Genomic DNA, 144,179 nt, shown 5'->3' on the forward strand with positions numbered 1-144,179 from the left:
CGTGATTGGTCTATGTATCCGTTTGAGGGGGAGTGCTTCTCGAGTGTGGGATGTCAAATTCGTGCTCCACTCCCAAGTACATGTCATTTAAGCCCAAAATTACCATGATCGATAAATATGTACGGATTGGAAGGCGTTTTGGGCCGGAAATAGCACTCCGCTACTTAACCCTAAAAATTGGTATCGAATTCGTGCTTTAATCCCAAAAACCTTTCATTTGAGCCACATATTGATATGTTCGGGGAATAAGTTCAGTTTAGGAGGTGCTTTGGGGCTTACCCACAAACACTTGATCTCAAAACTGGATTCCTGTTCTACTCTCAAATACCTTTCATTTAAGTCCCATATTTCCATGATGGGTCAAATAACCTATTTGGTTTAACGCCACCTAAATAGACTTAACAAAAATTTTAATGTAATTTTCCTAATCTACTCCCAAATTGCTTCATTTGAGTCCCAGATAGCCCATGATCGACTAATATGCCCATTTGGGTGGTTTTTGAGTGTGGTGGACACCTTCCATTACATGGACTTAATTTTTTGCCATATTCGTAATCTTCTCCCGAATACCTTTTATTTGTGTTCTATATTGACATAAACGTCCAACATGACTGTTTGGGAAAGTTTTGGGGTTGGGGCGGCCCGCTGTGTTGTTGTTTCGATCGGTCCACTTTTGATTTTGGGTGGTGTTTTTTGCGGTAAAGGGGAGGTTCCAACCCACTTCCGATATCGAAAAATTATATATTGGGTTGCCCAAAAAGTCATTGCGGATTTTTTAAAAGAAAGTAAATGCATTTTAGAATGAACTTTGATCAAATATACTTTTTTACACTTTTTTTCTAAAGCAAGCTAAAAGTAACAGCTGATAACTGACAGAAGAAAGAATGCAATTACAGAGTCACAAGCTGTGAAAAAATTTGGCAACGCCGACTATATGAAAAATCCGCAATTACTTTTTGGGCAACCCAATAGCTTATGTTTCCTTCCAGACCTACTTACACAAACCGAGTCCCATATAGTCGTGACCCCCTATACTTTGACCCAATTTTGTATGCCAGATTCGTAATCTACTCCAAAATATCTTTCATTTGAGCGTTCAATTTGTCTACTTGGAGGAGTTTGTGGGGTTAGGACGACTTTCTGGATACTTGGACGCAATTTTTAATACCATATTCGTATTCTGCTCCTCAATACCTTTCATTTGATATCCATATTGTCCTCATCGGTCCACTTTTGATTTTGGGTAATGTTTGTGGGGTAACGGGGAGGGTCCGCCCCATATCGATATCAACTAATTATAAACCTATTGCCACTTCCTGGCCATACTCGTAATCTACTCCGGAACGCCTTTCATTTGACCCTTGTCATGATCGTCCAATAAACCTATATTGATAAGAACGTTCAATTTGTCTACTTGGAGGAGTTGTTGGGGTTAGGACGACTTTCTGGATACTAGGACCCAAATATTAATTCCATATTCGTATTCTGCACCTCAATGCCTTTCATGTGACGACTTTCTGTGATATCTATATCGTCCTCATCGGTCCACTTCTGATTTTGGGTAGTTTTTGTGGAGTAACGGGGGAGGGTCCGACCCATTTCGATATCATCAAATTATAAAGCCTATTACCTCTTCCTGACCACATTCGTAATCTATAAAGCCTATTGCCTCTTCCTGATCATATTCGTAATCTACTCCGGAACGCCTTTCATTTGAGTCCCATATTGTCATAATCGTCCAATAAACTTATTTTGGAGGATCTTGGGGTTGTGGCGTCTCCCAGTTACATGGACCCAATTTGTATACCCACCACCATAGAATGGGGGTATATTAATCTAGTCATTCCGTTTGTAATACCTCGAAATATTGATCTGCGACCCCATAAAGTTTATATATTCTGGATCCTTTCGACTCTAGCCATGTCCGTTCGTCTGTCGATATCACGATAGAGGTCGATCGCGTAAAGCTATTAACGATGCACGTCGTTGGGGATTGCAAATGGGCCAAATCGGTTCAGATTTAGATATAGCTCCCATATAAACCGATCTCCCGATTTGAATTCTTGAGCCCTGGAAGCCGCGATTTTTGTCCTATTTGGGTGAAATTTTGCACGCAGTGTTCCGCTATGACTTCCAACATTTGAACCAAGAACGCTCTAAATCGGTCAAGAACCTGATATAGCTCCCACATAAACCGATCCCCCGATTTGACTTCTTGAGCCACTGGATGCTGCAATTTTTGTCCAATTTGACTGAAATTTTGCATGCGGTGTTCTGTTATGATTTCCACTGATTGTGCGAATTAAGGTCCAAATTGGTCTATATACTGGTATACGTCCCATCTAAACCGATATTCAGAAGTGACTTCTTGAGCCCTTACAAGCCGCTGCTTTGGCTGAAATTTTGCATGTAATGTCGTGACTTTCAACAACTGTACCAAGTACGGTCCAAATAGGCTTTAGTTTTTGTTGGTTTGACAGAAGTTTGGTACGTAGAGTAAAATTTTGCCCTACAACTTAATTAATTTTGTATAAATTTTTTGCAAAAGGTGGTGGGTTCCCAAGTTTCGGCCCGGCCGAACTTAGCACTCTTTTATTTGTTCCACTAGCCGAACGTAGAATAGCGTTCCAAGCGCCTCGATCTTCTGCGCTCATTCTAAAATCTCTGACACCAAGTTTCGAGGTGTCTTTCCATCGGGCTTTTAGTCTTTCCGGTTTGCGTGTACCACCGTGTTTGCCTTCAAACGACCTCTTTGCTGGAGCTTTTTCATCCATTCTGACAACATGACCTAGCCAACGCAGCCGTTGTATTTTGATGCGTAGAACTATGCTATAGTCATCATACAGATCATACAGCTCGTGGTTCATACGTCGCCTATATTCTCCGTTAACGCAAACTGGTCCATATATTTTACGAAGAATCTTTCTCTCAAATACTCCAAGCACTGCCTCATCTGTTTTCACAAGTACCCATGCTTCAGAACCATATAACAGCACGGGTCGTATCAGTGTCTTGTATAGTGTAATCTTCGTCTGTCGAGGGGTGGCCTTGTTTCTAAACTGCTTACTTAGTCCAAAGTAGCATCTGTTTGCCAGTATTATTCTTCGCTTAATCTCAAAACTGGTGTCATTCGTTTCGGTTACGGCGGTGCCGAGGTAGATAAAGTTACTGACTGCCTCAAAGTTGTGGTTCCCAACTTTCTCCATTTTCTTTATCTGCTCGGTTGTGCAAGGCTTTTTGTTTTTGGGAGCTGAAACCATCCATTTCGTCTTATCTCCATTTACAGCCAGACCCATTTTCACTGGCCATGGTACAATGCAAATCCAAAATTTCCCATGAACATTTCATTAAGGAACAATGATGAGAAGATAGTGCGATTTTCACCACTTAGGGTGTGTCACTGCTGTTTAAAATTGTATTCACTTTTCAGATAAAACCAAACCGAACTTGTAATTCAATGTTATCTCAATATCGGAAGTTCAGCGTTCACTCTTTTTTTATTATACATTGCAAAATATTTTTTTAACTAACTTTTCAAATTTTCTTCGACAAAATGCAGTTACTTCCTCGTTATTATTCAATACGACACTCTGCACTTCATCCATTATCCTGAGCATGTGACTTCCAAATTTTTTCAGCACAATCGGCCTTGCTTCTGGATCCATTGGGATATTGACTCGACATACTGCCGATGTTGATGGTGTGATAAAACCATACACTGCACTTATAAACAAAATAATTTTCAAATCCATTTGGTTAAGTTTCACGCTACGTAGGACAAATGTTTCTGAATTCATAATGATATGTGACATGGGTATTTATAAGAAATAGAAGCATCAGATAGGAGAACAAGTAAGGGAAAGTAAAAGTTGAAAGGTAACGACATTATAATACACTACATCCTCATTATAAATGTAACGTGGCTAAGTTTGACAATAGTCTCAAGAAAGTGAAGATAGCAAAATTATAAAAATCCAGCGGACCTATAATGGGTGTTCTATCTAACTCCGAATTGATTTCATCCAATTTCAAAAGGCTTCCGTCCCTAGACCGAGAAAGACACTTGTTCCAAATATCATAAAATTTATTCGAACAAAAATTAACTTTGCACATTATTCAACATGGACACACAGACTTATATGGCTCAATCAAACCTGAGACTGTTTCTTAGTCCAGCGTGAGACTTATCAATGGCTTCATCTTTTCTCTTTTTGGATATTAAAAACAAAGTCAGTAAGTTATAATAGCCTGTACCACAAGTAGTGGTGTAGGGCATAATTATTAAATATTTCATTTGTTGATAAGCTTTTCCACAACAGATACACTAGCTTGAAAAATTCTGTGTACAACAATATTCTGAGCTCGGATCATATTTCATCTTAACTTGTTGGGATGTCTGTATAGCCTACACCGCTACTGTACAGTTCTATATGTTGGGTTAACGATAGGGCAACAAATCGTTAACATTGAAATGTAAAGGGTGATTTTTTTGAGGTTAGGATTTTCATGCATTAGTATTTGACAGATCACGTGGGATTTCAGACATGGAGTGAAGAGCAACCAGAAGCCGTTCAAGAACTGCCCATGCATCCCGAAAAATGCACTGTTTGGTGTGGTTTGTACGCTGGTGGAATCATTGGACCGTATTTTTTCAAAGATGCTGTTGGACGCAACGTTACGGTGAATGAACACATTTCGAACCGAACACTGATTTTGGTAATAAAATTCAATGATTTGCAAGCGTTGCTCGTTAGTAAGTCTATTCATGATGAAATGTCAAAGCATACTGAGCATCTTTCTCTTTGACACCATGTCTGAAATCCCACGTGATCTGTCAAATACTAATGCATGAAAATCCTAACCTCAAAAAAATCACCCTTTATGTATCTGTATAAATGATAAAAGAGATCCTGCAGGAAGTTTGAGGGTAAAATCACCCCTATAAACATAAATTACCGGTCATATCATCAGTCATTTGAGTCCATAGCGTGGCTGCTTTTCGCAGAATAAACCGGTGAAAAAACTGGTACAAATGTCTCTGTGTTGGGGACAGTTCGCGTTCGTTGTTTTTGGCGCTTTTCATTTTCATCGTATTATATAAAACGAGTAAGAGCGTGCTAAGTTCGGCCGGGCCGAATCTTATAAACCCTCCACCATGGATCGCATTTGTCGCGGTATCTAGTTTTAGGCAAACAAAGAATATCGAATAAGAACTGTTATGCTATTGGAGCTATATCAAGTTATAGTCCGATTCGGACCATAAAAGAATGCTGAACATTGTAGAGGTCATAGTGTAATATTTCAGCTCATTCGGATAAGAATTGCGACTTGTAGGGGCTCAAGAAGCAAAATCGGGAGATAGGTTTATATGGGAGCTGTATCAAGCTATATATCGATTCAGACCATATTGCACATGTATGTTGAGGGTCATAAGAAAAGCCGTTGTACAAGTATTCTGCCAAATCGTATGAGAATTGCGCCCTCTAGAGGCTCAAAAAGTCAAGATCCCAGATCGGTTTATATGGTAGCTATATCAGGTTATGTACCGATTTGAATCATACTTAACACAGTTGTTGGAAGTGATTCCAAAACACCATGTGCAAAACTTCAGTCAAATCTGACGAGAATTGCGCCCTCTATTGGCTCAAGAAATCAAGACCGAAGATCGGTTTGTATGACAAGTATACCAAATTATGAACCGATTTTAGTCATACTTAACACAGTTGTTGGAAGTGATACCAAAACATCATGTGCAAAACTTCAGACAAATCTAACGAGAATTGCGCCCTCTAGAGGCTAAAGAAGTCAAGATCCCAAATAAACTTATATGGCAGCTATATCAGGTTATGAACCGATTTAAACCATACTTAGCACAATTTTTGGAAGTCATAACAAACCGATTTAAACCATACTTAGCACAATTTTTGGAAGTCATAACAAAACAGTTCATGCAAATTTTCAGCCAAATAGGATTAGAATTGCGACCTCTATTGGCTCGAGAAGTCAAGATCCCAGATCGGTTTATATGGCAGCTATATCAGGCTATGAACCGATTTGAACCATTCTTAGCACAGTTGTTGGCAGTCATAACAAAACACGTTATGCTAAATTTCAGCCAAATCGGATGAGAATCGCGCCCTCTAATGGCTCAAGAAGTCAAGAGCCAAGATCGGTTTATATGACAGCTATATCAGGTTATGGACCGATATCAACCGTAATTCATAATTTTCAGCCAAATCGATTGAGAATTGCTACCTCTAGTGGCTCAAGAAGTCAAGACCCATGATCGGTTTATTGGGCAGCTATATCAGGTTAGGAGCCGCTTTAAACCATACTAAGCTCAGTTGTTAAAAGTGATATGGAATAAGAATTCCGCCCCCTAGAAGTCACGACCTATGATCGGATTATATGGCAGCTATATCATAACATGGACCAATATGGCTCAAATTGATGATAAATGCTACACTGTTGAAAGAAATTGGCAAAACAAAATGCTTTTATTTGAGACATTTACAACCTCTGTGGGAAATATTTATTGGAAGGTGTCGACATCAGCAATTATTCGGATATTGATCATTAATCCAAAGACTCATTTATCTGCGAACACTTCCCAAGTATTTAATTGCTCATATTGCAAGTTTACGTCAGGTTAGGTTAGGTTAAAAAGAGGGTGCCGATATTAATCCTCCCCATGGCACTATGGACATACACCTAAGCCAGTAATCGGCATGTTGTGCGCTCTTAAAACTACAAAGTAACATCTCAAGAAGAAAATTTTATGTTAGGCATTCCGTGCCACTTACAAATTTCTTAATTGTTTTCAATACCACACCCCTAAGTTGGCTCATTTCAGGCAATGACAGAGGAAATGCTACAAAGTCTCAACATCTTCCCCGCATTCCCTACACATGATATCACTTGCCTCACCGATTTTACATAAGTGAGCTCGTAGTCCTATGTGTCCCGTTATGATACCAATAGCTATACAGACCTCCTTCTTGCTTCCTTTCAGTAATAGTCTCGTCTTCTCACGAAGACTAAGTCCCCACATAGGATTTTCGTCGTCCTACCGACCGTTTCGCTGTGCCACAGGGCTGCATGCACATTCGTCGCCCTCGCTTTTAACTCGAACTGCGTCAACCCTAAAAGGCTTCGAGTTAACCAAGTTTATTGAAGGCAGTCTTCTGGCCTTCACCGCCAAATCGTCTGCCCTTGCATTCCCCCTTACTGCGTTAAGGATTCGGATTTTTCCATCCTCAGAGAAGGCGTTAATCTTCTTCTTACACTGCAAGACTGCTCGTGACCTTACCGTCCTGGATGTTATTGCCCTTATGACAGTTTTACTATCGGTAAAGATGTTCACACTCGATGTCCTCGCGTTAGCACTACACCACTTCACGCATTCCGTGATCGCCCGGATCTCTGCCTGCAGGACCGTATTATGGTCTGGCATATCTAAAACATATCTAAGTCCCTGGGTTCTCAATGCAGGCTCACTCTGTACTCTAGCTTTGATCTATCCGTATAACATGATCTTCCAGATGCTATGGTAAGGGATACGTCAATCCAAGATTGTGCTGTGGCAGCAGTGCCTCTCACTCTACTTCAACGTTCATATCATGTATTCGATCGGAAACCTCTTCCCTTCCTTCCAGATTTTCTATCGTCGCCTCGATTATACCGCGATGGTATGAGCTGCTCCCAACCTCAATCCATTCTCCTATTGCCTTAAGTCTCATAGCGGCAGTGGCTGCCTCACACTTAATCTGTATGTCAATGGGTCGGATATCTAGAAAAGTCTCCAGCGGCCTGGTGGGCGTGGTCCTCTTGCAGTTTCTTACACCTCGAAATAATGTTCTAAGACCCCATAGAGTATATATATTCTTGATCGCCTTGACTCTCTGAGTCAAATTAGCCACGTCCTTTCGCCCGTCTGTCGAAATCACCATAGCGGTCGAACGCATAAAGCTAGCCGCTTGAAATTTTGCACTGATACTTAAAATTGATGTAGGTCATTGGGGATTGTAAATGAACCATATCTGTTCAGATCTAGATATAGCTCCCATATAAACCGATCTTCCGAATAGACTTTTTGAGCGCCTGGAAGCCCCAATTTTCATCCAATTTGATTGCAAATTTCCAACTGTACCAAGTACGGTTCAATTCGGTCAAGAACCTGATACAGCTCCCATATAAACCGATCTCCCGATGTGATCTCTTGAGCTCATGGAAGCCACAACAACTGTGCCAAGAACGGTCCAAATCGGTCAAGAACCTGCTACAGCTCCCATATAAACCGATTTCCCGATTTGACTTCATTCGATTTGGCTAAAATTTTGCACATAGTATTCTGTTATGACTCCTAACAATGAGTCCAAGTACGGTCCAAATCGGTCTATAACCTGATATAGCTCCCATATAAACCGATCTCCAGATTTCACTTTCTGAGCCCCTAGAAGCCGCAATTTTCCGATTTGGCTGAAATTTTGCACATGGTGTTCTGTTATGACTTGCAACAGCTGTGTCAATTAGGGTTTAAATCGATCAAGAACCTTATATTGCTCCCATATAAACCGATCTCCCGATTTGACTTGTTGAGCCCTTACAAGCCGCGATTTTATCCGATTTGGCTGAAATTTTGCATATAGTGTTCTGTGATGACTCCCAACAACTGTGCCAAATACGGTCCAATTCGGTATATAACTAGATATAGCTTCCATATTTTAGTAGAATCCATGGTGGTGGGTCCCCAAGATTCGGCCCGGCCGAACTTATCGCGCTTTTACTTGTTATAGCCTAGTCCGAAGCTCTTTGAGGAGAAGTTTTAACAAGGCTGCCACACCTTTTTTTTCAAACGGCATAGTTCCTAACAAATTTCGCAAGCATTAGGAGGGGATAACCAACTAGGAAAACAATTTTGTGATGTTCTCGCCAGGGTCGAACCCAGGCGTTCAGCGTCATAGGCGGACATACTAACTTCTGCGCTACGGTGGCCTTCAATGATTTTCCACTTTAATCTAAATATACCGACTGACTCAAATTGATTTTGGGACCCTATTTTTATACCCTCCACCATACTTATTCGATCATTCCGTTTGTAGCACATCCAAATATTGATCTGAGACCCAACAATGTATATATATTCTTGATCGTCTTGACATTCTAAGTCGATTTATGATTGTCCGTCCATCTGTTCGTCTGACGAAAGCACCCTAGGAATAAAGCTAGTCGCTTGCAATTTTGCACGAATACCTCCTATCAGTGTAGATCGGTTGGGATTGTAAATGGACTATATATGTCCATGTTTTAATATAGCTGCCATATAAACCGGTCCTGAATTTTGACTTGATCTTCAAGAGGGCGCAATTGTTATTGATTTGTCTGAAATATAAACCGATCTCCCGAACTTCTTGAGCCTCTACCGGGAGTAAATATTATCCGATTTAGCTGAAATTTGGTGAAATGACTTCCGATTTGGTCTCCAAAAGCCAAACTAAGTATGGCTCCAATCGGTTCATAACTTGGTATAGCTCCAATGGCATAGCAATTCTTATCCATTATCCTTCGTTTGCCTATTAGAAAATTTTGGCCAAAGAACTTGAAAAATGCAATCCATGATGGAGGGTATATAAGATTCGGCGCGGTCAAACTTAGCAAATTTTTACTGGTTCTATGTCCGTTTGTCTATTCTTACCCCTCATGTCCATGATAATTTGTGTACAATGTACAAATCATATTTTTTATCGGATTAGCATGAAGTTTATCACTTGTGATATTTTTGAATAGGGTCGAAGCCTATTGAAATTGGAATATTTGTTTCCTTGTGCAATATCGGTTATAAGGTGAAACATAGCTATTTCCACTGGAGAGTTGTTTTGTATCCAAAGGTCAGTCTTAGTTTTATTTCAATATAATTGTATGCAGACTTTTTCTAGCAACTGTCTATGGGCAAATATTTCCAACAAACTTCCCATTTAAGAACAAGGGCTAAACTCCCTTCATATGAATGAGCCCAATGATAAGTCTACTTTATATACATTGTAAAAAAAATATTTTTTAATCAATACAAATGAATTGAATATACTTTCATTAAAAAAGTTTTAATGCAGCTTCTAGAACCCAATTCGATTTCTTCTCAATTAATGATTATTATTTTTGATAGAATCCATGGTGGTGGGTTACAGGTGTTCGCCTCGGTCGAACTTATAAAGGGTGATTTTTTTGAGGTTAGGATTTTCATGCATTAGTATTTGACAGATCACGTGGGATTTCAGACATGGTGTCAAAGAGAAAGATGCTCAGTATGCTTTGACATTTCATCATGAATAGACTTACTAACGAGCAACGCTTGCAAATCATTGAATTTTATTACCAAAATCAGTGTTCGGTTCGAAATGTGTTCAAATTTTGACAAATTTTGTTCAGCGATGAGGCTCATTTCTGGTTGAATGGCTACGTAAATAAGCAAAATTGCCGCATTTGGAGTGAAGAGCAGCCAGAAGCCGTTCAAGAACTGTCCATGCATCCCGAAAAATGCACTGTTTGGTGTGGTTTGTACGCTGGTGGAATCATTGGACCGTATTTTTTCAAAGATGCTGTTGGACGCAACGTTACGGTGAATGAACACATTTCGAACCGAACACTGATTTTGGTAATAAAATTCAATGATTTGCAAGCGTTGCTCGTTAGTAAGTCTATTCATGATGAAATGTCAAAGCATACTGAGCATCTTTCTCTTTGACACCATGTCTGAAATCCCACGTGATCTGTCAAATACTAATGCATGAAAATCCTAACCTCAAAAAAATCACCCTTTATTTGTAATCAAAGTACAGATTGCAATTTCTATTCGACCTTTTGAAATATGGCACACACTTCCTTTTTTGGGCTAAAGTCGAAGCCTTTTAAATCGTTTCAGATTTATACAGCAAGCCCAACTCCGCTTGGTCTTACAATAAGTAAAATTCCAAAAGCGATGCCACCTATCCTGGGGGACCTTAGGACATTGAACAGGATGATAGTCGAGCTTGGCAAACTTCTAATGGAAATGGGGACTATGAGCCATGCATCGCACTGTGACCAGTAAAAGTATTCCATAATGGGGAATATGAATTCATCATATGAGGATCTAGAGATCCTAGTGGTCAAACTCAATCTTTCGAAGGGCAGGGACTTACAGATCATGCAATGCGAGAATATTGTCCATCTATTCAAACCAACAAAACTCGTGTTATAGAATATTTAAACCATATTTAAGAGGTATCTCTTTGTTTTATTTACAAACAAGTAAAAGAGTGTAAAGTGCGGCCGGGTCTAATCTTGGAAACCCACTACCATGGATTTTGCTAATATATTATAATTTTATTCAATATACCAAACTTCTGTGAAACCAGCAAAAATTAAAGCTTCTTGGAACCGCAGAGGGATGACCGAGAGACCGGTTTACATAGGAACTATATCAGGTTATAGACTGATTTGGAGCGTATTTGGCACAGTTGTTGAAAGTCGCAACAGAACACCGAATGCAAAATTTCAGCCAAATCGAACAAAAATTGCTGCTTGTAAGGACTCAAGAAGTCAAATCCGAAGATGGGCTTATATAGGAGCTTTATCAAATTATAGACCGATTTCGACCGTACTTGGCACAGTTATTGAAAGTCATAACAAAACATTACATGCTCAATTTCAGCCAAATCGGACCAAAATTGCGGCTTGTAGTTTAGGTTAGGTTTAAGTGACAGTCTGCCATCAGATTCACTTAGACGTTTTCATCCATTGTGATACCACAGAAACAGAAGAAGGAAAACGCTTTCTAGTTCCTATCGTTGAACCATTCCGATCGCTTTAAAAAGCCCATTAACTTGCGAATGTTCACATCCGCTAAATCAGACAGCTTCTCAAAGAAATGAGAACCTAAAATGGATCTTTTTCTGGCTGCCAGCGCGGCACACACCCACAGAAGGTATACTATAGGCTCTTCTTCTTCGATGTCCTCACAGCTTCTGCAAAAGTACACCCCAAGCCCAACTGGTCGTTTAGTTTGGAACCATCCGTGTAGAGGTCCATGTAACTTCTGTTACCAGGGATATCGTAGTTCCAATCTGTTCTATCAGGAATAGTGGTACAGTGATTTTTATCAAAGCCTTGAACATCGGATATTGTATCAAGGATAACACAATGTCCGTAGCCTCCACAAGACCATTGAGAAAGCTTCCGTAGCCTGATGGCAGTGGTCACAATGTCCACAATGGGTAGCCACAATGTCTAGAGGTATAAGATATAGCATTCAATTCAGTGCATCAGATGGTGTCGTCCTCAGTGCGGCTGTGATGCACAAACAAGCCATCCTTTAGATCCGTTTAAGTATTGAGCAGTAGGTGGATTTTTGAAGCGCCGTCCACCAGACCACAACACCATATAGCATAATAGGTCTGACAACTGCAGTATATACCCAATGCATTACACGCGGTCTAAATCCCCAACTTTTGCCAATGGCTCTCTTGCAGGTGTATAGGGCAAGAGTGGCTTTTCTTGCCCTTTCCAAAATGTTGGATTTGCGAACAGAACAGAACACTACGTGCTAAATTTCAGCCAAGTCGTACAAAAATTACGGCTTGTAAGGGCTCAAGAAGTCAAATCGAGAGATCGGTTTAAGTGGGAGCTAAACCGGTTAAAGACCGGTTTAGACCGTACTTGACATAATTGTTGAAGTTATTACACTTCATGCCTAATTTTAGCCAAATCGGGAGATCCTTATATATGGGAGCTATATCTAAATCTGAACCGATATACCCCATTTGCAATCCCCAACGACCTTCATAAATATCAAGGGACTAGCTTTACGTGTTCGATCGCTATCATGATTTCGACAGATTGACGGATGGACATGGCTTGTTCTACTCGAACGTCGAGATGTTCAAGAATATATATACTTTATGGGGTCTTTGACGAATATTTCGCGGTGTTACCAACGGAATGACTAGATTAGTATACCTCCATCCTATGGTGGTGGATATAAAAACATTCTTATATGAATTGCATGAAATGTCGCATACAATGCCTTGCTCTGCTTCTAGAAATACCCTCCACCATAGGATGGGGGTGTACTAATCTCGTCATTCCGTTTGTGACACCTCGAACTATTCGTCTAAGACCCCATGACATATATATATTCTTGATCGTCTTGACATTTTAAGTCGATCTAGCCATGTCCGTCTGTCTGTCGAAATCACGCTAACTTTTGAAGCAGTAAAGCTTGGCGCTTGAAATTTTCGCACAAATACTTCTTATCAGTGTAGGTCGGTTGGGTTGCTAATGGGCCATATCGGTCCATGTTTTGATATAGCTGCCATATAAACCGATCTGGGATTTTGACTTCTTGAGCCACTAGAGGGCGCAATTCTTATGCGATTTGACTGAAAATTTGCATGAAGTTATGACTTCTAACAACTGTGCTAAATAGAGTTCAAATCGGTACATAACCTGATGTAGCTGCCATATAAATTTATCTGGGGTCTAGACTTATTATTCCTAGGGCGCAATTCTTATCCCATTTGGATTAAATTTTGTATGAGGTGTTTTGTAATGTCTTCGAATAACTGCGCTAAGTATGGTTGAAATCGGTACATAGTCTGATATGGCTGCCATAAAAATCTATCAGGGATCTTGACTTCTAAAGTCTCTAGGGGGCGCAATTCTGATCCGAAATGGCTGATATTTGCTAAGAAGTGTTTCGTTATGACTTTCAACAACTGTGCTATGTATGGTCTAACTCGGCCCATAACCTGATATAGCTCCCATTAAAACCGATTTGGGATCTTGGGATCTCCTTGAGCCACTAGAGAGCGCAATTCTTATCCGATTTGGCTGAAATTTAGCATAAAGTGTTTTGTTATGATTATCCAATAACTGCGCTAAGTATGGTTGAAATCGGTATAGAACCTGATATAACTGCCATATAAACCAATCTCGGATCTTGATTTCTTGAGCCACTAGAGGGCGCAATTCTCATCCGATTGGGCTGAAATATGGCACGAAGTGTTTTGTTATAATTTTTAATTACTGCGCTAAGTATTTTTCAAATCGGTCCATAACCTTATATAGCTGCCTTATAAATCTATTTGGTATCTTGATTTCTTGAGCCACTAGAGGGCGCAATTTTCATCCGATTGGGCTGAAATATGGCACGAAGTGTTTTGTTATGATTTTTAATAACTGCGGTAAGTATTTTTCAAATCGCTCCATAACCTGGTAAACCGATCTTGGATCTTGACTTCTTGAGCCGATAGAACGCGCAATTTTCATCCGATTTGGCTGAAATTTTGCAAGAGGTGTTTTGTTATATTTTCCAACAACTGTGCTAAGTATGGCTAAAATCAATTTATAACCTGATATAGCTGCCATATAAACCGATCTCCCGATTATATATCTTAAGTCTCTAGAGGGCGCACTTCTTATCCGATTTGGCTGAAATTTTGTACAACGGCTTCTCCCAAGGGCTTCTAAATAAGTGTTAAATATGGGCTGAATCGGTCTGTACCCTGATACAGCTGCCATATAATCCGATCCCCCGATTTTACTTCGAGTCCTTGAAGTTTTCAATTCCTATCCGAGTTGGCTGAATTTTTACAGAATAATCTCTAATATGGTCTTCAGTTGAATTATGGTCCGAGTCGGACCATAACTTGATATAGCCACAGTAGCTTAGCATTTCTTAACCATTATTCTTTGTTTGCCTTAAAAGAGATACCGGGCAAAGAAAGCGGCAAATGCGATCCATGGTGGAGGGTATATAAGATTCGGCCCGGCCGAACTTGGCACGCTTTTACTTTTTACTTATTCCTGTTGTGGTTTTTGTGCATTATGAACTTGAGGTATGCGATCGACGGTTGCTGTAAGATTTGGCTCGGTTTATTTTGTTTATCCTTGTTTATTTAACTTAGCTTCATTTCATTTGAAATTGTTTATTGATTTCGTCCACTGTGGGCAATGTTTGTGAGCCCGCTGTGAGTCACCCAAACAAATTACGAATACGCTACAATGCTGCCGTTACTGATAACCAAATGTTTTGCTTACATTACCATACATTCCGACATTTCTTTTCTCATATTTCCATATCAGCAATTGCTAGAGCGAAGTTTAAATTAAAAATAAATAAAAAAAAAAAAAACTGAAGGTACTGAATATAAAATGAGTTTTGGGACTCCCCTATTTATGACTTACAATACAAGAGACTCTTTAAGTAAAAGTTGGCGTCACGAGATACTGTAGGCCGCGCTTATTGTATATACGAGATAATATCGCCGATTTATGCCTTAAAAATCGCCAATAATAACTCGTATGTATATCCCTTATCGAAAAGTGGAGCAACGTGTACCATAGATGGCTGTAGATAGATGTAGAAGGAGCTAGTAAAATATGGTTCCATGTTCCATTACTGGCTGGCTTCCCCATTTGTGGCACACGAGTAGGAGATGCCGCCTTCAAACCCTAAGTTGCTGTTTGAAGCCGCTTCTGCAGGGAAGCAGAGCCTCATTGTAGCAAGTGATGCTAATGCACATCACATTCATGCAGACACGGTAGCAGATGCGGTAAATAGCTACCGGGTGAATGAAGTCCTTGGAGAACGACCGACTCCCATTGCACCTGAAAAAATTGATCTCCCCCGGCTAACCAGAGTAGTTCTGGCTCAAATACAGCAAGGATTGATGCCGACGTGCAAGATGTATGTGCCGATTGTATCCAGGGGATACACATCTCTTGTTTAACTGCCCATCCAGACCCATTCGACTCAGACCCAGATCCCTGTGGACGCACCGCATCTTAGTCGCTGAGTGCCTGGGTCTTGACACTCAACAGAATCAAGCAGACGACACATAGAACACAACAAACTGCTACAACACCAACAACAACTAGATATGAAGAAGTTCGGGTGTCAACGAAAGGGGTGAGCTGCTTATCGAATATATTATTAGTTGCAATCTGGCGATTTGTAACAAAAGGGATAAACCGACCTTTCTTACAAGGAACAGGACAAAGGTACCAGATATTACCTTTGTATCGTAAGATATAAGCTCAAGAATATGCGACTGGGAAGTGTTGGATGACCACAGCTTCTCTGATCATCGTTGTATTAGTTTCAGCCTTGGAGAAAATACTGCAGAAGTGATCCCTGATTCCTCGGCTAAACAGAAGAAAGGCGGATTGGGATGAATTTCGGCACAAAGATAAGTGGAAACTGGGGAGGACATAGTCATAGTGGTCAAGCAGATCACTGACTCGCTTGTATCAGCATGTCCCAGTGCGAAGCCGCTGTTTGCGACAGCCATGGTGGACCCCAGAGATGGTAGATCTAAGGAAGGACTGCAGACCATAAAAGCATGGCACGATTGGGACATCTATAAGGCTGAGCTAAGAAAATATAAGGGCGAGCTGAGAAAGGCTCAGAGCAAATCCTGGGTGGAATTCTGCATCTCCGTGGAGGATACATCTGAAGCCTCTAGGCTAAGAAACATTCTGTCATCAGGACCTATTACGGTGGGGTATATTCAGAAGTCAGAAAATGTATGGACAATATCTAATGAGGAAACACTAGAACTACTCGTTGATACACATTTCCCCGATAATTCTCCAACGGGCAACGTGGCGCCAGAAGAGGTTGGCACTAGTATGCATTCGTCGGAGGCCATTAGTATGCATTGTGTCTGCGCCGAAAATCTTTGGGCGATAAGAAGTTTCGAATCCTTTAAGTCGCCAGACCCTGATGATGTATTACCGATTGAATTACAAGATGATAGACTGATTCCTTGGCTTAGGGAGATATAGTCTGCTTGTATCAGCATGTCATATATATCTCTGGCATGGAGGGACACGAAGGTCATTTTCATTCTGAAAGCAGGGAAACCTTACCACACGAAAGCGAAAGATTTTCGTCCTATTAGTCTGTCATACTTTATGCTGAAGACTCTTCAGAGGTTGAAAGCAACATATAGTAGGGTAAAGATCCCTGGAGATCGCCTGCCGCGGCAGCAACATGCATATAGTAACTCACTGAAACAGCCATTCACGACCTAGTCGGCTACATAGAGGATTATCTTGCTGTCAAGGAATTTACAATGGTAGCATTTCTTGACATTGAAGGTGTTTTCAATAATGTAAAACCGACGTCAATTGTGTAGGAGTTGTATTGTAGTTTCTAGGCATAACTCTACCCTAAGAAAGTTTATAATAATTTATTTACTAAAACATGCATTAAGGCAGACTTGGGATCTGTGGGTCAGCAGAGGAACTCCTCAAGGAGTTGTACTGTCGTCTCCTCTACGTTGGAATATAGCCATCAACAATATATTATTGTTTCTGGAAGAAAAGGTGTAAAAGTGGTCGCGTATGCTGGTGTCGGCTGGCAATTGCGGTTACGGAAAAGTTTCCCAGCTCTCAAAGAGATATACTGCAGGATGCTCCATGTGCAACAGCGAAGTGGACTACCGAAACTGATCTAGGCGTAAATTTGTGCAAGACACGGATAGATCTTTTCAGCAGGAGTTACAAGTTAATGGCACCTGTCTTCCTTGGGGGAGAGAATGTTCCATTTACAGAAAAAGCAAAATACCTGGATATTTTGCTGGACAGTATATTGAACTTCAAATCCAACATTTTGTAAAGGTCAATAAAGGCAACTCTTGCCCTATACACCTGCAAGTGAGCCATTGGCATAAGTTGGGAGATTAGACCGCACATCATGGATTTGGTATGTTCTGCAGTTGTCAGACCTATAATGCTATATGGTGTTGTGGTCTGGTGAATGGCGCTTCAAAAGTCCACCTACTGTTTAATACTCAGCCCTATCCAAAGCATGGCTTGTTTGTGCATCACAGTCGCACTAAGGACGATATCTTCTGATGCACTGAAAATAATGCTACATCTTATGCCTCTGTAATATTGATTCCGAAACATGGTAAGGACCCAAATGAGGCCAGCTCCTACAGACCAATATCGTTGTTAGCATTAATTGAGAAACTTTTTGAGAAGATTATATGTAAAAGACTAAATGCAATAATTGTCGAAAAAATATAATTCCGATTCACCAATTTGGTTTTCGCAAAGGCCACTCTACAACAGAGCAAATTCATAGAATTACTCACTATATTGAAGAATCACTTGAAAATAGAGAATTTTGATCAGCAGTGTTCTTGGATATATCTCAAGCGTTCGACAGAGTAGTACACTCATCTTTAATACAAAATCAACTCAATGCCATTTTACCTGATAATTTTTGCAACTTATTGACGTCATATTTTAACGAACGATTCTTTCGCGTCAAACAGGGAAAATAGTACTCCTAAATGTTTCCCATCTATTCAGGTGTACCACAGAGCAGAAATTTAGGCGCTGTACTATATTTATTATATACTAATGATCTTCCCTGCCACCCAGAATGTACAATTAATAAGTTTGCTAACGATATCGTTTTGCTGACGACTTCAAAGTGCTCTAGATGAAGTCGACCCATTGGGTTGCCCAAAAAGTAATTGCGGATTTTTCATATAGTCGGCGTTGACAAATTTTTTTACAGCTTGTGACTCTGTAATTGCATTCTTTCTTCTGTCAGTTATCAGCTGTTACTTTTAGCTTACTTTAGAAAAAAAGTGTAAAAAAAGTAGACTTGATTAAAGTTCATTCTAAGATTTATTAAAATGCATTTACTTTCTTTTAAAAAAATCCGCAATTACTTTTTGGGCAACCCAATAGTTCAAAATCCATTCACGTTGATTTAACTAACAGGAAAATAAACCATAAGCCAACATTCATAAAAGGTGTACGAGCACCTGTGGCTTAGTCAGCAAAATACCTTGCAATGACCTTGGACACAAAGCTGACATGGAAATAGCATGTTGAGAACAAGAAACAATGTTTAGAAATGAAATACAGGGAATTGAAATGGTTGATTGAAAGATAGTCCATACTATTTAAATCAAATAAATTAATGATCTACAAACAGGTCTTAAAGCCAATATGGACCTATGGTATACATCTCTGGGGATGTGTCAAAAAGTTTTCTATAAATATGATACAAAAATTCCAAAACAAAGTTCTAAGGGACATCGTAAATGCACCATGCTACATAAGAAACAGGGATCTTCACAAAGACCCACAAATGAATACAGTTCGAGAAGAAATGCAAAACCTTGCCGAGGCTATTGAAAAAAGATCGATTTTTCAAAACAACTCCGAAATTTCCAGACTACTTGAGGCTAATACAACACGTAAACTGAATCGATGTTAACTCCTAGATTTAAAGAGGCGTTTTAACCAGAGATCCTAGTATTAGGCTTAAACAATATTGCAACGTTAAAAAAAAAACAAGTAAGAGCGTGCAAAGTTCGGCCGGGCCGAATCTTATATACCCTCCACCATGGATCTCATTTGAGTTCTATGCGCGGTTTCTCTTTTTAGGCAAACAAAAAATATTGAATAAGAACTGTTATGCTATTGGAGCTATATCAAGTTATAGTCCGATTCGGACCATAAATTAATGCTGAACATTGTAGAAGTCATTGTGTAGTACTTTAGTTCATTCCGATAAGAATTGCGCCTTGTAGGGGCTCAAGAAGCAAAATCGGGAGATCAGTTTATATGGGAGCTGTATTAAGATATTGATCGATTTCGACCATATTAGACGCGTATGTTGAAGGTCATGAGAAAAGCCGTTGTGCAAAATTTCTTCCAAATCGGATGAGAATTGCGCCCTCCCGAGACTCAAGAAGTCAAGATGCCTGAACGGTTTATATGGCAGCTATATCAGGTTATATACCGATTTGCGTCATACTTGGCACAGTTATTGAAAGTCATAACAGAACAACTCAAGCAAAATTTCAGCCAAATCGGATGAGAAATGAATGCTGAACATTGTAGAAGTCATTGTGTAATACTTCAGTTAATTCAGATAAGAATTGCGCCTTGTAGGGGCTCAAGAAGCAAAATCGGGAGATCGGTTTATATGGGAGCTCTATCAAGCTATTGATCGATTCCGACCATATTAGACGCGTATGTTGAAGGTCATCAGAAAAGCCGTTGTATAAAATTTCTTCCAAATCGGATGAGAATTGCGCCCTCCAGTGGCTCAAGAAGTCAAGATGCTTGAACGGTTTATATGGCAGCTATATCAGGTTATGTACCGATTTGCGCCATACTTGGCACAGTAATTGGAAGTCATAACAGAACAACTCAAGCAAAATTTCAGCCAAATCGGCTGTATTGGCTCAATAAGTCAAGATCCAAGATCGGTTTATATGACAGCTATACCAGATTATGAGCCGATTTAAATCATACTTAGCACAGTTGTTGGAAGTGATACTAAAACACTACGTGCAAAACTTTAGTCAAATCGGACGAGAATTGCTTCCTCTAGAGGCTCTAGATGTCAAGACCGTAGATCGGTTTATATGGGAGCTATATCAAAACATGGACCGATTCGAACCATACTTAGCCCACGTAAAAAAATTTAGTCAATTCGGATGAGAATTGCTTCCTCTAGAGGCTCATGAAGTCAAGACCCAAGATCGGTTTATATGGCAGCTATATCAAAACATGAACCGATTTGGCCCATTTACAATCCCAACCGACCTACACTAAAAAAAACGTATTTGTGCAAAATTTCAAGCGACTAGCTTTACTCCTTTGAAAGTAAGCGTGCTTTCGACAGACAGACGGACGGACCCACCACCATCCTATGGTGGAGGGTATCAAAATCGTATGCCTCTGGACATTGTGGCTAGACAAATTGCAGCGACCACCGCCGTGATGCTAAGGGAGCTTTCTCTTTGGTCATGTGGCGGTTACGGACACTGTGTTATCCTTGATACAATGTCTGATGTTGCAGGCGGTGAGGATTACACCCTACCTGGACCGCTTTTGATAAAAATTACTGTACCACTGTTCCGGATAGAACCGATAGGAACTACGATATCCCTGGTAATAGAAGGTGCATAGACTCCATACGGATGGTTCCAAACCAGACGACCAGGTGGGCTTTGGGATGTACTCTAAAGATTTAGAACTGGTCATTTCGAAAAGGTAACCCGACCACTGCAGTATGTATCAAGCGGAGATCCTTGCAGTTAAGGAAGTGGTGGAATTGCTAGGATATATATATACAAATATACTTTTTTTCTAAAGCAAGCTAAAAGTAACAGCTGATAACTGACAGAAGAAAGAATGCAATTACAGAGTCACAAGCTGTGAAAAAATTTGTCAACGCCGACTATATGAAAAATCCGCAATTACTTTTTGGGCAACCCAATATGTTGCATAATCTAAACTTGAAGAGATCTTCTGCTTTGCTGTCACTGGCTAGAACAGACGTCTCAGTCATAGTGTCCGCCATGACAGGTCAATGTCTAATTGGAAAACATGCTGACAGACTTAAGGTTTCCACCAAGGACTTTTGCAGAAGATGTGAGGACATTGAATAAGAAGAGACTATAAAATATATTCTGTGTATTTGTCTCGCACTAGCAGTAAGAAGGAGTTCCACTTTAGGTTTTCATTTATTTGAAAACCTTTCTGATTTGTTGGGCTTCTTATAGCGATCTGGATGGTTCAAAGGAAGGAACTAGAAGGCATCTTCCTTTTTCCATCTTGCATAGATATCGGATGAAATTTATATTTTTTGTTTAATATATTCTCCAAAATTAATTTAACAATAATTGAGAAACTAAATGACCAACGTTTCGAGCAGTCAGCTTTATTTGTTTGGATTTCAGCATTGGGATGCCAAATGAACGGCATAATAACAATTGACGTTGCTGCAATTATTATTAGCTAAAATGTATTGTATTATTGTTATGGCATTTATTGGTGATTTTCCAAAGTGGCTTTAAAGCACAATAATTTGGCTTATGTTTAAGTTCTGAGTTTACAATGGGTAACATTATTTGGCTATGTAGAAAAAAGATTGTCTAACAAAGCGACAACCACTTTAAGTTCAATACTTACTGCTTGTATTTCTTTAGAACTTTTTGTGGATTTTTACAAAAGCATTATTTTTTTTTTTTTAATACTTAGATTTTTTTTTACCATAACAAGTGATTATGTTTTTGTTTTTGGTTTTTTGCTTTGACCATAATATGGAGTAAATAGAGATAAGTTTTCAACTTCAAAATTAAAACTTTTGAATTTAACCTCATTTCAGATTCGTTTGTTGTTTTTGTCGAAGTCTCTGCTGTTTGCCTCTTCAAGCTTTTGTAAACTGAAAATCTATTTTGCAAAACTTGATTAACAATTGCTTACGCATTAACATTATTTTGCAGTATTAATTTTCCAACCATTCACATAGTTGTTGCTGTATGGCCATTAACTTTATAGATTTGGTCTAGAACCTATGTCACGAATGTTGACCACATGGACAGTAGACAATAATTTTATGTTTTTAAATCGACGAAATCATGAAACACTAATTATGCAAAAAAAAGGTTAATACTTGAGCAAAAAGAAGGCAGTGTGTTATTAAAGCACCAGTAATGTCGAGAATCATTTGATCCTGCCGAATTTCTAGAGAATCGGTTAACAATTGATCGCAATATTTCTCAAAATCGGACGAACATCTATATGGGAGCTATATCTAAGCCTAAACCAATTTCAACTATATTTTCTAGATATTGTGGAAGTCGTCGAGGAAAGCGTTGTACTAAGTTTTGCGAAGATTGATCAATAAATGAGCTTGCAGTGGCTCTAGAAGTGAGAATTGGGCGATATATAAATATGGGAGCTATATCCAAATCTCATTCGGTCTCTATGAAATTCACTAGTAATGTCCATAGTCATTAGAAAATCCTTCCTGGTAAATTTCGAGAGAATCGTTTAACAAATGACAATTTAATTGCATTATTACTGTAAATCGGACGAACATACCTATGGGAGCTATATCGAAATCTGAACCGATTTCGAGCAACCTTCTCCGATATAGTGGTAGTAGTAGGGGGAAGCTCTGTTCAAAATTTTGGGAAGATTGGTAAACAAATGCGACTGCAGTGACCACAGAAGTGAAAATTGGGCGATATATAAATATATGGGAGCTATATCTAAATCTGAACCGATTTCTATGAAATTCACCGGTAATGTCGATAGTCATTAGAAAATCTCTTCCTGCCAAATTTCGGGAGAATCGGTTGACTGTTTTATGACTATGACTATTTTATTGCATTAATACTACAAATCGGACGAACATATATATGGGAGCTATATCTAAATCTAAACCGAGTTGGAGCAACCTTCTCAGATATGGTGGTAGTAGTCGAGGAAAGCGTTGTACAAAGTTTTGCGAAGATTGGTAAACAAATACGACTGCAGTGACCACAGAAGTGAAAATTGGGTGATATATTGTATAAATATATGGGAGCTATATCTAAATCTGAACCGATTTGTATGAAGTTCGCTAGTAATGTCGAAAGTCACAAGAAAATCTCTTCCTGCCCAATTTCGAGAGAATAGGTTAACAAATGACTATTTTATTGCATTATTACTGCAAATCGGACGATCATATATATGGGAGCTATCTCAAAATCTGAACCGATTTGGAGCAACCTTCTCAGATATAGTGGTAGTAGTTGAGGAAAGCGTTGTACAAAGTTTTGCGAAGATTAGTCAAAAATGCGCAGTTGCTCTAGGAGTGAAGATCAGGCGATATATGTATATGGGAGCTATTTGTATGAAATTCACTAATAATGTCTAAAGTCACAATAAAATTCTTCCTGCTAAATTTCGAGAGAATCGGTTAACAAATGTGGGACCAAGCTTATGCGGGGTCCACCCATTCCCCAAAACACCCCCCCAAACAGGACTCATTTACTGACTATGGCGATATAAGGCTTAACTAAATGGTATTTGAATGTAGAATACGAATCTGATATCCAACTTGTTTTTCTGTGTCTGTTGAAATCACGCTACACTCTTTAAAAATAGAGATATTGAGTTGAACCTTTGCTCAGATTCTTTTTTTTTTTTGCCCATAGGCAGGTTAAGTTTGAAGATGGGCCATATCGGACTATATCATGTTATATCCCTCATATAGACCGATCCACCGATTTAGGATCTTAGGCCCATAAAAGCCACATTTATTATCCAATGTCGCTGAAATTTGGGACAGTGAGTTGTGTTAGGCCACTCGACGTCTTTCGTCAATTTGGTCTAGATCGGTTCAGATTTGGATATAGCTGCCATATAGACCGATCCTCCGATTTAGGGTCTTAGGCCCATAAAAGCTATATTTATTATCCGATTTTGCTGAAATTTGGAACAGTGAGTTGTGTTAGGTTCTTGGACTTCTTTTTCTGAAACTTGGCTTAAATCGGTCCAGATTTGGTTATAGCTGTCATATAGACCGATCTCTCGATTTAAGGCTATGGGCCCATAAAAGGCGCATTTATTGTCCGATGTCGCCGAAATTTGGGATAGTGAGTTATGTTTGGACCTTCGACATTTTCCTTCAATTTGGCTCAGATCGGTCTAGATTTGGATATAGCTGCCATATAGACCAATATTTCGATTTAAAGCCTTGGGCCTATAAAAGGAGCATTTATTTTCCTATGTCGCCGAAATTTGGGACAGTGAGTTGTGTTGAGCCCTTCGACATTCTTCTTTTATTTGGCTCAGATCGGTTCAGATTTGGATACTGCTGCCATATAGACCGATCTCTCGATTTATGGTTTTGAATACCCACCGTTAAAGACCGAACTTTTACTTGTTTTTATGAGATATTTACCTGTGCACAATACGACGACATTAAATGAAACTAAGCTTAATTTATTTCAAGTTTATCTTATGAATAATTTATTATATTTATTTTTAATCATAATTTAATAAAGAATATTTCTTTGTAACTTAATAATAACACAAAATATTTTACATATAACATTCATGTAATCCACATTAAGTTTCTAGTTTAAATTAAATATTAAAACATAAATATGATATTAAATATATTTCATGTGAATTTCTTAAATTTGGACATCTTAAAAAATGGTACAGTTTTGTTACAATCGCGACAAAATTATGTTTAATATAAATTAAAAATATTTCTACGTTTTTTAATACATTTTTTGTAGCAGCTTGCCATTGAATCCTAAATTGATTTTATTGTTATTTATTTAAGCCAGTGGGGTTTAAATAATGTTTTATTTATAATCGTCGGCGACTGCCTACATGGAGCCTGCATTGCAATATGCACCCATCTGAAATAAACTAAAAGTCAGAAGCTTTGAAATGTGTTCCATATTAAACATCCTAATCTAGATATATACCAACCACCATAGGAAAGATGATTAACTACCATCCACTAAATATTGATTTTGTCTGCAACAGAGTCGAGAAGAAGTGTTGGATAATATCACCCAGCATTCATATTTCATTGAAATTGTATATTTATTAGATCCTCTGTGTGAGTTAGTTCAAGCACATAAAACTGGAGTGCAATATAGACTGACCTAAGTAAGGTTGAACTCAATATCTTTACTTTTAAAGACTACAGCATGCTTATAACGAGCAGACGGATGGTTATAACTGCATCGTACTAGAGTTTTACAACAGTTTAAAACATAATTGGTGTGAAGGTTGGAAAATCAAAATTACGTTGTATTCCAAACTAAGTAATGATTTAAAGAATCCCCTACCCTACAGTGATGACTATAAAAGTATCCTATATAGAAATCTTAATGGCCATCAAAATATTCTATTATAATTCAACAAATTTTACAAAGAAAAGAAATCTTGTGTATTTCAATATTGTGTATAACGTTAACTTGTGTATAACGTTAACTTGCGCCCACTTTATTCATCGATTTGCTGAAAGTTTAACTTTTTCTAATGCTTGAATCTCATTTAAAGTTTCCACCCATCTAATAATTCACAAATTTTCATCTTAAAACTTCTTGTACGTATTTAGGTATGTTGCTTTCATTATATTAGTTATTTGTTTTTTTTTTTTTTTCAACATTTATTAAAAATATATACCATTTTACAATGCTTGCGTAAACAGTTTCAATAAATAATCATACTATGTATATGTTGTATATATGAAATTCTTTGTAATAATTTGCAATATACATAGATAAAACATTGATTTCATATTTCGCGAAGAAACCATTTTCTTAAAAAGGCCAATCGTTTACAATTTCTTTAGTTTGTATCATCAAATATTCCATTTTTGTAAGGTATTCTCTTATTCTCTATATTACAAAAAATATTTATAAATAAAATATGCACGCTTTATAAGAAAATGTTCCTTAATGGTCATCATCTTCGCCGCTTACGTACATACGCGTTAGGTCTGAGGCCACCGATGCGCTGTCGCTGCTGCAAAAAGATAACAGAAACCAAAAGTGTTTGTAAGATATCATAGAAGAAATGTATAACAATAACCAATAAGGAAGGGCAAAAGTCGGAAGAGCAAAAGACTGCATAATACCCTACACCTACCCTATAAGTACAATGTGGGAGCTATATGCAATTCTGAACCATTTTTGATGGACCTCGGCGAGCAAAAATATGTTCAAACTGTAATAACTGCGGTTGACAAATGACAACATTATTGCAAATTACCGAAAATCTGACGAACATATATATGGGAGCTATAACTAATACTCAAACGATTTCCATGAAATTCACCGGTAATGTCAAGAGTCATAAGAAAATCGTTCCTGCCAAATTTCGAGAAAATCGGTTTACAAATTACCATATTATTGCAGTATTACCGCAAATCGGACGAACATATATATGGGAGCTATATCCAAATCCGAACCGATTTTTTTCAATTTCAATAGGCTTCGTCTCTAAGTCGAAAAACACGCACATACCAAATTTCGAGAAAATCGGTTAACAAATGACCATATTATTGCAGTATTACTGCAAATCGGACGAATATATATATGGGAGTTATAACTAATACTGACCCGATTTCCATGAAATTCACCTGTAATGTCGGGAGTCATAAAAAAATCGTTCCTGCCAAATTTCGAGAAAATCGGTTTACAAATGACCATTTTATTAGAGTATTACTGCAAATCGGGCGAACATGTATCTGAACCGTTTTTTTTCAATTTCAATAAGCTTCGTCTCTAGGCTGAAAGACACGACCATACCAAATTTGAAGACGATCGGATGAAAATTGTGACCTGTAGTTTGTACACAAATTAACATGGACAGACGGACGGACGGACAGACAGAAGAACATAGCTAAATCAAATCAGAAAGTGATTCTGAGTCGATCGGTATACTTATCAATGGGTCTGTCTCTCTTCCTTTTAATTGTTACAAACTAATTCACTAAGTTATAATACCCTGTACCACAGTAGTGGTGTAGGTTATAACATATAAAAGCGTGTTAAGTTCGGTCGTGCCGAATCTTATATACCCTCCACCATGGCATTTGTCGAGTTCTTGCCACGGTATCTCTTTTTAGGCAAACAAAGGATAAAAGAAAAGAATTCCTATATTATTGGAACAATATCAAGTAATGGTTTATTTGTATAAAATTTCACCCAAATCGGGTAATACTTGCGCCCTTTAGAAGCTCAAGAAGTCAAGATTCCACATTGGTTTATGTGGCAGCTATATCAGGTTATACACCGATTTGAACCATACTTAGCACAGTTGTTGGAAGTTATAAGAAAACATTTTCATGGAAATTTTCAGCCAAATCGGATAATAATTGCGCCCTCTAGTGGCTGAAGAAATCAAGACCCCAGATCGGTTTATATGGCAGCTATATCATGTTATAGACCGATTTGAACTATTCTTTACACAGTTGTTGGAAGTCATAACAAAACACGTCGTGCAAAATTTCAGACAAATCGGATAGGAATTGCGCACTCTAGACGCTCCAGAAGTCAAGACCCTAGATAGGTTTATATGACATCTATATCAGGTTTCCGATTTCAACCACAGTTGTTGGAAGTCATAATAAAACACGTCATGCTAAATTTCAGCCAAATCGGATAAGAATTGTGCCCTCTAGCTGCTCAAGAAAATCAAGATCCCAGATCGGTTTATATGGCAGCCACATCAAAACGTGGACCGATATAGCCCATTTACAATTCCAACCGACCTACACTAATAAGAAGTATTTGTGCAAAATTTCAAGCGGCTAGCCTTACTCTTTCGAAATTTAGCGTGCTTTCGACAAACAGACGGACGGACTAACTATTCGAAATATTCGTCTGAGACCCCATAAAGTATATATATTCTTGATCGTCGTGACATTTTATTTCGATCTAGACATGTCCGTCCGTCTGTCTGTCGAAAGCACGCTAACTTTCGAAGGAGTAAAGCTAGCTGCTTGAAATTTTGCACAACTACTTCTTATAAGTGTAGGTCGGATGGGATTGTAAATGGTCCAAATCGATCCATGCTTTGATATAGCTGCCATATAAACCGATCTTGGGTCTTGACTTCTTGAGCCTCTAGAGGTCCCTATTCTCGTCCGATTTGACTGAAATTTTGCACGTAGTGTTTTGGTGTCACTTCCAACAACTGCGTTAAGTATTGTTCAAATAGATCTATGTTTTGATATAGCTGCCATATAAACCGATCTTGGGTCCTGACTTCTTGAGCCTTTGGAGAAAGCAATTCTCGTCCGAGTTGACTGAAATTTTGCATGAGGAGTTTTTTATGACTTCCAACAACAGTGCTAATTTGCTACGGCGCAAATTTCTATATAACCTGATATAGGTGTCCCTTATTCTTATTCTTATTCTTATTCAATATTCTTTATTTGCCTTAAAAGAGATACCGCGCATAGAACACGACAAATGCGATCCATCCATATATAAGATTGGGCCCGGCCGAACTTACCACGCTCTTACTTGTTTTTCAATGAAAAATGTTTTTTGTTATCAACTTTCTTTAGAATGCACTTACTTTGCGATCTCCTGTTCATAAATTGCCGCCACCATTGCAGACAATTCCAACTCCAAAGTACCGCTTCCACTTCGTGTGCAAAAGCCACTGGAAACAGAGTCATTGCGTTCCAGAGACTTCATTGCTGATTCATCATCGTCGCTGTATGGTAGTTGCGTAAATGACTGCTGCTCTACTGTGAGTTGATCTGCTGCAGGTTGTTGCTGTTGTTGTTGTTGCAGGTTATGTAGTAAACTGGGTATGTGGACCATTGACGATATTTGACCAGTAGTAGGTGATGGTTGTAGCAATGGTGTCCCATCGTCCAGTGTAGAACTGCGACTGAGTGATGGTGTTGCGACTGCAGTTGTCTTCTCTTGTATTGTATTTGAATTGGAGTGAGTGTTGTTTGTACTGCAACTATGGCTGCTGTTGCTACCGATGTTGGCCATTGTTTGTGCTGCTGCCGTTGCTGTGGGCTTTGTAGTTGTTGCCGATGATGTGAATGTTGTTGGCAATTTTTTGCCATCATAGCCCATGGTGTTGAGGGGCTCATGTTGTTGGGCAATTACATCGATGATTGATGGACATGACAGCAATGTTGTCGGGAGATGATTGAGTCCACTGGCACTTGTTGTTGGTGTCGGTGCGGACGATGATGGTGGTATGCCGCCACCAACATCGTTATTGCTCGACATCCAGATATCAGATTCATTGCTGAAAATTGGTAAGAAAAAATAATCTTTATTTTTTCTTATACATTAAAATCAAATAAAACTACAAAAAAAAATACGAATGCAATTTGAATGTAAATATGAAGGGTTTGCAATGACAATATTCGAAGCATTGACTAGGGATATGTATACTTCCTATTACTTTCGAGTGCCATATTCAAAAGACGAGTTGATATAAAAACTGGATCAAGAGGCATTGTCATTTATTGCAACGAAATATGCGTTTAATTTCATAACGAGCCAGTAATAAAGGGTAATCCATGACTTTCAACATGTATGCTCAATACGATCTAAATCAAGAGTCTCGTTTAGTACTTTTAGCTTAAGTTAGAGTGGCAGCCTTTTAACAGACTAACTGAGATAATTTCGGTTCATTGTGATACCACAGTAGTGACAGACTCGTTTCGGTTAGAATCTTTAGACCATCGCTACAAAAATACTGTGATATTGCTATGGATTACAAATTGTTTAAGTGAGTCTGAGGACAGACATGCACTAAAACTTTTCACTTAAATCTATCCTCGTGTTCTGGGAATTGTAAGAAGGAGTTGTTCGCTCAAATGTACTCAAATTATTTCTGCCTACTTGCAAACAAATAATTTCCTAACCTATCCACAAACTAGCAACTCATATCTTCTTTTCTAAAGAGTGATTTTCTAAGAGCTACAGGAAAGTTTTTCAACAAAAAATCACTTAAAATTCAGAAAAATTTATAAAATCTTTATTTGAATCGATAGTGTGGTCCATATAATTAATGTTGGACCTCAAATGGTCCATCCGCTTAGTCCCATTTTGGCATACTCTCTCCAACATTGCGGCCGGTATCTCACGAATAAATGCGTCAATATTGTCTTTCATTGCGTCAATTGAAGCGGACTTGTCTGTATAGACATGAACTTTAATATAGCCCCACAAAAAATAGTCTAAAGGCGTTAAATCGCATGATCTAGGCGGCCAACGTGTAATAAAATGTTTACCGAACTCGCCTCTCAATAAGTCCATTGTTACCCGTGCTGTGTGGCATGTGACACCGTCTTGGTGAAACCACATTCCAAGCAAGTCAAGTTCTTCTGGGCAAAAAAAAGATGGATATCATCTCACGATAGCGCTCACCTTTCATCGTAACGATTCGCATAAGCTTTGAAGAAGTATAATCCAATGATGCCACCAGCCCATAAACCGCACCCGACTGTGATCTTTGCTTTTGGCGGATCTTCACTCCTAAAACGAAAATTCTGCTTATTTACGTACCCATAAGCCAAAAATTAGCTTCGTCCCTCAATGGAAGAAGCGCGCGTTTAACTTTCTTAACAGAGCATGAATTTTTATAATAAAATTCAATAATTTGCAAGCTTTGTTCGTTTGTAAGACAATTCATGGGTTAACTATAGACCAAACTGGAGATGTTTGGCAGTGAAACAAAACACGAAACGTGGGTGAGCTGTTTAAACCAGTGTTGCCAAAAAGATAATAGCTAAAAAACTACCATTTATAAGTAACAAGAAAACATTGTTAGATTGTTGTGACCCTTGTTAAATGGTATTTTTCTGCGTTCATATGTATGATTATCCATACAAGTCATCATATGAAGCAGACAAAAACCAACGGCAAAAAAAAAAAAGTTGGATATCATCTCACGATAGCGCTCACCATTCACAACTACATTACGATTGGCTTCAGCTTGGAAGAAGTACGGTCCAATGATGCCACCAGCCCATAAACCGCACCCAACTATCACGTTTTCTGCATGCATTGGTAGCTCTTGCAATGCTTTTGGCGGATCTTCATTCCAAAATCGACATTTCTGGTTATTTCCGTTCTGGTTATTTACCTCGAAATACTCGTCTAAGATCCCATAAAATATCTATATTCTTGTTCGTCTCGACGTTCTGAGTCAATCTAGCCATGTCCGCCCGTCTGTCGAAATCACGATAGCGGTCGAACGCGTAAATCTACCAGCTTGAAATTTTACACAAATGCCAAATATTGATGTACGTCGTTTGGAATTGCAATTATACTATATCGGATAGCTCCCATATAAACCGATCTCTAGATTTGACTTCTTGAGCCCCTGTTTGGCTGAATTTTTGCATGAAGTGTCTGAAGTCATAACTTCCAACAACTGTACCAAGTACCGTCCAAAGGTCTATAACCTGATATAGCTTCCATATAAAGCGATTTTCGGATTTGACTTCTTGAGCCGCAAGTTTTGTCCGATTTGGCTGAAATTGAGCATGTGCAGTTCCATTGCGACTTCAAACAACTGTGCCAAGTACGGTCCGAATGGGTCGTATAAACCGATCTCCCTTTTTGACTTCTTGAGCCCTTAAAAGCCGCAAGTTTTGTCCAATTTGGCTGAAATTTTGCATGTGGTGTTCTATTATGACTTTCAACAACTGTGCTAAGTGCGGTCCGAATCAGTATAAAACCTGATATAGCTCCCATATAAACCAATCTCCCGGGTTGTATTTTTGAGCCCTTACAAACCGCAATTTTTTGTCTGATTTGGCTGAAATTTTCCATGCGGTGTTCTGTTACGACTTCCAACAACTGTGCCAGATACGGTCCAAATCGGTCTATAATCTGATATAGCTCCCATGTAAACCGTTTTCTCGATCATCCTTGTTCGGTTCCTAAAAGCTATAATTTTTGCTGGTTTGACAGAAGTTTGGTATGTAGAATAAAATTATGCCCTTTAAGTAAATTTATTTTGTATAAATTTTTAGCATAATCCATGGTTGGGGGTTCCCAAGATTCGGTCCGGCCCAACTTAGCACGGTTTTGCCTGTTAATTTTTTAAGCTTTTATAAAATTTTTAAAACTAATCAATTATTAACAACAGAGTTTGCAGATGTTGCGATCAAAAACCAAAAACTTCCTTCACACACTGACTATCGAACAAAAACATAAATCATAGTCTTTAAGCAATTAAATTAGCAATTCAGCTGTTCTCATATGCATATATACAAATTAACCAAATAAGAGCTTTCGTCATCGATAAGCGACATAGACAGGTATTTTAAGACAATCTTCTTCGTCTTATGCTATTTTAACTGGGGCATATCCACTAACACTAATCGACGACTGACTGGTCTTCGCCATTTATCAGTGAATGTTGTTTTTTTTTTTTATCTTGAGAGTCATCTTCAATCGAGGCAAATCGAGCAATTGCACCTTGTCCAACATGTTTTTGATTGAGAGTAACAGTTATCGTGTTATAATCGAAAGTTATGTTAGCCGATGATATTATTTAATGGCAAGAACCAGTCTTTATCTAATAAACTACTGGCAAACGAACTATTAGTCTATAAAAGTAAACTCAATGTATTGCAAAACCAAAAAAAAATTAAAATCTATTCTATTGGGTCATGGTTCTAATGAAATGAAAAATCACTAAATAGAATTGGGACATCCTTATAGAACTTACTAAAATTTTGTATGGTATTCCGTAAAAAAAGGAAATTCTTTGTATTAAATCTTTGGCGTTGGAATTTCAGAATTTTGCTCGAATCTTGGGAACCCACCACCATGGATTCTGCTAAAAGTTTACTCAAAGGATTTGGGCCATACTTGTCACGATTGTTAGAAGTTGTAACAGAACACTACTTACAACATTTCAGCTCAATCGAATAACAACTGCGGCTAAGCCCCTGAGGTTCAATATATCAAATCGCGAGATCGGTATATATGGGAGCTATAGCAGGTTATAGACCTGCCATACTTGGCAGACCATACTATAGCGGAACACTATGTGCAAAATTTCAGCCCAATTGGTTAATAATTGCAGCTTCTAGAAGCTCAAGAAGTCAAGTCGAAAGACAACTTTATATGGGAGCTCTATCCAAATCTGAATCGCTACGCCAGTAAGAAGTATTTGTGCAAAATTTCGTTCAGCTAACTCTACGCGTTCGACCGCTATCGTTATTTCGTCAGACGGACGAACGGAGGGGCATGGCTAAATCGACTTAGAATGTCAAGACGATGAAGAAGGTGTTAAAAATGGAATGACTAGATTAGTATACCCCCCTTCCTATGGTGGTGGGTTTAAAAAACAATCTATGTCTGTTTATTTGTTCACATTTTCCTTATAGACCCAAAAATGTAGAACTGATTTTCTCGAAATTTTCAAAGATGCTGTAGAGTGGTTCTGTGGATAAGCTGGGTACTATATTTTTCTATATCTCTCCTCTTTTGAAATGGATAGTGGTATTCAATCGAAATTTTGTTTGAACTGTTATAGTGACCTCTTATAGTGCATGGGGGACTGCCCCGCCCCATACCAAAATATATACCGATCATCAAACAATTGATAGTCAAATTTGCGGTGGGGTACCTGGAGGGACTGCTCCACCATCAAACCGAAATATATACCGATAATTTAGAGTTGAAAACGGATCTGGAATCCTCTTTTGGGACAAGTTATTCGTGGACCATCCCACCCAGAAAGCACCCCCGGGACATATTTAACGACTTTGGTAATACGGGGCCCAAATGAAAAGTAATTGAGAGTAGAGCATGAATCCAGTATCCATTTTCTGGACCAAGTGTCTAAGTTGCGCACAACACCCCCCAAACTTGACTTATTTACTGGCCACGACATAATGGGGCTCAAATAAAAGGTAATTAAGAGAAAGAATCGAAAATCCATTATTGGGACAAAATATCTGGGTGGCAACCCACCCCAATACACCCTTCAATGCTGGGGTACTACATTTTTCAATATCTTAAGGGGAAGCGGACCTTCCCTCTCACCCTAATTTTTAAAAATGCCAGATCTCAGAAATTGAAATTTGGCTGGCAACAAGCGATAATTTGTTGCCAGCCAAATTTGGGGTGGGGTACCTAGGGGGACTGCCCCACCCCCAAATCGAAATATATACCGATCAGCACAATATGGGACTCAAATGAAAGGTAATTTAGAGACGAAAACGCATCTGGTATCCTCTTTTGGGGCAAATTATTCGTGGACCACCCCTCCCAGAAAGCACCCCCGGGACATATTTAACGACTTTGGTAATACGGGGCCCAAATGAAAAGTAATTGAGAGCAGAGCTTGAATTCAGTGGACCAAGTGTCTAAGGTGCGCACAACACTCCCCAAACTTGACTTATTTACTGGCCACGACATAATGGGGCTCAAATAAAAGGTAATTAAGAGGAAGAATCGAAAATCCATTATTGGGACAAAAATTAAAAAAGCCAGATCTCAGAAATTGGTGGTGGGCTTCAAGCGAAATTTTGTTGCCAGTCAAATTTGTAGTGGGGTACCTAGGGGGACTGCCCCACCCCCAAATCGAAATATTGGGTTGCCCAAAAAGTAATTGCGGATTTTTCATATAGTCGGCGTTGACAAATTTTTTCACAGCTTCGACTCCGGTAAATTGAATACATCGGCATGGAATGAATTTCCCCAATTTCCCTCTAATTACCTCTAAGTGTAAATTGGACGATTAAATTTTTTGCACGCTATATCTAATTCCAAGCTGATTATTATGGACTCCGGCAAAAGTGTTCAGATGGGTTATAAACTAATCTGTACCAAATTTCGGATAAATTGTAACAAGTACGGTTCTATTAGTGTAAATCAAGCTACGCGTATATATGGAAGTTGTGCCGTCATCTGAAATGATTTTAATAAAATTCCATAGAAATGTCAACAGCTATAGAGGTTGCTAAGCGCTAATTTTCGCGAGATTAGTAATCCCAAGTCGCTAGACCTTTTAAGCGATCTTAAGTGGTAACGAAAGAAACTAGACGACACATGATTCCTTATTCACTTTTCGTCTTCACAATTCTTTATGTTTGTGGCAGATGGTTGTTTGCTTTGTTGTAGTATAAAACTATTACTACTAAATTTCCCATGAACATTCCACTAAAGGATACTTCTCTCATATTAATGAGTGCAGTCCGATTAAAGTTTAAGCTCAATGATAAGGGGTCTCCTCCGAGTCCGAACGGCGTGGCGCATAACCACACTAATTGGAACAGAAGTTTTAAAATGGCAGGATACCATTAAAATACTACGTTCAGACAATGGAACGGAGTACATCAATAAAGAAATGGCCGTCGAGTTGAAGAAATGTGGTATAATACATCAAACTACAGTTCCATATACTCCGGAGCAAAATGGATTCGCGGAGAGAATGAATCGCTACTTGATAGAAAAAGCACGGGCAATGATGTGTGATGCTTATATGCCGAAGTATTTTTGGGCCGAAGCTGTTAATTGTGCAAGCTACATAATAAATAGATCACCTCCAGAAAACCTGCCAAAAACTCCAGAAGAAATGTGGACCGGCCACACCCCAAATGTAAGTTATTTAAAAACTTTTGCTTGCATAGCTATGGCACATATCTCAAAGCAAAAACGTAAAAAGTTGCATGCCAAGTCCGAAAAGTGCGTTTTTGTGGGATACAGTACAACTTCGAAAGGATATCGAGTTTATAGCCCAAAGCGGAGAGAAGTATTTGTGTGTCGAGATGTAATTTTCCATGAAAGCTCTGTAAATTATTTTTTTGTTTGTTCTTGTCTTTGAAACTTATGTCAATAAAATATTTTCTTCATTGTTATATCAAATCATTCAACTGAAAAGACGTATTTTATTTTTGTTCTGCTAAAAATAACCACCGCTTAAAATTTGTCTGATGTTCAATTATTTTCTTGTCTTTTCAATTATTTGCACTTTTCTCTCTAATGCCCTAAAACTGAATCATAACACTTGTATAATCGAATATCTTTCATACCACACTTCAATGAATGCTTTCATTGCAGTTAACTGTTATACAATGCCTTGCTTCTTTTTTCGCCAAATTTCAATTTTTACCATTTTTGGCATCCTTTTGTCACGTTTATCTGTCCGTCCGTGTGCCAGGTCTTAACAATCTCTGATTATCATTTCTATTTATCACTTAAGGAAAATTAATTGCCACAAACTATGCTACAAATGCCATTCATTACAAACTTGTGAACAGCAAAGCATTTGTCTTCGCCTAAATTGCAATCAGCAAGCGGTTCATTAGTTATGTTGATGCTGCCTACAGTCGATGCTGGCTACTATTGCTGTCGCCGCAGCATTCAATTATTATTAAAGCTGTAAAATACAGCAAATTATTTTGTTAATTTCATTCTGTGAACTCGATGGTCTGATGGTCGATTCATACACTGGCTGGTATTCTATTAAAAGATTAATGGTCTTTTGAACGTTCGGTGTTATACAGTGGCACATGCGCTGATTGTATCGCTTAGATTGTTTTTTTGCAGTGTTTTTTTTTTTTTTTGGTTTTCATTGCTCCTAATTTAATTAGATATTTACTGGATAATTTTCACAAAGCACTTTGGGCGATTTCTTAATAGATATGGAGCTGAAAACAATTAATTCTGTATGGTGTTTAAGAATCATAACAAAACAAAAATACTGTATTTTAAGGTTTTTGTTTAGAACATATGTTTTGGCATTTAATCGTAGCGGTATAACAGCAACAATGTAGTATTAAAAAAGTTATTAACTATAGGTAGTTATGGCTACCCATATTTAGAACTGTATTTAAGATGCTGCTCTGTTCAATTAAATATTGTCAATGCCAGGTCCAAATATATGAAATTTGTGAAAACTGTTTGCATTGTTGTGGAGTGTTTGAAAGTATACCGCGTTTGTGTTTTTATATCCACCAGGGTGAATGGGGGATAAAGACATTGAGTCGAGTTGAGACATTGGTCGTATAAACCGATCTCCCTTTTTGACTTCTTGAGCCCTTAAAAGCCGCAAGTTTTGTCCAATTTGGCTGAAATTTTGCATGTGGTGTTCTATTATGACTTTCAACAACTGTGCTAAGTGCGGTCCGAATCAGTATAAAACCTGATATAGCTCCCATATAAACCAATCTCCCGGGTTGTATTTTTGAGCCCTTACAAACCGCAATTTTTTGTCTGATTTGGCTGAAATTTTCCATGCGGTGTTCTGTTACGACTTCCAACAACTGTGCCAGATACGGTCCAAATCGGTCTATAATCTGATATAGCTCCCATGTAAACCGTTTTCTCGATCATCCTTGTTCGGTTCCTAAAAGCTATAATTTTTGCTGGTTTGACAGAAGTTTGGTATGTAGAATAAAATTATGCCCTTTAAGTAAATTTATTTTGTATAAATTTTTAGCATAATCCATGGTTGGGGGTTCCCAAGATTCGGTCCGGCCCAACTTAGCACGGTTTTGCCTGTTAATTTTTTAAGCTTTTATAAAATTTTTAAAACTAATCAATTATTAACAACAGAGTTTGCAGATGTTGCGATCAAAAACCAAAAACTTCCTTCACACACTGACTATCGAACAAAAACATAAATCATAGTCTTTAAGCAATTAAATTAGCAATTCAGCTGTTCTCATATGCATATATACAAATTAACCAAATAAGAGCTTTCGTCATCGATAAGCGACATAGACAGGTATTTTAAGACAATCTTCTTCGTCTTATGCTATTTTAACTGGGGCATATCCACTAACACTAATCGACGACTGACTGGTCTTCGCCATTTATCAGTGAATGTTGTTTTTTTTTTTTATCTTGAGAGTCATCTTCAATCGAGGCAAATCGAGCAATTGCACCTTGTCCAACATGTTTTTGATTGAGAGTAACAGTTATCGTGTTATAATCGAAAGTTATGTTAGCCGATGATATTATTTAATGGCAAGAACCAGTCTTTATCTAATAAACTACTGGCAAACGAACTATTAGTCTATAAAAGTAAACTCAATGTATTGCAAAACCAAAAAAAAATTAAAATCTATTCTATTGGGTCATGGTTCTAATGAAATGAAAAATCACTAAATAGAATTGGGACATCCTTATAGAACTTACTAAAATTTTGTATGGTATTCCGTAAAAAAAGGAAATTCTTTGTATTAAATCTTTGGCGTTGGAATTTCAGAATTTTGCTCGAATCTTGGGAACCCACCACCATGGATTCTGCTAAAAGTTTACTCAAAGGATTTGGGCCATACTTGTCACGATTGTTAGAAGTTGTAACAGAACACTACTTACAACATTTCAGCTCAATCGAATAACAACTGCGGCTAAGCCCCTGAGGTTCAATATATCAAATCGCGAGATCGGTATATATGGGAGCTATAGCAGGTTATAGACCTGCCATACTTGGCAGACCATACTATAGCGGAACACTATGTGCAAAATTTCAGCCCAATTGGTTAATAATTGCAGCTTCTAGAAGCTCAAGAAGTCAAGTCGAAAGACAACTTTATATGGGAGCTCTATCCAAATCTGAATCGCTACGCCAGTAAGAAGTATTTGTGCAAAATTTCGTTCAGCTAACTCTACGCGTTCGACCGCTATCGTTATTTCGTCAGACGGACGAACGGAGGGGCATGGCTAAATCGACTTAGAATGTCAAGACGATGAAGAAGGTGTTAAAAATGGAATGACTAGATTAGTATACCCCCCTTCCTATGGTGGTGGGTTTAAAAAACAATCTATGTCTGTTTATTTGTTCACATTTTCCTTATAGACCCAAAAATGTAGAACTGATTTTCTCGAAATTTTCAAAGATGCTGTAGAGTGGTTCTGTGGATAAGCTGGGTACTATATTTTTCTATATCTCTCCTCTTTTGAAATGGATAGTGGTATTCAATCGAAATTTTGTTTGAACTGTTATAGTGACCTCTTATAGTGCATGGGGGACTGCCCCGCCCCATACCAAAATATATACCGATCATCAAACAATTGATAGTCAAATTTGCGGTGGGGTACCTGGAGGGACTGCTCCACCATCAAACCGAAATATATACCGATAATTTAGAGTTGAAAACGGATCTGGAATCCTCTTTTGGGACAAGTTATTCGTGGACCATCCCACCCAGAAAGCACCCCCGGGACATATTTAACGACTTTGGTAATACGGGGCCCAAATGAAAAGTAATTGAGAGTAGAGCATGAATCCAGTATCCATTTTCTGGACCAAGTGTCTAAGTTGCGCACAACACCCCCCAAACTTGACTTATTTACTGGCCACGACATAATGGGGCTCAAATAAAAGGTAATTAAGAGAAAGAATCGAAAATCCATTATTGGGACAAAATATCTGGGTGGCAACCCACCCCAATACACCCTTCAATGCTGGGGTACTACATTTTTCAATATCTTAAGGGGAAGCGGACCTTCCCTCTCACCCTAATTTTTAAAAATGCCAGATCTCAGAAATTGAAATTTGGCTGGCAACAAGCGATAATTTGTTGCCAGCCAAATTTGGGGTGGGGTACCTAGGGGGACTGCCCCACCCCCAAATCGAAATATATACCGATCAGCACAATATGGGACTCAAATGAAAGGTAATTTAGAGACGAAAACGCATCTGGTATCCTCTTTTGGGGCAAATTATTCGTGGACCACCCCTCCCAGAAAGCACCCCCGGGACATATTTAACGACTTTGGTAATACGGGGCCCAAATGAAAAGTAATTGAGAGCAGAGCTTGAATTCAGTGGACCAAGTGTCTAAGGTGCGCACAACACTCCCCAAACTTGACTTATTTACTGGCCACGACATAATGGGGCTCAAATAAAAGGTAATTAAGAGGAAGAATCGAAAATCCATTATTGGGACAAAAATTAAAAAAGCCAGATCTCAGAAATTGGTGGTGGGCTTCAAGCGAAATTTTGTTGCCAGTCAAATTTGTAGTGGGGTACCTAGGGGGACTGCCCCACCCCCAAATCGAAATATTGGGTTGCCCAAAAAGTAATTGCGGATTTTTCATATAGTCGGCGTTGACAAATTTTTTCACAGCTTCGACTCCGGTAAATTGAATACATCGGCATGGAATGAATTTCCCCAATTTCCCTCTAATTACCTCTAAGTGTAAATTGGACGATTAAATTTTTTGCACGCTATATCTAATTCCAAGCTGATTATTATGGACTCCGGCAAAAGTGTTCAGATGGGTTATAAACTAATCTGTACCAAATTTCGGATAAATTGTAACAAGTACGGTTCTATTAGTGTAAATCAAGCTACGCGTATATATGGAAGTTGTGCCGTCATCTGAAATGATTTTAATAAAATTCCATAGAAATGTCAACAGCTATAGAGGTTGCTAAGCGCTAATTTTCGCGAGATTAGTAATCCCAAGTCGCTAGACCTTTTAAGCGATCTTAAGTGGTAACGAAAGAAACTAGACGACACATGATTCCTTATTCACTTTTCGTCTTCACAATTCTTTATGTTTGTGGCAGATGGTTGTTTGCTTTGTTGTAGTATAAAACTATTACTACTAAATTTCCCATGAACATTCCACTAAAGGATACTTCTCTCATATTAATGAGTGCAGTCCGATTAAAGTTTAAGCTCAATGATAAGGGGTCTCCTCCGAGTCCGAACGGCGTGGCGCATAACCACACTAATTGGAACAGAAGTTTTAAAATGGCAGGATACCATTAAAATACTACGTTCAGACAATGGAACGGAGTACATCAATAAAGAAATGGCCGTCGAGTTGAAGAAATGTGGTATAATACATCAAACTACAGTTCCATATACTCCGGAGCAAAATGGATTCGCGGAGAGAATGAATCGCTACTTGATAGAAAAAGCACGGGCAATGATGTGTGATGCTTATATGCCGAAGTATTTTTGGGCCGAAGCTGTTAATTGTGCAAGCTACATAATAAATAGATCACCTCCAGAAAACCTGCCAAAAACTCCAGAAGAAATGTGGACCGGCCACACCCCAAATGTAAGTTATTTAAAAACTTTTGCTTGCATAGCTATGGCACATATCTCAAAGCAAAAACGTAAAAAGTTGCATGCCAAGTCCGAAAAGTGCGTTTTTGTGGGATACAGTACAACTTCGAAAGGATATCGAGTTTATAGCCCAAAGCGGAGAGAAGTATTTGTGTGTCGAGATGTAATTTTCCATGAAAGCTCTGTAAATTATTTTTTTGTTTGTTCTTGTCTTTGAAACTTATGTCAATAAAATATTTTCTTCATTGTTATATCAAATCATTCAACTGAAAAGACGTATTTTATTTTTGTTCTGCTAAAAATAACCACCGCTTAAAATTTGTCTGATGTTCAATTATTTTCTTGTCTTTTCAATTATTTGCACTTTTCTCTCTAATGCCCTAAAACTGAATCATAACACTTGTATAATCGAATATCTTTCATACCACACTTCAATGAATGCTTTCATTGCAGTTAACTGTTATACAATGCCTTGCTTCTTTTTTCGCCAAATTTCAATTTTTACCATTTTTGGCATCCTTTTGTCACGTTTATCTGTCCGTCCGTGTGCCAGGTCTTAACAATCTCTGATTATCATTTCTATTTATCACTTAAGGAAAATTAATTGCCACAAACTATGCTACAAATGCCATTCATTACAAACTTGTGAACAGCAAAGCATTTGTCTTCGCCTAAATTGCAATCAGCAAGCGGTTCATTAGTTATGTTGATGCTGCCTACAGTCGATGCTGGCTACTATTGCTGTCGCCGCAGCATTCAATTATTATTAAAGCTGTAAAATACAGCAAATTATTTTGTTAATTTCATTCTGTGAACTCGATGGTCTGATGGTCGATTCATACACTGGCTGGTATTCTATTAAAAGATTAATGGTCTTTTGAACGTTCGGTGTTATACAGTGGCACATGCGCTGATTGTATCGCTTAGATTGTTTTTTTGCAGTGTTTTTTTTTTTTTTTGGTTTTCATTGCTCCTAATTTAATTAGATATTTACTGGATAATTTTCACAAAGCACTTTGGGCGATTTCTTAATAGATATGGAGCTGAAAACAATTAATTCTGTATGGTGTTTAAGAATCATAACAAAACAAAAATACTGTATTTTAAGGTTTTTGTTTAGAACATATGTTTTGGCATTTAATCGTAGCGGTATAACAGCAACAATGTAGTATTAAAAAAGTTATTAACTATAGGTAGTTATGGCTACCCATATTTAGAACTGTATTTAAGATGCTGCTCTGTTCAATTAAATATTGTCAATGCCAGGTCCAAATATATGAAATTTGTGAAAACTGTTTGCATTGTTGTGGAGTGTTTGAAAGTATACCGCGTTTGTGTTTTTATATCCACCAGGGTGAATGGGGGATAAAGACATTGAGCTGAATCTTTGTTTTGTCCGTAGGCAGATTACGTTGAAAGATGGGATAAGTTAGGTTAGGTTGAAAAGAGGGTGCAGATATTAATCCGCCCTATACCACTATGGACATACACCTAAGCCAGTAATCGCCTTGTTGTGCGCTCTAAAAACTATAAAGTAACCTCTAAAAAGAAAATTTTAAGTTGGGAATTCCGTGCTACTTACAAAATCCTTAATTGTTTTCAAAAACACTCATGTCTGGTATTGTGTCTGCACCTAAGTGCCGGTATCTGTTAGACGCGAAAGCCGGCCAATGGCAAAGGAAATGCTCCAATGTCTCATCATCTTCCCCGCATGCCCTACACATCCTATCACTTGCCGCATTGATTTTACATAAGTGAGCTTGTAATCCTATGTGTCCCGTTATGATACCAATAGCTATACAGACCTCCTTCTTGCTTCCTTTCAGTAATAGCCTCGTCTTCTCATTTCGCCGTTCTACCAACCGTTTCGCTGTTCCACAATGTTGCATGCGTATTCGTCGCCCACATCCATAACTCGGACTGTGTCGTCCCGAAAGGCTTCGGGATAACCAAGTTTATTGACGGCTATCCTGTGGCCTTTGCTGCCGAATCGTCTACCGTTTCATTTCCCCTTACTCCGTTATGGCCCGGCACCCAAGCGATGCGGATTTTGTAATCCTCAGAGATGGCGTTAATCTCCTTACACTGCAAGACTGTTCGTGATCTTACCGTCCTGGTTGTTATTGCCCTTACGTCAATTTTACTGTCAGTAAAGATGTTCACACTCGACGTCCTCGCCCGGATATCTGCCAGCAGGACCGTATTATTGTCAGGCAGTCTAAAACAGATCTCAGTCCCTGGGTTCTCAATATATACCCCCAGGCCCACTTTGTCCTCTAGCTTTGACCCATCCATGTAGCATTATCTTCCAGATGGCAATACTAGGGGTCCGTCAATCCAAGACTATCGGCACAGTGCCTCGCACTTGTCTTCAAGATTCATCCCAGGTATCCGATTGGAAAACTTTTTCCCTTCCTTCCGGGTTTCCTATCGACGCCTCGATTATACCGCGATGATATGAGCTGTTCCCATCCTCATTCCATTCTCCCATCGCCTTAAGTCTCATAGCCGCAGTGGCTGCTTCACACTTAATCTGTATGTCAATGGGCCGGATATCTAGAATAGTCTCGAGTGCGCTATTGGGTGTGGTCCTTATCGCTCCGCCAATGCCAAGGCAACATGTTCTCTGAACCTGTTGTATGGTCCTTATGTTACTGATGCGTAAGTAAGTATTGGTCTGATCACGCTCTTGTAGAGCCAGTGGACTATCCTTGGATTCAGGCCTCATTTCGGCCCGTCTACATAGTGCGCAACATCTGTGGGCCTTCTCAGTACGCTCCGGAATGTGACACTTCCAATTCAGTTTCCTGTCCAAGATCACACCTAAGTATTTGACCTTGTAAGATATCGAAATTGTTTTATTGAGGAAACGTAATGCGTTTAATTGGCCCACCTTCGTCTTCCTCGTGAACAGGCATATTTCAGTCCTCTCTGGGTAAACATTGAGACCTCTGAGTCTAGCCCAGTCATATGCCATATTTAAGACCCTTTCGGCGCTTCTGCATAGTTCGTTCGGATCCTTACCCCGTAGAAGTATTATAACATCGTCTGCGTAGCAGACGGGTTCAAATCCCTCCTCATTCAGCATCCGTAATAGGTCATTTATAGTGGTCACCCATAGGAGTGGCGATAAAATGCCCCCTGTGGCATGCCACTTTCTCCCTTATATTTATGCCATGAGACACACACCTGTTCCTAGGCATATGGTTTATCCAGTCTCTAAAGACCGGATCCATCCGATACTGGTCTAAGGATTGGATCAGTGTGTCGCTCCGGACATTGTTAAAAGCCCCCTCGATGTCAATGCATACCGTCATAGCCCACATATAGACCGATCTCCCAATTTAAGGTGTTAGGCCCATAAAAGTGGCATTTATCGCCCGATTTGGTTGAAATTTGGCACAGTGAGTTATATAGCTGTCATATATATTGATTTAAGGTCTGCGGTCCCAGCGTGTTGTGTTAACCTCTTCAAAGTCAGTACCGAGTTTAGCTTAGATCAGACCATTTTTGGGTATAGCCCCAATATAGACCGATCTTCCTTTTGAAGGTCTTTAACCCAAAAATGGAGTATTTATTATTCGATTTTGCTGAAATATGTTAAACCGCTACATCCCTGAGATTTTGAACTCTTTTGTATACCCGAGGTGATGGGTATCCAAACTTCGGCCCTGCTGAATTTAATGCCTTTTTAATTGTCCGTTCCTGTATGAAATTTTTTAAGTGCAAACAATGAATGTGTCTTTTCACATTTTAAATTTTGAAAATTTGATGTCCAAAGAAATATTTGGAAGAGCTGGAACTCGGATTCGGGCGGTACCGCAATGTGGCGGCGATGTCAAAAAACGGTCTTATATGGGTGTGTATTTAGATTTGGTGCAAATCTCCTCAAATCAGTAGATTTGCTCACATTGAAAATGTATAGGAACCTCGTTGCAAAACACGGATGCTACTTTGGACTAAGTAAGCAGTTTAAAAACAAGGCCACCTCTCGGCAGACGAAGATTACACTATACAAGACACTGATACTACCCGTGCCGTTATCTGTTTCTGAAGCATGGGTACTTGTGAAAGCAGATGAGGCAATGCTTGGAGTATTTGAGAGAATGATTCTTCGTAAAATATATGGACCAGTTTGCGTTAATGAAGAATATATGCAACGTATGAACCACGAGCTGTATGACGACGATAGCATAGTTACACGTATCAAAATACAATGGCTGCGTTGTCAGAATGGATGAAGAAGCTCCAGCAAAGAAGTCTTTTGAGGGCCCACACGGTGTTACGCGCAAACCGGCAAGACCAAAAGCCCGATGGCCTGGCCGAACTTAGCACGCGTTTACTTGTTCGCTCTCTAAAAGCCAATATGCCAAACGTAAAAAATAGGTGAAATCGGGCTGTATCGCAATAAGGGAGCTATGTCATAACATTAACCTATCTTGATTACTTTTGATTTGCATATATGTTGCCCTCTAAGTAACCAAAATGCCAAAATACGGCAACATTTGCGGAAAAATACAGTCCAACCCATCAAAATAGGTGAAATCGGGCGGTACCACTATATGTATGATATGTCAAAATATGGCCCTATCTTGATCATTTTTGGTTCATTGTTTTATTTGGCATATTGTTTTATCTCTGAAAAGTCAAAATACCGAATTACAACAATATTTGTTGTAACATAGGGCCAAATCCTTCGAAATAGGTGAAATCGGGCGGTACCGCTATGGGGGCTTTGCCAAAGAATAGACCTAACTTGATAATTTTTGGTTTGCACATTTTTTGCTCTCTGCGAAGGATTGTTGAAAATATTGTAAGCCGACAATATTTTCTACGCCTGTTCATGATTATGACACCTATCTATCACAAAACATATCTCGATTGTGCCTATTGCTAATCACAGCCGATCTAATACTTCATTGAGATGATAATAAAAACTTTTGACAAACAGGCGTTTGTACTAAATTGACATATAGTGGTGTGCATAGAAATAACACCACGTTCAAGAGCGGCTCCTAGTATGACCGAAATAGCTTCATTGAAAATTTTCCCATTAACAGCCCAATGACATTCGGTTAAGGAACAGGAGCAAACTTTTCACATATCATTGAGTCCTGTCCGATTCAAGTCTAAACTTGATTGTTGGGGACCTCGTTTTTATACCCTCCACCATAGGATGGGGGTATACTAATTTCGTCATTCTGTTTGTAACACCTCGAAATATGCGTCTAAGACCCCATAAAGTATATAAAGGGTGATTTTTTTGAGGTTAGGATTTTCATGCATTAGTATTTGACAGATCACGTGGGATTTCAGACATGGTGTCAAAGAGAAAGATGCTCAGTATGCTTTGACATTTCATCATGAATAGACTTACTAACGAGCAACGCTTGCAAATCATTGAATTTTATTACCAAAATCAGTGTTCGGTTCGAAATGTGTTCATTCACCATAACGTTGCGTCCAACAGCATCTTTGAAAAAATACGGTCCAATGATTCCACCAGCGTACAAACCACACCAAACAGTGCATTTTTCGGGATGCATGGGCAGTTCTTGAACGGCTTCTGGTTGCTCTTCACTCCAAATGCGGCAATTTTGCTTATTTACGTAGCCATTCAACCAGAAATGAGCCTCATCGCTGAACAAAATTTGTCAAAATTTGAACACATTTCGAACCGAACACTGATTTTGGTAATAAAATTCAATGATTTGCAAGCGTTGCTCGTTAGTAAGTCTATTCATGATGAAATGTCAAAGCATACTGAGCATCTTTCTCTTTGACACCATGTCTGAAATCCCACGTGATCTGTCAAATACTAATGCATGAAAATCCTAACCTCAAAAAAATCACCCTTTATATTCTTGATGGTCATGTCATTTTAAGCCGATCAAGCCGAAAGCACGCTAACTTTCGAAGGAGTAAAGCTAGCCGCTTGAAATTTTGCACAAATACTTTTTATTAGTGTAGGTCAGTTGGTATTATTGTAAATGGGCCAAATCGGTCCATGGTTTTGATATAGCTGCCATATAAACCGATCTTGGGTCTTGACTTCTAGAGCCTCTAGAGGGCACAATTCTCATCCGATCTGAAATTTTGCATGTAGTGTTTTGGTATCACTTTCAACAACTGTGCTAAGTATGATTCAAATCGGTCCATAATCTGGTATAGCTGTCATATAAACCGATTTTGGAACTTGACTTCTTGAACCTCTGGAGGGCGCAATTCTCATCCGATTTGGCTGAAATTTTGTACAACGGCTTCTCTCATGACTTTCAACATACGTGTCTAATATGGTCTGAATCGATCAATAGCTTAATACAGCTCCCATATAAACCTATCTCCCGATTTTGGTTCTTGAGCCCCTACAAGGCGCAATTCTTATCCGAATGAACTGAAATATTATACAATGACTTCTACAATGTTCAGCATTCATTTATGGTCCGAATCAGACTATAACTTGATATAGCTCCAACAGCATAACAGTTCTTATTCAATAGAAATTTCGGATGGGGTACCTAGGGGGACCGCCCTACCCTAAAACCTACCAAACATATATTTAGACCAATCACGACAATATGGGACTCAATTGAAAGGTATTTAGGATAAGAAAACGTATCTGATATCCAATTGTCGGACCAAGTGCTAGGGGGACCACCCCAAGCCCCAAAACACCCCTAAATCGGACATATTTACCGATCATGGCAATATGGGACTCAAATGAAAGGTATTTGAGATTAGAAAACTAATTTGATAACCTATTTTGTGGCCATGTGTTTGGGGGACGCATCATCCTGTAAACCCCAATGGCAATATGGGGTTTAAATAAATGGTATTTTAGAGAAGAGCACGATGCTGATATTTTTTCAGGGCCAAGTATCTGAGGGACCACCTCTCCCCCGAAAACACCCCTAAAACGGATATCATGAGAATATCGGGCTGAAATGAAGTATTTTAAGAATGGAGTACACCTTACATCCAAACTTAAATTCGTAGACCAATAAAGATCATGTGGGATTCAGAAAAAGGCACTTATATTGTTAAACTGTTAGTCAAGTTTGCATGGTATTTCACTAAAAGATCTTTAATTGTCGAAAATATATATTCCAAGGAAACTTTTGTTCCATATAAAGTAAAAGAAGGCGCAGCGGAGCGCGCCCGGGTCAGTTAGTCAATAATAATTCTAGATATAATGTCTTAATTCTTCAAAAACAAAAACTGTTTTGATTTCAATTCAAGATTTAAAGTCTTACGACTGTAGTATGACTTTAATGTTATCTGGTCTATCTATAGTTTTATTTGTTTCAAGTTATACTAACATTATTTATCTTCTTGATATATGAAATATAAAATTCGGTCCGGTCAAATTCAACACCTATACGAATATACCCATTTAAAGCCACCAACATATTTGACGACATACTTAATACTCAGTTTACTATGAAACACCAAAGTCGAAAAGTTATGTTTATGACATTTTTATTTTGGTGTTCATACTTAAGACATTTTAAGTCTTAAAGCACATGCAAGAAAAAGTGTTGTTAGTTTCCCTCTACAACTTTGCGTCTGATGCTATATAATGCAACCCAATAAAAAAGATAATTCCTAATGTTTTTTATTATCTCATTGACCTTTAATGGCAACGACGCGTAGTTCACCCTCTTTAACCATTGTTTTCATCATAATAGCGGAGTGTTCGAAACATTTCCTTGTGTTCCTACAGTTGTTTTTGGTTTTGCCCCATTGACTATATGTTATGTGAGCTCTTTGTGTTTGTGCAAAAAACTGAAATATAGCCTGCCATGGCATCACCATTAGTAGTAATTTAAAATGAAACAAATTCTTGTCAACAAAAAACCTAATGGAATTCAATGAATCTTTGATAAAGAAGATACCCAAACGAAGAAATCTTATTTCAAATTAACTCATGTATATAAAACAAAAAGATTTTTGAATTCGGACAAGTCGAACGTAATATACCCTCAACAACAAATTTTTTTCTAAATATCTATAAATGTACTTTTCAGTAGTCTTTAATACATTCAGGAAAAATCTTTTTATGCATTCAACTAATTTAAGTGATTGTGTAAATTGCTAACGATTTTTATAATCTACCTTTACGAAATGAATGATCTTTTCATTCCAAGTCTAAAGATGTCTATCCATCAGTCTGTTATAAGTCGACTGCATCCTTCAATAGTCAAGTAAATGAATTTTCGTACAAATTTATTCTTGCGCTCCCAAAACAGCCTTATTTTCAGGTGTTTTACATTGTATGGCAGAAACGTTAAACTTCTTATTGCATAGTGTAGGGTGTGAATGACATCTCTAAATACCCAAAAAAAATGTATTTGATTGCACTTGACATAAATTTGTCTTTTAAGACTATTTTTTGCACGATAACCGGAATTTTTTCCCTCTCTGACTATAGAAGATTGAAAACGAAATTTTTATTTTTTCAAGTTTAATTACCACATTTGATTAATTCCTTGTTAAATGTTTGTCACAAATACTTGAAAATCTAGCGCTTGGTGGCAATGTGTGAGAAAATAACAAACTGAGAGCAAAACAAATTCAAATGTCATCGACATGTTTTGAATAGGTGGTGGAAAACATATGGATCTTTAAACTGATATAAAATTGGGTTTACTACTAACATTCGCTGCAATAGAAACAAAGATAAAGACGAACATATCATGATCTTACTTTTAAACCTTGAAAAATATTCCATAAACTATGGTTTTAGCCCACTTTGGATTAAATATGCATATATCGCCAGTAATGTGAAATATTGAAATAAGATATCAACATATATTTGGTCTAATTATTTTAAGTATTTAATTCAGTTGAGCTGAATTTAAAGGGTTACTTTTTAAGAGCTTTAGGATTTTTTTCTCAAATAACCTTTTAAATAGCCCCACAAAAAATAGTCTAAAGACGTTGAATCGCACGATCTAGGCGGCCAATTGACCGGTCTTGAAAGTGAAATAAAAGTTAATCGAATTCGCCTGTTATTGTTACGCGATCTGTGTGGCACCGTCTTGTTGAAACCACATATAATGCAAGTCCAACTCTTGCATTTTGGGCAAAAAAAAAAAATTGAATATCACCCCACAGTAGCGCTCACCATTCACAGTTACGTTACGATTCACATCATATTTGAAGAAGTACGGTCCAATGATGCCACCAGCCCATAAACCGCAACAAACTATGACTTTTTCTGGATGCATTGGTAGGTCTTGCAATGCTTCTGGCTGATCTTCACTCCAAAATCGACAATTCTGCTTATTTACAAACCCTTTGAGCCAAAAATGAGCTTCGTCGATGGAATGGAAGAAGCGCGCGGTGAACTTTCTTAACAGATCATGAATTTTAATAATAAAATAAATTAATTTGCAAGCGTTGTTCGTTTGTAAGACGATTCATGATTAAATTATGGACCAAACTGCAAATGTTTGACAGTGAAACAATACCCGAAAAGTGTGTGAGCTGTTTTGCCGAAAAGATAATAACTAAAAAATCACCTTTACTTCTAAATGCAATGTATAACATAATTAGAGATTGTATTCATTTGAATTATATACTTTGTAAAATTGACCTATCGTTTTTGTCTTTTTATAATCCCATGCTTACGTACATTCATACTTACTTACTGAAATTGGCTATGACAGAACATATGTCCTACTAGCCGAAGTTTGAATAGCTTTTCAAGCGCCTCGATCTTCTACGCCCCTTCTATTATCTCTGACACCAAGTTTCGAAGTGTTTCCCACAACTTGATCTTTTCATACGGCCCGTGGTCGTCCCGATTTGCGTATACAACCGTGGTAGCCTCCAAAGACTTTTCTGGAGTTTGTTCATCCATTCTGACAAAATGATCTAGCCAACGCAACCGTTGTATTTTGATGCGTATAACTATGCTGTCGTCGACATGCCACGCCACGCAAACTGGTCCATATATTCTACGAAGGATTTTTCTGTCGAACACTACAAGCACTATCCCATCATGCTTCGGAGCCATACAACTGCACGCCTATATTCTCCGTTTACACAAACTGGTCCTTATATTTTACGAAGGATTTTTCTGTCGAACACTCCAAGTACTACTTCATCATGCTTCGGAGCCATACAACAGCACGGGTAGTATCAGTGTCTTGTCTAGTGTAATCTTCGTCTGTCGATAGGTGGCTCCTCTGCTGCTTGCTTAATCTAAAATAGCATCTGTTAGCTAATGTTATCCTTGGTTTTATTTCAAACTGGTGTCATTTGTTTCGGTTACGGCGGTGCCGAGGTAGACAAAGTTGCTGACTATCTCAAAGTCGTAGTTCCCAACTTTTTTCATTTTCTTTATCTACTCGGGTTTACAAGGCTTTGTGGGAGTGGATATCATCCACGTTTTCTTAGCTCCATTTACTGCCAAAGCCATTTTCGTTGATTCTCTTTCGATACTTTCAAAGGCTGCACTTGGTTCTTCCGGTGCCGACCCATAATATCGATTTCGTCGGCATAGGCGAGTAGCATATGTTCTTTTGTGGGTAATATGTCATGCCTGTTCACTCCTCCATGTCGTTTAATCTTCTCCAGCAGAATATTAAAGAGATCACACGATAGCATGTCTCCATATCTGAAACCCCGTTTGGTATTGAACTGTTCGAAGAGGTTCTTTCCTATTTTAACTGGGGAGAGTGTATCAGCAAGCGTCATCCTGCAAAGTCGTTTCAGTTTTGCGGAGATACCAAACTCAGACATGGCTTGAAATACCTTTGAACGTATAGGGCCAGCGAAGGCGGCTATGTTGTTAACGAAAATATGGTATATGTTGATTTGTCCTTCTCGGGTATTTTCCAGGATTTGTCGCAGTGTAAATATCGGGTCTATGCTGGATTTACCAGTTCTAAAGCCACACTGGTAAAAAAAGCTAATTCTTCACATAAACATTCCACTAAGGAACAGCGCCACACTGATAGGGCCCAACTATTTCATTGACTTAAGTCTTAAATCTTTCACACTGTGCGCTCGAGAGTATCCTGTATGCGATTGGGAGGAGACTTATTCCTCTCTTGTTGGCATATACCGTGTACTAGTCATAGTACCGATCATCGGGTAGGCGTTCTTCTAACCAAATTGCGCAGGCGAAGTGATGCATAAGCCTTATTAACGTGTCGCCTCCGGTCTTAAACAGTTCAGCCGGCTACCCATCGGCTCCTGCTGCATTATTGTTTTTTAGCTAGATTACTGCTTCGTGTTCCTCGTTTTGACAAGGTGGTACACATTCTATACTGTCATAAGGAATTGGTTCTGCGGTATACTCAGTTTGTAAAAGTGTTTTTTTTTTTCTATATCCTCAGCATGCTATCTATGTCAGTTACCAGATTTCCTTCTTTGTCTCTGAAGGAGGATGTGCCTGTACCAAAGCAATCAATTTGATGTTAAATTATTTGGCAGATTTTTCGGACTTTATTCTAACTCTTAAACATCTCGATTCACTCACACTCACGTCTTTCGATTTCCTTCTTCTTCCTGCGGAAAAGACGTTTCTCCTCTCTCCTTTTCTCCTGAAACCTCTCCTTCGTCTGACGCGTTGCTATTGACTGTAATGTTGCCCTGTATGCCACATTCTTGGCTTCAATGGCTTTTGACACTCCTGGTCGGAAGATTTTGCTACGCAAGTACCGATGTTTCGGCTCTTTCCATGGAGTAGGAAATGGTTTGCTTTGCGCTGCTATGCTATCGGAACAGGGAGCGCTTGTTTCAAGCAATTGGTTCAACCGAGTATGCTGTTGCCACCTGTAGTGTTTGCAGCTTTCCGATGTCCAGCTTCCGTGCAATGCCAGATCATACGTTTCTTGCCACACTTAGACGTATGTGAACCTTTGCTGCAACAAGATATTGATGCGGATCGATTTTCGTCCCTCGTATCTTTATCGGGTGACAGTGAATTCTTCGATTTTGGAATCTGATGCTGCTAACTACCATGTTCTTTGCCGCCGCGAAGTCTATGAGCCCCAACTTATTATAGGAAGTTTCTTCGTGTAAGCAAAATTTTCCCATTGCTGGGCCAAAAATATTTTCCTTCCCTATTTTAGCATTAAAATCTTCCAGAACGATTTAAAGTAGTAAAGTAGTAAAGAAGTAAATTTTCGCAAAGTAAACCTATTTTGTGAAAAACATTGGACTTTGTTTACGATGAAAGCACATGTTTTTTTTTTCTTATAAGAATTTGTGACAAATTCATTCTTGGTACATAATACAACTATTTCTACATTACATTAATTTAACGCCAAGTTCTTTTTATGTTGTTACATAATTCAAACTCAAATTTTTATCAACTATAAACAAATTTCAGTTGGTAATTGTACCTGGCAGCTATTTGTCTGTTGCTCTAATGATTTTTGTCATTGGGCACACCAGCATTTTTTTACCTAAGGCGAAACTTTACAATTTTTCACTTTCCGAGTTTACCATCCGCACTCAGTCGAGCTCAAAAAAAAAAAAAAAAAGGAATGAATCTATACCAGAGACGAGCACACAACTGCAATTATATGCAATCCCATGTATATGCGGGGGGTTATTTCTTGTTTATGTACACAATAATGTGCATATTTGTGACAATCACTGATCTATACGCTCAATTCCTCACCTCTTGTCTCTAGTAGGAAAGGCACAGGAGAATAATAATTGATCTGGTAAACGAATAATCGTATGCGGCTATCAGAACACTTTTGTCGTTAAAGAGTTTTAAGTCTTACAACAAAAACAAGGTCCTTTTACCATAGGCGAAGTTACAATAAACAAACTAAGTAACGTTCAATAATGCTTCGTTTATGTTGAAGCGCAACGTTACTCAGTTATATTAAAAAAAAATCTTTGTAATAAAAGTATTTTGTTTGTCGTTAAAAATTCCCAAACTTTTTTTTTTGCCTGCATGTAGATAAGTTTTATTGTTACACATTCACCTTGAATATTTTCAGTCTTTATGAGGTGAGTATAGCTTTCTGTATAATAACCAGACAAATAGGACTGCAAGCTCACTTATGTGGAATAATATTGCACATTATGGCATGTGTAGGATCTGTGGGCAAGATGATGAGACGTTGGATCGTTTTCTATGTCATGCCCGGCTTTCGCTGCTAACAGACACCGCCACTTAGGTGGAACACAATACCAGACATGAATCGACTGGGGGTCGTGATATGGAAAAGAATTAGGGATTTTGCTAGCATCGCGAATTCCTTACCTATATTTTTCGAGATTGCTTGTTAGTATGTAGTGCTCACAAAAAGATGATTACTAGCTAAGGCGAATGTCCATAGTGGCATTGGAAATGCTTTACCCTAAAAACAACTTTTAGACTTCCCATAAAAACAGCTGATGAATTCCATGACCAGGTTTTTGAAAATCTCAAGAATTATAGTTCTTCTGACGCGTTAGCCTTAATATCAACCTGCTACCACATAATTAGGCGGTTTTGGTTTCTGATGGTTAAGTCTTAGTTGAAGCAAAAAAATGCAATACAAAAGACCTTTTCGCAAATCTTAAAATTTATCTTATGTCCAAAATGATAGATTGAAGGCAATTGTTTAATGGCAAAAGCACCTCTGTGTAAAGCTCTGTGCAATTTACTGAATGTACAGTGAGTTTAAGGCTAAACATTTCAATTGGCAAAATAATTTACAAATAATATAAATTAAATGTACCAAAAATGTATAAGTACAATATATTAGGCATATACATAGAATAAGAACTTTAATACGAGTTGCTTAATATATAAAAGAGTGTTGTGTTTGATTCTCGGTACAATGATATCAATTTTTAGTATACTTTCTATACAAAGCTGCAATTAAAGCCATCAGATCTTATAAGCCCAAAAATGTTAAAAACTTTTTATTATTGCCTAAAAATTTACAATTATTAAAGAAATAAATTCAATATTTAATACATAGCCAAGGTTACGTACACACAAATCATACCCATATTAAGACTTGTCTTCAATTTTTGTTTCGAGTGATACCTATTCTGCCTGCTATGTGTAAGACCACATCATTTTTCTAAGGTGTTTTAAGGTTGGAGTTATTTTCTTTAAATACTAAATTTGATTTATGCTTTGGTTGATCCATACCATCATTTCCCAGCAACAAATTAGGTCTTTTCTTGGAAAATAAACTAAATAGTGAGCAATTTCATAAAATAAATGATATTTAACACTTTTTTTAATATATATATATTTTTAATATATATATATGTGACTATATCCGTATTAAAAAAATCTCTTTGTCAATCAAATCAATTCTGATGTATGGATTGTTATCTAAAAACACCGTAAAGTTCGTAAAGTTTGACTCAGCTTCATTTTTGACACGTCTTTTGAATGACTTTTTCAAATAAAGGGTGATTTTTTTGAGGTTAGGATTTTCATGCATTAGTATTTGACAGATCACGTGGGATTTCAGACATGGTGTCAAAGAGAAAGATGCTCAGTATGCTTTGACATTTCATCATGAATAGACTTACTAACGAGCAACGCTTGCAAATCATTGAATTTTATTACCAAAATCAGTGTTCGGTTCGAAATGGCCCACTTCTCTAGCTTTGATCCATCCGTGTAACATGATCGCACCTGTGTAATTGATGTGACTTTTATGGGCCTAAAACCCTATTTCGGCAGATCGGTCTATATGGCAGCTATCTACTATCTATCGATCCATATATATAAAAATTAATTTGTGTTCAAAAACGGCTGAACCGATTTTCTCGAAATTCTCACAGATTGTGGAAAGAGCAATAGGATATAAAATTTTTTGATATCGAAAGGGGAGTGGACTCTCCCCCTTACCCCAAAAGTACCACCCAAAAATTAAAGTGGACCCATCAACACAATATAAGACTTAAATGAAAGGTATTTGGGAGAATAATATACCCCAAGGTACAAAACAGCTCCAAAGTGGCGCCAAAAATCTTGGACCGATCGGGACAATATTGAACTGAAATGAAAGGATGTTGTTGTTGTAGCAGTGTGTTATTCACTAAGGCGTCAGCCCTTGCTGATGAAGAACTCCGGGTCAATCCGGTACGTACAACCGACTGGCATGGGATGAAAGGTATTCAGAAGTTGAGAATGAATATGAATTGGGTTCAAGTATCTGGGGAGCCGTCCTAAACCCAAAACCACCCAAATAAAACAGATGAAAATCAAAAGTGAACCAATCGGGCAATATGTGAGCCAAATGAAAGTTGTTCGGGAGTAAAATACGAAAATGATAAAGTTGGGTCCAAGGACTTAGGGGACCGCCCCAAGCCCTAAAACCGCCAAAAATCGAAAGTAGGCCGATTAGGACAATATGGGACTGAAATGAAGGGTATTCGGGAGTAGAGTATGAGTGTGATATTAAAAATTTGGTCCAAGCACCAAGAGAATCGTCCAAAGCCCAAAACCTCCCCAAAAGTACCGCTGAAAATCAAAGTGATTTTTGTTGACCAACCGACCGCCTCGCTGTACGAATAGTGCCCACGCCCTTTATTCGGACTGCATCGCTCCGACAGGCTTCGGAGTACCCAAGTTTTCTATGGCTGTCCTTTGGCCTTCACTGTCAAATCATCTGCTCATACATTTTTCCTTACTTCGCTAAATACCGGCCTCTAAACAATTCGGATCGTGCCATACTCCTTCTTGCACTCCAAGACTGATGAAAGGTAGAAGTAAATCATGCGCATAATGTATGTGTTCATAGTGGAACAGAATGAAACTGTAGAGGTTTCGGACGGAATACCTGAGACGATGATGCTGCCTAACACGAATTCTATGGATGCAGGAATAGGCGGGAGGAACCCCATCACACATGCAAACTGGTAGCAGTTAGGTTAGGTTTGGTTGGAGTTGGTAGCGTGATCGGATTGCCAGTGCAAGGGTCCTGGGTTCGATTCCCACCAGAGGCTTTGGTCTTTCGCTACCGTAGTATCACAATGAACTTAAAATTGTCTAAGTGAGTCTGTAAAGGCCACTCTTACCTAACCTTACCTAGCCTACTCCGCTATGGCCTGTAACGTGCCAATCCCAGAGAAGGCGTTAATCACCTTCGTTCCGGTTCCCGGCCCCGGAAGCCGAGTTGGTAGCGTGCTCGGAGTGCCAGTGCAAGGGTCGTGGGTTCGATTCCCACCAGAGGCCTTGGTCCGTCGCTTCTTTAGTATCACAAAGGACTTACAATGGTCAAAGTTAGTCTGCAAAGAACTGTCACTTTTACCTAACCTATCCTACTCCGCTATGGCCTGGAACGTGACAATCCCAGAAAAGCCGTGAATCTCGTTCTTACACTCCACTCTCTAAACTTGTTAGTTAGTCATGCTGGGTAGTTGCGCCGGTAGCCGAGTTGGTAGCGTGCTCGGATTGCCAGTGTGGGGATCTTGGGTTCGATTCCCACCAGAGGCCTTGGGCTGTCGCTACGGCAGTTTAACAATAAACTCAATATTGTCTAAGTGAGTGTGTAAAGGCCGCTCTGACCTAACCTAACCTACTGCGCTATGGCCTGGAACGTGCCAATTCCAGAGAAAGCGTTAATCTCCTTCTTACACTTCTTTCTATAAACTTGTTGCATTATCCTTATGTGGCACATTTTCCCCATCGCAGTCCACTAAACTACTCAAGCGTAAATAAGTTTGGTGTAATCATGCTCCTGTATATCCAGGAGACATTCCTCAAATTCAGATTCATAATTCCCAAATAAAACATTTCCAATTCAGTTTCCTATCCAAGATCACTCCTAACTATTTGACCTTTTCGGATATCGAAATCGTTCTTTTGAGGGAGAGTGGCGCGTCAAATTGGCCCACCTTCGTCTTCCTCCTTAACAGGCATATTTCAGTCTTCTCTGGGTTAACATTCAGACTGCTAGGTCTAGCTCTGTCGTATGCCATCTGCAAGACCCTTTCAATATTTTTGCATAACTGATTCGGATCCCTATCCTCCTCAGAATTCGTAACAGGTAATTTATGGTTGTCACCCATAGCAGTGGCGATTTTTGTTATTATTGATACCAATCTTAGCTAGCACTGTGAAGTATTCTTCGATTTTATTAACTTGTATACCCAAACAAATACAAATTGATTGTTTTTAGCCCACAAAGGTTCACGGAACTCTCGCATACATTATTTTACACTTTTCATTACCTTTTAAAAATTGTTAAAACACAATTCTTTACTGGGTATTCATATTTGCTAATCATATTTTCATTCATAAACATTTTGTATAGTTTTCCAACCCAAATGTGCACTATATCAAAAGCCAAAGCATTCATTCATGTATACAATGCTTGCATATTCTGATATCTAATAAGAATTGGCTATTGTGTGCTTGTTTGTAACTTGTCTTCCCTCGCAGTAGCCTGAACCGTCTATTCTTCTCATTGAACTTTACTATAATTCGGGTTACATTTTAAAGGTTTATGCCTCACCGACAATGTGTCTGGCTTGGTGTCTGACTGTGGCTTATGCCAAACCCAAATAAACGTCCATAAATCGAAGTGGATGGTGAAGCTTAGAGAAGGTCACATGTGCTTGGTTTGAGTCGCTTCTAAGTCTGCCAATGTAAAATGGAGCTCCAAAATAAATAAATGCACTTTTGGAGGCTACTCTAGGCTACGTTTTATTTCTTTTGGGGCAAAAAAATATTTTCCTCTTAAAATTTATGATATTTTCCTACACCTTTGAATGTTGGTTTTATGCCTTCCATTTGCATCACCATGAATCGTGCAAAGAATATAAATTAAATACAATAAAAAAAAATCCATTGTATGGGTTATTTCCGCTTTTGTCATTGTCTTAGACACATTTAGTTATATGCATTTGCTTAACTTACCACATAACCTTTGCTCGAAATGTGTAATTAAGAGTAAAAATGCCAATTAAACAGTAAATAATTAAGGAAATGTGCGAACTCCAAGTCCACAATTTCTAAGCTAGTTTATGCTCTGGACGTTAAACTTATAAATTAATGTGAATAATGTTTATTTAAGATTTTCTAGTTGACAAACTAAATATGGCAAAAATTGGTGTAATGCGCGAAAAATTGTTTATCAGTAGTATAACTACGAGTACCACCAAGGGCCTACTGAAAGCTTTGAGACGCCAAATGGGGTTAAAAAAAATCCAAAGTAGAGGTATATCATAAAAATTCTAGCCCCGGTTAAGTAAGAGATTTCCATATTCGGTTTTAATCTTATTCGATACTAGCCGAACCGGGCCCGCTCCGCTGCGCCTTCTTTAACTCTCTAATATCTTTTTAAGGCCGGGGGACACTTCGCCCTGAATGCTGCTATCGAGTTCGTGCCATTGTAGCCTACGAGAGAAGATCGGACAAGGCGGTGTTTACCTCCTCTTAATGTTGGCGACATTTGCGTGAGACATGCCATGCATGGTCATTTAAAAAATTTTCCCCAAAGAGGTGTCGCACTGCGGGACGCCGTTCAGACCCGGCTATAAAAAAGGTCCCTTATCATTGAGTTTAAACTTGAATCGGAAAGCACTCATTGATGTGTTAGAATTTGCCTTTTCTCGGTTCCCGGTGGTAATGTTCTTCCTTAGGGTAATGTTCTCATTAGGGGAGGGATGGCACCTCATATATTTCGGCTCAATTATGGATATCAAATTCGTGCTGCCCTTCCGAATCCATTTAATTTAAGCCCCATATTGCCATGGCCGGTAAATATGAATCGTTTGAAGGGTTTTTTGGGGCTGAGGCGGCCACCGGCAGTTTGCACTGAAAATAGATATCGGATTCGTTCTTTCTTCCCAACGGAAATGAAGTTCAATTTAGGGGGTGCTTTAGGGCGTACCCCAAAACACTTGGCTCCAAAGTTGGATATCAAATTCGTTTTCTACTCTCAAATACCTTTTATTTGAGTCCCCTATTGTCATAATGGGTCAAATAACCCATTTGACGTATCTTTAGGAGGAAATGCGCCACCTAGACTTGAACGAAAATTTCAATCTCATATTCGTAATCAACTCCCAAATACCTTTCATTTGAGTCCCATATAGACATGGTCGGCTAATACACTCATTTGGGGGTACTTGGGGGTGGGCGACCTCCCATTACTTGGACCTAATGTTTTATGCCATATTTGTAATCTACTGCCTAATACTTTTCTTTTGAGTCCCATATTGACATGAACTTCGAATATATGTGTTTGGAGAAGTTTTGGGGTTGGGGGGGTACTTGGACCCAAACTTTAATACCATATTCGTTTTCTGGTCTCCTATATCTTTCATTTTATACCCTTACTGTGCCCCTCAGATCACTTTGGGATATGGGTGGCGTTTTTGGGGTAAAGGGGAGGGTCCACGACCACCTGATATCTAAAACTTATATAGCCTATGTTTCCTTCCAGACAAACGTTTACAATCTATGAAAATCTTAAGAAAGGTTCAGCCATGTATCATATAGTCAAAATGGATCTAATGGCGTTTTTGAGGGGTGGCGTCACCCCCTAAACTTCGATCTGATTTTATATGCCAGATTCGAAATCTACTCCCGAATACTTTTCATTTGAGCCCCATATTGAAATGAACGTCCAATATGTCTGTTTGGTGGGGTTTTGGGGTTGGGGCGGCCCGATGGGTGTTTGGACTCAAATTATAATACTATATTCGTATTCTATTCTCCAATACCTTTCATTTGATACCTATATTGTCCCGATCGGTCCACTTTGGATTTTGGGTTGTGTTTTTGGCATCCATCCCCCTCCCGATACCGAAAAATTATATAGCCTATGTTTCCTTCCCGACCAACCTACACAATATGCGAAAATTTCGAGAAAATCGTTTCGGAAACAAACAAACCGAGTCCCATATATCTGTGATTGGTTTATGTGTCCATTTTGGGTTTTTTTGTGGGGGTGGGGTTCGTACTACGACATGGATTTGTATGCCAGATTCGTTATCTACTCCCGCATACTTTTCATTTGGTACCCATATTGTCCTTATCGGTCCACTTTTGATTTTAGGTGGTGTTTTTGAGATAACGGTGGAGGGTCCGCCCCCTTCCGTTATCAATAAATTATAAAGTCTATTCCTACTTCCTAACCATATTCGTAATCTAATCCAGAATACCTTTCATTTGAGTCCCATATTGTCATGGTCGTCGAATAAACCTATTTTAAGGGGTTTTTGGGCTGGGGCGACCCCCCAGGTACTTGGACCCAATTTTTATTATGAAATTCATACGCTACTCTTAAATACCTTTCATTTGAATGCCATATTGCCCTGATCGAACCACTTTTATTTTTGGGTAGTACTTTTGCGGTTAGGGGGAGGGTCCGCCCCCCTTCCGATATCAAAAGATGATAATACCTACATCGTCTTAGCAAAGTATGGGCTTGATCAATCCATCACCTGGTATAGCTTCCACAATGACCTATCTCTGAACTTGACTTCTTGAGCACCCACAGGAAGCAATTATTATACGAACAAATTAATCCTTAGGGTTTCTTGCTTTGGCCTCTTTTAGTTTCTTCCAACAAAGAGCAACTCTGCAAAGAACTTGAAAATTCAATCTATGGTGGAGGGTGAATAAGATCAGACCTAAAATAACTCAATATACCTGTGCTTGTTTCTGGTTTATATAAAGGGTGATTTTTTAGCTATTATCATTTTGGCAACACTGGTTTAAACAGCTCAAGCACGTTTCGCGTTTTGTTTCACTGTCAAACATCTTCAGTTTGTTCGTCTTACAAACGAACAACGCTTGCAAGTTATTGTTTTTTTCTGTCAGCCAACACTCAGGGGATGTCCCCTATGAATGCAGTGCATTACGTTGGCGAGAGAAATTGGAGGATGTAGTGCTTAATGACATTTGTCTTAAATCTTTGAATGTCAAAGTGGGAGAATCATTAGCCAGAAGTCGATTCCACATACGAACGGTTTGGGCGAAATAAGAATTCTCTCTATAATGTATTGTGCGGTCCGCTAGCCAATCAATTACAAACGGGTGTGAGTTCCTGGAATGTCTAGTATCCTTGACATACATCCTTACATCAGGAATAAGAAGAAGAGTATCAGACGAACACACACCTTGAGAGTTCCGATAGAACAGCGCCAACCAACCCACATTGCGACGATGATGAAGGGAGGCAATAGAGTTGGATACCCCACTGTCCTCAATCAAAGCCATCGCTCTCCTCTGTACACGGTCCAGTAGCTCCAGGAATGATTTTGAAGCTCCAGCTCATACATGTGAGTTGTACTCCATCTTCGGCCTTATGAAAGTGGTATGGATGTTAAGAAGATCAGACAAAGTGAAGTAATTCTTACACCGTTTAGGCAAGCCTAAACACTGGAATGCTTCTTTCGACACTCAATTACATGTTTAGCCCAACGGACATCACTTTGTATTTTCATGCCCAGAACATCAAGAGCATCAAGAGACAAAGATTACCTAAATGGGTAAGCGAATAATTCGTGTGACAACAAGCAGCACTGAGTCTTCCGTGCATTAAAACCTACTCGATACATTCGACCCCACTCAGAAAAGGCCAGCAAATCCTGGCAGAGTGTATCATCCATAAGCTGCCTCTTGTCCTCAATCTGTCAAAGACTCGGCCTATGGTCGAATGAGTACGAATGATAGAGATTACTGTCATCCGCAAATGAGTAGATCGGATTCGATGTCTGATCGATCTTATTTATGAAAATAAGAAAAACAGAAGGAGAAAGAGAAAGAACAGGACCCAGGGGTACACCTGCGGTCAATTTGTGCTCATTGGATGAGAACCCATCTATAACTACTCGAATAGTGCGATCTCTGAGAAAGTTCGAAATAAATCGAACGAATCCATTACCGACACCAAATGCGACAAGCTTTGATAGTAGTGCACCGTGCCAGACCCTATTAAATGGCTTGGAGATATCCAGAGCCACAACCTTACTCTCACTGGTGGATTGAGCGACTCCAACATTCCGACAGAAGTGCCATGAGGTCACCCATAGAGCGATTTCTGCGGAACCCATACTGCTGGTCGCTAAGAAGGCCATTAGACTCTAAATACCTCACAAGATGGTGAGTAACCATGCCCTCCATGACCTTGGAGAGAGCGCAGCATATCACAATTGGCCGATAATTCGCAGGGTTGTTTGCCTCAACTTTCTTGGGTATTGGCTGAACGTTCGCAACCTTCCAACGCGCCGGGAAGACTCCCGCACGGTAGGCAAGTTTGAAAAGGTTGCGTAATGGAGGAGCGAGCGTCGAAGAACACTTGCGTAAGACAAGTGTTGATATTCCATCCGGGCCCGGGGATTTATTTACGTCTAGATTCTGAAGAACCATTTTAACTCCACGAGTTCGAAAAAATATTTGGGTCATGACGCCAGATACATATTCGATTGAGGGGAGTGGTTGATTACTATCTGGCAGGGAAGAGTTACCTGCAAGTATATCGGCCAACAGGTTAGCCTTATCAACCGAATCAGTGAACGTTTGATCATCCTTAACAAGAGTTGGAATAGATGAAGAACTGCCCTTTACTCTTTTCACGAACGACCAAAAGCTCCTACTTCCTCGTGTAGAAGCAAGAACTTTAGCCCGCAGACGCTGTTCGTATAGAAATTTTTCGCACCTAAGCACATTGACACACGAAGTTCTTGCGCAGCAGTTCAGTTGATTGAATTTTGTTATCAAAATGCGTGCTCTGCTAAGAAAGTTCATCACGCGCTTCTTTTGTTGAGTGACGAAGCTTATTTTTGGCTCAATGGGTACGTAAATAAGCACAATTGTCAATTATGGAGTGAAGATCAGCCAGAAGCATTGCAAGCCAACTAACGTATCCAGAAAAAGTCACAGTTTAGTGAGGTTTATGGGCTGGTGGCATCATTGGACCGTACTTCTTCATAGATGATGCGAATCGTAACGTAACAGTGTATGATGAGCGCTATCGTAAGGTGATATCCAACAACTCGAAATGCAAGAGTTTGATTTGCATGACATGTGGTTTCAACAAGACGGTGCCACATGCTACACAGCACGGGTAACAAGCTTATTGAGAGGTGAGCTCGGTAAACATTTTATTTCACGGTCGGTAACGGTCAATTGGCCGCCTAGATCATGCGATTTAACGTATTTAGACAACTTATTATAGGTCTATGTTAAAACTCATGTCTATTCATTGAAGCATTTATTCGTGAAATACCGGCCGAAATGTTGGATACAGTATGCCAAATTGGACTAAGCGGGTAGACCATTTAAGGCGCAATCATAATCAACATTTGCATGAAATAATATTTAAACAGATTATACGGAGGCCACTGTAGCGCAGAGGTTAGCATGTCGGCCTATGAGAACGCCTGGGTTCGAATCCTGGCGAGACCATCAGAAAAAATTTTCAGCGGTGGTTTTGCCCTCCTAATGCTGGCAACATTTGTGAGGTACTATGCCATGTAAAACTTCTCTTCAAAGAGGTGCCGCAATCTGGCACTCCGTTCGGACTCGGCTATAAAAAGGAGGCCCCTTATCTATGAGCTTAAACTTGAATCGGACTGCACTCATTCATATGTGAGAAGTTTGCCCTGTTCCTTAGTGGAATGTTCATGGACAACATTTGAAATTTCCAATCTTCAAACATTAAATTATATGGACCGTACTATCGATTCAAATAAAGATGCATTTTTCCGAATATTTTTTTTTTTTTTGAAAAACTTTTCTATAGCTCTTAAAAAATCACCCTTTATAAATCAAATTAAAATTCAAAAATAAAAAATTCCACAATGACATGAAATGTCCCATAAACCATGGAACATAATCCATAGTAGCTTCTGTTTAGCACTTAACTTTTAGATTATTCGCAACGGACTATTAATTGATGTCTTTTTTTTAGAGTCCAAGCCTTAAACAATGACTTAATTTTCAAGCGTCATGTGTTAATTTTATTCTATTCGTTTGTTTTGTAACCTCATTTGGTTTTTTTAACCTAATTTTGTTTCTGGGAAAGGTTAATCCACCTTTTGACCAAACTCAACAAAAATGAACTGCCAATCTAGAAAAGGCAAACCCATCCATAAAAAAATTTGAAATGGAAATTTATTCATGATTTTGTTTTTTGTTTTTTCTTCTGTTTGGCTGTTCTCGTCTATCATATCAAGATCATGTCACTAAAACCTACATATTCGGTAGTAGGATTTGTTAAGGCTTGAACCTAACGAGGGCCAATGAAAATGTTGGGAAAGGCCTAAAGATACAACATTGCATTAGTTAAAAATTTATTTTAAGGGTAGGTTAAAAAAAGGTGCGGCTATTAACCCGCCCCATGCTGCTATGGGCATACTCCTAAGCCAATGATTGGCTTTTAAACAGTAACCACGCAAAAATCTAAATCAGGATTTCCGGGCTTCTCACACAATCCTTGATCTTGTTACATTCTTCTGTTCTGGTATCACATCCGCACCCAAAAGTCGGAATCTATAAGCTGCGATATCCGGTTATTGTCAGAGGAAAATGTTTCAAATTGTCTAATCTTCCCCACATATCCTACGCACTAGGGCAGGTCGATTTGAGACCCTCCACCATAGGATGTGGGTATACTAATTTCGTGATTCTGTTTGTAACACCTCGAAATATGCGTCTAAGACCCCATAAAGTGTATATATTCTTAATCGTCATCACATTTTTAGTCGATCTAGCCATGTCCGTCCGTCTGTCTGTCGAAAACACGATAACGTAAAGCAAGCCACTCGAAATGTTGCACAAATACTTCTTATTAGTGTAGGTCGGTTGGGATTGTGAATGAGCTATATTGGTCCATGTTTTAATGTAGCTGCCATATAAACCGATCTTGGATCTTGACTTCTTGAGCTACTAGAGAGCACAATTTTTTTTTATTATGTTTTATTGTATGTATGTTGTACGTATGTTTTATTACGACTTCCAACAACTGTGCTGAGTATGGTTGAAATCGGTCTATAACCTGATATAGCTGTCATATTAACTATCTGGGGTCTTAACTTCTTTAGCGTCTAGAGGACGCAATTCCTATTCGATTTGGCTGACATTTTGCACAAAGTGTTAAGTTATGACCTGCAACAACTGTGCTAAGTATAGTCCAAATCGGTCCATAACCTGATATAGCTGTCATAATCGGCCCATAACATGATATAACTGAATTTTGACTTCTTGAGCAATTCTTATCCGTTTTGAAATTTTGCACGAGGTGATTTGTTATGATTTCTAACAACTGTGTCATTTATGGTTCAAATCGATCCATAACCTGATATAGCTGCCTTATAAACCGATCTGGGATATTGACTTCTTGAGCCTCCAGAGGGCGTAATCATTATCCGATTTGGCTGAAATTTTGTACAACGTTTTCTCCCTCGACTATCAACATACGGTTTAAATATGAGCCGAATCGGTCTTTAGCCCGATACAGCTCCCATATACACCGATCTCTCTATTTTACTTCTTGAGCCCCTAAGGAGCGCAATTCTTACTCTAATTGGCTGAAATTTTACACCATGGTCTCAAACATTCAATTCCATTATGGTCCGAATCGGAGCATAACTTGATAAAGCTCCAATATTAAATCAATTCTTTTCTTTTATCTTTTGTTTGCCTAAAAAGAGATGTCGGTAAAAGAACTCGAAAAATGCGATCTATGGTGGAGGGTATATAAGATTCGGCCCAGCCGAACTTAGCACGCTTTTACTTGTTTTATTTTAAACTTTCCTATAGCTCTTAAAAAATCAACCGTTATATATTTATTCTTGACCATCGTAAAAATCTAAGACAGACATGACTCTGTTCGTCCATCTGTCTACTGAAATCATGCTTTGTAAACTTTCAATCAAACTTTGCAGAGATTCCTTTTTGTTCATAGGCAGGATAAGTTCAAAGATGGATTATATCGGACTATGTCTTGATATGACCCCCATATAGACCGATCATTCGATTTATTATCCGATTTCGCTGAAATTTTGCACAGTAGGCTGTGTGGAAACCTTGAACATACGTGTCCCATTTGCCAAGCTGACATATAGACCGACCTGCAGATGTAGGGTTTTGAGCCCATAAAAGGCGTATTTATTTCCCGATTTCGCTGAAATTTGGCAAAATGACTTATATTGGGTTTTCTCACATCCGTTCAATGTATGGTGTAGATCGTTCTATAGTTAGATACAGCTGCCATATATACCGATCTCCCGATTTTAGTCCTTGGACCCATAAAAACAGCGTTTATTACCCGATTTCGCTGAAATATGACACAGTGAGCTGTGTTAGATCCTACGAGATCCGCATTCAATATGGCCCCCATCGGTTTATATTTGGATATGGCTGCCATATAGACAGATCTCCCGATCTAAGGTTCTGAACCCAAACAAGTAAAAGCGTGCTAAGTTCGGCCGGGCCGAATCTTTTATACCCTTCATCATGGATCGCATTTGTCGAGTTCTTTTCCCGGCATCTCTTCTTATGCAAAAAAAAGGATATAAGAAAAGATTTGCTCTGCTATTAGAGCGAGACCTGGAGACCTGTGTAAAATGTCTGCCAATTCGAATAAGAATTGCGCTCTTTGTGAGCTCAAAAAGTAAAATATGGAGATCGATTTATATGGGAGCTGTATCGGGTTATGGACCGATTCAGACCATAATAAACACGTATGTTGATGGTCATGAAAGAATCCGTCGTACAAAATTTCAGGCAAATCTGATAATAATTGCGACCTCTAGAGGCTCAAGAAGTCAAGATCCCAGATCGGTTTATATGGCAGCTATATCAGGTTATGAACCAATTTGAACCTTATTTGACACAGTTGTTGAAAGTAACAATAAAAAAACGTCTTGCGAAATTTCAGCCAAATCGGATAGGAATTGCGCCCTCTAGAAGCTCAAGAAGTCAAGTCCCCAGATCTGTTTATATGACAGCTATATCAGGTTATGAACCGATTTGAACCATATTTGGCACAGTTGTTGGATATCATAACAAAATACTACGTGCCAAAATTCATTCAAATTGGATAAGAATTGCGCCCTCTAGAGGCTCAAGAAGTCAAGACCCAAGATCGGTTTATATGACAGCTATATAAGGTTATGGACCGATTTGAACCACACTTGGCACAGTTATTGGATATCGTAACAAAACACGTTGTGCAAAATTTCATTCCAATCGGATAAGAATTGCGCATTCTAGAGGCTCAAGAAGTCAAGACCCCAGATCGGTTTATGTGGCAGCTATATCAGGTTATGGACCGATTTGAACCATACTTGGCACAGTTGTTGGATATAATAACGAAACACGTCGTGCAAAATTTCATTCCAATCGGATAAGAATTGCGCTCTCTAGAGGCTCAAGAAGTCAAGACCCAAGATCGGTTTATATGGCAGCTATATCAAAACATGGACCGATATGGCCCATTTACAATACCAACCGACCTACACTAATAAGAAGTATTTGTGCAAAATTTCAAGCGGCTAGCTTTACTCCTTCGGAAGTTAGCGTGCTTTCGACAGACAGACGGACGGACGGACGGACGGACAGACGGACCGACGGACGGACATGGCTAGATCGACATAAAATTTCACGACGATCAAGAATATATATACTTTATGGGGTCTCAGACGAATATTTCGAGTAGTTACAATCAGAATGACGAAATTAGTATACCCCCCATCTTATGGTGGAGGGTATAAAAAGGTCGTATTTATTTTCCTATTTCGCGGAAAGTTGGCATAGTGACCTACGGGGGCCACTGTAGCGCAGAGGTTAGCATGTCCGCCTATGATGCTGAACGCCTGGGTTCGAATCCTGGCGAGACCTTCAGAAAAAAATTTCAGCGGTGGTTTTCCCCTCCTAATGCTGGCAATATTTGTGAGGTTCTATGCTTTGTTAAACTTCTCTCCAAAGAGGTGTCGCACTGCGGCACGCCGTTGGGACTTGGTTATAAAAAGGAGGCCCCTTATCATTGAGCATAAACTAGAATCGGACTGCGCTCATTGATATGTGAGAAGTTTGTCACTGTTCCTTAGTGGAATGTTCATGGGCAAAATTAGCAATTTGTCCAATGTTAGGTTTTCTGACATCCGTTCTCTATATGGTCTATAGTTGGAAACAGCTATCATATATACCGAACTCCCGATTTTAGTCCTTGGACCCATAAAAGCAGCGTTTATTACACGATTTTGCTGAATTGTGAAATGTAATGAGCTGTGTTAGGCCCTACAATATACGCATTCAATGTGGCCCCCACCGGTTTATATTTGGATATAGCTTCCATATAGAGCGTTTTAAGGTCTTGCGCCCATAATAGGTGCACCTACTAGCCGACCATATTTAATTATAGCTACAATGGGTTCATTAACCATGCATTTTTCTTCGGATTATGACGAAGGTGTCTAACCTATATACCCTAGGTGGTGAGTATCCAAGGTTCGGCCCGGCCAAATTTAATGCCTTTTAACTTGCTTCAAATGGCATAGTACCTCACAAACGTCGCCAACATTAAGAGGCGATAACCACCGCAGAAAAAATGTTTGTCTGATGTTCTTGCCAGGATTCGAAGTCAGCCGTTCAGCGTCATAGGCGCACATAATAGTCTCTGCGCTAAGGTGGCTTCCAAGATATTTTATGTTACGCCCAAATTTTCCATGATTTTGACATACCAACCATCAAGTTCTAAATTTATTTTTTTTTTCTCGCTAATTTCTGGTAGTGTGGCTTTTGTTACACATCTTCCATTCAAGGATGGATGGCAGCTACAAAGCCAGATAACAAAAAACTCGTAGGCAAAGTGTTGTGATATCATTCGAAAGCAATCCATTTGCCGTGTTACACAACTTACAATAGGTTCCTCGTAATTCAAAGTTATATCAACGTTTTTTTTCTTCTAGTCTTCGATACTCGTATGTCAACAAATGCACTCCATACAGATATGGTCCCACAACGTGATCCGCTGTTGGATTCTGTTCGTTTATTTATTCAGTGACATTCTTTTAGCGGTTGGGGATTTTATTGGGCATTTTTCGCAGCGTTTAGCTACTGGAGTTTAGTGATGTACGTATTTGGAATGGAGGGTTTTTTTTTCATTCAAACTTATGTTAGGATCATATTTCGACAATATGATATCCAAAAATGCATGTATCTCAAATGTTTATTTTTTTCACATCTAATGTTTGTTTGTTTAACTTGGATTCCGTGCAGCAGCAGCAGACGTAGTGTGTACTTTGTTTGCAACTTGCCATAAGGCCATAAGGCGTAAGGTAATAGTCAAGTACAACGTGGGAGGTTTCAGGACATGCTACAACTAACAAATGAAACGACATATTTGGCTATCATATTTGTCAACAAGAATGTAAGACAAATTTTCAGAGTTTGTCATAACCACGAAATATTGCACAAAATAAAAAACGATTTATTTGTGGCTAGACAAAGCCTTTTATGGCGTAAAGCCTTCATGGTGGGTTCAAAGACTTGAGGAAAAATGGTGTTCACATAAATTATAGGTTTTGTAAAAATATTATTGATATTTTAGCATAATGGTGTTTTGTTGCAAGAAAATCCATTTAATTAGATTTCTATGTGACTTGCTTACCCAGCCTTTTTGGCTTTTTTTAGATTAATCCTGCTTTTGGAATTTATAATGAAACACTTTCTTACTCTTGTAAATGTTGCCGAAGTTTGCCTCTTGGCCACCTATCCAAGTAGCAAAGCAATCAATTATAAGCGCAGTTTGCCTCCTAGGGCAATTGTCAAAGTGAAAACAAGTCATTACACTCATTTCCTTGGCAATTATATAGCAATGCATGCATTAGGTGCTCTAACCTAGTGGCCTACCTATCTAAGCACCTAAATAGTTGCATGCAACACCAAAAGTGAATTTCAAATTTACAACGGTGTTCGATTGGTCATGTAATCGCAGCTTAAATGATATTGATGATGATGTTGCTCTAGTACACAGTGCATTGGAAAATCAGAAAAAGCAGAAGCAGCCATACTTTTTATACACCCAAAAAATATTGGATAGCAAGCTGAGTTATAAGGGATTATGGATTGCTTGAACTGCTTCAATTTTAACTTAGGACCTTCAATTGGGAATGTGCTCCCAGATACTTATCTGGACAGCAAGTGAGGGATAAGCACTTGCGTTACTCACTATTTGGGTGCCGAATCGCATCAATTGGGTACCGAGCCACATTGGGTCAGGTATTGGCTGTGTAAGAGGCAGGAAATATCCTATAAGGATATCCCTACAATACGAGCGAATTCTGGTGAGTATAGCAAAGACAAAAAAAACTTGGACTATATGAAAAATCCGCAATTACTTTTTGGGCAACCCAATAGATGGTCGTAAAATGCTAAGAAGATTTATTGATGTTGGGTGACTAGTCGGGTTCTGTCTCGATGGCTTCCCCTCCTGTCTCGATAGTGGCAGGGGGATTTTCAGTATCCTGCAACCCGCTAGACTTTAGCAATGTGGTCGATAGTTCCACAGGCAAGTGTTCAGCAACAACTACTAAGTCATTTCCTGATTCCCCAACCCCATCGCTTCTATAGACCTTCAGATTCAACTTGTTGAATCCGTAGGATAGAATGCATAGAGCGTCGGCTTTGAAAACGGAAGGTTCTTGGTTCAACTCTCGGCTGCGATAAAGGTAAAATTTTAATTCCATTTATAATTTGAATTATTCATGTAAAATTTGCCTTCTTCAAAGAAACTGAGCCTTCAGAACGTGGTATTGGGGAAAGGCGCGTACATGTTTGAGTCTAAGTAGTTATTCTTTAGCAACATTTAACTGAGATAATATGTCATTATTTTTTGACATCATGTATGCTTAGGCATAAGTACATATTTTTGAACCATTGGTATGCTTGTACGGAAGGACATCACCATGTAAAAGTAATTAGAAACGATGCCTAAAAATAAGTAGTTATTAGTTTTTGCATGAGCTTACCTTTCTAGGTATTTGGTAAAGAGAGTTTTTGTTGGGAACATCTTCCTTCTTGACAAAATCTATTGCTGCGCCTGGCCAGATCGCATGAATTTCAATTGAGCGTTGACCCCGAAAGCAATTAGTCTGTATCGGCCCCGATATCAGCCTGCATCGTCACAAACTGGAGGAGACCCAGAAAATTCCCCAAGAACATCAGAGTATACTGATGACAGACCATTGACTTTCCCACTCCAATTATTCCTAGGCATGCAGCTCTGTTCGTCTCCCTTGTCGACAACTGCCATCACCATACTGTCCCAAGCGACATTAGCACGGGATAGCTGTGAGCACCAAACAGGCTGAAACAATGAGGTTCGATCTGTGTGGTGTCCAGTGCTGTTACGAGAAGCTTAGCTGCGAGCTACCGGGCGCGTCCACTGGTTGTGCAGCTACTCCGTATGGAACAATGGAATGCTGCATTGTTTCATACGGAGTAGCTGATTGTCCGCGACTGCAGTTGCAGTATCGCGGTATCGAGCGTAGAGTCTCAGTGATAAGCCGGGCGGCATTGGCTCTTGCACAAATAATGAATGCCAGTGGTGCTCAATATGACAAGGCGAGTATTGGCACCTTTAACTAACCAATGGGCGCCCTGTTTCCGCGGCGATCGGTCCCTTGGACCGAAACTATCTTACTCACCTACAATAGCTCGGCGAGAATAGCCACCTCCACATGAAAATGTGGCTAAAAAAACAACAACATTGTTCTTGGACCCATCTTTCTATTGTTCGCCATAGTTCTTTTAGGCATGAGGTGCCCTCCAGATGACCGCAGCCTTTTGGCTGACTGCGGTGCAATTTCCGAATCTAGACGTGTAGTCTTTGGGGTAGCCTGTGCATCGAATAATCCCCGAGTCCAATTTAGGGAGTCTCTCTCTCCCTATTAGTGAGAGTCTTAGGATAATTCGCACCAAGCCTCTCAATAAATCAGCGATGTGCCTTTTTTTATTCCAACCTCTTAAAGAGCGTGTTGGTTTGGCGGGGAAGGCCAATGGCCTAGGGAAATTATAGGCATGCGAATATAGAAAAGGTTCGGCCTTGTCCTCGAACTAGGTGTCTTTGACAAAAGTCCCTGCTGACCAGTCCTTTGTCGACTAATGGAGCCTGTAGTTGTCGCTCTACCAGTCGAGGTTTCTGTAGCAGACAACATTCTACGGCCTGATACCACCACCGCATCTGTTGGGTTCCGTTTTCAACTCATCGAAATATCCATTTCCGATCCTTTTATATATATTCTTGATCAGCGTAAAAATCTAAGACCATATAGCCAAGTCCGTCTGTCCGTCATCATCGACATCTTTTTTCAATTTGAACCAGATCGGTCCAAAATTGGATATAGCTCGATTTAAGGCTATGGGCCCATAAAAGGCGCATTTATTGTCCGATGTCGCCGAAATTTGGGATTGTGAGTTAGGTTAAGCCCCTCGACATCTGTCTTCAATTCGGCCCAGATCGGTCCAAATTTGGATATAGCTGCCATATAGACCGATCTCTCGATGTAAGGCCTTGGGCCCATAAAAGGCGCATTTATTGTCCGATGTCGCCGAAATTTGGGACAGTGAGTTGTGTTAAGCCCCTCGACATTTTTCTGCAATTGGCACGGATCGGTACAGATTTGGATATAGCTGCCATATAGACCGATCTCTCGATGTAAGGCCTTGGGCGCATAAAAGGCGCACTTATTGTCCGATGTCGCCGAAATTTGGGACAGTGAGTTGTGTTGGACCCTTCGACATTATTTTTCAATCTGGCTCAGATCGGTCCATATTTGGATATAGCTGCCTTATAGACCGATCTCTCGATTTAAGGTTTTGGGCCCATCTCTCGAGTTAAGGTTTTGGGCCCCGATTTCGCCGATACTTGGGACATTGAGTTGTGTTATATATAGCTGCTATGGGGGCTATGGGGCATAAAGTATGCATTTTTCACCGGATTTTGACGAAAGGTGGTTTACATATATACCCGAGGTGGTGGGTATCCAAACGTAACGCCTTTTGACATGTTTTATATTAAGATGTTTAGTTTAAAAAAAATCATCTATGAAGTAAAATAAGAATAAATCAGCGATCGGAATTTGAAGCGGATGGCCATGACCGCCAGTAAAAAGGAAATTAAATTTAAAGATAGCATATTTATCATTGCTAATATCCTATGAATGAAGAAAAATTTTAAATTTGTTTGATCCGATGTTTATAAAATTTTGAATTGGAGATTTCCTATGGTCCTCCTGGCCAATATGTAGTTATATATGTGATGGAGTTATGGGAGTGAAGTGACTTTATACAGCCTAACTTCAGCCACTTCTAGTGTGTTTGTGTTTTCCATCTTTTCCAATTTTTTATTATCTTCTATCCACTGTGCAATGTTGAAATGGCAAATCTTCCATTAGTCCACACTCAACAAATTTGAAATAGTGCGCCGTGTAATTGAAAATCTAATGAATGTACGAGTTGTTCACAAACTTACCAGGCGTTTGTGGCCAAATTGGCCAAACTGGATGAGGCAGCCGCAGCTGAGACATCTGCTGTCGAAGAGGCATTTTGTTGGCATTTGCTGTGGATAACTAATTGCAGCCAATTCGGGACAGAAGGCATTGCTGTGGGTTCAGGCGTGTAACTAAGTATTCGAAACAAAAATTAGCTCTTATCTCATTTAAGATTTCTACCCCGCTTACCGTATGATCGAATTGCAATGCTTGGCTTTAGGTACGGCAAATATTTCGCATGTCCGCGAGGACATTTCAAAGGAATCATCAATTTCGGGTATGGTGGCCAAATCATCATTATCATTCAGCTCCACCTCAATACTTGATACTGAGCTCAGCGAGTTTCGGGCTGTTGTCGCACCTAGACTCTTTAGCTCTTGCGATAGCTCGGTATTGGCCTCGAATTCATTGACATCAAATTTGATGGATACTGAAAAGGGACAAATAGGAGAGGAAGAGAAAACGAAGAGACAAGGTGCGAGAAGGTAGCATATAACGAATAACAACATAAAAGAAAAAATATATTGCGGTCAACATCTGTCGCTTGCGCCCGACCTTAAAAAAAACTTAAACCATTTAGCAAGATGTTTCAACTGATAATTTTCATTTTGCGTTATTGAATTATTATGGGTCAATATGTTAAATAGTCTAGGTCTCTCCGCTTTCTTGTTTGTAACTCACATTTTTCCAAGGGGCCCAATTTTTTGGCCAAGCTAAACATCATTTCGGGCGTCCAATACTCAGGTATGCGGGCAAACACAGAGCCGGCATCAGCGGGCAATTGAAAGCCGAGTTTGTGTAGCAATAGAACGAACGGTTGATACATCATAGTGTTGGCCTGATCCGTATTCCATTGAACCACGGGGATGGATTTGTTCTTAACTGAAAAAAAAGACAAAACAAATTAAAAAATATTAAATGAATTAAAAAAAAACATAATTATATCAGTAAATGTTAAAATAAAGATATACAGGATTTTTTTTTTTTGAGAAATGAAGATCATCGTTGTAACATCCTTTGGCAATATTCTTCAACTTCAGTTGGATTTTTCAACTTACATATAGAATGATAGGCTACAGGCTCCATGATATATGGCAAATTCTGATGATCTTCTCTGAGCGGAGTTCGTCTTAAAATCAATTTGACATAACAGCATTCCAATAAAATTTTTTGCAGCCACTCCAAATGTTGTTTCTTCTTTTCTTTGATTATTAAATCACGAAGAATCTGCAAATAATTTTGAGATCACAATTTATAAACAGTTTCAGCTTCAGATGAATAAAGCAATTTACTTGAATGTCATCCGATGGTTTTCTCGGAATGGGAGCACTGTCTTTTATATCAATTCCGGATTCTGTGGTACCTGAAGTAGGCGTGGTTAAAAGAGTTCGCTGATATTGAGCATCTTCGTACTTCATGAGATCATCATATTCCACCAATGTAATGATATCCTTAAAGAGTTTTGAAATGATTTTTTGTTATACTACGCTTAATCATAAGTTTATAGATTTTACACCAAATATCAAATATCAACTTTGGGAATGTTTTCCATCTAAGTTGCTATCTTGATCAACACTCACCTGCTGCAACAATTGCTGTATGATGGATATCCTTGATTTTTGCTTGTTGCCATTGTTACCAAAAAGTTTGACAATTTTTCCCACCACATCATTGTTCTTCTTACTCTGTACATAATACCAATAGAGGGTGTCCATTTCTTCCTGAGTCCAAGCGCTGTAAAGGCACGATATAAGAGTTCATTAAGCATGCGTACATATATGGAAAATTGAATGCTAACTATTCACATCAAGTTTTAAAGGCATTACAATAGGAAGGAAGAATGTACATCGCCATTACAGAAAAGGATTTTTGGCTTTTGTATTTCATTGAAATGCCAAGAAGGGAAAAATAGGACTACAGTATAATTGAGACGATCTTTTATCAAGCTCTTACTGTCAAACTAGAAATGACAACTATATAATACTTGCAGTTCTGATAGCTCATTATAATGTTTATCAGCTTCCAAAAGCATTTGCTTCTGAGTTTTTTAAAAGAATGTTTTTTGTGATGAGATCAAGCAAAAAAATCGCATTCGGCTATTGTTGACGAACTCAAATACCTCGAAGTGAACAAAATGTATGTGTATCACACAAAAAATCATTACATTGTAGCATTATTAGTAGCGTTGCCAAACGCCATGGTGGTGGAAAAAAACTAAGAAAATTGTAACAACATCTGAAATGATTCGGCGAGCAAAGGGTCGAGTTCAATAAATTCCATGCAATCAAATGGCTAAAACTCTGAAAATATTCCCTAAAAGGATATAAAATTTATTGAAAATCGAGCTCAAGGTAAAGCCTTTCAAATTTGCCCATGAACATTCCATTAAGGAACAAACTTCTTCCATATCAATGATTGCAGTCTTATTTAGGTTTAAGTTCAATGATAATGGACCTCCTATTTATAGCCGAGTCCGAACGGAGTGTCGCAGTGCAACACCTATTTGGGGAAAAGTTTTACATGGCATAGTACCTCACAAATGTTGCCACTGAAAAAAAATTTTTTAAGGTCTAGCCAGGGTTCGAGCCCATGCGTTCAGCATCATAGACGAACATGCTATCCTATGCGCTACGGTGGCCTCAAGCTTTACTTGATACAAAAGGCAAACAATCTTACACCAAAGGCAAAAATAGTTAGACTCTGAAGAGGAAAGGAGTTGCTGACGAGAAAATTTTCTCAATTTTTCTCAATTTCCCAAGCTTACTTAAATTCTGCCAGAATTTGTTTATAGAAGTTTCCAAACTAGCCACTTCGGGCAAAGATGATTTCAAAATCGGCACTTTTTTAGTAAATTTGCTGTGGAGGTTACAAATATTATTTGGTACAAAAAATTTTGTGCATGTGTTTTGGGGACTTATGAAGGTTAGGTTAGGTTTAAGTGGTAGTCAGCCATCAGACTCACTTAGATGTTTTCGTCCATTGTCATACCACAGCAACAGAAGAAGGAAGATGCCTTTTAGTTTCTACCGTTGAACCATCCATATCGCTTTAAAAGGCCCAACAACCTTTTGTTATGTTCACATCCGCTAAATCAGACAGGTTCTCAAAGAAATGAGAACCTAAAGTGGAAGTCCTTCTGACCGCTAGTGCGGGATACACACACAGAAGGTGTTCTATAGTCTCTTCCTCTTCTTCCTTCAGTCTGTTAGCATGTCATCCGATTAGACAGTGACCTGTCATAACGGACACAATGACTGAGGCGTCTGTTCTAGCCAATGACAGCAAAGCGGTAGACTTCTTCAAGTCTAGATTGGGCCACATAGTTTTAGAATGCACAATGTAGTTCCTAGTCTCGCAAGCTCGTCCGCTTTACAACTCCTTGGGATATCTCTGTAGGCCGGCACCCAGAACAGGTGAGTTGAAAAGAAAGGCCAGTCGAGGGCGGCTTTTGTGTTCAGAAATACGTTCTCCAGGGATTTAATGGCTGCTGGATATCTGAGAAGATATTTATGCCAATTGTCGTAATGAGATTATATCTTAGCCATTCCACCACTTCCTTAGTTCTAGATCTTAAGAGTACACCCCAAAGCCCACCTGGTCGTTTAGTTTGCAACTATCCGTATAGAAGTCTATGTAACGTCTGCTACCAGGGATATCATACTTCCAATCGCTTCTATCATGAATAGTGGTACAGTACTTTTTATCAAAAAGCGGCTCAGATAGGGTGTAATCCACCCTGCCTGGAACATCGAACATTGTATCAAGGGTAACTCAGTGTCCGTAGCCGCCACATGATGAATGAGAAAGTTCCCTTAACCTCACGGCAGTGGTCAACGGCAATTTCTCTAACCACAATGTCCAGAGGCATAAGATGTAGCATTAAATTCAGTGCATCAGGTGGTTTCGTCTTCAGTGCGGCTGTGATGTACAAACAACCCATCCTTTGGATCCGGTTTAGTATTGAGCAGTAGGTGGACTTTTGAAGCGGCGTCCACCAGACCACAACATCATATAGCATTATAGGCCTGACAACTGCAGTATATACCAAATGCATGACACCCGGTCTAAACCCCCAACTTTTGCCAATGGCTCTCTTGCAGGTGCATAGGGCAAGGGTTGCCCTATTCCAAAATGTTGAATTTGAAGTTCACTTTCCTATCCAGCAAAACACCCAGGTATTATGCGCTTTCTGTATATGAAACATTCCCTCCTCCCAAGGAGACAGGTTCCACTGTAGGCAACTTGCATCTCCTGCTGAAAAGAACTACTTCTGTCTTGCACGAATTTATACCTAGCCACTTTCGGTAGCCCACCTTGCTTCTGTACGTAGAGCTTCATGAAGCATATCTCTTAGAACGCTGGGAAACTTCTTCCTAACCGCAATTCCCACGTCATCAGCATACGTGACCACTTTTACGCTTTTCCCTTCCAGAGACAATAATATATTGTTAATGGCTATATTCCAAAGTAAAGGAGACAGTACACCTCCTTGAGGAGTTGCTCTGCTGACCCATTTTTTTGGGATCCACGGATCCCAAACCTGCCGTAATGCATCTTTTAGTAAGTAAGTTATTAATAAACTTTCTTACGGTAGAGTTGACGCCTAGGAACTCCAACTTCTTCATGATTAGCGTCAGTTTTACATTATTGAAAGCACCTTCAATGTCAAGAAATGCTACCATTGTATTTCCTTGACAGCTCTTAGTAGCCGATTAGTTTGTGAAAGGCTGTCTCAGTGGATTTGTCTTTACTATATCCATGCTAAGATATGTATCTATCAACCTCTCAACAATCTTCATCGTAAAGGATGACAGACTAATAGGACGAAAATCTTTGGCCTACGCGTGGTAGGGTTTTCCTGCTTTCGGAATAAAAATAACGTTCGTGTCCCTCCATCCCACATATATATATGACATTCTGATACAAGCAAAGTACATTTCCCTAAGCCAGGCAACCAGTCTATCAGACACAGCTTCCAATTCAACGGGTGATACATCATCAGGGCCTGGCGAATTAAAGGAGTCGAATCGCCTAAAGGATTTTCGGCTCAAACACAATTTCCTTAATAGACTCCGACAAATGGATACCAGTGACAACCTCTTCTGGCACCACATTGTCCGTTGGAGAATTACCCGGGAAATGTGTATTAACAAGTAGCTCTAGTGTTTCCTCATTAGACATTGTTGATCTCCTAGACATTTTTGATCTCCTAAAGGGCGCAATTTTTATTCGAATTGGATGAAATTTTACATAATGACTTCTACTCTATTCTCCAACAAACAGTTCAATCCGATCCTTTGAAGGTTGGAAAATTTTTCATCTTTAAACTAAGCTTGCTAATCTTTGGCTCGATTCTTTATAATTATGACAAAGCATTTTTTCAGTGTAGTGATTTAAATTTAAACACAGCATAGTTATATTCAAGGGAAAACTCTATAATTTCAATAATCTTGTTTTTTTTACAGCGATTACACTTATCTCCCGATGGTACATTACTAAATTTCCTATGAATATTCCACAAAGGAACAGGGGATACTTCCCCATGATACTTTATTCAATCAAAAAATAATCAATTCGTTGTCTATTTAGGTGGATTTTTTTTTTTAACCAAATAAGGGTGCTACAAAATACCCTGAGTCAAGATTGTCTGATTTGAACAACTAAATAAAATCCCCTGAGTTAACATATTGTCCAAATGGAAGAATATTGAGCCTAAATAAATGGTCCTATATTCTTCTACTTTTTAAGTCCTTTGTTTGTCATTAACAATAATTACTTACCTTACAGCCGTTTCCATGTTGTGTTCTTTAGTCAATTCGGTCAACGAAGCCGATGAGGTGATCAAAGGACTCTTTTGTGGGGTGTTGATGAATTTGTGTATTACATACTCGATTAAATCGGACCAATCCTTTAATGGAACACAAAATAGAATTTACAAATAAAATGCTCACTTACTTCATTTGTAATCGTACTTACATCACACAGTTCATAGTCGGCTTCCCAAATGCGTGAGAAGGTCTTCAAAATCACCGGTTGAAACAACGAAGTACTTTGTCCCAAATCTCCACCGATATGATGCATCATTGTAAATATGCAATCATTGACAAATTCCCCATTGCTACTAAAATCGTCCAAAAGTAAGCCATAGAAATGCATAATTTCCATAGTGGCAAATCTGAAAAGGCAAAATTAGAGTAAATTTTTTATTGCGAGATATGAGAAATTTATCCAATGTGGAAAAAACTTTATAAATGAGGGAAAATTATAAAAAATTAAATCTTTTTTCTTTAATTCTAATTTTTACTCCAAAAATAAAATTGTTGAGAAATTTTCTTCTGAAGACTGGAATACAAAGAAATGTTCTCTAAATGCAAGATTGTAATGTCGCTTAGGCAAAATTTATATGAATTTTCTCCAAATCAAATCTTCTCCTAAGACAAAATTTCAATGAAGTTTGGACTAGAGACCATATTCTAGGTAATCGTAACTTTCAATCTTCTAATAAATGTTTGTATTTATTTCTTTCTCCCTCCATACTTACTGCGATACATGATCGACCATCTTAATGTGAATACTATCCTCGGACTTGGAAACATCATCTAATATCAGAAGTAACATATGATTGGTGACCACCAAATCCTGTAAATATTGTTTGGGATGCAAACTGGGATTGAAGCGACGCAATAACAGCACAAACAAATTGCGCAAATCTTCCGAGCCACTTATTTGCACCTGCAATAGACGTAGACGTTCTCGATCTTCAGCGCTTAGATGAGTGACTTTCTTATAGGTCTCAATGGCTTGCAAAAATTCTCGTATGGCAGTCACTACCAAATGCATGCGGCGCAAATATGGATTGGGATCACTGCCCTCTTGACGGGAATTCAATTCAAGTTGTTCGCACAGCATAACACCTTCGTAGGCTAAATAGCTGATTACATCAAAGGTGAGTATGTTATTTACATGTTCCATATCAAGTTCAAGTTGGGCAGCAAACTTTAGGAAGTATGTGACCAACCAGAAGAAATGTGATGTATCAATGGGCACATTCTGTAAGAAAAGGGGGCAGACCATCATTTTAGAAGTTTTATACAAGTGATGATTTCAACTATATGTATATACCAAGTTCATTAGAAGCTGAGAATGTAAATCCTCCACCAGGCAACTGTAGCCTTTAAGCAAAAAGTCAACTGTGAATTCCTTCAGTAGATTGGCTATATCCTCATCAGTGGGTATGTGTTGTACTAGACCTTTCATATTTATTCTAAGGGTGAAAACGATATTCAAGTTTGGGAAAGCTTTTTTACAATATTTTTGTAAGTAAAGAACCACGGCCTTATTCACAAAACTTAATGTAGATTTGAAATAGGTTTATTTGACATATTTCCTTTATATAACTGTCAAATAAACCTATTTTAATGCTTCATAAGATTTTGTCAATAAGGCCGCAAGTCTTTACGAATTAATAAAACAGATGCTTGGGATCAACACCTAAGAGTTGCCGAAATTGACCTTAACGCTGTAACGCGAAATAATCAAATCAAGTTCAACTCGGTGAGCGAACAATGATCTTTGATACTTACAAACTACTCTTGCTCCTCTTCACCAGCTTTTTGCGTCTCAACTCCTTTTTGTCTATAACACTCAATACTGTACGTTGACCTTTTCTTGGTTTCGAGTTGCATGGCGGTTTCTGATGTTGCGGTTTGCTCTGAGGACCATCGTCATCATTGCTAGAAGTTGATATGGACTCTTGATTTTCAACTTGAGTACCATAGCCACAGTCCGATAGTTCCGACTGTGAGGAGGGACATTGGCGTTTTTGTGGGCCACATTTACCCATGGTGAGTTTGACATGCGGCGAATGTGAAGTTTTCTGTTGGCATTTTACCGAACATGGTTCCAGCAATTCGGGATCTTTACTAGCTAAGGGGATGAGGGTGGAATTTTTTGTTGGCTTTAATGGTAGAGCAGGTGGTGCCATAATATTGTCTGTTTCGGACGTTTTGGAAGTGTTTGAAATAGGTTCATCTGGTTGTGTTTCTTGTTTGATAGCAGTGGCTTCAGTGACCGTATCCATAGTGGCTGGTTTACTGGGCGTTTCTGATGTATCAGCATTCTTTGTATGTTCATTAGTTTGTTTATGCTGCTTCTCTGCACTCCAATTGTTTGGGGATCCCTCACATTTTGCTGTTACTCGGTCTGTAGCAGCTTCCGAACTATCGACTTGGTCAGCTGGTACTCTCAACATATAGTCTTGATATTCTTGGCCCTTACGACTAACCTCTTGCAATGTTGCTTCGGTTTCTTCGCGCAAAGCTTGACGACGATCCTCTGAGCTGGGATTTTTTTTAGTTCCACCGCTGCCTGTAAAGAAACGTCCAACTATTATTCCTATGAACTAAACAGCATCCTGTATATGCTATACTTACCATTATCCGAAGAATCAGAAGTTGGATCCGATGTCAACATGGGACTAGAGTCACAACTACCCTGTTTTGGTGGTGATGTATTACTTTCATTATCTTCAGAGCTTTCCGATAGCGAGGCTTCAAACCACAAGTTCAAAAGTTTCTGCAATGTACTCACATGTTGATCCTTGTACATAAGAGCAATCAATTGCACCAAGGTCACCCCCCAAACAGCTCGTTGCGGACAGGTCATCAGGTACAGCAACACCTTGTCTATGCTCTGTATAAAGAGATTCCACAGAATGGAATTTTGCATGGGCACCACAAGTGTGCCTCCCTGTTGGCTGTGCGAAGTGGAGGGCATTATGAAGTTTCCTCTTGGCTCAGGAATATGCAAAATATTCCGTAGCAGCAACAGACAATTGTTGATCTGTTCGCATTTTTTCTCGGACAGCTTGGAGTCGGACTCCAAAATGCGTGTCATATACTCGACGACACATTTGGTACTCTTGGGTTCCGTAAAGGCCTCCTTGCTGGTATGCAGTAAATTATTCAATTCAAATATGGTGTATCTTCCTACCTCAGTACGATACATGACATCAACCGAGAATAGACATTCCACTGGGGCAGTTAAATTCACCAATATACGTATGACCGAATCGAATACTTCCTCGTCCTTGGCATTCTCCAGCAATGGTAGCAAATCGGATTTTACATTCTTCCCAAAACCTACTGCTCTTCGAAATGTTCTAAGAGTTTGATCTTCGTATGTCAACTTATAATCAATCTCTTCCAATGTATCTGGAAGTTTGAGTTCCATCATTAAAATGTTCGATTGAAATCAGTGTGTGGTATTTTATAGGAGTTGTTTGAACGAAACTTACCTAGAACCTTCTCACTTACGACATAGGTATCTCCCATCAGGGAGCCCAGAGAGGAGAATGCACTATATAATTGTGGCGTTTCTAGTAACCAGTCCATTATAAAAAAAATTAAGTTCACGTTTGTAGTTTTATATTCTTGTTATTATCCTCGTCCGTGGCATTCATTGGGAACAATTACAACTGGATTTTCCGAGGAAACGGCTGCAATGAGAAACAAATAAAGGTAACAATGGTTACTTTTTTTACGTTGAAAAAGAAAGATTACTTTAAACTAAAATTGTCTATCTTAATGCAAGGATTGTGGTAACAATTAAAGTCGATATATACTTAAGGATACAACATTTCGTTTCGAATTTCAATCATTGCTTGAATTCATTTCACATCACTAATGGCCTTCAATTTTCTTCTTTTTTTTAGAAAATTCTATTTTTCCTGTTCCTGTTTTTTCTATGTATTTCACAAAGAAGCATTGTTCTCCTTTCCAAAGTAATTTTTTTTAAAATACAGCTATATTTCGATCTCCATTAGAAATTTTTGCTTTAACAATAAGACGGAAAGTTAAGGATATTTTAAACTTCCATTAAAGCTATATCAGATTGTCAACTGATTTGAATCGTATTTGGCATAGTTCTTAGAATCGGACAAAAATTGCGGCTTGTGATAGCTCAAGAAGTCAAATCGGAAGATCGGTTTATATGGGAGCTATATCAGGTTTTAGACCGATTCGGAACGTACTTGGCACAGTTGTTGAAAGTCATAACAAAACATTACGTGCAAAATGTCAGCCAAATGGGACAAAAATTACGGCTTGTAAGGGCTCAAAAATAAAGAAGTTCAGTTTCAACTAAAAAAAAATATTGAATCAATTAAATTTGTAATCGAAAAATTCAAAAATGTCATTAACGATCTTAATTAAAAGTTCAGATTTAATTAAAAAAATTATTGAATCAATTAATTTTTTTATAGAAAATTTCAATCAAGATCATGATTGGAAAAAAAATAAAATTCAATTAAAAAAAAATGATTGAATCAAGTTTTTAATTGACAATTTCAAAAATTTCAATCACAATCGTAATGAAAAAAATGTTCAGATTCAATTAGAAAAATGATTGAATCAATTATTTTGAAGTTTTAATTTAAAACAGTTGTAATTTCAATTAATGTTTTAATTGAGAAAATTTGCGTCACCTTTGTAGGCATTCAATTTTATCTCGACCTGAATCGATAGTCTTGACTAACATTGACCTGGCATAATGCTACTACTACTACTGGCCCCGATCGGCATAATTCTTTACTTTGTTATTAACATTTTCCTATTGAAATTTTGACTCATCATTCGAAATGTAAAATTTTCTTCTTTTTTAGAAAAATTCATAAAAATGGTTTTCTTGAAAAAATTGTGAGTTCGTTTGGATTGTTATGATATACAATTATATGATGTTATGATATACAATTATATGAAAAGCATTCCTTTTTCACACAACTCTATTATAGTTTTGTATTCTGGTCTGCTGTAAATAATACAAAAAATAACTTATGGGAGTTGTTGTTTTCGCACATTTAAATACCTACTTTGTGATGGATGTTTTTTTATCGCTTTAATGTTACCAAACAATGTATGTGTCCTAGAAATTCATGTTGTGTTTTTTGCTGTACCTATTAGTCATTTGTGTGTTGCTCTCATAATTTTTGATATTGAACATAATTTTTGGAGTTAAGGCGAATTTTTAAAAATTGTTTCTTTCCAAGTTTACTATTCGCTCTCAACCGAGATGCTCAATATACTGAATGGTCTTTGCTCAAAAAAAAGGAAAAAATGTTGTGTGTGGGAATGTGTCTATACCAGTGACGAACACACAATTGCAATTATTTACAAACCCATGAACCAGCTTGGGATTTTTTGTATACGTACAAATAATGTGCATTAATGTGAGTATTTTTGTCAACCACTGGTGTAAACTCTAATACTCACTCTTTCTCTAGTAGAGAGACAGAAGAGAATAATTATTGGTCCGGTTTGCGGCTTTCGAAGCACTTTAGCAATTAAAAAGTTTTTGGTTTTACAACAACAGAAAGGTCCTCTTACCGTAGGCGAAGATGCTTAAGGTCCGACTTCTCAAAATTATTCATGTGATGCTCTTTTCAACATCTAAGTTAGTAGGGAAAAAAATTAACTGATTCGCTTTATACACTTAAAAAAATAATTCATTAACCATAAACAAACTTTTTGACGAGTAAACTTCTTTAATGGAAAACATTGGAAATTTGTTTACAATAAAATTGCAAGAATTTATGGTGAATACAAAATATTGTCAAACATTCTAAGCATTGTTGAAATTCCTTTTGCCTCCAGCCTGGCGCCGTTTGGTGCGAGGTGTTTTTTTTTTTTTTTATATTGAATATGTAAAATTTCTTAAAATTTGCACTTTTGGAGTTCATATTCGCTTCTAGAGCTACAATCTCTGCCAAATGGAAGAGCCACAAGATATAAACAAACTTAGCGAGTCATCCTTTCCAGTAACAAACCATATTTTGCTATAAATGGAACATTTTTGTCATAAAAGATGTTTTAAATTCTCGCATAAATGAGCCAGCCATCTTTTATTACAGACGAAGTTGCTACAAGTTTTACCATAACCGATACTTTAATATCTCTGTGGCCCGGCATCCAGAGCATGTAAATTTTGATCTGTTCAGCCATCTCATTGAGAGATCTGCAACAATCGAGGGCGGTTTTTGTGGCTGTCTGGGAAGATATCTATGTCAATCGTCATTATGACATTATATCTTAGCTATTCCACCACTTCCTTAATCCGCTTGATACACACTGCATTGATCGGGAAACCTTTTCGATATGACCAGTTCTAGATCTTTAGAGTACACCTCAAAGCCAACCTGGCCGTCTAGTTTGGAACCATCCGTATAGAAGTCTATGTAACTTATGTTACCAGCGACATCGTAGTTCAAATCGGTTCTATCAGGAATAGTTGTACCGTACTTTTTATCAAAAAGATGCTCAGATAGAGAAAGTTCCCTTAGCCGGCAGTGGTCGCAGCAATTTGTCTAGCTACAATGTCCATAGGCATTAGATGTGGCATTAAATTCAGTGCATCAGATGGCCTCAGTGTGGCTGTGATGCACATACAAGCCATCCTTTGAAATCGGTTGCGTATTGAATAGCTGGTGGACTTTTGAAGCGCCGCCCACCAGACCACAACACCATATAGCATTATGGGTATGACAAAGTGTTGCATTCACTATAAAAATATTGGGTTGCCCAAAAAGTAATTGCGGATTTTTCATATAGTCGGCGTTGACAAATTTTTTCACAGCTTGTGACTCTGTAATTGCATTCTTTCTTCTGTCAGTTATCAGCTGTTACTTTTAGCTTGCTTTAGAAAAAAAGTGTAAAAAAAGTATATTTGATTAAAGTTCATTCTAAGTTTTATTAAAAATGCATTTACTTTCTTGTAAAAAATCCGCAATTACTTTTTGGGCAACCTCAAAAAAACACTTTTGTTTTCGGCAAAGATATTCCAAACCTTTTTTTTACGTGTATGTCAATTTGATATGCTTACGCATTTCCATAAAAACTTAAGGACTTCACCCATTCGAAACATTTAATTTTTTTTTTTATATGCTTAACCCGACTTTTATCTTCTCTTATTGTCTTTAACTTAAAATTTACTTAATTTTAAATGTTCTGATTCACTAAGTACTTGTCTATTGTCTCTGACTGTCAGCTATTATTGCACATAAAAATCAATTGCAGGAGCACATTTATCACCATTCACTACGCAGAATAAATAAAAATTCCAAAATAATCACACATTATTTTATTTTCATATGCAGATTTCGCATAAATGTTTGCTTCACTTAGGAGTTTTTCTCTAAGTTTCCCTTAGGTATGTGTCATATTTTTTATTTTTTTTAAATTTAAGCATCTTAGTTAATGTACCACTCATATATTTTAACAGTAATAAACACTTAACCCTTATCAACATAATACATTTTTTTTTCTATGACACATATAATTTTACTAAAACGATTTTTCAATGTCTTAAGGGTTGTGATTTTTCAACATTTTCCAAAATAAATTTATTTTTTTTATATAAACTAAAGCCACAAAATAATTTCGGGTTTTTGTCCTTATTTTCTTTTACGAACTACTCACAAGAACAGACATGATAAGAGTCCTTTTTAGTGCTATGTATGATTACAACTGATGCTCAATGGTGAGAGACAATAATGAAATCGTCTCAAAAATAGGAGCAGCACATGTTGGGTACACGCAAAACATGCGACATGCCACAACCCATGCTCATGTGTGTAGGAAGAATTGGCATGCAAACAACTAACAGACAGCAATCAACATTGCAACCCGAATGCGTTGCTCAATGTGACCGTAAGATAAGGTCCTGCCTTGCATGCGTGCGGATGTACCCATGCAATTGTTGAGTGAATAACCAGACAATCAACCAACCGGAAGAACTAAACAAATATTATAAACACTGTTTGAAATGGATAATCTTTTGAGAATTTTACTATCCAAAAATTTAGTCGGATGCTTTAGTAGGAAAATTTGTCTAAAGTACACGTGCAAGCACCGCGTGATATCGAGTGAAATAAATGTTGGCGAATGCTGCGCAATGGATTATCCTTTTTGGATTGGCATAAGGAACAAAGCTATAAATTGCAGAGCTCAATGTATAAATTATAATTTTTCGTTAAGGGTGCTGATGCAGGGATGTGTATTATTATCATTTTACTACCCTTATCAGAATTGATATTTGGCCATGTCTTTATATTAGCAAATAAAATGTATCCACTCAATGTTTTTGCCCGAAATTCATGACCCACAGTGAATCAATTCGTCAAAATTATTGACTGAAAATACTCCAACTGGTGAATACAACTGTAGAAACTCAGATAAGGTCAGTGATGCTTTCAGCATGACCTTTGCCTTTATATCCTTTATAATGCATAAAATGAAAGTCCTTCTCCAAAGGTCTCCGGGGAGTGACAAATGAACTGATGACCCTAATGGCGTAAACTAAGGTAAGACATACAGCCCAATTATGAATATCCGAAAGGATTTCTGTTACCTCGGAAAAAACTTTCCTTGAGAGGAAATACCTCAAATTATGAATTCCGATTACCTGTCATTTTGCTTCGTGCTTTCCATTCAGTGCAAATTTTGTGTGTGTTTTTTTGTGAAATTTCAATAAAACCAGTAAAAGCTTGCCAAGCTGGGCAGCGGAGTCGGGCAATTTTGACTCGACTTTAACTCTAGGAAGATTGCTGGAAATTTAAAATTTTTGTTATATTTTTATACCCTCCACCATAAGACTATACCCTCCACCATAAGACTTATACCCTCCACTATACTAGTTTCGTCATTCTGTTTGTATCTCCTCGAAATATTCGTCTAAGACCCCAAAAAGTATATATATATTCTTGATCGTCATGACGTTTGAAGTCGATCTAGCCATGTCCGACCGTCCGTCTGTCTGTCGAAAGCACTTCCAACTATTGTGCTAAGTATGGTGCAAATCGATACATAACCTGATGTAACTGCCATATAAACCGATCTGAGATCTTGACTTCTTGAGCCTTAGAGAGCGCAGTTTTCATCCGATTTGGCAGAAATTTTGTATAACGGCTTCTCCCATAACCCTCAACATACGTGTCCAATATGGTCGGAATCGATCTATAGCTTGATACAGCTCCCATATAATCCGATCTCTCGATTGTGCTTCTTGAGCCCCTACAAGGCGCAATTCTTATCCGAATGGGCTGAAATATTACACAATGACCCCTACAATGTTCAGTATTCAATTCATTTATGGTCCGAATCGGACTATAACTTGATAAAGCTCCAATAGAATAACAATTCTCATTCATTATTCTTTTTTTTGCCTAAAAAGAGATACCGCGATAAGAACTCGACAAATGCGATCCATGTGATCATTTTGTCATTCTGTTTGCAATGCATTGAAATATTAATTTCCGACCCCACAAAGTATATAGATTTCGGATCGTCGTAAAATTCAAAGACGATTTAACGATGTCCGTGAGTCTGTTCGTCCGTCTGTGCATTCGCTCTACAGCCTTCAAAAATTGAGATATTTAGCTGAAATTTGGCACAGATACGTCTTTTTGATGCACGCTGGTTTAATTTTTGAACGGACCAAATCGGACCATATTTGGATATAACTACTATATAGACCGATCTGCCGATAAAGGGTCTTAAGCCCATAAACGCTTTATTTCGTATCCGATTTGGACCATATTTGGATATAGCTACCATATATAGACCGATCTGCCGATAGAGGGTCTAAAGCCCATAAATGCTTTATTTTTTATCTGATTTTGCTGAAATTTGTAACAGTTAGTAGATTTACGCCTCCCGACGTTTGACTCAAATATGGGTCATAAAGACCGGTCTGCCGATAAAGGGTTTGAAGCCCATAAAACATTTATATTACCCGATTTCGCTGAAATTTGAAACAATGAGTTATTTTAAGCTTCCAGATATCCGACCTACATATGGTTCAGATCGGACTATATTTAGATATAGCTGTCATAAAGACCGATCTTCCGATAAAGGCTCTGAAGATCATAAAAGCTTTAATTTTTTATTCGATTTCGTTGAAATCTTAAACAGTTAGTAGTTTTAGGCTTCCCAACATCTGACCTAAATATGGTTCAGATCGGACTGTATTTAGATATAGCTGTCATATAGACCGACCTGCGGATAAAGGGTCTGAAACCCAAAAAAGCTTTATTTATTACCCGATTTCGCTGAAATTTGAAACAGTGAGCCTCCCAACAACCGACCTAAATACGGTTCAGATCGGACCATATTTAGATATAGCTGTCATATAGACCGAACTGCCAATTTGGGAGCTTAAGCCCATAAAAGCCGCGATGATTCACCGATTTCGCTGAAATTTTAATCAGTGAGTTGTTTTAAGTCTCCCGATATTCGACACAAATATGCTTCAGATCGGTCTTTATTCAAATATAGCTGCCATATAGACCGATCTGCCAACTTAGGGTGTTAAGCCTATAAAAGCCGCAATTATTATCCTCCCGATATCCGACTTAAATATGGTTTAGATCAGTCTTTACTCAGATATAGCTGCCATATAAGCCGATCTTCCAATTTAGGGTCTTAATCTCATAAAAAGCCTGACTTCGCCGAAACTGTGACTTGGTTAATTTATCCATGGTTGTGGATATCCAAAACTTTATAAGTTTTTACTTGTCCTTTATTAAATTTAAAAATTTAAAAAAAAAATTATATTTTTCTAAGGCTCTGTTTGTCGTTCCGTCTGTCTGTCTATCAAAAGCACGCTAACTTTCGGAGGAGTAAACCTTGAGGTGCTTGAAATTTTGCACAAATACTTCTTATTAGTGCAGGTCGTTTGGGATTGTAAATGGTTCAAATCGGTCCATGTTTTGGAATGCAGTCTGACTCAGTTCAAATCTCCTAAAGCTCCCATATAAAACGATCTCCCAATTTCTTCTTGAGCCCCAATAGGGCTACCCCAAAATTTTGCACAATGACTTCTACTATGGTCTCCATCATCCAAACAATGTATAGCCCGAATTGGTCCATATCATAGCAATTCTTATCCATTATTCTTTGCTTGTCCATAAAAAGGCACCGGACAAAGAACTTATTGTGGCGAAGTTAGCACGCTTTTACTTATTATTATTGTTGTTTTTCAATTCAAGCTCGGAGTCTTATATACCCCCACAATAGGATGGCGGTAAATTTATTTCGTCATTCCGTTTGTAACACATATGAGACCCCATAAAGTATATATTTTCTCCATGACATTCTGAGTCGATTTAGCCACGTCCGCCTATCCGTTCATATCGGTCCAAGATTCGATATGGGATCTTGACCTCTTGTATAAGGTGTTTTGCTGTGACTTCCGACAACTGTGCCAAGTAAGGTCCGAATCTGTTCACAACCTGATATAGCTCCCATATAAACTGATCTCCGAATTATACTTCTTGAGCCTCAAAAAACTCAACATTCTTGCCGAATACGTTCCACATCCAACCGAGTATTTAGATTTAAAGCTTCAATAAAAATTAGAGCAGTGCGATGCCTTTAGTCATTAATAGCGAATATAGCCAACATTGTATCATATTTGGTTATATGCAGGGCCTGTATAGACCGAACTCTCCCAATTAAGGTTCTTGAACCCATTAATGTTGTATAAGTTACCTAATATCAACGAAATTTAGAACAGTATTTTTTTTGGATTCCTTGAACTTCTGGCCAAAGCAGAATATATATAGCCCACCACATATTGTGGGGGGTATTCAAAGTTCTGTTCAGCCAAATTAATGCGTATTTACTTGTTACTTTTCTTCACTAGCTTTCAGACTTTATCAATAGAAGAAAACTTTCCACAGTCATTTGAAAACCGATTCATTCGCATTACATAAACTGAATAATTTTAGGTGCAATAGTTCTCAATCCAGCAATTCAGGTCAACCAACGTGATTCCAAATTATTGCGACTTATGGTATTTTTAGCAAATAACTAACATGACATCTACATGTGATTATTATTATTTTTGCTTCGCCCTACCGGTGCGAAAAATCATTGACTCTCGAGCAAAGACATGGAACAATGTGTCACAATATCAATGTATATTCATGTTTGGCATATTCCATCATGTCATGTTTAAATATAGTTAGTTTCATTTGCACTGCGTAAGAGCAATCGACGAGTCTTCCAGGATTCTGGGAAAAAGTTACTCAGCAGATTAGAAGTACTGCATTAACCCGTAGCAATACATAAACCCCAAGAACTTTGCACATAACTCATAATTGAGCTTTGGAGCTTTTACACCTTCATTGAACCCACCTTCCTCACTTTCATTATGAAAGATTTAGGAGAGCTTTTAATAAGCCAAAACATCTTAGAATTTTTCCACTGCAGGATGTGTAGTTCAAAAGATGCTTTGTTCTTGGCAACAGGTCGTTGGGAGGCGTCACGTTATCTAGCATCTGCTAGTTGGAGAATCAGACGGTTCATGGCTTTTGTACGTGCCCCCAAGCCAGTCACCAGGCAAACACACCCACTTCTCACGAGTGTGTTTGGCAGTGTTAGAGCATGTGACACATGGAACAGTGTTACAAAGAGGCAACAATGTTTATGCAACGTGTACTCGAACATTCCTCAATTGGGGAATGGGAGCAAAACCCCACAAACGACTTTTGGTTGTGCAATTCGGCTTTAGCAATTTGACAGCATCAATGTCATGAAGTTTACCTTACTATAAAAATATCACCTTCTAATTTTAAACCCACTTATATGTGCTTGGAATGAATTGTCCCCTTTGATAGTTGTTGTTCTGGTGTTAAAAATACCCAAAACTTACAAAGAAAAATTTAAATGGAACGGGGTCGATTTTGACTTATGTTCTGTTTGTGTTCTGTGGGGGTTGCTAAACAAAAAACAACATTTTACATATTCCCCTTACAAAAAAAAAAAAAACTTTTTTTATTGCTGCTGCAGGTATATAAGAAAAGTTAGCAATCAAGGACGAAGTATACCCATCGCCAAGAACAACTAGCAATAATATTAAAGGAACTTTAAAGTATTTCAGCCGAAACGGACGCTATTGTTGGCTCTGAGCTTTTCCAATGTTGCCGCTTGCTGACTTGACGTAACCCCAAAGAAAATAGTATACAGGCGTCAATTGATTGGGCCATTTCTTGGAATATCACGCTCCTCAAACTTACTCTTCAATAAATCGATTGCAACGGATGCTGTGTGGCTTGTGGCAACGTCCTGGTGTAACCACATGTCCTTCAGGTCCATATCTTCAAATTCAGACCAAAAAACAATCAGTGAGTATGGTGCGGTAGTCTTGTCAATTAATGGCAACGACGATTGACATCTTCGACGAAGAAGTATGGCCCAATGACGACGCCGACATGCAAACCGCACCAAACATTTATTTTTTGTGGATGAAGTGTTGATTCGTGAAGTAAAATTGCCCATGAACATTCCATTTAGGAACAGGGGTGAACTTCTAACATATCAATGAGTGCTGTTTCCGATTCAAGTTTAAGCTCAATAATAAGGGACCTCCTTTTTATAGCCGAGTACGAACGGCGTGCCGCAGTGCCACACCTCTTTAGGGAGAAGTATTTACATGACATAGTACCTCACAAATGTCGCCAACCTTAGGAGGGGTAACCACCGCAAACAAATTTTTTTCTGATGTTCTTGCCAGGAATCGAACCCAGTCGATCGGCGTCATAGGCGGACATGACGTTGTTCGTTCGTGTACTTTACTATGATTTTCATCAGTTTATTAAATAAATTGACAGTGACATTTTAGGATTAGTGTAAGAATGCGTTCACAAAGTTAATTCAAAGTTGTCAAGTCCCTTTTGGAAAATCTTATATACAACCAGTAAGTAAAGGCAAAAGTCGGACAGTGCCGACTGTATAATATAGGTTATAGGTACATCTGAACCCACATTTTTCGAAAAGATCGTTTGAAAATTCATGTTACTACGTAAGTGTAAATCCGGCGATAAATATATATAAATATATATATATTTATTACTACAGCCATTAAAGTGTAAATCGGGCGATACATATATATGGGAGCTATATCTAAATCTGAACCGATTTTGATTAAATCTTGGACATATATTAAGATCAGTAACCATCAAACGGATAAATAGACCAATCATTAGAATATAGGTATCAAATTAAAGATATTTGAGAGTATAAAACGAATCTGATATTCAATTGTGGGTCTAAGCCCCCAACCCAAAAAAAAAAAAAAACGCTCAAATCAGACATTTTTACGGACCATGGCAATATGGATTTTTGGGACCAAGTCTCTGGGGGTCCATCCTACCCCCAAGAAGGACTTTTTACTGACCATTGCAATGTGGGTTTTTGATATCGGAAGGGGGCGGACCCTCGACTTACCCCAAAAGTACTACCCAAAAAGAAAAGTGCACCGATCGGGAAAATATGAAAAGTGTTCAGGTGTAGAGTACGAATTTCATATTAAAAATTGGGTCAAAGTAACTGGGGGCCGCTCCAAACCCAAAACCCCCTAAAATAGGTTTTTTTGACGATCATGACAATATGGGACTTAAATGAAAGGTATTTAGGAGTAGATTGCGATTATGGTCAGTATGGAGAAATAGGCTTTATAATTTTTTGATTTCGGAAAGGGGCGGACCATCCCCCTCTACCCCCAAAACACTACCCAAAATTAAAAGTGGACCGATCGGGACAATATAGGTATCAAATGAAAGGTAGAATACGAATATGGTATAAAAACTTGGGTCTAAGTACCCAACCATAAAATTCCCCCAAACAGTCATATTGGGCGCTCATGTCAATATGGGCCTCAAATGAAAGGTATTCGGGAGTTCATTACGAATCTGCCATACAAAATCAGCTCGAAGTATAGGGGGTCACCCTACCCCACAAAAAAGGCCTTATGAACCATCATGACTATATGGGACTTGGTTTTTTTGTTTGTTTCGTAGAATCAAATACGGCTGAACCGATTTTCTCAAAATTTTCACAGATTGTATAAGTTTGTCTGAAAGGAAACATAGGCTATATAATTTTTAGATATTGGATGGGGCGGTACCTCTCCCCTGCCCCAACAACGCCATCCAAAACCAAAAGTGGACCGATAGGCAAAGGAAAGGTATTAGAGACTAGATAACGAATATCGTATTAAAATTTATGTCTAAGTACCCCGCGGGCGTCCCCATCCCAAAAACTTCTCTAAACAGATATATTTGACGTTCATGTCAATATGGGCCTCAAATGAAAATATTCGATATTAGTACCCCAAAATGGGCATATTAGCCGACCATGTCTGTATGGGACTCAAATGAAAGTTATTTGAGAGTAGATTACTAATATGACATTAAAATGTGTGTTCAAGTCTAGGTGGCGCTTTTCCTTAAACAAAATAAGTCAAATAAGCTGATTGACCCATTATGACAATATGGGACTCAAATAAAAGGTATTTGAAAGTAGAAAACGAATTTGATATCCAATTTTGGAGCCAGGTGTACAGCACCCCCTGAACTGAACTTCATTTCCGACTATGGCAATATGGAGCTCAAATCAACGGTATTTGGGAGTAAAGAACGAATTTGATATCTATTTTCAGGGCCACAATACACCCTCCACACATTTCATATATACTGTCCCTGGCATTACGGGGCTCACATGGATTTGGGAGTGCAGCACGAATTTTATATCCATATTTGAGTCGAAATGTCTGGGTGCCATCCCTCCCCAAAAAAACACTTCTCATTACCCTGATTTTCAAAACCTTCAGATCTTGAAGATTGGTAATGCGATTCGTTTGAATTTTTTTTTGCTCTCTTACAGTCAAAACTAAACATGGTTTCTATTCTATTCTTCTAATCTCTGTGCTACGGTGGCCTCAACACTATATTTAAGCGGATTTTTGCATTTTAAACGGCGGTTTTTGTTAATTGAAGAAGCAGACGGAAATGTTTGCTAAACATCAGGTTTATGATTGTTGAAACAGCAGTCATACATTCTTTCCCATTTTCAACAGACAAGTCTTTCAATAACAAATTTCGTTGTCTCGGACAAAAATAGGCCTTAGGCAACCATAAAGGCGCTCATTGGGTTAAAGACGAATATGGGTATATATAACATTCTATCGAACACCCCTAATACTTTTTTATTCCAAGCCGTTTCCTGTAATGTGTAAAATTCAAAATTATTTATTGCAACAAAAATTTTACTTTTAACAATGAATGCTTCAAATCAATGAATGAATGGATGAATGAATATCTAGTTGACCCCTTTCCAATAAAGTGCAGACAAAACTGTCTTATGGGATTATTCAACAGAGTTTTGAATAAAGTTCGCTTTCTATTTGTCATTCAGAACTTAAGTCAATTTGAAATTGTAATTGAAACATTCACAATGTGGAGAAAAAGTTGAGTTGGCTACGTCTGCAAATGTGTACCAGGTTGTTACAAAATATTTTTCTTAAAATAGCGAAAGGAAATGTAAGCCACGATGTAGAAAAAGAAAATTTGTGAATATCAAGTAAAAAGAAATGAAGTTAAAATGAAATATTAAAATTAAGGATCTACTTTCCAATTGCCGCTTTAGATCATTGGGGGGAAGTTAGGCCTTTTAAAATATCAGAAAAATTAAAAGTCCTACACTTAGGGTAACGTAGAAGATGTTGGATACCAAGTAAAGGTTGTGATTGGCCTTGACTTGGCAAAGTCTAAAAAAGTTGTTGTTCAATACTACATTTCAACCGTTGACACTGACCTCCCAAATAAATCGCCTTGGGTACCTTTCATTTCAATTATTTATTGGTTGTGAGTTAACATATGTCGAGCCAGTAATCCATCCTTGTAATACCGAAACAGAATAACGCGAACACGAAGTATACGCCTAATGTTGAGGACTATTGTAAACGATTTAAGGATAATAGTTTGCGAATCTGCACCGGAAATATTCAAACTATCTACCGAGAAGTTACATTATACCCAATGGTGGCTGAACCAGAAAAAAGAAAACAAAAGACAACAACGCCGTAAAGTGACACGTTGTGTTACAGGTGGACAAAATTCGCAATAAACCAAATTCTTTTACATTTATCTCTTAAATGCCCTTTATTCCTCCCATCACCATAGAAAGGGACATTGTAACACATCGAAATATTAACAGTAAAATGTATATACATATGTTCTCGTTCGTTAAGAAGAAATTCTTCTTATTTATGTATGTCCGCCGGAATTGTAAAAAGTTCATGATTAGCAAGTAAAAACGTGCTAAGTTCGAACGGGTCGAATCTTTTATACCCTTCACCATGGATCGCATCTGTCGAGTTCTTTGCGCTCTTTTTAGACAAACAAAGAATAATGAATAAGGACGGAGGAGAGGCAAAGGAGAAGGAGGAGGAGCTATATCAAGTTGTAGTTCGATTCGGGGCTCAAGTAGCAAAATCGGGAGATCGGTTTATATAGGAGCTGTATCAAGCTATACATCGATTCAGACCATATTGCATACGTATGTTGAAGGCCATGGGAGAAAATTTGTGCCAAATCGGATGAGAATTGCGCTCCCTAGATGCTCAAGAAGTCAACATCCCCGATCAGTTTATATGGCAGCTATATCAGGTTATGTACCAATTTGCGCCATACTCAACACAGTTTTTGGAAGTCATATCAAAACACCTCATCCAAAATTTTAGCCAAATCGGATGAGAATTGCGCCCTCTAGCGGCTTAATAAGTTAAAATCCAAGATCGGTTTATATGGCACCTATAGCAGTTTACCGATTTGGACCATAATTCGCACAATTGTTGAAAGTGATATCAAAACACAAATTTCAATTAAATCGGACGACAATTGTGCCCTCTAGAGGCCCAAGAAGTCAAGACCCAAGATCGGTTTATATGGCAGCTATATCAAAGCATGGACCGATTTGGCCCATTTACAATCCCAACTGACCTACACCAATAAGAAGTATTTGTGCAAAATTTCAAGCGGCTAGCTTTACTCCTTCAAAAAATGGCGTGCTTTCGACAGACAGACGGACGGACGGTCTGGTCCGTGCAACCAGCAAAAATTAAAGCCTCTAGGAACCGAACAAGGAAGATACCGGTTTTTTATGGGAGCTATATCAGGTTATAGACCGATTTGAACCGTACTTGGCACAATTTTTGGAAGTCAAAACCGAACACTACATGCAAAATTTCAGTCATATCGAACAAAAAATGCGGCTTGTAAGCTCAAGTAGTCAAATCGGACCATACCTAGTATAGTTGTTGGAAGTTATAATAAAATCCCTTCGCCTCCCTAGAGGCTCAAGAAGTCACGATCCGAAATCGGTTTATATGGCAGCTTAACCAAAGCATGGACCGATACGGCCTATTTACTATCCCAACCAACATGCATTAATTATTTTTCAAGCACGTAGCTTAACTCCTTCGAAAGTTTGCGGATGGACATGGCTAAATCGACTTCCGACTTTCCCTAAAAATCAAAGACGATCTACTCATGTCCATCCATCTGTCCGACTGTTAGTTGAAATCACTCAACAGTCTTCAAAAATAGCGATATTGAGCTGAAACTTTAAGCAGATTTTTGTTTTGTCCAGAGGCAGATTAAGTTCAAAGATGGGGTATATTGCACTATAATTGATATAGCCCCCACATATACCGATCAGCCGATTTTGGGTCTTAAACCCCTTAAAGCCACATTAATTACATTGATATATGGTCTACATTTGGATATAGCTGCCCATAAAAAAAATTGTTCAGCGGTGTTTATCCCCTTCTATTGCTGGCCGCATTTGCGAGGTATTATGCCGGGTAAAGGGTAAATTTTTAGCTATTATCCTTTTTTGGCAACACTGGTTTAAACAGCTCACGCACGTTTCGTGTTTTGTAGCACTGTCAAACATCTTCAGTTTGTTCTATAATTTAACCAAGAGTCGTCTTACAAACGAACACCACTTGAAAATTATTGAATTTTATCATCAAAATGCCTGCTCTGTTAATAAAAATTCATCGCGCCTCTTCCATTCCATCGAAGAAGCTAATTTTTAGCCCATGGGTACGTAAATAAGCGGAATTGTCGATTTTGAAGTGAAGATCAGCTAGAAGCATTGCATGAGCCACCAATGCATCCCGAAATAGTAACAGTTTGGGGCGGTTTATGGGTGGCATCATTGGACCGTACTTCTTGCGTGGCGTTCTGACTAGGCTATAAAAACAAGGCCCCATATCAATGGGCTAAAACTTGAATTGGGCAGCACTCATTGATATGTGAGAAGTTTGCCCCTGTTCCTAAATGGAAAGGTCATTAAATTTTCATTTACACTCTGTAGGATCGCAAATAACTTCAGTTTGCCATATATCGATAGTAATGTGTTCAAGGGTTTTATTAGTAAAATCTTTATACTTTTGCATCCGTATCTCAACATCCACATGGCAGGTTAGCAAGCATCTGATTTTGACAAATAAAAGTGGGTGTGAGAACTGCAAGTAGCACATCTGTCTGCTCCGACAGCTGTAGCAAATGGTTAGTTATGCATACAGAGGAACTTAAAACAGGCCTCTCCTTTTGACATCTCTCTTAAAAACTAATTTTAAAACATAGGCCCAAAAGCATTTGATATTTTTAGCCTGCGAAGTGTGGATATGACAGATTTAATGTATAAATAATTGAAGCTATCAGGTATATGATTAGATGGCGTGCTGTTTTACAATCACTTTTTGTTTATGCTAAGCTATATATCTGCATACATTTTTATCCAAAAATATATAGGTTTTTCTTGCATCTTTTAAACTTGTGTGTCCGTATTTTTGCATATACATTGAAAGTTATCAAACATATGATTTTGACAAATAAAAGTGGGCGTGATAACTGCAAGAAGCATATCTGTCTGCTGCGAGAGATGATTTTGTAGCAAATGTTTCAATTGTTTCAAAGGTAAGGCAGGCCTCTGCTTTTGACAGCTCCCTTGAAAACTTATTTTAAACCATAGGCCTTAATGCATTTGCTTTTATTGTATGGAGTGTGCATTTGACATATTGATTGAATAAGGAATTTAGGCTGTCTGGTATGGATTAGATGGTGTGATGGTTTACTTCCACTATTTGTATATGCAAAACTATATATCTTAAAAAATATCTATTTTCCAAAATTTCAAAGGTTTTGGTTGTGACAGCTTTCAACTTTTATGTAGCCGTATTATTGCTATTAAGGCGCATGTAGGTGCAGATGCAGATATACATAGGTTACCAAACAACTGAATTTGACAATTAAAAGTGGGCGTGACAACTCCATTAAGCACATCTGTCTGCTCCGAAAGATGATTGTATAGCAAATTGTTCCTTACATATACTATGGAAAGTTTTGGACAGGCCTCTGCATTTGGCTGTTATTGAAAACTAATTTGAAACATAGGGCCAAAAGATTTTGCTTTTTGTCTATGGAGTATGCATATGACAGATTGATTGAGTAAGGAATTTAGACTGTGTGGTATTGTATAAGGAGCCGTGCTGTTCCACGGCCACTAATTCTGTGTGCGGAAAATTATTTATATATATTTGCGACTTTATTCACAAAATTTAATGAAGGGTTAAAAATGGTTTATTTGACAGTTCTATAAAGGATATCTGTCAAATAAACCTATCTTTAAGGTACATTAAGTTTTGTGAATACCGGTGTTGGATCTAAAGTGTATTAAAAAGTATTACTGCAGAATTGACAAAAAAAGGTGTTGTTTTATTATATCCTCCACTATAGGATGGAGGTGTTCTAATTTCTTCCTTCCATTTGTAATACCTTAAAATATGCGTCTAAGAACCCAAAAAGTATATATTGGGTTGCCCAAAAAGTAATTGCGGATTTTTCATATAGTCGGCGTTGAAAAATTTTTTCACAGCTTGTGAATCTGTAATTGCATTCTTTCTTCTGTCAGTTATCAGCTGTTACTTTTAGCTTGCTTTAGAAAAAAAGTGTAAAAAAAGTATATTTGATTAAAGTTCATTCTAAGTTTTATTAAAAATGCATTTACTTTCTTTTAAAAAATCCGCAATTACTTTTTGGGCAACCCAATATGTATATTCTTGAACGTCATGACATTTCAAGTCAATCTAGTTATGTCCGTCCGCTAGTCTGTCCATATGTCTGTCGAAGGAACGCTTACTCTGTTCATGGGCAAAATTTGCAATTTACTTGTTATTATTGTAGATTGGTTAGGATTAGAAAAGTGCCAAAACAGTCCATGTTTAGATATAGATCCCATATAAACCAATCTCCCGATTATACTTCTTGACACTATAGAGGGCGCAAATTTTATTCGATTTGGATGTAAATTTTCACGATAACTTATAAACCTATCCCCCGAATATACTTCTTGGTCCTCTAAAGGGCGTAATTTTAATATGGACAGGAAATTGAACTTTGACTCCACCATTTTGGAAATGGCAAGAAAGCTAACTCTTACCCTATACACCTGCAAGAGAGCCATTGGCAAAAGTTGGGGGTTTAGACCGCGTGTCATGCATTGGGTACATACTGGAGTTGTCAGACCTGTAATGCTATATGGTGTTGTGGTCTGGTGGACGGAGCTTCGAAAGTCCACCTACTGCTCAATACTTAACCGGATCCAAAGGATGGCTTGTTTGTGCATCACAGCCGCATTTAGGACGACACCATCTTATGCACTGATGTTTATGCTACAGCTTATGCCTCTGGACATTGTGGCTACAAAATTTGCAGCTACCACTGCCGTGAGGTTAAGGGAGCTTTCTCATTGGTCATGTGGCGGCTACGGACACTGTGTTATCCTTGATACAATATCCGATGTTCCAGGCAGTGTGGATTACGCTCTACCTGAGCCGCTTTATGATAAAAAGTACTCTACCACTATTCCTGATAGAACAGTTTGGAACTACGATATCCCTAGTAACGTAAGTTACATAGACTTCTATACGGATGGCTCCAAACTAAACGACCAGGTAGGCTTTTGGGTGTACTCTAAAGATCTAGAACTCGTTATATCGAAAAGGTTACCCGACCACTACAGTATGTAACAGTGGTGTGTATCATGAAGTGATGGAATGACTAAGATACAATGTCATTACGACGATTGGCGTAAATATCTTCTCAGACAGGCAGACAGCCATTAAATCCCTGGAGAACGTATTTCTGAACACAAAAGCCACCCTCGAACTGTCGCAGATCTCTCAACGAGATGGCTTTGCAGTTCAAAATTCATCAATTCTGTGCCGGGCCACAGAGATATCCGCGGGAATTGTAAAGTGGACAAGTTTGCGAGACTAGGAACTACCCTACACATTTGGGGGATACTGGAATCTGTGGGTATGCCTCTAGCGACATGTAAGCTACGTTTTCAGGACTAGACCCTCTTCTAAACTTGAAGAGGTCTACTGCTTTGCTGTCATTGGCTAGAACAGATGTCTCAATCATTGTGTCCGTTATGACAGGTCACAGTTTAATCGGAAAACATGCTGACAGACTGAAGGTCGCCAGCAACGACTTTTGGAGAAACTGTGAGAACATCGAAGAAGAAAATACTATAGAACACCTTCTGTGTGTGTGTCCCGCACTAGCAGTCAGAAGGAGTTCCACTTTAGGTTCTCATTTCTTTGAGAACCTGTCTGACTTAGCGGATGTGAACATTCGCAAGTTATTGGGCTTTTAAAAGCTATCTGGATGGTTCAACGGAAGGAACTAGAAGGCATCTTCCATCTTTTGTTCCTGTGATATCATAATGGACGAAAACGTCTAAGTGAGGCAAATGGTAGACTGGCACTTAAACCTAACCTAACCTAACCAAGCCGTGCAAAATTGAACTAAGCGGATGGACCATTTGAGACGCAGTTACGGTCAACATTTTCATGAAATGATCTTCAAACTTTAAATTATATGGACCGATTAAAATAAAAATTTCATGCGTTTTTCTGAATTGTATGCTATAGCCCTTAAAAAATCAACCTTTATAAAAGTTTCGAGACCTAAATCAAATCAGATCAGCTTATATTTGGATATAACTATGTATATTGTTATAAAATAAGATGATGAATATACCCAGGGTGGTGTGTATCAAAAGTTCGTCACGGCCTAAATTTCAAATGCAAATTTGCTCATGAACATTCCATTAAAGAACTGGGCCAAACTTCTCACAAATCAATGAGTGCTGTCCGATTCAATTTCAAGTTCAATCTTCTCTTTATTGCCGAGTCCGAACGGTGTGCCGCAGAGCACACATTTTTCTTTTATGCAAAGTTCGTTTATAGGGAATACACGACTCATCTCAATAGAGTTGAGTAGTGTATAGAGAAGCCAAAAAAATAAATATTTTGGAATACTTAGGGAATCACTGAGAATAAATAATGTAAGTGCAACAGTTACTCATGGCGGTGGTTCAATATTGGTGCGTATGATTAGCAATACGCCATACATAATACGCCACCTTGGTAACTCATATTTAATTTCAATACACATCAAATCATTATTTGGATTTTGCTAAAATTTCGCACTTAGTGTTCGGTTACGACTTCCAACAACTATGTAAAGTACCGTTCAAATCAGTGTATAACCTGATATAGTTCCTATACAAACCGATCTCCATACTTCAGGTCTAAAGCCCCTGAAAGTCATAATTAATGTTCTTTCTATATCTATATCCGTCTATAACCTGATATAGCTCCCATTGCAAAAGGTCTCTCGATAATCCTTGTTCGGCTCCTAGAAGCATATTTGTCTAGGTTAGCAGAAATTTGGTACATAGAGTAAAAGTATGCACTTCAACTTAACTAATTTCGTGTAGAGTTTTATTGAATCCATTTAAACTTATTTTAGAAATGCTCCATTAATCAAAATATCCACTGGGACACACAAATCCGTTTGACTACTGGTAAATATGTAATTTATAAAACTTCCTTTAATCTGCCTGTGCCTACATTTAATCCATGTTTAGGCTTCCTATATTCGCATGACTAAAGCATTGACTGCAACAACATCATATGTCCCCTGCCTACTATCCACTGGTGATAGTAAGCACAACAACAACACATCACTTGTGTGCAATGCAATGCTTTGTCCCTTGTTTTCTATACATTGTTTGTGGATGTTGTTGTTTGTTATTTGAAAACCGTGTGTTATTGATATTTTGCTTTGAAACACAACAACAACAGAATCACTTGAATGTTGTTTTGTTTCGCAGATCTTACGGTGCTTATTTATATATCCTATAGGTATAATAGACATTCTAGGAACTCACACCCGTTTGTAATTGATTATTATAATGCATTATAGAGAGAATTCTTATTTCGCCCGAACCGTTCGTATGTAGAATCGACTTTCGGCTAATGTCTTTCCCACCCACTATGACATCCAAAAATTTAAGAAAAACGTCAATAAACCCAACATCAATATTTCTATACCCTACACCCGCTACTGCATTAAGCTATGTAGAAACTTTTCATCAAAGTAGTGTCCCCTGCGTCACGCCATTCGGACTCGTCTATTAAAATTACACCCTTTATCATTGTGTTTAAACTTCAATCGGACAGATATGAGATTGGTATGTGAAAAGTTTGCCCCCTATTCCTTAATGCATATTGATGAGCAACAACACACAACCGTACATTTATTCCACTACATTATTTAATTAATTACTAATCAATTACATAGCTATTTCACTTGGTTGACCAGTCGGCTTTTACTGCCACTCATGCAAACACAATTTAGTATTTTCAACTGTGTTAATGTGTCTATCACTGCTCTAGTGTAATGTTCGTGAGCAAATATGCATTTGCAAACATTGGTGCGTATGATTAGCAACATGCCATACGTAATACGCCACCTTGATAGCTCATATCTCATTTCAATACTCATCAAATCATTATGTGGAAATTAAATCACTTAATTATGGACCATAACCGTAGACATACCACGCATTACAGAAATACAATATTGGCATTCCATGGTTTGTCCTGATGACGTAATTGTAATTTCAATTATTGTTAATACGTAATTTTAGCCAAGTGCGATTTAGGTTATTTTTATACCCTACACCTCTACTATGGTACAGGGTATTATAACTTAGTGCATTTGTTTGTAACACCCAAAAGGAATAGAGATACACCCATTGATAAGTACACCGTTCGACCCAGAATAAGTTTCAGATGCGATTTAGCTATGTCCGTCTGTCGTCTGTCCGTCTTCCCATGTTAATTTGTGTACAAACTACAGGTCTAAAGACGAAGCCTATTGAAATTTGAAAAAATCGGTTCAGATTTGGATATAGCTCCCATATATATGTTCGTCCGATTTGCAGTAATAATGCCATATTATTAGTCATTTGGTAACCGATTCTCTCGAAATTTAGTAGGAAGGATTTTCTCTTAACTCTCGACATTACTGGTTAATTTCATAGAAACCGGTTCAGATTTAGATATAGCTCTCATATATATATCGCCCGATTTTCACTCCTAGAGCCACTGCAAACACATTTATAGATCAATCTTCTCAAAATTTTGTACAAGGCTTTCCTCGGCGACTTGCACAATGTATGAGAGGTTTGCTCGAAATCAGTTCAGATTTACATAAAGCTCCCATGCATTCTGCCTACAGATTAAATCCCCCTTTAAGGAGAACGTAATCAATGTCACAAAAAAGGAATGACATACCTGAAATGTTGGGTCGTCGCTGCCACACAGCTGTTCCTCACCTTTGGTTACGATTAAATTCATTTACGAGGAGCGTCCGAACACCGAGGAGCACCAGTTTCTGGATAGCACTCATTGATATGTGAAAAGTTTCTTAGTGGAATGTTCATGGGGAAATTTTCATCATTTCGAATTCGACGATTTTGAGAAATATTGCAATAAAGTGCTCATTTGTTAACCGATTCTCTCGAAATTTAGCACGGAGGATTTTCTTATGACTATCTGATGAATTTCATAGAAATCGGTTCAGATTAAGTATAGCTGCCAAATATGTATATCGCCCAATTTTCACTCCAAGCGCCACTGCAAGCGCATTTATTGACCAATCTTGCCAAAATTTTGCACAACGTTTTCCTCGACGACTACCACAATATCCGAGTTTGCTCGAAATCGGTTCAGATATTGATATAGCTCCCATATATATGTTCGTCAGATTGTGGGTAATTTCCAATAATCCTGTCATTTTTCAACATATTGGCTTCAAATTTGATACGACAGTTTAGTAAATAATAAATAACAACGAACAATTTGTTAAGTATCCAAAAAAACGAAAATCTAGCGAGAAATAATGGCGCTAAGCTATATCTAAAATGAAAGCTGTTGAAAAACACGTTTTCCCAAATTTGGAAATAACGCGCCAATTCGAGAAAGAAAGAACGGAATAAAATCATTGGTAACCAAAGTCGTGTTAACTAGTGTTATCGATGTATCGATTTAAAGTAAACTGTAGGATTATGATTATGCTAGCTTTGCAGGAGATGTGCACCAGTTGAAAAATTTCCGAAATCTCAAAGGCTCCTTTGACATTCATAACCTCGACCCCATGGTATTTAGTTTGAAACACGAAATATTGAATTCGCTCTAAACCGAAAGATTACATTGATTGAAATACTAAAACGGGTGATCACAAAACTTAATGCAGCTATAAAGTAGGTTTATTCAATAGATTTTCTTTATAGAACTGTCACATAAACTTACTTTACAGCTGCATTAAGTTTTTCGAATGTCAGTGTAAAAAAATAAACGCACAAAGTTATATCGATGTAAACCTCAGTAGTGATGTAGTGCACAGTTTGGGGTAGGTTAGATTTTAGTAACAGACTGCAATCAGACTTACTTAGAACTGGGTGTAGTGTATAAACTGCATGAAAGTGAAACTGTTAAATAAACGCCATGTTAGACCTAACACAACATTCGACTAATGCTGTTATTGACGGCCGTTCATTGTACTCTCATGAACACATTTATATGCATTCATGGAAATGTTAAACTTGAGCTTTTATAGTTCGCACACTGAAAAAAGAACAACAAAATGAAAACAATAGAAACAAAATATTAAGGGAAGAATGTTTTGCCGTCGAACCCGAATATTTAAAATTTAAATTGTAATAAAAAAAAAATTTATTTTACTTTGAAAGCTCAATGAACTTCACATGTAATATACAAGTATTACAGTTTTAAATTTCCAATTAAGAATTAAAAAATATTAGTGGGAAACGACATTTCATCATCATTTTTTGAATCTTCTCCTTACCTTTATAATGATTTAACATGGTTTTTCTAATGTCACTTGTCATCTTATGTTCGAACGACTCTTGAATATATATGGGGGCCCCTAAAAAATTTTTAAATCCAATGACTATGTCCCATTCAGTACCTTGGAAAATGTTAAAAAAGAACTAGGGTGATCAAAACGGGTTTTGAAACACGCTTTTCTGTTTTTAAGCACATTACATTAATCGGTTTCTTGAAAATGATCATTTTTCAGATTTTTTTGGCAAGATTAAACGGCATCTAAAAAATGGTCTTTCTATGCACATTTTGCAATAATTATTATTTTTATTTCATTGAAATTTGAAAATATTTCCTATTTTCAGGAGACTTTCTGCTGTTGCAGCAAACATTATTACTAACAATTATCTTTGACTAGAGCGAAATTGGGCAAATACCTGGGTATTTACCCATTTATACCCAAAAGTTGGGTATTTATAATTTTGCAGATAGCCTGGGTATAAAAATATTTTTTCAAAAATTTTTTGATAATTTCGTATTCTTTGTATATAAACCTGATCTTCCGATCTCATAAAATCTGATTTTAGTTATATAAAGCCGCTATATAGACCGATCTTCAGACTTAAAGCCTTGAGGTAATTTTTCATCCGATTTCTATGAAATTTGGCTCAGTGAGTTCTGTGAAGTGCGATTCTGATCGGACTATATTTGGATATAGCTGCCCTTAGACCGACCACCCGATCCCAATATAATGCCCTTTATTCAGTTGGTCATAAACGAACCATTTATTACCCGAATTCGATGGCACAATGTTTTCTGGTAAACCCCTACCCATTCCAGTCAAATGTGGTACCGATCGGACCATAATTGGATATAGCTGCCATATATACCGATCTCCCGATATTGTGTAATGAGCCTATCAAAGGAGCATTTATCATCCTATTTCGATGAAATTTGGCACAGCGAGTTCCGGTACCCCTCTAACCCTTTCTGTTGAATATCGGACCATATAGACCGATCTCTCGAAATAGAGTGCTGCGCCCATAAATCGGGAATTTTTCATCCGATTTTGATGAATTTTGAAACTGGGCGTTTTGGCAACCCTCTAAACCTTTTGGTTGAATATCGTCCACATTGGGCGATATAGGGAATGTGGACCAAGTACTCTACACAATGTTCTATACAATACTCTATATTCCGAAATCGGTCTATTTGGCAGCTATATTCAAATATGGTCCGATCTGGACGATATTCAACAAAAAGGTTTAGAGGGGTATCGGAACTCGCTTTGTTAAATTTGAAAAATGCTATTTACCCGGTAGAAACCCACCTCTATGCATGAAAAATTGGCTTGCGCTTTCGTCCCACCTTACTCGGCTATGAGCCGGTACCTAAACAATGTCATCCTCAAAGATGGCATTAGTCTCCTTCCTACACTCCAAAACTGTTCATGACCTTACCTTCCTGGTTGTTATAACCCTGATGGTTAGTTTACTGTCTGTAAAGATATTGATACTCGACGTTCTCAAACCAACCAGCTCACGCATTCTGTGAGCACTGGGTTCTCCGCCTGCAGAATCGTATTTTGGTCAGGCAGTCGTAAAAAGATTTCAGTCACAGGGTCCTGAACTTCTAGATGTCAAAATGGGAGTGTCAATTCAAGTACCAGCCGCTTACAGGAGTGCCTCGCACTCGACCTCCCAGAAAACCCTGAAAGGGTTCTCTATCCGTTCAAAATTACGTCTTTCCATTAAATTTCTTTACCATTTCACCGTGTGCCACCTAACAGTCTACCTTGAGCTATTGTGTTGAAATTGTATCCAGAGATTGCAAAATCGTGATAATCACCGCCAGATAAACGATACACCTATCAAAAAAGTCTATATGCCTATTTGATTTCTAAAAGCTCAAGAAAGACCCCTGTGCAACTATACATCTAGGACCCATCTGTAAATATCGAGAGTCCATAAAAAGAGCAACAGATTAAATCCCCCTTTAAGGAGAACTTAATCAATGTCACAAAAAAGGAATGACATACATGAAATGTTGGGTCGTCGCTGCCACACAGCTGTTCGTCACCTTTGGTTACGATTAAAGTCAGTTACGAGTAGAATTGAGAAGCGTCCGAACACCGAGGAGCACCAGTTCCTGGATAGCACTCATTGATTTGTGAGAAATTTCTTAGTGGAATGTTCATGGGAAAATTTTCATCATTTCGAATTCGACGAGAATCCGTACGTATTGCGAAAGCCATCTAGGAAATCGGTGTGCACACTTTAAAATGATCGGTTGATAATTGATTTCTAAGAAATTCACCTGTGATCAAAGGAGACATCAGAAAAGCTTACGCTGCAAATTTTTTGAGGTTCGGTTAACAAGTGTCCAAATTTTTGACGAACTAGTCAAAATCGGACGTACATATATATGAGAGAGCTACATCTAAATCTGAACCGGTTTAGACCAAAGTCCGTACAGATAGTAAAATACGATAACACATCATTAAATAATACATTGTACAAAATTTTGAGAAAACCCATTCTGAAGGACACTGACAAAGGCTCTAAAAGTGAAAATCGGGTGATACATATATGTGGCACCTGAACCGATTTCAATGAAATTCAGCAACAATGTTTGGAGTCATAAGAGAATCCTTTGTGCAAAATTTCCTGAGAATCTGTTAACAAAATTTTGAGAAAATCAATTCAGAGGTACGCTGACAGATCCTTTGAAAATCGGGTGATACACCTATGTGAGAGATATATCCAAACCTGAACCGATTTCAGTGAAATTCAGCAGCAATGTTTGGAGCCTTAATCATTTGTGCCAAATTTCATGGGAATCTGTTAACAAATGACCAAATAATTGCAATATTGGTTCAAATCACATGAACCCATATGTGGGAGCCATATCCAAATCTGAATCGATTTTGCCAAAAATCAGCACGGTAGTTGTAAAAGAAAGCGTTGTGCGAAATTTTGAGAAGATCGGTTTTTAAATGCGCTTGCAAAGGATTTAGAAGTGAAAATAAGACAATACATGAACATATATGGAAGCTTTATCTAAATCTGAACTGATTTTAATCAAATTCACCAGTAAAGTCCAGAGTCATAACGAACGTCATCGTGCAAAATTTCATGATTATTGGTTGACAAATGACGTTGTTAAAGCTAAATTTGTCCAAAACGGACGAACATATATATGGGAGCTAAATCTGAAGGGATTTCTTCCAATTTCGATAGGGTCAGTCTCCCTAAAAAGATAGCTCTGCGAAATTTTAAGACGATGGGATGAAAATTGCGTCCTGTCTGTGAATCTAGAAGTGATTCTTAGCTTTTTTCCTTCTGGGTGTTCCAAACAAATGTACTAAGTTATAATACCCTGCACCACATTAGTGGTGTTGGGAATAACAAGTAAAAGCGTGCTAAGTTCGGCCGCGCAGAATTTTATATACCCTCCACCATGGATCGCATTTGTCAAGTTCTTTGAATGACATTTTCAAATACATATGAATTATATCAAGTTATTGAACGATATGGGCCCTGCTAGTCATGGCTGTTAGGAGTCATAGAAAAAAACCACCTCCTAAATTTCAGTCAAATCGAATAGTAATTGCGCCCTCTAGAGGCTCAATATCAAACTGGGAGATCGGTTTATGTGGCAGCTATATGAGGTTATATACCGATTTAGATCATACTTGGAACAGTTGTTGGAAGTCATACCAAAAAGAAGTATGCAAAATTTCAACCATATTGCATTAGAATTGCGTCCTCTAGAAGCCCAAGAAATCTAATCGGGAAAACGGTTTATATGGCGGCTATATCAGGTTATGGACTGATTTAGACCATACTTGGCACAGTTGTTGGGAGTCAAAATAATACACTTCATGCTAAATTTCGGTCAAATCGGATAAGAATTGCGCCCTCTAGAAGCTCAAGAAGTCAAGACCCAAGATCGGTTTATATGGCAGCTATTTCAGGTTATGAACCGATTTAGACCGTATTTGAAACAATTGTTGGAAGTCATACCAAAACGACATAAGCAAAATTTTACGCCCTCTAGAAACTCAAGAAATATAATCGGGAAAACGGTTTATATGGCGGCTATATCAGAATATGGACTGATTTAGACCACTTGGCACAGTTGTTGGGAGTCATTCGAAAATACCACATGCAAAGTTTCAGCCAAATCGGATAAGAATTACGCCCTCTAGAAGCCCAAAAAGTCAAGAAACCATTCTTGAAACCACTGTTGGGAGTTCTTCCAAAACACTTCATGCAAAATTTCAACCAAATCGGATAAGAATTGCGCCGAAGGCTCCAGAAGTCCAGACCCAAGGTCGGTTTATGTGGCAGCTATATCAGGTTATCAACCGATTTAGACCATACGTAGTACAGTCGTTTGAAGTAATACTAAAACGACATATGCAAAATTTCATTTCAGTCAAAATAAAATACTTCATGCAAAATTTCGGCCAAATCTGATAAGAAATGCGCCCTCTAGAAGCCCAAGAAGTCTAGTCGGGGGATCGGTTTATATGGGAGCTGTATCAAGCTATTGGTCGATTCTGACCATATTAGACATTAGACACGTATGTTGAAGGTCATGAGAGAAGCCGATGTACAAAATTTCTTCCAAATCGGATAAGAATATCGCCCTCTAGAAGCCCAAGAAGTCTAGTCGGGGGATCGGTTTATATGGCCGCTTAATCAAGTTATGGACTGATTTAAACCACACTTGGCACAGTCGTTGGAAGTATTTAATACCAAAACACCAGGTGCAAAATTTCAGCTAAATCGGATAAGAATTGCGCAGTCTAGAAGCTCCAGAAGTCAAGACCCAAGGGCTTTTTATATGGCAGCTATATCAGGTTATGGACTGATTTAGACCATACTTGAAACAGGTGTTGGAAGTCATACCAAAACACCAGGTACAAAATTTCAGGAGAATTGGAAGCTCAAGAAGTCAAGACCCAAGTTCGGTTTATATGGCAGCTATATCAAAACATGGACCGATTTGGCCCATTTGTAATCCCAACCGACCTACACTAATAGGAAGTGCAAAATTTCAAGCATCTAGCTATACTCCTTCGAATGTTAGCGTGGTGGACGGACGGACATGTCTAGATCGACTTAAAATGTCATGACGATGAAGAATATATATACTTTATGGAGTCTTAGACGCATATTTCGAGGTGTTACAAACGAAATAACTTTTATACCCTCCACCATCCTATGGTGGAGGGTATAAAAGTAGATATCCTACCCAAGTTCGGTTTATATGGCAGCTATATCAAAACATGGACCGATTTGGCCCATTTACAATCCCAACCGACCTACACTAATATGAAGTGCAAAATTTCAAGCTTCTAGCTGTACTTCTTCGTAGCGTGCTTTCGACAGATAGACGGACGGACATGTCTAGATCGACTTAAAATGTCGTGACGATCAAAAATATATACACTTTATGGAGTCTTAGACGTATATTTCAAGGTTTTTCAAACGGAATGACAAAATTAGTATACCCCCTATCCTATGGTGGAGGGTATAAGAATAGATATCCTACAGTATTGATAGTGATTTAACTTCGTTTTTTTTTTTTTGTGAAAACTATGATTCATGATGATTCACAATAAATTGAATCAATTCCTCAATACCGTAGGGTATCAATTTTTCTTTCCGTGCAGAATTGGGATATATCCTATTAGGATAGGTCATATCGGAAGACTATGTTCTTAACATACTAACTTGGGTAGTTTTAGTCCATTGTGATATTACAGTAGCGATAGACCAGGCCTCTGTTGGGAAGCGAACCCACGACCCGCGCACTGGTAATACGATCACGCCATTAATTCGGCTATCGGAGCGATCAACAAATTTATTTACTAAGTTTAAAATCAATAACTTACCAAATATTTTCGGCGAATTGGTTGCTTTTTCTCATATAATTTATAGGTAATGCCTTGTGGGAGATTTTGGTGTTGATTTTCAACTGTGTACTTTTACTTGAAAGATATTTTGTCTTGAAAATATGTTCGTTGTTTTATATTAAAATCAGGTATTATTCAATACTATTGATTTCTGTTAAATATTTTAATTCTTTCATTAGATTGTTTTGAATTAAGAAACTTAAGACTGGAATCGAATCTCAAAATGGCACATTAGCTTTATTGTATTAATACCTTTTAGGTTTTTAATTATTGTTAATTTTGTTTTTCCTCTAATTTCTTGCAGTGTATTCTAGTATTGTATACAACATTCATTATCATTTTGCATTTGGCATTTTTTCACCTCATTGAAGAAGAACATCGTCATTGTATTCCTCTTATCCTATTATTATTATTACTGTTATTATTTGCTTATAAGTTTATATGACTCTTATTAACATTTTACTTATCGGGAAGAGAGGAAGAGAGAGCACTTGATGCTTTTGCTATTAGCTAGCTCATTTATTAACTAACTTATATCTTTTTGCACTTTGTCTTATTGAGAATGTATTTCATTATTCAACAGGTCACGTTTTCTAAAACGTTTTTTTTTATCTAATTGCACATAGTTTCGTAAGCCTTATAAGTGTGTACACATATTATTTAAACGAATTTTATTGGCCACATCACTGCGAATTATTATATTTGGTTGTTTTTTATTTGATCACTCAAAAAAATTCTTGCAAAAACGCTTTATTTTGGAATTTCAATTAAAATCACTTCTTGAATATTTAAAAATTTTCCGTGCAGTTAAACGAAAGAACACATCCGTTTCGCTGCGAGTTTCAATTGTAAATGCTCTCATAGAGGTTAAGACGGCGTTGCTCTGAGTAGTTTGCAGTTGTCGCAAAATACTTTCGCAGCCACCAACCCCACACCACCATTGAATTCCACTGCAATGTTCTGACCATTTGTGTAACTTGCAACCCCCACAAAAGCCCCTTACACTTTCAATTGTTACATTCACTCGCCGGCTTAATCCATTGACTGGCATAGGTCTTTGCGAGCGTTGTTGTAGAACATGTTCAGAGCTTTGCGTTGGCACGAAGCTTTTTCCAGAGAACTCTCTTTAGCTCTGGCTCTTAGAACGTATTTACGTTGTATATTAAACTCGCACGTTATGCTAAACGTTTTGTTTACCAATGCCGCTATCAAGCAACGGTCTTCCCTTTTTTTACATCAGTATTGAGTGCGAGTGTGTAACACATTACACGAATCATAGTTACATATACAGGGGTACTCTACAGCATAGTCGTATATATCTGTTACATAGTGGCACATGAGACTCACTCTGATGTTCTCATCCGCTAAATCAGATAAGTTCTCAAAGACATGAAAACCTAAAGTGGAACTCCTGCCTGCCTGCCAGTGTCGGACACACAACAGATCTTCTATAGTCTCTTCTTCCCCGAGACTACAAAAGATCTGTTGATCTTCTGCAAAATCTGTGAGATTCTGCAAAAGTCGTTACTTGCAACCTTCAGCATGTCAACATATTAACCGATTAGACATAGAGCTATCATGACTGAGACGTCTCTTCTGGCCGGCGACAGCAAAGCGTTAGACCTTTAGAAGTCTAGATTGGGCCACATAATTTTGGAGAGTTCACAACCCGCACTTTGTGACCATCTGTCATTTGTTGCCCTTTTGGTCTAATCCTGAAAACGTATCTTACATGTCGCTAGAGGCATACCCACAGATTCCAGTTCCACTGGAATATGTTAGGCAATTTAGTCTAGCAAGCTCGTGTGCTCCTCAAATCCCTGATACATCTCTCTGCCACGGCACCCAGAAGAGATTAATTTTGAACGGTTCGGCCATCTCTCTGAGAAATTAGCGACTGCCGAGGACGGTTTTTGAATTCAGAAATATTGTATGTTCCCCGGATAATTGATGTCTGCCTGGCTGTCTGAGAAGATATTTATGCCAATCGTTGCCATGACATTATAAAGGCTTTTTCAATAGGGTCTTGAGAACTCGTGAACGCACTCTCACACTTACATTTTTGGGTATGGGTACCAAATGAAAGGTATTGTCGAGTAGACTACGAATATGCAAAAACACATCTAAAAATTTGACCCGGGAAGGACCTAAGGGTCTTGAGAACAGGTAACATAGGCAATATGGATATCAAATGAAAGGTACGAAGAAGTAGATTGCGACAGATATGCAAAAAATTAATCAATCTTTGAAAGAAAGAATTTTTTTTTTAAATAATCGCTCGATATTAACAAATTGCAAAATTCCCGTAGTTCCTTCTCGGGTCCAATTTTTATGAATGTTTTATTATATTCTTAATCTGCTCGACAATACTTTTCAATTGATTCCCATATTGCCTGTGTTGGTCCATTCCCCCGAGGGTGGTATTTGACCCCTCGGAGGCCCAAAGGCTTTTGCGTCAAAAACGGACTACCGATCCGTGTTCCTGGGGTCAACCCACATCTACATATTAAATTTCAGCGAAATCGGTGCTGCGCGCTATAAAGTGCATTTTTGCCAATCATCTGCCACTGTCAATTTATTCAGTAAACTCAAGCTTTTCATCATGGTAAACTACACGAACGAGCTACCTCTGCAAATCATGAAAATGTACTACCGAAATTCGGAGTTGGTGATCGCTACTTTAAGAGCGCAATGAAAGCAAAATCATTTTCAGTGATGAAGCTCATTATGCCCACAACCATAGGATGGGGGTATACTAATCTAGTCATTCCGTTTGAAACACCTCGAAATATTCCTCTAAGACCCCATAAAGTATGTATATTCCTGAAATCAAATCGGGAGATCGGTTCATATGGGAGCTATATCTAAGTCTGAACCGATATTGCCCATTTGCAGTCCCCAACGACCTACATCAATATTAAGAATCTGTGCAAAATTTCAAGCGGCTGGCTTTACGCGTTCGACCTCTTTCGTGATTTCCACAGACGGACGGACGGACATGGCTAGATCGACTCAGATCGTCGAGAGGATCAAGAATAAACATACTTTATGGGGTCTTAGACGAATATTTCGAGGTGTTACAAACGGAATGTCTAGATTAGTATACCCCCATCCTGTGGTGGTGGGTATGAAAACAAAACAAAGTCGTAAGTTAAAGTAAACGCTTTTTATAGACTTAAGAACTCCGATCAAGAGATTGGTTTATATGGGAACTATATCAGGGTATAGACCGATTTGGACCATACTTGTGGTAGTTAATAGATATCCTAATGAAAAATTTCAGACAGTTCGGCTAATAATTGCGATCTCTGGAGGCTCAAGAAGTTAAATCGGGAAATCGATATCTATGAGATCTATATCGGATTATAGATCAATTTGTACCATACTCCACTTTTTTCTTTATTACACTCAAATATACCTCTGTGCAAAATTTTAGAGCTCTATGTTAACTATGCACACTAAGAGGCAACGAAACACTTTGCGAAGGAGCCCAGAGCCAAAATTGAACAGGAAACAGCGACCGTTTCAGCGTTTCGACAGATACAAACGTGCCCGGGGTGGCCATATGAACGAAATCGAGTTGCCTTCGTAAATATTTTAATTGTACTTCAATGATTAGTATTTTACTTAAAAAAGTTTCAAGTCCTTGTTGGAAAACCCGAAATATATACTGATCTCCTGATTTGACAGCCTAAGAACATAGCCTCAGTTTCCCTCCCTTTCGATGAAATTGAGAACGCGATAGCGATATTTAGCTTAAATTAGAAGAGGATGACACCAGCTATATTAGATATCTAGGATTCGGCGGTGGCAACCTTGTTACCCATTGTGATTCCTCAATGGCCATTCTCAGTTAGAGGAACGGCTTTATCAAGGTGCCTTTCCGTATCACTTTAATGGCAAAAAAAAGGCTCCATATCCGTCTGGATTAAGTGCTCTTAACTTCTCCTATGTCTGAAAAATAAGAACTCCAGTATCTTGTTCCTACTACTACTAAATTTCCCATGAACATTCAATAAAGGGACAAGGGTTATTTTTCTCATATAATGAGTGCAGTCCTATTAATATTTAAGCTCAATGATAAGGGGCCTTGGTGTAGAAGTTGTAACATAGCAGGATGCAACACAAATGTATCCAGCATTAGTAAGTGGAAAACCACAGCCGAAAACTTTCTGATGTTCATGTCGGGGTTTGAACGGAGACGTTCGGCATCACAGGCGAACATGCTGACCCCTGCGCCTCGTTGGCCTCCAGTGCCGCCTGTATGGGAGATAAATCCCAGTGAAAAAACTAGTAAGGCCTGCTTAAATCAGACCTGATAACAACGCTTCAAAGCCTTCTAATGAGAGGACCGTATAAAGCTTCCGAGAGGACTACTTTGCAACCTCTACCGTCTTTATGTATTCCTTCTGAAGTCCTTCATAAAATACTTGTGATGTATTTTTTTTTTGAGCAATAATTCTGTCCTTCTTAAGGCCATTTATTTATAGTAAAAGGCAAGTACTAAACTGGCAATGTCAGTCAGTGTACAAAAGATATAAACATGGAATTCGGATACAAGGCCTCTCGTATGCAAAACAAGGAATGATATCAGGCCTCGAAGTCGTCGCCTTTTCCCGCTGGGATGTTTATTAAAAGATATAAACATGGAAATCGGAGACCGGGCCTCTCGTATGCAAAACAATAAATGATATCAGTCCTCGAAGTCACCGCCTTTTCCCGCTGGGATATTTATTTATTAAAGGCGCTCTCAATTTCCAGAAACGTCAGTAGAGTGAATTCCTTAACCCGAAGAGCCCTCTTCAGGTGACGCACGATACTATAAAGAGCAGTATCGATAGACGTGTCCTTGATTATTTCGTATCGGCGGAATCCTCTTCAAGGATCCAAGGAGAAGATCCATGCACTCTATTTGAAAAGTCTCCGCTCTCCCACTGCCACTCCTCCAAGATCATAATACATTAAAGTATATATACATTAGAGTTATATAAGCTGACTTACACTGAGCCTTAAGGAAGCTCAATTTTATTATATCTATACTCAGAGCTATTTGTTCGAAAAAAAACAGCAAAAATCTTTGCTGTAACAGCAGAAAGTTTGCTGAAAATGAAAAGCACTAGTTATTTTCTAAAACAACAAACATAACTTAGTATCAGCAGAAAGTTTCTGGTTTCTGGGGAAAAATTTCTTAAAATTTGTCATAGATCTCGATTTAGCCTACCGCTTGGTGTATGTTTTTTGCACTTACACAATGACCCACCCCAAGAACATTCCACTAAGGAACAGGGGCAAACTTCTCACTTATCAATGAGTGCAGTCCGATTCAAGTTTAAGCTCAATGATAAGGGGCCTCCTTTTTATAGCCGAGTCCGAACGGCGTGCCGCAGTGCGACACCTCTTTGGGGAGAAGTTTTACATGGCATAGTACTTCACAAATGCTGCCAGCATTAGAAGGGGAAAACCACCGCTATAAAATTTTTTTTATGTTCTCGCCAGGAGTCGAACCCAGGCGTTCAGCTTCATAGGCGGACATGCTAACCTCTGCGCTATGGTGGCCTCCTGATGATTAGTATATAAACAATAAGCACAATAAGTTATAGTTATACTATTTTTCTCCCATTTTAAGTACTCCCATGTCATGAAGGGTATTTATAATTCGTTGATACCCCATTTGTTATTTTCTTACAAGCTGTTGTTTAGTTATTTGTAAACAGTGTCATCACGTGTCGTGGAAACGTGCTTTCAATTCTCTTTCAATTGCCGCTATACTCATATGTGGCAGAGCTAAGTGAGTTCATAAGAGAACGAGCTATTTATCCGCTCATTTGAGTTTTCGGTTACTGTGTAATTTCATCAAACAATTCAACGTATGGGTAGGTAGGGGTTCAGTAGGCAGGTTGTACAATAGTAGTTATGTGATTTAATTTGAATTGAATTTTCAAGAGGCGTAAAAGTTTTCCGGAAAAAACTTTTAATTTCAAAGTCCCCACGAAAACGTGTTCGTGGAACAAATCGAATTATAAAACATATATTACTAATGAAATAATAGACATGTTTTTATACCCATCACCATAGGATGGGTGATGGGTAATATTGATTTGCGACTCCATAAAGTTTAAATATTCTTGATCGTCATAGACTTCTGAGTCGATCTAGCCATCGAACGATTAAAGATATCCGCTTGAAATTTTGCACAGATACTTCTTATTTATGCAGGTCTTTGTGGAATACAAATGGCCCAAATTGGTTCAGATTTAGATATAGCTCGTATCCGATATCGGATTCGATGTCTTACCGACATCGTAACTAAACACGAATGAAGTGGTTGTCATGTTGTCAGAACAACACTGAGAGAGAAATCTGATATGTTTACCGCCATATCGTACCTATATCGAAGCAAAATTCCTGTAAAATTTGGATGGGAAATTTTATGTCGTACCGAATTGGAATCGAATTCTTGACGAACGTCTTGCAACTGATCCAAGCCAACAGTAAACGGCACAACACGCAATTCCTCTACAACTTGTGTTCATTCCACACACGTTCCAGCGAACCAAATTTCGGATGACAGACATTTCTGAACTCTTCCGACAAGATCTTACCGGAATCGTTTTGAATTCTGATTGGTTTTCTGATGGACTTCTTTTTCGAAAGTTATAAAAGTGTTCTGAACGTCTTGTCGTGAATTTTTTTTTTGTTCATCCGACAGTTCGAAAGGAATTCTGAACGATTTCTGGAGTGCTTATCTATAGGAGCTTTTTTCCCACAGTTCTTAAAGAATTCTGAACAATATCTGATCGTCTTGTATACGATAAGACGATCAGATATCGTTCATAATTCTTTTTTTTTAATTTTTCCTTCCGACGCATCGGAAAGAAATCTAAAGGCTTTCTGGAATCTGTAGGAATTTTTGTTCCGACAGTTCTGAAAGAATTATGAACGATGTCCGAACGTCCTGTCGTATGGTTTTTTATACACTACACCACCACTGTGGTATGGGGTATTAAAGTTTTAGCATTTGTTTGCAATGCTAAGAAGGAGAAGAACAAGACCCATTGATAAGAATACCGATCGACTCAGAATCACTTTCAAATTCGATTTTGCCATGTTCGTCTGTGAGTCCATCTATTCTTGTGATCAAAGTGCAGGTTGTAATTGTTGTCCAATCATTACGAAATTTTGCACATGTCACTTTTTTGGTCCAAGGACAAACGCTATTGATTTTGGTAAAAATCGGTTCTGATTTAGATATAGCTCCCATGTATAAGTATCGCCCGATTTGCACTTAAATGGCCGTAGTAACTAAAATTTTCAACCGATCTGGAATAAATTTGGCACGATTTGTTTTGTTGCTGGTGTTAACACATCTGCTAGATTTCATCTAAATCGGTTCAGATTTAGATATAGCTCCCATGTATATGAATCGCCCGATTTTCACTTAAATGGCCATAGTAGCTACAATTTTCAACCGATCTGCACAAAATTTGGCACAGATTAATTTGTTACTGATCCTAATGTATCTGGGAAATTTCATCACAATCGGTTCAGATTTAGATATAGCTCCCATATATATGTATCGCCCGATTTGCACTTAAATGGCCGTAGTAACTACAATTTTCAACCGATCTGGAATAAATTTGGCACGATTTTTTTTGTTGCTGGTGTTAACACATCTGCTAGATTTCATCTAAATCGGTTCAGATTTAGATATAGCTCCCATGTATATGAATCGCCCGATTTTCACTTAAATGGCCATAGTAGCTACAATTATCAACTGATCTGCACAAAATTTGGCACGGATTATTTTATTACTGATCCTAACGTATCTGCAAAATTTCATCAAAATCGGTACAGATTTAGATATAGCTCCTATATATATGCATCGCCCGATTTGCACTTAAATGGCCATAGTACTTACAATTTTCAACCGATCTGCACAAAATTTGGTTCAGAATATTTTGTTACTGATCTTAAAATTCGTGCAAAATTTCATCAAAATCGGTTCAGATTTAGATATAGCTCCCATATATATGTATCGCCCGATTTTCACTTAAATGGCCATAGTAGCTACAATTTTCAACCGATCTGCACAAAATTTGGTTCAGAATGTTTTGTTACTGATCTTAATATTTTTGCAAAATTGCATCATAATCGGTTCAGATATAGATATAGCTTTCAGTTATATGTATCGCTCGATTTGCACTTAAATGGCCGTAGTAACAACAAATTTCGACCGGTCATGCATAAAATTTGGTACGCATTATTTTGTTACTCATCTAAACATATGTACAAAATTGCATAATAATCGGCAAAGATTTGAATATATAGCTCCTATATATATTTTGCCCGATTAACACTTATAAGGCCGCAATACCGGTCGAGAATTTTCCCGACAATTCGGAAGGAATTGTGAACGATGCCTGAACTAGTTGTCGAATGTTTTTGTCTTGTTGTGTGCTTGTTTGGAATTCTAATAAACTTCTGGTCAGAAATCGATAAAACAAGTCGGAAAACTCATCCCTATTCATTAAGGCTCAACGTCAGAAGTCTTAACGACAAGTCGAATTTCCCAAAATTTTGGTTTACAATTTTGTCAGAAACATAAAATTTCCCTCCGACATTTTGTTCCAAAGTCGTATCAACCACTCCATATGTTTTTCGTCAAAAATTCAGACAAACTTCGGATCCGAATTCGGATAAATTTTCCGACTTTAGTACAGATTTCTGGCCGAATTCTGGACGTTTGGTTCACTGGCCTAGTAAGGAAATGTTGCTATGCAAAAATAGAAATTACCCAAACAGAACATTCATCCGACACGCCGTATAGAAATCGTTACGATTTTGTTCTTAAATGTCGGAACAGAAAATGAATTCCCTTAGATTTGTCGAACCGATTTCTTTCCGGATTTGGTAAGAATTGTCGAATGTTTCATCCGACCATGTGCAGACTTTTCGAATGTCAGACAATGCCGGATCATATTGTTAGCTGGGGAGTTTCAGGAAATAATTTTTCTAGTAGCTGTGACAATGTCGAGAAAACTCAGGGGGGTATGCGTATACCACACTGGCATGCAGAAGTTCCCAATTCGTTTCTTATTGATTCCAAAATTTGGATGAATTAGCGGATGTGGCTTTCTTAAGCCTTCTGATTGAAGCAGGAAACCACTTTATTCTTTTTTTCTCCACAATGAAGAATAAAATGAATGAATTCTAGTTTTTAAAGTTGCATCAACCAGATCAATTAAAAATGCCCAATAATTTGCGTTTGTTCCTTTTACAATTTTACATAAGCATGAACTAGCCTAGACTAACTTCTTTTCCTATCGTGAAGAATAAGTTTACACCACTCGCCAAGTTTCTCTAGAAAGTATGATGTAGTTTTAAGTACATGTCATTCCTGCAATTCCCCCAGCTATCGCTCTGCTTATCTGAAAAATTCCACCAGCCGTAACATGTGCAAATATTATATACATGTTCAATGAACATTGTTCATACGACATGTGTATTATACGAATTCACTTTAAATTGCATCTTTGTGAGCCAATTTGACTTTTATATTAATTGTTTGTTACTCTTTGTTATAATTCCTATAAATTTTTTCTTGATATAAAAGTTTTCAAATCCATCATAACATAACTCGTCTGGTAGGTCATAGAAATTACTTTCAGCTGAGGGTTATTAGGGTAGTTCAAATAATGCTTATCAATATTGAGGGAATGAAATGTTTTTAATGAAGTAGAAATAGGCTTACAAGATACCCACAGCTGACAAACAATTAAGAACTTGGTAAAGTTGATCGATCTCAAAACCCACCACTATTTATCTATTTCTAAGAGCTCGAAATATATTACTTACTTTACTTTAATTGGCTATAACAGAACATTTGTTCCACTAGCCGAATGTATAATTGCGATCTTCTGAGCTCATTCTAAAATCTCTGATACCCAGGTTTGAGGTGTCACAGATCTTTCCATCGGGCTTTTTGTCTTTCCGGTTTGCGCGTACCACCGTGTTTGCCTTCAAAAAGACTTCTTTGCTGGAGCTTCTTCTGAGCATTCTGACAACATGACCTAGCCAATGCAGCCGTTGTATTTTGATGCGTGTAGCTATGTTATCGTCGTCATACAGTTCGTGGTTCATACGTCGCCTATATTCTCCATTAACGCAAACTGGTCCATTTATTTTACGAATAATCTTTCTCTCAAATACTCCAAGCACTGCCTCATCTGCTTTCACAAGTACCCATGGCTCAGAACCATATAACAACACGGGTTGCATCAGTGTTTTGTATAGTGTAATCTTCGTCTGTCGAGAAGTGGCCTTGTTTCTAAACTGCTGACTTAGTCCAAAGTAGCATCTGTTTGCCAATATTATTCTTCCCTTTATCTCAAAACTGGTGTCATTCGTTTCGGTTACGGCGGTGCCGAGGTAGATAAAGTTACTGACTTTCTCAAAGTTATGGTTCCCAACTTTCTCCATTTTCTTTTTTCTCGGTTGTACAAGGCGTTTTGAGTGTAGAAACCATCCATTTCGTCTTAACTACATTTACTGTCAAAGCCATTTTCACTTACTCTCTTTCGATTCATTCAAAGGCTGTAGTTACTACTTCCGGTGACCGACCTATGATGTCGATGTCGTCGGCATGGGCGAGTAGCATGTGTTCTCTTGTGATTAGTGTGCCATATCTATTCACATCTGCATCTCGTATAATCTTCTCCAGCAGGATATTAAAGATGTCACACGATAGGCTGTCTCCTTGTCTGAAACCTCCTTTGGTATTAAATGGTTCGGAGAGATTCTTTCCTATTCTTACTGAGGAACGCGTATCAGCAAGTGTCATTCTGCAGAGTCTTATTAATTTTGCAGGGATACCAAACTCAGACATGGCTTGAAATACCTTTGAACGTAAAGGGGTATCGAAAGCGGCTTTGTAGTGAACAAGGAGATGGTAGGTGTCGATTTGTCCTTCTCGGGTCTTTTCCAGGATTTGGCGCAGTGTGAATATCTGGTCCAGGGTGGATTTACTAGGTCTAAAACCGCATTGATAGGGCCCAATTTTCTCATTGAATTTAGGTTTTAATCTTTCACACAGTATGCTCGAAAGTATCTCGTATGCGATGGGGAGAAGACTTATTCCTCTGTAGTTGGCACATTCCGTCTTGTCTCCTTTCTTGTGTACGGTACATAGTATTCTGAGGTTCCAAACATCGGGTATGCGTTCTTCTAGCCAGATTTCGCAGATAAGCTAATGCATACGCCTTATCAGCATGCCGCCTCCGGTCTTAAATAGTTCAGCGGGTAACCCGTCGGCTCCTGCTGCCTTGTTGTTCTTTAGTCCAGCCACTGCTACTTGGACCTCATTCTGACTAGGAGGTAAACATTCTGTACAATCATCATTGATTGGTCCTGTCGTATCCTCTTCGCCGCCAACGTCGGACACTAGTAATTGAATAAAATGTTATTTCCATATCCTCAGCATGCTATCTGTGTCAGTTACTAGATTTCCTACTTTGTCTCTGCAGGAGGATGTGCCTGCAACAAAGCCATCGGTTTGATGTTTAATTCTTTGGTAGAATTTCCGGACTTCTTTCTGACTCCTGTACATCTCAATTCGCTCACACTCACGTCTTTCCATTTCCATTTTCTTTCTGCAGAAAAGACGTTTCTCCTCTCTCCTTTTTTCCCGATACCTCTCCTTCATCAGGCGCGTTGCTACTGATTGCAGGGTTGCTCTATATGCCGCATTCTTGGCTTCAGTAGCATCTCGACACTCTTGGTCATACCATGGGTTTCTAGGAGGAGGCTTCCCGTACCCAAGTACGGATTTCGCGGCATTTTCCATGGACTGGGCAATAGTTTTCCACTGCGCCATTATATCATTGGAACAAGGAATGTTTTCATCAAGCAGTCAGTCGAGTCTAGTATGCCGCTGCCATTTGTTGTATTTGCAGCTTTTCAATGTCCAGCTTCCGTGCAGTGTCAGATCGTACTTTTCTCGCCATGTTCAAAGCTATTACTATTCCATCGTTTCTCATAGTTTTCTGGGGGCGGGTTACTGGCCCAGCGCCCCAACCGCATGAGTTTTGTGGGATTCCACAGGTATCTCTCGATGTCCCGAGCCACTTGCTCCCAGATCCAACGCTCGCCTCCAGCCGCACCTAACGTGGGAACAGACGCTGATGTTGGTTACTTGAAGGCGCCAATAACTCTCCTTGCACCTCGAGTATCATAGCCACTCAGTATTTAATTAAGAGCCAGTGCCACCTGACTCCTCACTGAAACCCTCCTCTCGAAAATCGCTGACTACCTGCGGCCGCATTTGCAGCTACTCCGCATTTGCAGCTACTCCGCATTTGCAGCTACTCCGCATTTGCAGCTACTCCGCATTTGCAGCTACTCCGCATAAAAACAGGGCTTTCCACCATCCGCAACCTGTGGACGCGCCCGGTAGCTTTTAGCTTGGCTTCCTTTGGTAACGATGGACACCACACAAGTCGGAGCTCAAAGTTCCAGACTGTGTGGTGCTCATAGTCATCCCGTATCGGCCGGGTCTTGAGCGTCTAGAGAGCGCAATTCTTGTCCGATTTGACTGAAATTTTGCACGTGGTGTTTTGGTATCACTTCCAACAACTGCGCTAAGTATGGTTTAAATCGGTCCGTGTTTTGATATCGCTGCCATATACACCGATCTTGGGTCTTCACTTGTTAAGCCTCTAAAAGGCGCAATTTTTATCCGATTTGACTGAAAATTTGCACGTAGTGTTTTGGTATCTTTTCCAATAACTGTATTAGGTATGATTCAAATCGGTTCATAATCTGGTATATGTAGCTGTCATATAAACCGATCTTGGTTCTTGATTTCTTAAACCAATAGAGCGCGCAATTCTCATCCGATTTGGTGGAATGCATGAGGTGTTTTGTTATGACTTCCAATAAATGTGTTAAGTATGGCGCAAATCGGTACATAACCTGATACAGCTGCCGTATAAACCGCTCTGGAGGGCGCAGCTCATATACGATTTGGAAGAAATTTTGTACATCATGACCTTCAACATACGTGTCTAATATGGTCTGAATCGACCAATAGCTTGCTTGATACAGCTTCCATATAAACCGATCTCCCGATTTTGCTTCTTGAGCCCCTACAAGGCGCAATTCTTATCCGAATGAATTGAAATATCCCACAATAACATATTCTTATTCAATGTTCTTTGTTTGCCCATAAAGAGATACTGCGCATAGACCTCGACAAATGCGATCAATGGTGGAGGGTATATAAGATCCGGCCCGCCCGAACTTAACACGCTCTTACTTGTTAATTGTTTCTACCTCCCCACGAATCCGCAATAAAAAATCATTAGCTGGTCCGAGATTCGAACTCGGGACCTTCGGGACTACTAAAATCTCTCCCATGTGTTGTAATATTTTGTCTTTAAATAGATTATGTCAAACATATACACAAAAGCATAGCCATCTTTGATGAAATAGAATAGAAAAGAATAGAATAGGAGCTTTTGTGTTGTAAGCTAATATTGAAAGGAGAAAATAGTGTCTTATTCACACAATAGTAATGTGGTTCATCTCTCGGCTGCGATGAAGGTAAAAGTTTTAATTTCATTTATAATTTGATTTATGCATATAAAATTTGACTTCTTCTTCTTGGAAAGGCGAAAACATGTTTGAGTCTAAGTAGCTATTTTTTAACAACTTTCAACTAAGATAAAATGTCATTATTTTTTGACAACTTCATGCTTAGGCATAAGTACTTATTTTTGAACTATTGGTATACTTGTGCGGAAGGACTTTCCTTCTAAGACATCGCCATGTACACGTAATTAGAAACGATGCCTAAAAATAAGTAGTTATTAGTTTTTGAATGAGCTTACCTTTCTGGTTATTTGGTAATGAGAGTTTTTGCTGGGATTGAATAATACTTGTTGTAGATCTGGGAAATAGTAACGAAAATTGTCCATGTCATAATTAACATTTTCTGCCATGCCAGCTAAAAATTCATCCCTCCAAGGGCCTAAATATGCCACGTTGTTGGAAGTCAAAAAACCAACTAGATTCAAAATTTCATCCAAATCGCACAACAATTTGATGAGCTCAAAAAATTTATTCGAAGGACTTCTTTATATGGAAGCTATATCTTAATCTGAACTTATTTCGGGCATTCGCAATCCCCAACGATCTACATCAATAAGAAGTATTTGTGCAATATTTCAAGCGTATATATCGCGATTTCGACAGACGAACGGACATGGCTAGAATGTCAACACAATCAGAGATTATATTTAGTTGATAATATAACTGTAACAATGGCATCAGTTGTTTCTAATATTCGCTGAATCATTAGGTAGAAACTGTTCCACGTTTTGTTATTTCATATAGCAATGCATAAGAGAAGTCGTCTTGAGTAATTTTAATAATTAAATTAAATTTTGAAAAATCTGACTAGTGTCGTACACTTTGTAGACAAGACCCAATATCGGTTTGTATGGCAGCTTTTTCAATACAATTCAAAATTTGAGATGCTCGAGGTGACCTATTTTCAAGCCCCGAGTATCAACCCACCAGGTGCCCGAACTTTGCATACTTATTGGAATACACCTCAACATTGACTATGTCTCGAGTACATATCTCTATCCGTTCAAAAGTTCTAAAATTATTTCCAAGATTTTTCGAATTGGCAACTGTGTGTAGTGGTCGGTATAAAATCAGGGTGTCGACAAAACCTAAAATATATATAGTCCAAAAAAATATATATAATCCAAAAAATATATATATAGTCCAAATAAACTAATGCTCCTGATTTGAAGCCTCGGTTGTTTCCAGTTTGTCACCACAAATCTTGCTCCGATTGGTCCACATACAGAAAGACAATGTAGACAATCCACAATTTTTTACACGATTGGGCAGAAATCTTTGATGTAAGTTTGTGATTTCCAATACCAACATAAAATCCAAGCTCAAATATAAACTAAATGTCGACCAGACAGGGCAACCAATAGATATAGCCTCCATTGAAAACGATCCCCTTATTTGACTTCTTGAGTCCCCAACAGGTTCAGAGAAAATGTTGTCTTGGCGGAGCGATTAGGATCACGCCCACTGGGGCATTGGACATTGGACACTATTGTAGATATCCGACCCATTGACATAAAGATTAAGTGTGAGACAGCCATTGCGGCCATGAGACTTTAGGCGATGGGTGAATGGATAGAGGATAGGAGTTGGTCATACCATCGCGGTATAAGTCAGGCGGATTATACCGCGGAGGAAGAGGTCTCCGATCGGATTCCTGAGACGACACTTGAGGTCGAGTACGAGGCACTGCTGCCAACGGCACAGTCATGGATTGACGGAACCCTAGTATTGCCATCTGGATGATCATGTTACACGGATGGATCAAAGTTAGTGAACAGAGTGGGCCTGAGAGTCTTCATTGAGAACCCAGGGATTGAAATCTGGCTTAGACTGCCTGACCATAATACGGTCCTGCAGGCGGAGACCCGGCCGATCACGGAATGCATAAAGTGGTGCTGTGCTAACACGAGGACGTCAAGTATGAACATCTTTACGGACAGTAAACTAGCCATAAGGGCAATAACAACAAGGACGGTAAAGTTACTTTAACAGTCTTGGAGTGTTAGAAGAGAATTGACGCCTTCTCTGAGAATGGGACGATCCGCATCGTTTGGGTACCAGGCCATAGCGGAGTAAGGGTGAATGAAAAAGCAGACGATTTGGCAGTGAAGGTCAGAAGACTGTCATCAATAAACTTGGTAAACCCGAAGCCTGTCATGTCGACGCAGTCCGTTTTAAGGGCGTGGGCTATGAACAGTGTTACAAGCCACACTGTGGAACGAAACGGTCGGCAGGACGACGAAAATCCTATGGGGAGATCCAGATCGTTAGAAGACAAGGCTATTACTGAAAGCAAACAAGCAGGAGGTCAGTAAAGCTTTCGGTATCATAAGGGGACACATAGGACTACGAGCTAACTTATGCAAAATCGGTGCAGCTAGTGATTGCATTTATAGGGCATGCGGGGTAGGTGATGAGACTTAGGAGCACTTCCTATGTGATTGTCTGGCTTTCGCAGCTACCACACCTGCACTTAGGAGGACACAATACCAGATATAAACCAACTTAGGATTTTGCCTATTAACATTCCACTCACATATCAATGAGTGCAGTCCAATTCAAGTTTAAGCTCAATGATAAGGGGCCTCCTTTTTATAGCCGAGTCCGAACGGCGTGCTGCAGTGCGCCACCTCTTTGTAGAAAAGTTTTACATGGCATAGTACCTCACAAATGTTGCCAGCATTAGGAGGGGAAAACCACACAGCTGAAAATTTTTTCCCATGGTCGCGCCAGGATTTGAACCCAGGCGTTCAGCGTCATTGGCGGACATGCTAACCTCTGCGCTACGGTGGCATCCGAGGAGCGTGATATGAAAAACAATTAGAGATTTTGTAAGCAGCACGAAATTCCGGACTTAAATTTTCTTATTCGATTTTACTTTTTAGTTTTTTGGAGCGCACAACATGCCGATTATTGGCTTAGGTGTATGTCTTAAATGAAATCTTAATTCCCTTATATTTTGTCGAATACCAAAAATAAGGTCTATCTGTTGACAGCCCAACCAACCCCAATGTTTAACCGGCTATGTAGAAATAGCACGCCCCTGACATTGATTTTGCAATGTGACATTGCGACCAATACGCAATTTTCCTTTTGCCATTTGCCGGAGCGTAGTATGGTGATAATTACCTTTTATTCAATCGAAAAAGTTCACAACTTTATTCAAGAGAATCAAACGTATGGACGTCACTAGTTATGATTACGTTATAAGCTTTGGAATCCTTTTAAGCGCTTACAGTGTATTTTGCAAAAGGTGCCCTCCCACATATTGGGGAAAAAGGAATTCTACACCGAATAGAAAATAGCAACAAATCTTTAACTGATTGTCAAGTTTAATAGGGAAAGGAAATATGAAACAAGTAAAAGCACTTTAAGCTCGACCGGGCCGAATTTAACCAAATTGGGTATTAACTGCGTCATGTAGAGGCTCAAGAAATCAAGTAATCGATTTATATCATAGCTACATCGGGATTGTGAACCGATTTAATTATTGAACAGTTGTTGAAAGAAAACACCTAATACAAAATTTCAACCAAATCAGATAAGAATTGCGCCCTTTAGAGACCCATCCCATGGTGGAGGGTATAAAAAGAAATTATTGTATACCACAAGTGGAATGGCAAATGTAGGACTAGATTTGAGGTGCACAATGTCCACCTGGCCGATAATTGGTCCACCTAGCTGCTTTCAACTACAAATTTCGATTTTATCTACAATTCGACCATATTGAAAATTTTAAACGAAAAATCGGACTAACATATATATGGGAGCTATATCCAAATTGAACCGATTTTTTTCCAATTCCAATAGGCTTCGTCGCTACGCAAAAAAATGAATTTGCCAAATTTGAAGACGATCGGATAATAATTGCGACCTGTAGGTTAGGTTAGGTTGAATGGGTTTTCTAAAGGATTCGTTAAAAAATTAACACTTTATTGCAATTTAACTCAAAAGTCGGACTAATATATATATGGGAGCTATATCCAAATCTGAACTGATTTTTTTCCAATTTCAAAAGGCTTAATGTGCTGAATGTGCCAAATTTGAAGACGATCGGATAATAATTGCGACCTGTAGGTTAGGTTAGGTTGAATGGGTTGCCCACAAAAGGTGAGTTCACTCGGAGGCCAGTTTGGCCCATTGTGGTACCCTAGAGAGAGAGAGAAAGGGAGGAAAAGAAAATGTGAGACCTCGTACTAGAGGTTATACACGAATAAAAGAAAAAGACAGGAGGAGTGGAGAAACCCGAGCAGGGGGTAAAGAATCGCCCGTCCCTACGCAAACACAGATCTGCCTACGCCGAAGCTTGTGGCAACCCTCCGTCGGAACCATTCTGTTCCCTCAACAAACCTCAGGAGAGATACCAGAGGTACGTTTTCAAGTTCACCCAGATCACAGAAGAAACGGCTCCCCAGATAGGAGAGCCTCCGTCTCTGTAGATGCGGACGGGAACACAGCAAGTGCTCAATAGTCTCATCCTCATCGAGGCAACTCCTACAGAAGTCATTGTGCGGTATCCCCATGAGCGCCGCCATGCGGCCTATGACACAATGCCCGCTTTTGACCCCTGTCAAAGTACTCATCGACCTCCTATCGAACGCCAGCAACTTGGTCGTGCTCTTACGGTCGATGACCTACCATAGCGCCTTCGCAGTCCGGCAAATATCTACCGAGTCCCATCTCATCACCGACGCCTCCCTGGCCATTCCATCTACTGTGTTCAGTAGATCGACAAATGGCACTTAGGCAAGGCCGATGCTTGGTCCGCCAGGTGCAGAAAAACCCCTCCTGGCGTACTCGTCCTCTCTTTTATTTCCTGGAATCCCCTCATGCCCAGGAACCCATGTCAACGTTCCATCGTGAGCCCGGAGCCTATCCAGGGATTTCAAACAGTCCGCCACGCATCTCGACCTCGCCATCCTCGACCCTAAGGCTTTGAGCGCCGCCAAACTGTCCACATAAATTCTGAGTTTCGAGGGTGGTAAGCCCCAGGATTTCTCTTGCGGCCACTGCAATGGCACAGACCTCTGCCTGAAAGACCGTATACTCGTCCCGCAGTCTCAGAGACATACTGATATTGAGTGCATCAGAATAGACCCCCAATACAGTCCCTGACTCCATCTTGGAGCCATCTGTGTAGATCAAGGTCTCACCCTCCTCCTCCAGTCGGCACTGGTACTAGGTAGTCTGAGATCCTCTTTAGTCTTCCCTCCGTATCCATAACGCCATTGCAATGGCACACACCTCTGCCGTACACTCGTCCCGCAGTCTCAGAGACATACTGATATTCAGTGCATCAGAGTAGACCCCCATCCATTCCCTGACTCCATCTTGGGGTCATCTGTGTAGATAGAGGTCTCACCCTCCTCCTCCAGTCGGCACTGGTAACAGGTAGTCGTAGATCCTCCTCAGTCTTCCCTCCGTATCCATAACACCCAGAATCGAACTGTGGCCGCAACCATCCCCCTTCAGCATGCCGAGCTCTCGCAGCCCAAGCGCGACCCTGGTGGCGCATTATTTGGTACTGCGCAACTAGGGTCGCCCCGCTACGCATCACGGCCCCAATGGGCTGCATATCCAGCATCTCGAATCTCAGGTATACCGACGCAGGCCAGTCTCTGGACCTTCTCGAACTCCCTCGCACGCTTTCTCTTCCCTACGGCATCCTACCATACCAGTGCTCCATAGACCAGTAATGGTCTCACGATGGCCATATACATCCAATAAATCATCTTGGGAGTCACCCCCCATTTTCTATCGAACATCCTCCCGCAGGAGTAAAAAGCGCACAGTGCCTTACGGCTTCTTTCCTCTGTGTTCCTCTTCCAGCACAGTTCCAAATCGAAGAGTATGACTAGGTACTTCGCCGACTACGACAGCCGCAGGGTGACTCCGTCCAAGGATGGGAGTCTGAACTCCGGTATCTTACATCTAGGCGAAAAAAGCACCACCTCAGCCTTCCCTGGGTTGGTCCTCAACCCATTTCTGGTAGCCCATCGCAATAACCTCCTCAATTACCCTTCCATGATCTTGCGGATCGTCGACAGAAACTTGCCTCGGACCTGCAGCACGACGTCGTCGCGATAATCCTCGTGCCGTCCCCACCCAGATCCATCAGGATTTCTTTAATCACGAGGTTCCATAGAATCGATGAAAACACCCCTCCTTGAGGCGTTCCCCTGGTCACCCGCCTGTAATTTGTACACAAATTAACATGGACAGACGGACATAGCTAAATAGAATCAGAAAGTGATTCTGAGTCAATCGGTATACTTATCAATGGGTCTTTCTCTCTTCCTTCTAGATGTTACAAACAAATGCACTAAGTTATAATAACCTGTACCACAGAAGCGGTGTAGGGTATAAAAACATCTCAGTTATTAGAAACCCTGTTTCAACATTTTAAGGTTGCCACACAACCGCTAGATAGACCACCTTATAAGTCAAGGTAGGCATATAAAAATCAGCTCCTCCAAACTTGGCGCCTTTTTACTTGTCCATATATTTCATTTTCGCTCAAAAAAATTTCAACCCATAAAAATGTGTCCATGATTTCACAATTTATTTAATTATCTCTCAGTTATTGGTGTTCATATCATAATTAAACGCCACTATTTTCCTGAATCCAATCGCGTACATATGCCACTCTTGAATAAATACCAGGATAATTGGGTCTAGCACAGCCGAAACCCCAAGACACAATGCCCACTAAAACTCCTGAGTCGGTGACCAAAGGTCCTCCAGAATCTCCTTGGCAGGCATCCTTACCACCTTTGGCATAGCCGGCGCATATCATGCGATCGGTGATACCACCAAATATGTTATATCTCATGGCGCATTGCTGCTGATTAAAGATGGGAACTTCAGCTTGACGCAGCCATTCACGTGATTGGGTAATACTATGGGTGTAGCCCCAACCGGTTACAAAGCAAGCAGTACCATCGGTTATATTCTCCATATGTTCGGGTAGTTTGACAGCTTGTTTGGTATCATTGAACTCAATTTCACGATCCAGTTTTATGAGCGAGAAATCATAGTCAACGTTGCGTATATTGAAATCCTTGTGCTGTACAATCTCCTCAACATCGATTAGTTCACCACCCTTGGAGGACTCACTACTGCCAATGCGAACCCTAAGTTCATCGGCATTTCTACCACTGCAAAAGAGGCAGAAGTAGAAAAGTCGGTTAGAAGTTATAAAAGTTGTCTTTCAAAATGTGTATATCATTACTATGTGCAATGAGCCGCAGTCAGTATCCATCGATTTGAAATAATTGAACCTCCACATAAATGTGCCGTTGTCTGTAAAGATACCTGGTGAGGTGCTTCGGTAATGTTGATTTTTTCACCACCAACTATACGGCCATCCAGCAAGGGTTTGATGGTATCATCCTGTGTCAGCTTCCTCTGAGGTAATGTAAGACCCTCCACAGGACATCGGACCTGAAGAATGCCAAACAAGCAAAGAATAACTAAATTCAAATTCCTCAATTTCCACATCGTGATGATAGCTTTCGCTGCAAAGACCAGAACAGTTATACTGCCAATTTAGCAATGCTATTGCCTGGTTTTATAGCCCATCAGAGTTATTGGTCTTAGTAGGTCAACCGGTGATTATTCGTTCGCAATAAGCAAACGCCTCTTTAAGGGTTTTCCATAACAAATTGGTTGCAGGTAAAAATGATAATCGCGAAGGTGGTTGAAGTTAAGCTGAAAACATAATGAGGTGTAATTATTTGGTGTATTCAATAAAAGTTATTTTATGGAGGTTTTCTCTTTATACTGGTTGCACAATTATTAAAATTTATTATTTTTCAGACCAAAGGAAAGAATTCAGCATAATATTTTAGCTAGTTTGGGGTGTTTATTACTCTTGGTTAGTGGTTAAGTCATTCATTTGGGTTGATTAAAATGTACAACGTACATGATTGGTTTTAAAAAAACATTTTCACATTTATCATTTAGCATCCGAGCAATTTAGCCACATTTCTGTCGTTTTGCAGAATTCCATTTTTTTAATATCTGAAAATGTTTATAAAACATTGAAAATGGTGTGGAGCTATGCGTTTAACCCAAAGATTCCGAACATTCCATTTAAGAACAATGAGTGTTGTCAGATTCAATATTTTATCTCAATGATACTTACCTACTTTACTTTAATTGGCTATGACAGAATATTCGCCGTTAACGCAAACTGGTCCATATATTTTATGAAGAATCGTTCTCTCAAATACTCCAAGCACTGCCTCATCTGCTTTCACAAGTACCCATGCTTCAGAACCATATAACAGCACAGGAAGTATCAGTGTCCTGTATAGTGTAATCTTCGTCTGCCGAGAGGTGGCCTTGTTTCTAAACTACTTACTTAGTCCAAAGTAGCATCTGTTTGCCAGTAGTATTCTTCGCTTTATCTCAAAACTGGTTACATTCATTTGGGTTACGGCGGTGCCGAGGTAGATAAAGTTACTGACTATCTAAGTTGTGGTTCCCAACTTTCTCCATTTTCTTTATCTGCTTGGTTGTGCAAGGCTTTTTGGGAGTTGAAATCATCCATTTCGTCTTATCTCCATTTACTGCCAGACCCATTTTCATTGACTCTCTTTCGATTCTTTCAAAGGCTGCAATTTCTACTTTCGGTGACCGACCTATGTTATCGATGTCGTCGGCATAGGCAAGTAGCATGTGTCCTCTTGATATTAGTGTGCCATATCTATTCACATCTGCATCTCGTATAATCTTCTTCATCAGGATATTAAAGTGATCACACGATAGGCTGACTCCTTGACTGAAACCTCGTTTGATATTAAATGGTTCGGAGAGATTCTTTCCTATTTTTACTGAGGAACGCGTATCAGCAAGTGTCATCCTGCAGAGTCTTATTCATGTTGCAGGGATACCAAACTCAGACATGGCTTGAAATACCTTTTAACGTAAAGGGGTATCGAAAGCGGCTTTGTAGTGAACAAGGAGATGGTAGGTGTCGATTTGTCCTTCTCGGGTCTTCTCCAGCATTTGGCACAGTGTGAATATCTGGTCCCGGGTGGATTTACTAGGTCTAAAACTGCATTAAAAGGGCCCAATTATCTCATTGACTTTAGGTTTTAATCTTTCATACAGTACGCTCGAGAGTATCTTGTAAGCGATGTGGAGGAGACTTATTCCTCTGTAGTTGGCACATTCCCTCTTGTCTCCTTTCTTGTGTACGGGACATAGTATGCTGATGTTCCAATCACCGGGTATGCGTTCTTCCAGCCAGATTGCGCAGATAAGCTGATGCCTACGCCTTATCAGCGTTTCGCCTCCTGTCTTAAATAAATAAAGGACATGGTGTCAAAGAGAAAGATGCTCAGTATGCTTTGACATTTCATCATGAATAGACTTACTAACGAGCAACGCTTGCAAATCATTGAATTTTATTACCAAAATCAGTGTTCGGTTCGAAATTTTGACAAATTTTGTTCAGCGATGAGGCTCATTTCTGGTTGAATGGCTACGTAAATAAGCAAAATTGCCGCATTTGGAGTGAAGAGCAACCAGAAGCCGTTCAAGAACTGCCCATGCATTCCGAAAAATGCACTGTTTGGTGTGGTTTGTATGCTGGTGGAATGATTGGACCGTATTTTTTCAAAGATGCTGTTGGACGCAACGTTACGGTGAATGAACACATTTCGAACCGAACACTGATTTTAGTAATAAAATTCAATGATTTGCAAGCGTTGCTCGTTAGTAAGTCTATTCATGATGAAATGTCAAAGCATACTGAGCATCTTTCTCTTTCACACCATGTCTGAAATCCCACGTGATCTGTCAAATACTAATGCATGAAAATCCTAACCTCAAAAAAATCACCCTTTAGTTCAGCGGGTAACCCGTCGGCTCCTGCTGCCTTGTTGTTCTTTAGTCGGATTACTGCTACTTGGACCTCATTCTGACTAGGAGGTAAACATTCTATACCATCATCAGGGATTGGTTCTGCGGTATCCTCTTCGCCGCCAACGTCGGACACTAGCAGTTGGGTAAAATGTTCTTTCCATGTCCTTAGCATGTTGTCAGTGCCACTTACCAGATTTCCTTCTTTGTGTCTGCAGGAGGATGTGCCTGCATCAAAGCCATTTTTCTCTAAATTTCCATGAAATTTTCTCTAAAGACAAAATTTCCATGAAATTTTCTCTAAAGACAAAATTTCCATGAAATTTTCTCTAACGGCAAAATTTCCATGAAATTTTCTCTAGAGACAAAATTTCCATGAAATTTTCTCTAACGACAAAATTTCCATGAAATTTTCTCTAACGGCAAAATTTCCATGAAATTTTCTCTAACGACAAAATTTCCATGAAATTTTCTCTAACGACAAAATTTCCATGAAATTTTCTCTAAAGACAAAATTTCCATGAAATTTTCTCTAACGACAAAATTTCCATGAAATTTTCTCTAACGACAAAATTTCCATGAAATTTTCTCTAACGACAAAATTTCCATGAAATTTTCTCTAACGACAAAATTTCCATGAAATTTTCTCTAACGACAAAATTTCCATGAAATTTTCTCTAACGACAAAATTTCCATGAAATTTTCTCTAACGACAAAATTTCCATGAAATTTTCTCTAACAACAAAATTTCCATGAAATTTTCTCTAACAACAAAATTTCCATGAAATTTTCTCTAAAGACAAAATTTCTAAGAAGTTTTCTCTAAAGACAAAATTTCTATAAAATTTTCTCTAAAGACAAAATTTCCATGAAATTTTCTCTAACGACAAAATTTCCATGAAATGTTCTCTAAAGATAAAATTACCATGAAAAATTCTCTAAGGACAAAATTTCCATGAAATTTTCTCTAAGGACAAAATTTCCATAACTTTTTCTCTAAAGAAAAAATTTCAAAGAAATTTTCTCTAAAATGAAAATTTTAATGAAATTTTCCACTGGACAATTTCGTTTGTCTTTAGAGAAAAATTTTCTGAAATTTTGTCGTTAGAATAAATTTTATCCACTTTTATAAGATGGGCGGAATACTTATCTAATTTTTTACTTTTTGGGATCTTAAAATATCAAGCTGTAGTAGCTTTCAAACGAATTCATTTTCCATCTTATTTTATTTGTGAACAAAATTTCAAATCTAGTTTTTTGCAAATATGTATTTTTGGGTCCTATTAAAAACATTTTTTGTTGTTCGATGCTAAACGCCACTGGTTGTGCGTATCCAATCACGAACATATGATACTCTTGAATAAATTCCAGGATAATCAGGCTTGGCGCAGCCATAACCCCATGAAACGACACCAACTAGCATACCCGATTCGGTGACCAAAGGTCCACCGGAATCACCTTGGCAGGCATCCTTACCGCCCTCAATATAGCCAGCACAAATCATGCGTTCCGTCACACCACCAAATTTCTTATATTTATCAGAACACTGCTCCTGATTGAATATGGGAACTTCTGTCAAACGCAGCCATTCTCGAGATTCGGAAGCGTTTTGAGTGTTACCCCAACCGGTAACAAAACAAAGATCACCGTCCATGGCATCCTCCTTAGTTTCGGGCAATTTAACCGCTTGCTTGGTTTCATCGAACTCAATTTCCCGGGCCAGTTTCAATAAGGAGTAGTCGTAGTCAACATTGGAATAATTGAACTTTTCATGCTGGAATATCTCAGCTACCTCATGAAGCTCTCCGCCTTTGGAGGATATGGAGGTGCCAAGACGTACTTTCAGGCGATCAGGTTTTTTGCCACTAAAAATCGAGAAAAAGGCCATATGAATATCAACAGTTGTTTCCTTATCCTTCCAACTTACTCTGTGCAATGAGCTGCTGTGAGAATCCATTGCTTGGCAATTATTGAACCACCACATATGTGAGCCGAAGTCTGCAATGATATCTGATGTGGAGCATCGGTGACATTAATTTTGTGACCACCCACAATGCGTCCATCTAAACGGGGCCTAATTTCAGTTTCCTCCTTCAACGATCTCTCCTCTCGAGGCTTCGGTATCAGACAAGCAATAGCTTGCACCTCTTCCAACAGGATGCCAAACAATATCGAAATTAAACCCAGAGTAATAATTTTCGCCATTTCCTTATACGTGCTGTGACACCTCTTTTTTGCTGTGACACCTCTTTTAAACGCACAGATTGATTGTGTTGCCATAACTCCAACGCATGTGGGGTTTTATAGTTCGCCTACTTTAGTGGTAGCATATCCAATTTATTAGCTGGCTTACAGTGTTGTTATCTAAATCCAGACGTGTGTTACCAAAGACTTTGGAACGAGAAAAACTATGACCACCCATTGTGGAAGCACTTCCGCTTATCTATCACCACGCACTCCATTCTATTGACTTTAAACTTAAACTGGGGCAGTCGCTTCATTGGATGTGCTCAAGGTACTTGACATAAATACTATGAATACTTTTCCATGGACAATAGTTTTTCCTGCAAAGTAAAATGAAAATGATTTCCATGCATTGAACTCGTTTAAGGCTGTTGCTTTTATACATAAATAAAAGCGGTATTTTTTACACCAGAAAAAATTAATAAAATTATAAAGAATGTAGGTGAAGTGATAAAGAAAAAACAACACCAACATTAAAATTTTTGTATCCCTGATTTCGACTATCCTTCACCATGTGCGTTTAAAGTAAGAGCAACAAGACAAGAACCTGAAGGTGTCATAGCACAACACATCACTATTTTTCTGGCTAAATGAACTAAAAAGACAGCTTTCTAGGATCGTGATACTGAATATTTTTCAAAAAAAAAAAATTGAAGCCATCACACCTAATATGGTTGAAGAGTCTTCTAACCGCAAAGACGAAACCCATGGTTGGTGTATGTTGCTATCTTTGGCTTTCCTTTCCCATTTGCAATCCTCGATCATTGTCTCGAAAGAGAAACACACAAAAATTCTAAAAAAAACCTTTGATATATTTTTCCGTCAAACAAGCCTTTTCTGTGGTAAAGAATTGCTCTATTACGCGGAAATTCAAAAGTTCTTTTAAGTCAAAAAGCTTTTGTTTACAGCAAAACATGCTTTGCTACACGAAAATATAAATCGTTTACTTTGTTTATCTCTTATATCTCTTCCATTTAGCAGAGAGTATGAGGGAGTAAGAGTGCAAAGGAGTACGCCCAAACGTCTCATTTTTGATTTTCAGTCTGTGTTGGTACCACCACTGTGGCATAGCGTTTTATAACATAGCTCATTTGTTTGAAGAGGGAAAGAGCCATTGATAAGTATTCGGATTGACTCAGAACCACTTTCTGATTAGTTTTTAGCTATGTCCGTCTGTCTGGGCTGTTGATCTACAAGCTGTGTCCAGTTGAATTACCAGCTGTGTCCCATAGACTGGCTCCTTGACTTAGGGAGATATACTCTGTTTGTATACTATATGGCCCCATCTGGACGAAATTAAACAAAAAAGTTTGGAGGTGTGCCAAAACGCAGTGTTTCGAATTTCATCCAAATCGGATGAAAAATGCTCCTATTAATGGGCTAATACTCTATATCGGGAGATCGGTCTATATGGCAGCTATATCCAAATATGGCCCAATCTGGACGATGTTCAAGTAAAAGGTTAAGAGGGGTACCAAAACGCACTGTTTCAAATTTCACCAAAATCGGATGGAAAAATGCTCCTTTTATGGGCTCAATACTCTATATCTGGAGATCGGTCTATATGGCAGCTATATCCAAATATGGTCCGATCTGGACGATATTCAACAAAAAGGTTAAGAGGGATACCCAAACTCGCTGTGCCAAATTTCATTGAAGTAGGATGAAAAATGCTCCCTTTATAGGCTCATTACACAATATCGGGAGATCGGTATATATGGCAGCTATATCCAAATATGGCCCGATATGGAACACTTTTAACAGAAATGGGTAGGGATCTACCAGAACACACAGTGGCAAATTTCATCGCTGTAGGGTAATAAATGGTACTTTTGTGGCCTCAATACCCCACATTGGGAGATCGGTCTATATGGTAGCTATATCCAAATATGGCCCAATCTGGACGAAGTTCAACTAAAAGGTTAAGTGAGGTACCAAAACGCACTGTTTCAAATTTCATCAAAATCTGATGAAAAATTCTCCTTTTATGTGCTCAATACTCTATATCGGGAGATCGGTCTCTATGGCAGCTATATCCAAATATGGTCCGATCTGGACGATATTCAACATAAAGATTTAGTGGGGTACCGAAACTCGCTGTGCCAAATTTCATTGAAATATGATGAAAAATGCTCCTTTATTGGGTATTTACTCAATAAATACCCAAGCGTTGGGTATTTACCCGGTAGAAACCCATCGCTAGTAATGGTATATGATGTTCTGGTCTGTTGGACGGCGCTTCGAAAGTCCACTTACTGTTCAATACTCAGCCGGATCCAAAGGATGACTTGTTTGTGCATCGAAGGCGAACTGAGGACCACACCATTTGATACATTGAATGTAATGATAAACCAAATGCCTCTGGACATTGGGGTTAGACAAATTGCTGCGACTACTGCTGTGAGGCTAAGGGATCTTTCTCTTTGGTCATACGGCGAATACGGTTGTGAACATGCCAAATTTATGTGGTCTTATCTAGTCTTGAAGAGGTCTATCGCTTTACTCTCGCTGGCTCGAACAGACATCTCAGTCATCGTTTCCATCATGACTGGTCAGTCTGATCGGAAAACAAGCTGATAGACTGCATGTAACGACTTTTGCAGAAACTGTGAGGTCGTCGAAGAAGAAGAGGCTACAGAAGATCTATTGTTGATCTGTTTTACCGGTCACAAGATACTTAGTCCCCAATATTATTAAAGTTTGGAATTGTACATTCAAACAATTTTATTTTGAGTCCCTTATTGTTCTGATCACCTTCATGTGCATTACGTGAGTTTCGGTTATGGCGGCTCCCCAGACACTTTGTACCTACACCCAGAGAAAATTTGATACCAAACGTGCTCATTTCAGTACCATACGGAATTGATAGTAAAGCAATACCGGATGGTATGGATGAAACATAAAATTATTAGTACCGTTTGGTATTAGCCTTATTACCGAACTGGTATTGGTTTTAATACCAAACTGATATTGGTTTTAGAACCAGACCGTTATTGGTTTAAGTACCATACCGTTATCGATTATTTCACCCCATAATGACCTAAAAAAAACCATCGATAATAATTTTAATTTAACTTTATTTCAATTATTTATGTTCGTCCACACATGAGACTATCATGGTTTTGATGTAAAATGTTCTTATTGTCAAATTATATTAATTGTATTAAAACATGTTATTAAAACATTTTATTTATTTTTTTAACAAATATTTTAAAATGGCGTCAATATTTTAAGTACAAAGCTCAACAACACTTCTGGCGCGACGACAAGAATACAAATGTGACGCCGTCACTTTTTAATAGCCTCCTCTGTCTGGTATTGAATTGATACCAAATATTATTAAAAATCTTTGCCAATAACGCGAGCAAAATAATACTAAGCGGTATTGTCAAAGTACCGTAATTTTTCTATCAGTGTATTAGTTATGAATCAGATTCCTACTCGAGTTCCAGTTGCATTTTATTTGAGTCCCATATGATATTATTCGACCTAAATGTTCGTTTAGAGGCCGCCATACACTTGGGTCCGATTTTGGATGCCAATTTTGTGCTATACTTCCGAATAACTTTCAATTTAGTCCTACATTACCTCGCTTGGACTACTTTGTCATTTGAGGGAGGAAAAATTGTAAGGCTTGGGGACTTTTAGCCGATCACCTGATACTTGGTACCACAGTCTTATTCTACTCTCAAATACCTTTTACATATGGTTCCAATCAATTGAATCAAATGGCTCCAATCTAGGGTTTTTCTTGGAAAGTGAAAGCCCTCCTGATACTACGCGTCTTATTTTGATATCAGATTCGTATTCCACTCCCAAATAACTTTCATTAGAGTCCCAAGTGCACAGATCGGTCTATACGAACGTTTGGTCGCTTTTTGAGGCATCCGAACCAAAACACTCGGAGCTATAACGAAAGCCATGGTCTAGCGTTCGAAGCCATTAAAACAACTTCCAGAGATGCACAAATAACATTTGTGTAACAACAAATTTTGAAACATTTGTAGTTTCGTGGACGAAAAATCCATCACTACAACGATAATACAACACCTAGTGTGAAAGGTATCGAAATTGGTTAGTCCCGAACTCATCGTAAACACGTTTTCGCGTTATATTCGATATATGCATGGTCCTTAACTGAGAACTGCATGAAACTCAAAATTTGGCACTCAATAGCCACTTTGGCCAAATCAATTGTCTGTATCGCATGCCACATAAAAACAAAGTAAGCTAGAAATACACGCACATATACAATAGTGTGAGAGATGGGCGAACGTTTTAGTAATCGTTCAGTGGCTATGATTTTCAATTTAGTGGATGGATATTCCCTCTTCGGCGATCGAATCAATTGCATAAGTGTTATTAAGCTAGTTTAGGTTGCAAGACACGCGACTAGCAACCTCGGTTACTAGCCGCTTCACTCGGAAACCTTTGGTCCATTGTGTTCACCCGAAAAGAAAGTAAAAGAGAAGTAGATGGAGAGATATTAAATAAGGACAGGAAAACGAGAATAGAAAAGAGGTATCTGCGTCTTTTCCTCGCAACTGCTGGGCAGTGACACAATAGGTGCTCCACCATATC

At 38.7% G+C, this 144,179-nt stretch overlaps 4 protein-coding genes across 4 annotated transcripts in view; all 4 read right to left on the reverse strand.

The window, feature by feature from the left end:
* Positions 1-3,784, reverse strand: part of LOC106081671 (uncharacterized) — a 10,878-nt gene extending 7,094 nt beyond the window's left edge. The window contains exon 1 of the mRNA XM_013243816.2: positions 3,532-3,784. Coding sequence (XP_013099270.2) covers positions 3,532-3,752 — 221 coding nt within the window. The 5' untranslated portion in view covers positions 3,753-3,784. The remainder of the gene's footprint in view (positions 1-3,531) is intronic.
* A 22,067-nt stretch (positions 3,785-25,851) lies between these two features.
* Positions 25,852-114,738, reverse strand: LOC106081665 (protein timeless). The gene is made up of 16 exons (XM_013243804.2): positions 113,817-114,738; positions 84,102-84,302; positions 83,239-84,018; positions 82,390-83,173; positions 81,929-82,070; positions 81,348-81,856; positions 80,783-80,981; positions 80,587-80,714; positions 76,387-76,540; positions 76,099-76,257; positions 75,865-76,033; positions 75,488-75,688; positions 74,996-75,236; positions 74,788-74,937; positions 28,909-29,604; positions 25,852-26,346 (listed from the first exon to the last, which is right to left on the reverse strand). Exons 2-16 carry the CDS (start codon positions 84,196-84,198, stop codon positions 26,277-26,279), a joined length of 4,479 nt encoding a protein of 1,492 aa, XP_013099258.2. The 5' UTR covers positions 84,199-84,302; positions 113,817-114,738; the 3' UTR covers positions 25,852-26,276.
* Positions 114,739-134,085: 19,347 nt separating this feature from the next.
* On the reverse strand, positions 134,086-134,984 carry LOC106081653 (trypsin-1-like). Its single transcript, XM_013243782.2, has 2 exons — positions 134,716-134,984; positions 134,086-134,641 (listed from the first exon to the last, which is right to left on the reverse strand). The coding sequence occupies exons 1-2, from the start codon at positions 134,982-134,984 to the stop codon at positions 134,086-134,088; spliced, it is 825 nt and encodes a 274-aa protein (XP_013099236.2).
* A 3,679-nt stretch (positions 134,985-138,663) lies between these two features.
* On the reverse strand, positions 138,664-139,559 carry LOC106081654 (trypsin-1). Its single transcript, XM_013243783.2, has 2 exons — positions 139,282-139,559; positions 138,664-139,219 (listed from the first exon to the last, which is right to left on the reverse strand). Exons 1-2 carry the CDS (start codon positions 139,557-139,559, stop codon positions 138,664-138,666), a joined length of 834 nt encoding a protein of 277 aa, XP_013099237.2.
* Positions 139,560-144,179: the final 4,620 nt, after the last annotated feature.

This window comes from Stomoxys calcitrans, chromosome 3, assembly GCF_963082655.1.
Source record: "Stomoxys calcitrans chromosome 3, idStoCalc2.1, whole genome shotgun sequence".
In the NCBI taxonomy this organism is placed as follows: Eukaryota; Metazoa; Arthropoda; class Insecta; order Diptera; family Muscidae; genus Stomoxys; species Stomoxys calcitrans.

What these genes read in the sequence shown, in the direction of transcription:
- LOC106081665 (XM_013243804.2), bottom strand. Translation starts at nt 84,198, where the DNA reads ATGGACTGGTTACTAGAAACGCCACAATTATATAGTGCATTCTCCTCT. An exon ending in CGTAAGTGAGAAGGTTCTAG is followed by an intron (nt 84,019 to 84,101) that starts GTAAGTTTCGTT and finishes TCAAACTTCCAG; the next exon opens with ATACATTGGAAGAGATTGAT. An exon ending in CTCAGCTTCTAATGAACTTG is followed by an intron (nt 81,857 to 81,928) that starts GTATATACATAT and finishes CTTTTCTTACAG; the next exon opens with AATGTGCCCATTGATACATC.
- LOC106081653 (XM_013243782.2), bottom strand. Translation starts at nt 134,984, where the DNA reads ATGTGGAAATTGAGGAATTTGAATTTAGTTATTCTTTGCTTGTTTGGC. An exon ending in ACTGCGGCTCATTGCACATA is followed by an intron (nt 134,642 to 134,715) that starts GTAATGATATAC and finishes CCTCTTTTGCAG; the next exon opens with TGGTAGAAATGCCGATGAAC.
- LOC106081654 (XM_013243783.2), bottom strand. Translation starts at nt 139,559, where the DNA reads ATGGCGAAAATTATTACTCTGGGTTTAATTTCGATATTGTTTGGCATC. An exon ending in ACAGCAGCTCATTGCACAGA is followed by an intron (nt 139,220 to 139,281) that starts GTAAGTTGGAAG and finishes CTCGATTTTTAG; the next exon opens with TGGCAAAAAACCTGATCGCC.